Below are 121896 nucleotides of genomic sequence, written 5' to 3'. Positions count from 1 at the left end.
TCTCCTCCGTGCTGACGAAAGGCAAGTACTCAGCTTATGGATGGTTGAGAAAAATGATGTCTAAGCTTTCTGAGGTTGACCGCGGGTAACTGAAACCCTGGAAAGTAAAACCATGGTAAGGGTGGGCGGCGGCTGTACATGAATCTATACATGTGATAAAATGGCACAGAATTATACATACATATTTTATCAACACATATTTCCTGAGTTTGATATTGTACAGTAGTTATGGAAGATGTAGACATGGGGCAAACAGTGAAGGGTTCATGAGCCCTCTCTGTAGTATCTTTTAAATTTCCTGTGAATCCGTAATTATTTTGAAATAAACTATTTTTAAAAGTCAAAAAAAAAAAAAAAAAAAGGATGTCTAAGCTCATGCACAGGTCTCAAGGACCTTGTGTCAGTGTGACGTGGGCGACACCACCGCACCGGCAGCAGGCATCCCACGGGCTGGAACTGCCCTTCTGCAGCCATCGTCCAAGGAGACCCATGTTTAAGGACGTCCACAGAAATGCTATTTAGAATACTGAACAAACACGAAAGGAACATTCTAAATGTTGATCCACGGTGGCGCAGTGGTTAATAATCCACCTGCCAATGCAGGGGACACGGGTTCGATCCCCGGTCCGGGAAGATCCCACATGCCGCGTAGCAACTAAGCCCGTGCGCCACAACTACTGAGCCTGTGCCCTAGAGCCCACGAGCCACAACTACTGAAGCCCACGTGCTCTAGGGGCCGCGTGCCTCAACTACTGAAGCCCACATGCCTAGAGCCCGTGCTCCACAAGAGAAGCCACCGCAACAAGAAGCCCGCGCACTGCAACAAAGAGTAGCCCCCGCTCACCACAACTAGAGAAAAGCCCCTGCGCAGCAACGAAGACCCAGCGCAGCCAAAACAAATGTTGATCCACAAGGAACCTGTTAAATTCATATAACAGAATCATACAGCTATAAAAATGACGCAGATCTATCATTACTGACATGAAAAGATGTCTGAGAAAAAAACCTATTTCTGAAATTACAGAAGGGCAAATATAGTACAACCCTTCAATGTAAACTTCTCTCTCTATATATCCATATATACACTCAGCTGTCTAGAATGGTGTTTTGCACAAATGTTAGAAAGCTACCCTCTCAGGGTGATGGAGGTACAGATGAATTTTCCTTTATACTTCTTTAATAATACATTGATTTCTTTCTTACAATGTACAGTGATCATGTTAATATACATACATGGAATTTTTTTTTTTTTTTTTATAACAGAAAGATTAAGCTTTGTCTACCACCACAAGACAAAAATGGTGTGTTCTTTGCAAGGTTCAGGCAGTAGTTCCTAGGGGTGGGGATGGGGGGGTGTGGACTCTTTTCTCAGCAGGCCCCACCCATTTTCTTCTCCAGCAAAGCAGACGCCAGCACTTTCTGCAACGCGTATAGGAAGAGCTAAATAACCTTCTTCTGGGATGATGTGACCTGGGCACACATAATTAAGAGGAGGCTGGGGTTCTTTATAAAAGAATCTTTGCTACGATAAATAAAGACAACCAACTTTTTTTTAGATCTTTTATTTGGTGTTAACTCCACAAGAAAACAAAAAACCAGTTACTCTGGTGTACGTGAAATCAGAACAATACAACCACGGGGAAAAAAATAGCCCAGGAATGGAAAACTGATACTTCAGTGCTATGGATATGCAATGCGCTTCATACCACAGTGCGTTTCAGCGTTTTGCCAACTTTTTAAAAAATGCTTTTTCTTTGTGATCATCCATTTACAAAACTGAAAACCATACTTTCAGCTCTGTCGCTGAAAGCCTCTGGGCTTCAGCCAGTTAGCTATGAAAACAAATAAATACATAATCTGTTAATCCCCTTGCCCGCTTATAATCCATTCCCATTCCCCCGTGGAAGGTGCAATGTCTTCCCACTAGCGTGTAAGGAAGTCTACACCTTGACCACCTGGAGCCCTTTCGTGATAAAAAGCAGCTGTCCAAAATCAACTGAGCTAAAGGTTGTGTCTGAAATATATTTATTTGGTCTCGGCTACATAAGCAACGATCTCTAGGATGATCGTCACTGTAGTGATTTTAGGAATTTACAACTTCCAATTCTTTTTTGCCTTTGCTGTTAAATTATATTTCAGTGCAGATGCTAATCAATTTTTAGGAAGCTCTGGAAGAAAGAAAAATACATATAACCTTATAAAGTCTGTAAATAAATAACAGCAACATAAAACCTTACACGCGCACACACGCACACACACACAAACCCACTTTAAAGTGTCAAAGATGTGCTGTATAAAAACAAACCCTGACATGTGGTGAGACCACACCCAACGGCCCATCAGGTTTCCCACAGTGAGGACAGACAGCGCCGGGGATGACTCCACAGCCCTGGATGGAGTTGTCTGTGTCATCAATTAAGAAAAAGGCAACAAAACCCAATGCTCGAAGCAAATCATGTATTTCTCAGCCAGTTCAGCTCCCAGCTAGTAAATTATGTGTTTACTGCCTGCCAAAATAGTGGTGAAGGTGTCTCACCCATATTAGACTTCCTGATGTTAGACGTGCTAAATTGATGTCACACATTGTTTTTTTTTTAAAAAAAAAAAACAATGAGTTGGTTAAAAAAGAAAAACAATTTTAAACGTTTAGGTTTTGCAAATGTTGCTCCTTCTAACTTCAACCTGTTGCATGGCAGCGTGAAAGCTCAAGGAAGCGACCGTCACGAATGGACGGGACTGGATGAGAGGGACTGACCCCTGGGTTCCCAAGTGACACGGGAAAGCGGGTCCCATGAAGCAATCACACAGGTATGGGAGAAATCAGTACTCTACCCTCCGACCCGCCACACACAGAACTTGCCCAGAACATTCTCTCAAACACAAAATGAGATCTAAGCTATACTAAGTCACAGCCACAAGAGCAGCCAGCTGTAGCAGCCAAGGTCTCTTTGGGGTGCTGGGATGGCCTTTATTGCGTGCCAAACGTTTACAGTCTCAAGTTCTGGGGGCTTCGATTCAGTATCGGTCACCAGAAAAATCTCATCTGCAACTAAGGTCCTCATCGAGTACTGTAAGACTCACCGCAAATAACCCTGAGCGGTGCCTGGGGGAAATGTAACTGCAGCGTTAAGAGCAGGTCGGGGGTGCGCTCTCACCCCGCTTGGCCTCAAACGCTACCCCGTACCTCAAAGCCTTGGCTGCCTCAGGTGGCAAGAAAGTCACAAACCATGGTATTGTCCATGATACTCTAGGGGGAAAATCCTAAGAGAGAAAACACAGTATTTTGTAAGTCTCTAAAAGCACACCCTTGTGGTTCCTACTTTAAATGTACATGAGATTTTACTGAATGAAGACCGGGGATGAGTCACCCGTGCTGCCCTCTTGCCTTCAGAAAGGCACTGATCCACCGCAGGGTAAGTATTCATATCCCAGTTCTTAGAGGACAAAGCCTAAATGTTCCAAAGCTAAAGTCTCTGGATAGCGGAGGTGGTTGCTGACACTGCGACGCTAGTAAGGTGACAGTGATGTGACTGCAGCTGGGAGGAAGGCGCTGCAGTGAAGGTGCAACAGGCAGTGATGCTTCTAAGACGAGCACATGCACACCCATTCTTGGTAGGACAACACATCTAGTCTATTTCAAATAGCCAAGAATTTAACAGCTTGAAAAAAAAAAATCTTCAACAGGATAGCTGTCCTCAACTCTAAAATAAGCAAGAAGAGAAAGATAATTACTGATCTGAACCAGTTAATTGAAGAAGAAACCTTAGAAACCTAAGTTGTTGTTTTAGATGAACAGGCCTCACAAAAGGGTACTTTTCGCTCACATATCAATTTTTAAAAATAATTTGTACTACTCTGCAGGTTTAGAGATGAGTTCGAGAAAAGAGCTCCTCCTCCCTGGGCTCCACCCACGCGCCTCCACCTTCCGAGCCCGTGTCCTCCGAGGCGGAGCTGGCACTGGAGTACATCTTTCTGCGGAAGCCGTTTGATTTTGCTCCAGAATTTCTCTCTCCTGTGCACCTTGCTTCATAAACAGAAGACACCTAAGATGAAAGGAACAATTTTCAACAGGTCAAAAGCCAGATATTTTTTCAAAAGGGCTATGTGAGACACTCTATGTATGCAGAGATTAAGAAACAAATTGTTGATGTTTTCCAGTGGAGAGTTACAAAAATCTAAAGAGTTTTCCTGTTTGAAAGCAAAACAAACAAGCTTTCCTCCCTGATCTATACACTATCTCAAACCCTAATTCTCCATGTTCAGCCCCTTAGACAAAACGCTGCCGACGTCAGGGCTGGGTGGAAACGAGTCTTTGAGCGGGGGCTCCACCGGGAGGACGGCACGGCCTCGCCCTGCTGGGGCTCACGTTCCAGGGGAGAGGGCAGCAAGCAGCCCGACCCGACCAGCACAGCTTCCTGGCTTCCTGCTGCGCTGACCAGCTGGGGGTGCGGCCCACGGGGCTCTCCAGGTAGGAGCGGGGGCGGGGGTGGGGGGGCGGTTCTTCTGAGGAGGGGCATCCTCGCCCGAAGGCCGAGAAGCAAGCTGCGCCACAGAAACAGCCGGAGCCGGCTTGGGACTTCGGGGCTGTGCTTCTGAATTGGGGGTCCATAGGTATATGGTACCTTTTGGGGATACTTCTGGCTGTGTGGGACTCTCCCCCACCCACAAGACGGTTAGCATCTCTGGCCCTCAGGACACCAAGTGCGAGTGGCAGTCCCTCCCCAGTCATAATACCTGGTGGTGCTTCCCTGCACAGTAATTAGCAATGTCACCCTCCCCGCAGCAGTGACCAGGAATTCTTCCCCCTCCCCAAAGTGACGAGCAACGCCTCCCTAGTCACCCACAGTGAATAACAGTAAATAACAGTAAATCCCCCAAGTGAATCCCCACAGTGAATAACAGTAAATCCCCCAAGCAGCCGCCCCCACCCCCCCCCACCATTTCCAGATGGCAGTACTGTCCCTGCTTGAGAGCCCCCGAGGAAGGAGGACAGAAAGACCACCACACTCCTGGGGGGGGTGGGCAGAGGACGCGGGATCAGAGGCAGGCGAGGGCGAACACACACGGCCTGGCAGGGAGTGCGCGAGGGCGAGAGGTCATGGCGCTCGGCAGCGGGAGTCGGACTCAGGGCTGAGGGTCATGGCTCAGGTCTGCACTTAGGCTGTGGCTGTGCAGATACACGTTCTGAATCTTTACGGGCCTTTAGTTTTCTCTTCCGCAAAATAACAGCACCTACCTCCCGGGGCGGCTGTGAGACTAAACGAAGTAACCCTCGCGAGGCTGTCCTGCCTCACGGTGTGGGGAGAAGGCTGGGGAGGGAAAGGTGGAAGCAGGAAGGCCAAGGCGAAGCCCACGGCAAAGCCCACGGCAGCGGTCCGCAGGGGGCGGTGATGCGGAGGAAGCGTGAACGATGGAGCCGGCTGAGAGGTGGGTGGTCAGGACGGGCACACAGACTGCGTGTGTAGGTGAGAGAAAGAGGAACGAAGAACGAGTTCTGGGTCTGGGGACTGACGCTGGGGGGTGGAACATCCACGGAGATGGAGAGACGCTGGGGGACGCCCCCAAACGTCTGCCTTGATGTGTTCGGTCTGACAGGTCCACGGACACCAAGACCACAGGGCGCTTTGGGAGCAATTTCTCACGAGACTTCAACTGACAATGACAATCACACTGAGAAGCCACAGAAGCTCCCTTCGACTCATTCACCTGCCTGCCTCCCCGGGCGAGACACAGGCCCTGTCCCTGCCCCCGGGAGCTCACAGGCCGGTTGCGGGGCGGGCGAGCAGAAAGTGCAGTCGGCTGAGGGGCAGGAATGAGCACCGGAAGGGCTCCCTTGTGGTGAACACTTTGATGGGGAAAAGGGCGCCCACCCAAGGAGTTTAAGGGGAGTGACAGGGTCAGATCTGCATGGAGAAACTCCCTCTGGCGGCAGTGTGACGGACAGACTGTACGGAGAGAGGGAAGCCTTGGCAGTAAGTGGGAGGTGATGCAGACCAAAGGGCCACAGACGAGAAAGGCCACATCCACAGAGCTTGGTGACAGGGAAAGGCAGTCACAGGGCTCCCAGACTTTGGGGGTTGTGGTGGCCATTTGTAAGTTAATAATAAGGAGGAGGACAGTCCACTTACCCTATTAAAATCTAACAGACGCTCTTCATTACTGGGCATTTCTTTAACATCTGGATATTCTTCTATACCATTCTCTCCCTTGGCATTTGTATAACATTCTTAGTCATTTTGAATGGAGAAGGGAAAAGAGGGAAAGGGGGGGAAATTTCATTAAGACACAGTTAAACGAAACATACATTCTTGTTTCATTTTTCAATGAAAAGTCAGATCAATTAGGTCTACAGCCCTTTGGAGATTTTAAGAAGTCACTAAAAGCAGACATGTTCAGCATCAGCCAGATAGGTGTGTACGAGGAAAATGTTAGGCCAATTTAAAAATTCTTCTAACAAATTGTTCATAGAGTTAAAAAAAAAACCCAAAAAACAAAAACACAGGCCAGCATAATCATACGTTCTTGTTATCCCACCATGAGACATTCATTCAACAAATACGTACTCACACCTCTAAGTGACAGGCCCTGGGAGCACAGGATAAAAAGACCAGCCAGGTCCGAGCTCTCAAGCGCGTACGTGGTGTGGAGGGGGACAGATGATGCACCACGCGTATGTTCACAGAACAAGTGAGCAAAGGGATTTCAGACAAGAGGGGGCGCAACGGAGAAGACAAAGCAGGGCAACATCCTCTGTTCTTCCTCAGCTCAGCAGCAAACTAAGCCACCTGTGGAACAGGGCGGAGGAAGGGGGCTAGCGTTCCGACTGGGTAAGCGGCTCTCGGAAGGGGACAGGACTGTGAGCTGGAATTGGAAGGAAGCAGGTAAATCACTTAGTCTGACGCTCCTCAACCCTGCCTTCGCATTCAAACCACCTGGGGAGCTTTAAGAAAAGTCTGGAAGCCCAGGCCTGCACCTGAGATTCTGACTGACTTGGTCTGGATATGAGCACTTTCTGAGAAGCTCCCAGGTGAGTCTGAAGCACAGCCAGGGCTGATGCCCACCGGCCTTAACCTACACTGGCCCCCCAATCACCTTAACTCCATGGAAAGGGTGTCAGCATTCCAGCAGTTACTGCGAGGTGCTTGATGAGCTGGCATGCCACCCCACGCGTCACAGCAGCGGCAGGGTCAGCTCGATGACCATGGGCCCTCCTGCCATCGTCACGGGCGGGCAAGCCTGGGCCCTGCTTGGCCTCCCACAAAAGGCTGTACTCTCCGTGACCTTTAGTTCTGACAGCCTCAGGCCCTCAAACTTACTAGTGTAGGTTCATGAAAAAACCCAGGCTCTGGGATTAGACAGACGTCAGTTGATTCCTGATGATGCTACTTACTTGTGATGTAACTTGGAGCAAATTATTGAACCTCTTGGAGCCCCAGTTCTCTCATCTCTAAAACAGGATCACCATTTGCCCTCACAGATTTCTGTGCAAGTTCAGAGATCACCTGTGTGCAGCCTCAAGTTCGGGCTGGCACACTAACACCTTCCACAGCTGCTACTAACGAAAGCCCTGGGCTTGGGGCCGGCCCGCCGCAGGACAGCTGGGGAGGACGCCCTGCTCTCCCATGAGGCAGGGGACCCCTCACCCTCACCCTCACCCATTCTGGGCCGTCATCTTTTTCTCAGCTCGCCTACCAAGCTCTCATCATCCCCGCGCCCCACCGCGTTTGGTCACCACTCGTACGAGGTGGGGAAGATAACCATTTCCTTGGCTCGGATATGCCCACAGATGGAGCGGATCCCCCCCACTATTACCTATACTGTTTCCCTGCAGGGCTCTCGCTTTAAGACTCAAATAACACAAACACTTTTCTAAGTGAGCTTTCCAAATGTTTTGAATCCAGTGTATGACCTCTGGAGACGGACGCGTGGGACAGACGTGTGGGACAGACTGTGGCACACAGTCTGCAAGGCCCTTGTGGTCAGACTCTCTGCTGCCCGCCTGACCTGCCCCTCCCCCGCCAGCCCCACGTGCCAGGCACACAGGAGCCACAGCGCGTGCACTCCTGCTCCTGCCTGGACCTTGCCCCAGCCGTCAGGCGCTTGTGTCCTGATTCCCTCAGGTCCTGCTCAGAGGTGAGCTGATGAGGAGGGCAGGGACGACGGCTCTGTGTCCCCAGCCCCTAGAACAGTGCCTGGCATGAGGCAAGCATGCACGAAATATGTGCGGAGTGGGTGTGTGTGTGGGCACACAGCAGGGCGGGGGCTGGGCCTTCGTGCCGACGGGCCCCTCGCTGCCCCTGCTCCGGGGCCACACTGCCTCCTCCTCCTTTGGGGCCTCCATCTCCTGACTCACAGGAAAAAGGGACAATCCTCCTTGCCCTCCTTCCCAGGGAGGCTGGAGCTCCCAGGTCAGACTCAGAGCTGCACAGGCTTCTCAGTAATCATCAGCGACGTCAGAGGCTTCAGGAGCGGGGACGAGCGTCAGCAGTCACGGCTGCTGAGTGGGCGAGAAGGCCGCCTGCTTCCTGGCTAAGCTTCTCCTGAGACTATGCCCCCACCCCACAGGCTGAAAGCACCACACTTCATGACGGCAACCGTGCAAGGATTTAACTCACGGTAGTGAGTTCAAGGTCATTCAAAAGCCTGGTCACCACACTTATCCACTGAGAGTTTCCCTGCATGCCACTCCACAATTTATAAAAAGCTGAATGGACTGATGACCACATACAGCACCTACAAGGCACTGTACAGATAACCACGGACCTGGAGCTGAGAGCTGAAGCGCATTCCTCACTAACAACAGAAAACCGGACGGAGGCTGCGGAGACAGCCCGCGACACAGTGACGGAGCACCAACTCAGTGTGCTCGGAAGTCACCCCAAGCCGTCCCCCACCCCGGCCCTGCCTGCTCTGCCACCGCGTCCCTCCTTCCTTCTGGGTCCTTCCTGCGTGTGGGTGTCCTCTTGTTGCACTGCTCCAGGGTCCCCGGCCCTCCCCACCTGCACTCCCATTAACTGCAGTTGGGACTCACTCAGCCAGTGCACCGGACTGGACTGAGGTCAAGGTCCGGTCTGCACTCCTATCACCCCGGTGTCTCTGGGGCACCAAGTGCAGACAGCTGCTGTGGACAGCAAGCCTCTGCACTCAAGCCTGAGCTGCATGGCTAGTGCCTGATTCTGGGCATTCAACCGGAGACTTAGCTTCCTCATCTGAAAACCAGGCTTTCACGGGGGTTGTATAAAAGACTGAAAGCACCTCGTAAATCATGAAGAGCAATCCAAATACTAGCTAATGATGGAGGAACAGGCCTTTAATAAATGCTGTTATATAAAAAAGATGCTGAAAATAAAGACTCTGCTCTACGCTCCCCTTATGACCCTTTGGGAAGGAGGAAGGCAGGGCTGGGGAAGCCGTTTCTTGTGCCCACAGAACAGAGAGAAGCAAACAATCCCAGCCTTCCCTCCAGTCGGCTGAGGCCAGGCTGCGAGGGCAGGTCAGCGCAGGCGTCTGGAGCCCCCAGCGTGTGCAAGGCCCCGCGGGCAGTCAGGAACGTCACTGCTCCAGGTTAACTACACATGAGCTGGGGAGACGACACACACGCGAACATGCAAATACTAACAGGAGATTGACCTGCCCCCAGGGCTCTGACCGGAGAGACCGTTGATGAAGTGCTGCAGCTGACAGCCCAGGGGACCACGGCGGTCTGCACAAGCTCAGAGTCTTGAGCTGACCACTCGGTCTGCCTCCTTAGTTCTCACTTCTCCCAACATTTCAGATCAGGATCTTTTTATAGCTTCTGAGTATGTCCACCTGGGAGGCTCACAGACTAAAATCATCTTCACCAAATCTGCTACTGCTCCGATGTCCCTCTCTACCCGGTCTCCCCTAACTCCCTCCTGCTGTTCACTACTCACAGAAAGTCACTCAGCAAACTCCGGCATCCTCCACAAAACCTCTCGATGCTGTTCTCTATGCCCCCACGAGTGCCTCAGTCCAGGCCTTTATCCTGTCACGCCCAGATCACTGCAAGAGCCTAAGAACCCCAGCAGGGGCTCTTCAGTTTTTCAATTCCTTCCCCCTTCCATTCTGCTGCTAGAACTGTTTTAAAAAACACACCTGACCTGATACCCTCCAACGTGAACTCCTTTAAGTGGCCCTCTCCTCCTGCCTGTTCAACTCCGCCTAACTCAGCGGAGCTCCCGAACCTCCGCGCCAACTCACCCCGCCCCCCGCCTCTCTCCAGCCTCAGCTACGACCCAGCTGGGCCCAGCGGGTCCCTGTCCCCCGGCCCGACTTGCCGCAGACCCTCGGGCTTGGCTCAGGCCGCTCCTGTCACGGGGACTACCTCTCCCCAGCCCTCCCACCGGGGCCCTTCCTGCAGGCCCCCCCGAGCCGAGGACTCCCCGCTCCACCTCGCACGGGGAGCAGGCACAGCAGGCACGGAGCCGTCAGGGCCGGTGCTGCTCCTGTGCGTTTCCACGCCCCGCCCCGCCAGGCTGTGATGGGCGTTAGAGCAGGGTCCCGTCCTCGTGCATCTCTGCGCCCCCAGTGCCTGACAAACGCTGGCCACACAGAATGTTTTTGGACTGATTTTTACAGCAAAAGAATTTACTGCTCTTAATGAATTAGAAGTCTGAGTGGATGAATGAATGACCTAATGCAGGTCTTCTTACCTTCACATTCTGAGGCAGGAAAAAGAGGAGAGTACAAGGCTTTTTCCCACCAGGTCTGTTTTTCTTGACTTCTATTTATTCCTTGTACATCAGTGTTCAATACAGGAAACTGTTTAGATTAAACCAAATATAGACAAAGTTCACAAACTTCCAAAATAAAGGGGAAAAAATTCAAGCGTTATTAACTGTGGACTACAAACCCAGGATTTCTGAACTGGTGAGGGTTTTTTTGGGTTTTTTGTTTTTACCGTTCTAGACAAAGTGAATACAAAAAGCCAACGTGTTCATAGCATATAAAGGAAGTTTTTCTTAAAAAGCACTTATATTGGAAATGGAATAAAAAGTCTTTTTAAAAAACACAACAAAACTCTGACAAGGCAAAAACATAAGGAAACAGCCTCAAATAAGGCAAGTTTTTAGATTCTGGAAGTACAGAGATAACGGGGTGGCTCGTGTGAGGTGCTCGAGAGAAAGTAAGGAGGACCCTCTTCTCCTTCACACACTCAGGCAGGAGGGCGTCAAAGAAGAAACGGGACAGAGGAAGTTTTATAGGCAAAGTTACCAACCTAATGTCTTTATAACAATTATCTGCTTCGATGAGAACCAGAAGGAAGTTGAGACTAAAACCAAGTAATAAAACTGATAGTAATTCAAATTCAAAACAGGAAACAGACATCGAAATGAGAGGAGGGCAGGACTCCTGAGACCAGGAGTGACCCCGTACTCCGTGCACACCCACGGCCCTGGCAGAGGGGAAGGCGCCCACGCCCACCCTCCGCTGGTGGAGCGCTCACGTCCCAGCTGGACGCGCCCACCTGCCTGGGCAGCAAGGACTAGATGCAGTGTGGCTGTCATGCGTGATCAAGGAGCGTCCTCGTGAGCGGTCGTCAGGAGGCGTGGCCGGGGCAGCCACCCCGGGGGCATCCTGGTGTGCTGGGGGTCTCCCCTGCTGCTTCCTCACTGTGCCTGACAACAGGCCCTCCCAGGGTAAGTAAGGCCTGCTTTGGGCGTCTCTGTAGCTCCCATCACCCATCCCAGTCTCAACAAGTGCCTGCCCGATGCATACGACCTGTAAGCACTGCATACACCTTTGTTTTAGAAGACATTTCATTACATGTTCAAGTTTAAAACCTGAACTGTTTTAGCAACTGATGATCTTCAATTCTCTAATAGGATTTTGTTACTCTCCTAAACAAAGTAAATTATTTTACTTTATCAAAAACTTTTTGATTCAGTAATGTGTGATTTTTATTACTTACTAAATGGGAAATATATTTCAAATTCTGATTTTCATTTAACTTTTCAGAAATACCCCTCAATTAGAAACTGAAGAATTTCTGCTGTCTATCCAGAGCGGTCAGTTAACCTTCACCGTTTTCTCGTGCAGAGTATTCTAACGATAAAAATTGGTAAACCTATTAGATAAACAGATACCAAGGGCAACAGCGACAACAAGGCCAGGGTTAACGCAAATGAAGCCAGCAACATGTCAGGTCTGCAGTTAATGCAAGGTTGATTCCTGCATCTGGCACATAATTCACAGCACTATAAGACCCTTCTGGAAAGGCTCTGCCTTCTCTCCAAGGCATACCTATCTGCGAACAGATTACTTGGTGCTATCCAGGAGGAGCAAGGATGGCTCCCTGGACAGCAGTCTCCCGATCATCCCCAAGGCACTACCAAGGAGAGATGGATTTGAAGGTAACAAGTTCCTATTTGAGAAAGGAAGTGTCTGGGGCAGGCTGTGGAAGGATCAGTGTTTTATTCATGTGAGTGCAGTCAGACTGCTTATCTTTAATCCTTTCTTGAGATTGTGTGAGTGAGGTGAAGAGTAAGAAAGGGGAGAGAATTCACTGGGACAGACAGGATGCGGTGGGGGAAGGCAGGCTGGAGGGGCCAAGGTGTAGCCGGGGGGGGGCTGGGTCAGCATGAACAGGAGGAGGTGAGATACAGGCAGAACCAGACGGTGAGCGCAAGGGCAGCAAGCCCATCTTACTGATCTTCACACCTCCAGGAACAGGGCCTGGCACAAAGTAGATACTCCATGTCTGCTGGCCTCAAGAAAAGGTTCCCCCTGGCCAAAGTCCCTGATTATCTAGCACACCACTTTCTCTCTCCCTCCCCTGCTGAAATCACTGTTAGATCATGCCGTTTCTGGCACAGTTTTAGGATATTTTCTGCATTCTCCATTTGAATGTCAATTCCAACAGCAAGGACTATTTTTCCTGTTTCATGTTACACCGAATACATGGTCAATGAATATGCGTTATGACATCTTTCCACTTAGCTATTTCCAACTTCTAGGCTGCAAAAGATAACCAGGCTTTGCTTAAATAATGTCTGTTTAATGTATTAATTCAACTTCTGACTTGGTTGAGAACGAAAAGAATGAAGAAAGAATGGAAGAAATGGAAAACGGAACAGAACACAAGCTTGGATGATCCAGGCACACCTCTGCCTCAGCAGTGCTCTCCCGCTCCCTCTGGGTAGCTTCTTGGCTCACGTGCCACCTGGAAGCCTTTCTTCAGTTGTACCTTGGCAAGGAAGCCTGCCCTGACTCCGCATTTATCATGGCAAACTCCTCCAAGCACTCCCATCCCACCACATCCCTTATCCGGCTCTTCTTTTCCACAGCATTGGGATTCTAACATACTGTGTAACTTCATATTGTTGATTGAATATACCTCCACAAACGCAGGGGTCTTTGTCTATTCCTTTATACCTAGCACCTAGAATAGCGCCCAGACATAGTAGGCTCTTAATAAATATTTAATGTATGAATGAAACAGTAAAAAAAAAAAAAAAAGAGAGAGAGAAGAACATGAACTTGATCCAGAAAGGCTTATCAGAAACGTCTTTAGCCACAGATGTAATACTCAGTAATTTTTTAGAAGGTGAAAGTTAGGTTAAGGCTCACTGCTTTAAATTCTCACTAGACAGTCCTAGTTCTGGTGAAGAGAAAGGTGAGTTCTGCTCTGGGAATAGAGCACTGAATAGTGCCCTCTGACACAGTCAGCTCTCAGTTATTTGCATCACAGAAGGAAAAGAAAGCCTCCTGTAATAAGCCTTGTTCTTTGGAAGAGGAGAGAGGAAATGTAAATGAAGAGATACCCTGTGCAACAGAGACCAGCAAGGGACGCTGCTGTCCTAAGTTTTCCTTTACTGACGGGAAGCGCCCCGTTCTGGAAGGAACTTGGGCTCTGCCCTTACGCTGGGGTCTGGGGCAGGCATCCCACCCTCTGGGCCTACGTGTCCGCAGCCGCCACGGGGGGAATAAGCCCACGGCGGCAAGTCACTACGGGCATTCAGTAGGGTAATGGTGGCACAGCTGTGGGCACAGAGCCGGCACAGGGGGGCTGGGCCGGAGCACCCTCCGCTCATCCGAGTATTCCGACTCCCCTGGCACACTCCTGGCGGGAGGCCTCCTCTCCGGAATTCCCGGAGACAGGGCGGGGCCTTCTACTGCTTCTCTGTGCCTTAAAGTGCACGACATGGAGGCAGCAATCAAGCAAGTGACACAGACAACGCTCTTGCCACCAACTCATGCACAAATAATGGGCACCCTGGCACACTCTGCTCCTCACCTTTTCGCTCCTACTTCAGCAGCCACGACCTAAACGTTGGCAGCTCCCCTGCACACGTGAGAAACTTCAAGCCTCTCTACCTTTGTGCGCGCTGTTGCTTCTGCCTGGAGCGTCCTGCCTCCTCCTCTCTGCCCTGGATGCTCAGGTGCGTGCAAAAGCCCTCCTCAACTCTCACGGGCCGGGTCGGTTCTCCTCCGGGACCCCACGGCACCCTATGCTCACCCTCCCCAAGCCACCCAAACAGCCTAAAAGATAAGGACCTGGCTAGGAAATTTTGGTACATCCATACAATGCAATAATATGCAGAAAATAAAAAAGGAAGGGTGATTATAATAAAGTGTCATCTCAGTTAAAAAAAAAAAAGTAGGGCTTCCCTGGTGGCGCAGTGGTTGAGAATCTGCCTGCCAATGCAGGGGACACGGGTTCGAGCCCTGGTCTGGGAAGATCCCACATGCCGTGGAGCAACTAGGCCCGTGAGCCACAACTACTGAGCCTGCGCGTCTGGAGCCTGTGCTCCACAACAAGAGAGGCCGCGACAGTGAGAGGCCCGCGCACCGCGATGAAGAGTGGCCCCCGCTTGCCGCAACTAGAGAAAGCCCTCGCACAGAAACGAAGACCCAACACAGCCAAAATAAATAAATAAATAAAAAAGTAGGAGGAAACATACGTGAACAGGTATTTGCTTCTCCAAGCACACAGTATCCTCGGAGGATACGCAGCGGGCCTCACACTCACGGCTGCCGCTGGGGAGGGACCCATGCACTGTGTACATACCCTCCTGTAACTCCTGAATTGGAACCCCGGAGTGAATTACCTACGTCAAGGAAAAGAAGTGATCTGTTTGCCAACTGGTCTTCAGGACTAGACTGAACTCTCCCAGGGCAAGGACAGTGTCTTGTTCATCCAGGTCACTTACCTTAGCGATGGGCACAGAACATGTAAATGTTTAATAAATGTTTGCTGAATTGAACTCAACTAAATTTTTGAAAAGGATCATAATTCATGCTCCTGGGTACCAATTCTATTAGAAATCCTACCTTCTAGACCACTTGCTCTGAAACAGATTGGCAGCTAGTGACTTTTAAAACAGAGCTTTGCCCTCTGTAAAGACTGCCCTCCCTCAGGAAAGGAGGGGAAGAAGACCCTGGCAGGAGCTCCCCAAGACTGACAGGCAGTGTGAGAGAGTGAAAAGGCACAGATCTGGCCCCAGCCTGTCCTTTCAGGCCACGCTCAACCTTTCTGTACCTCAGATGAACCTGTGAAGTGAGCTCCCCCCCGGCTCTGAACTGTAAGCGATGCTGCTGAGAGAGCGGGGCTGTGAGGACTGATGACAGCTAGGACATCGGACAACCCCCGTGTCCTCTGAGGACTTTACTGGCAGCCAAGACCTTTCAGGACAATGCAAAATCCTGGTAACACATAAATACATCAACATGCTAGAAAGCTAAGGAATATGGTAATGGTATGATGCAGAATCTCGCTCCTTTCCTCTTTTTCTTTCTTCCCAATCTGGAACCAGGTGAAATACAAAGTACATAAAGGAACTTTTAAGGAAGAAAAGTGGGGCAATAAACAAACAGATAAAGCCTAACAACATTATTTTTTGTTGTTGTTCTGAGCAGTTCAGATTTCAGCGTTTCAGTGGGGTCCTACTCATGTCTAACATCCCCAGGCCAGCTCATGGGAGCACTGATTCTCGAGTTGCCTCTGGGGCTTCCGACCATCACATGCTCTCAGGTCCACACCTCAGCACCTGGCCGACAAGTGAGTAAGGCATGACCTGTATCCATAAGGAGCTTATAATCTAATGAAGAAAGTACATCAATGACTCATGAAAAAGGGCAAATGCAATTAAAAGAAGAGGCATAGAGCACATGAAAATTAAAAGAAGGGAGAAATGATTTCTGATGCAGGTGGGGATGCAGCAGGGGAGAGAAGAGGAATGAGGGATGCGTCAGTGGGGGACATGGGAGCTTGAGGGAGCCTCATGGTACCAGTGAGACTGAGCCATGTGAAGGGTGGTCAGAGTGTGCGGGGGGACAGATGGGAGGAAGGGCGACACAGCTGCTCTCCAGCCACAGGTGGCCTGACTTCTAAACACCTCCAACTGTCTTCTTAAAAGCTGCCCCTGGAAAAAGGCCAGAGCACTGTGCTTTTTTTGTGAAACAGGTTATTGCCTTAAGTGTTATCTCTTGTATACTCACTCAGTTTAGGAATAGTCAAATGGTACAATGACTCCCATTAACAAAGCTATTACTGTTAACCTCATTTGATAGGTTGCCCCATATCATTCATGTAACCTCAGGAATATGTACTTCGTATAAAGCAAAGTCCACCTGTATGGGTTCTGTAGAAGCTATTTTGTTGCATTTGGATTGTGGCTTAATTTTTACATGTACCACGATAAATTTTAGAGAATTCTATAGAGATGTAATTTATTTTACATGTAAAACATAAGTTTCAATAAGCTAATCAGTGTTTCAGAGACAATTAGACAGGCCTCCTATGTAAAGAAACCCTTTGCTGCCACTTCTGAAGAGCAAAGGACCTTTTGAAGAGTAAACAGCGACTTCTGGATTCATCAATTTTTGAAAGCTGGAGCACTTACATGCCAGGCTTTGCTTTAAGCACAGTACGTGCACATTAAGACAACACAGAAACATCTCATATCCTGATTTATTTAAAAATATCTTTGCAGAGAATGTCTACTGTCTAGTTCAAATTTATGAATATCAAGTCCACGTTAAGTCCTTCTGTAAAAATCATCAGAATGTTAAGTTTTAAGACATTTAAACTAAATTTCCAATAATTTAACCCTATCTTTCACTGTCTGAAATGACTGTTCTTTAGAATGAAAGTCTGATCAAATGCTTTTACCAAATACCAATACACACTGACACATACCTCTTCCAGCTGTCCTGAAGAAACTGGATTATCTTCGTAAGCAGGGAACTGACAACCTGCTTTGCAACTGCAAAAATTATTAATTTCTTCTTCACATTGTGCCATTATTTTACAATTTGCTTCTGAGCTTTCTAAATCGATTTCCAGAGACTCATTCAGGCTACATTCCAAACACTGATTCTGCTTTCCTACTGGCAGAATCCCAGCTGATTCCTCCTGGGAATCCAGTGATGTTTGAGCACTCTTTTCCATTCCAGATTTTTTTAACCTGGGAAGGAATTTTCCAGACTCAAGCTCTGATTTTCCATAGTAATGGCCTTCCTTCTCTGCATCTTCTTCCAGTGGTTTGAGATCTGCCTGTGGATCTTCAAATGCATCAACTTGAGAAGGAATGGGGATATTTGCTTCATCTTTTTCAGATTCAAATTCTGACTCACTTCCTCCTCCTGGGGACAGTTCAGATGCAGAAATAGGGCGAAAGTGAGTCCTAGGAGAGATCCGAATAGCCCTGTATTGTGTTCTGTCAACGCCACATATCCTGGGGTGGAGAACTTCACTGTCTGAATCAGAGCAGAGGATTGATTTCGGTTTAAAACTAGGACTGAAAGATGCAATCCCTTCGGGTTCAAATGAACATTCTACATGAAGAACTTGTGAAAATGGATTGCTTAAGTCAAAGGAAGAGAATGAATATTCAAGTCCAGGATCTTCAACTTGAAAGTTACCACAAGCTCCTAATAAGTCTTCATGGAAGATAAAAGAAAACCCCTTATTCAATCCATTTTCCCCACTCTTCGGCTGGTCATTCTGTTCAAATGACACGAAGGGTTTCCATAACTGCCTGTGACCAGGAGCAAAACTGTTTCCTGGGGTCATAAAGACATCTGTACCAGCTATTGTCACCACGTCAGAAGCTGCACACTGTAACAAACTTCCTTTTGTGTGACTGGGTGGTACTACTGCCCATTCCCCATCGCTATTAAAGGTTTTGAGCTCTCCATAAACTCCTCCAAGAATGAATGAGTTCTCTTTATCTTGGGCCACATCCCAAGGTTTAGAGGGGGTAGTGTAATCACCACCATCCACCTTTGATAGCTCACCAGAAACAAAAGCTCTTTTCTCTGGGTTCTCTTTCTGTCCCTCCCACAGACGATATTCGGATCTCTGCACAGCCTTATTAGGCTCCTGGAGGGGCTCCATTTTAGCTTCAGCGTCCAAACAGCAGCAGCAGTTATTTACATCTGTCGAAAACAACTCATCATCAATCCTTTCTACTTCCACCACAGCTACAGAATTTCTATCTGCCATCTTTGTCCAAATGTCTTTAATAACCCCTGAGCTGTAGCCATCTCCACGTGGGCTGCTTTCACTACATACTTGCGTAGTTTCAAAGGTTTTGTTTTCTGTTTTTTGTTCTAGCTGAATACCACAGACAGATTCTAGTTTAGATTTTTTTTGGAAAACTAATGTCGGAATTTCTCCTAAAGTTCTACTGTTTTGCTGGCAAGTTTCATCTTGCAAAAAATCTAGAAGTTCTTCATCTACATAATTTGACGAGACTCTAGGAACTACATAATTCATATCGTCTGCATTAAACTGTGTGGATTCCTCAAACTGAATGTTTAATGTCTCATTGTCTGAACGTGTTTCTTCTGAATGGGACCATGGACTACAAGTTCTTGTTGAAAGATTAGAACAGTGTTCATTTTCTTCAAAGGCACTATTTTTGGTCCATATTAGTAATCTAGACTGTGTTTTTCCAAGCACATTAGCACTAGAATCTGTATTTTCATTTCCCAAGTTGAGTGTTTCAAAAGAAAATGGTAAAACAGAATTACTGCATTGCACTTCAAACACTGAAAAACAAGAGTTTATACCAGATCCTTCATTAATATCTGAGAAGAGCTCTTGATTGCCAGCAAGCAAATGCGGATTGAGCACTGTGCTGTCTAAGATCGGGGAGAGTCTAATTGGAGAATCTCCTCCAAAACTCTCTCCGTCGGCATCGCCAGAGCTGGATGAACAGCACTCCCAGAACTGAGCCAGACTGCCAAGGTCTTGCAGGAATAAGCCCTCAGCGCCCACAGAGCTGGTAGAATCTGTCCATATTGCACGTTCCCCTTGCAACTCCATTCCATCTAACACTATGCAACATTCTGCCTCAAAATCTGTTTTCTCTTTGCTTTTTTGTCGAATCATATTCAAAATCCGACTTTCTCCTTGCATTGTTTCTGAGGCACCAGGATCCAACATGGATTGGTCAATATCCACTTCATAGAAGTGCGTTAATTCTGATAGATGAATATCATCCAAGTATTTGTTGTCCTCCGGCAGAGAACAGAATGAGGTCCCAGTGAGGTCAATGTCCTCATTTATAACTGCAGGCATTTCTACAAAATGACCATCAATGAAAGTACCTGCTGCGAGGTATGTTTTATGAATATTATTGTTGCTGATACAAAGACCATGCACTGATTCAGACAATTCTTCTACTGCTTCTGAGGTCAGATCGCTTGTATCTTGCCTGTTTCGGTATGTGGTCTCTAGTTTACTTTTTCTGCTCAAAGGAACAAAATACTCAGCAATCGGTTCGGTATACCACAACGGCTCCTCTTTGTACTCTCTGTCGGTTCTGCTCTCCAGGTGCAGGTCTCTTCCTTCAGTGCTCCCGGCGTCTTTCCTGCCCATCTCCTTCAGCGGCCTTTTACCCCGCTTGCACAGCTGTTTGATGGAACCACTGCTGCTGCTGCTGCTTCCGGCATGCATGCTTCTTTCCGCCTTTTCGCCATGCTTCAGTGAAAGCCTGCTCTGCCCATTCCGCCCTTTTCTGTTTCGGATTTCTCGTGCCTTGTGTCTCACTTTCACACACTTCATGGATGCTTTTAACTCTCCCTGATTACCACTTGAGCTCGAGCCTCCTTCGCTGGAGCCGGAAGACCAGGAGCGAGGGCGCATCTTTCCTTCAGGCTTATGTCGGATTTGCTTTTTGTACAAAGCCGGCCTTTCTTCACCTGTGCCATTCCTAAATTTGTTCTCCTTCTCGTTTTGACTCTTGCTCTGGGTTTTCTCGTGCACGGTGGTGGGCATGTCGCTGCTTCTCTCCTTGATGAGCTCACCTTCGCTGTTGCAGTCCTTCGGGGAGGACGTGTCTGTGCTAGCTGGTGGGGCTGTGGACGATGAAGAAGAGCTAGGGTAAGAACAGACTGCAGACTTGTTCCACACAGTCAGGATTTCTTGCAGGCAAACTGGTTTCTCAGAAAGTGGTGGAAATGCTTCATAGTACCTGAAAAGCAAGTAGAGAATTCAAAAGTGGGCGCTCAGACGTATCAGATATAGTAAAAACAACATCACCAATCGGAGAAATGGGATATTTCATTTCAATAGAGTCAGCGTTTACGTCACCCGTGAATGAGTAACTTTTTAAAAATTAATAATACTGTAAAATATACTTTATATTTAGTTCTATGGATCAAGCACCCTTACGTTCAGCAGTGAGAAAAGCACTATAGGAATATTTAGAAAATACGTTAAGTTGACTTTGTTCTTTAAAATTTGGATTTTCGTAAGTCACTAGTTACAAATTAATACAGGGGAAAGAATGTAATATTTTGATACGAAATATCTGAATTTGAATCTCAGCTCAGTCATTTACTACGCTTGTGACTTTAAGCTAATCATGTAATGTCTTGGTCCCTTTCCTCACCTGTAAGATGGTGATACTATGACTTACCTCACAAGGCTGCTATGAGCACTGGAAGCAGATGTAGGTGAAAAGCTGGAGAGCAAAGCAGTCGAGAGCATGAGCTCTGAGCCGCACTCCCTGAGTCTGAATCCTCACTCTGCTATTTCCTAGCTGTGTGACCTTAGGCACGATCCTTAACCTCTCTGTGGCCTAGAAAACGGAGTAATTATAGTATCTATCTCACAGAGTTGTGAGGAGTAAAGGAATTAACATGCGAAATGAGTCAGAACGACACCTTCAGTGACTGTTGTTATCGAATCTTTTCTCAGGAGGCAAGTGCAATGCCCAGCATTAAGCAGACCCTCAGAAATGGCAGGTTTCTTGGAATTCAAGTGTTCAGAAAAGGGGATGCTGGTGAGGCCTAGAACAATCAGACAAAGCGGACCACAGCTGAGCCTTGACGTGCCAGATGCGCAGCGGTCTGGTGAGTATAACTGTGAGGCGTGGGAACCTGTGTGAGGACACGAAGATGCGGTGCCTCATTAGACCAGCAACCATTGGGAACCCAGGGCCGGAAAACCAGGGAGGCTGGCTTCAGAGGGCTTGAAAACAGGAAAGAAGCGTTTTCAGTTTGCTAGGAAACTGGTAGCCACTGAAGATTTCAGAGCAAGACAGACTGACAAAGGAAGACTCGAGAGTCAGGATGGCTACCAAAGTGGGGACTGTCATTCTGGAGGCAAGTCAAGGTCACACATGAAGTGATAAAAGGCCGGGTGTTCAAAGGGCCTATACTTGACTCTCCTTTTCAATCTAGACCAGAGCTGTCCAACAGAAATATATTATGAGCCTCATAAGTACTTTTTAATGTTCTAGGAATCCCATTAAATGCGAAAGAAGAAAGTGAAATTAATTCCAATAATATATTTTACATAACCAAATATATCCACATTATCATTTCACATGTAATCAACAGTAAAAACTATCAATGTAGTGTTTTACATTCTTTTTAAATGAAGTCTTTGAACGTTGATGGGTATGACACACACGGCACCTCTCAACCTGAAACAGCCATGTCGCAAACGGCCAACAGCCGCACATGGCTACGGCTACGGCTACTGTGCTGGACAGCACAGCAGCACAACCAACTAAGTACTCTTTTTCCCTTCAGATTTAGAAGTTGAGAAGATTCAAATAAAATGTATAATAAGGAAGTCTCCTTACAATGCAGTCAATTTAAATACGAACCATCTACAAAGAAAGACAGAAAAGCATCTTTAGGAAACAAGTCCAACAAGGTCAATGACTTGCCCAGTTCCCTCTGTAATCAGCAATGGGAACTTGGCTTCCTTGTGTATAAAACAAGGACAAGCCTAATTGCTTACAGCTGTCTCAAAGGACTGGCGTGAATTTCAAAAGTCCTATATGAATGGACCATTAAATGGCCTTGTTTGTGTCATTCGTGAATTTCACAAATATTGATTCAATATGCATGAAAAAGATAAGACCTCTTATTCACCTTTGAATTCTCAGCTTCAAGCACACAGTAAGTGCTCAATAAATTCCTGAGTTATAAAATATCAAACTAAATAGAATATGACAAACAAAAAACTGTAAACCATGTAGCAGTTATTAGTCTGATTTTAACAAATGCACGCTTTATTACTGAATACAATCTTACATACATTTCCACTTGATCCTTTGCTGTAGGGGATAATTCTGCCTCTGGAGAGGGAGACCCCTCTAACTTTTTGTGAATCTTCTCTTCTGTTATGAAACAAAAATTCAGAAAGATTTGTCTTATATTTAGTTAATAAATGCTCCTGTTTTTTTCTTAAGTAAATTTAATCAGAAATTACATAGGCTTTTGTGGCTTTAAAAGAACGCTACACCAGTTTATCTTTTTAATAAAAATCTATTTCTTCAGTGTGCCAGAGGGAACTCTCTGGCTAAACCACATTAACGTTGGGCTGAGAATGGAGAGAGGTTCACCTCATCACTGACAGAGGCTCTAGAGGCACTTAATTAAGAGACTGAAATTCCCTGGGTACTTACTAATTACACCAGAAGGAGAGAACACCTGTTTAGATTCCAAAAATATTTTCTCACAAAACTCTGCACTCACCGACTTCATACTGCCTCATCTTGACTAACACTAATCTGTAAAGAAAGTTATTACAGTTAGCTCTCTGTTACTTAACATCTAGGTGAGGGCTGGGTTTCAACTAAAATAGAAGCAGAGGGCTCTACTCTTAGCTTAGCTCATGATACTGCCCTCAGATTAGAACAAATAAATTGTGCCCTTATTAAAAAGAAGGCTCAAGGCTTGGTGGGCAGCAAAATGAACATGAAGAGGACATGTAAAATAAAGATCCTTAACTTTAATAGGTCACTCTTATTCTATGGGCTTGCAGGGAAGTTGAGAAAAGAAGCTCTGAGGGTTCACGAATCAAAATGACTTAATGAGCTTGTCAAGCCTGCCTTTCCAAGAATTTCAAGAGTCAAGGCAAAAGTTCCTTCCAAACCTAAAATAATTAGTTGACACCTTTGCAGGCCTTGATGTCAACAGGCAAATATTAACTTGGGGGGTGGGGGGGAGGAGAAGGATGGGAAAGATAAGAGATTATTGCTCCAGATCCCTGAGCTTCAGTTTGAAGACAAACACAATGAAACGTCTCCTTTCCACGAGGGCACTTGTGGATTAAGTCATCCCTTTGAGGGCAGGGATCTATCGACCAGTGATGGCTATGGAATGACCCAGAAGCCACTCGCAGCTAAAGACAGAGCGTGACACTGGCCTGGTGACACACTGAATACAAAGACATTGCTCCTGCTGCCTTTCCCTTCCGATCAATTCTAGGATCTGGTGACCCCACCCCCCTGTGCGTGGATAGCCCTTGGAGGCGGCACTCTCACCTTGCTGGCTCTGCAGGTCCTTCAGCCTGGAGCAGAGCTCCTCCACTAAAGTCTCGATACCAGAGCTCTGCGTGGGAACAGAAATGCACATAGTTTACTGCCAGGTATGTAAGAGCCAGGTATTTGTATACTTTTGTCTTAATATAAAAGCTTTACAAATCTTCCATGTTTCAAAAGAAACACATTATCAATATTTAAATGAACATAAGAGTTTAAAAACTATAGGTTTCTAGATTCAATTTAGTATACATATTTTACTAATAAAGTATATTCACCGGCACTTACTGATAAAATGTGAAAATACTAATGTACCTCCCAGAGAGGCTTCTGTCTTCCCAGGGATACAGCATCTTGCTCACGGGGGAGCCTAAGGACCTAAATGCCCATCTTACAGTTAAAAGTCAGTCACTGTCAAAACCATTATTCAATATCTGTACGAGCAAGGGCTTGTACGAGACTCAATACAAATTAAAATCACAAAAATCTCCTCGTGATCCTCTGGGAGTACATGGTCTAAAGAAAACAGGTGACTTTTTTTTTCTCTTAAAGTGAACACTCATGACTGGAACAAACAGAGCAGGTGGAAAACATATGTCATTACTGCAAGCGAATGTGAAAGCTTTACTTTAAGGGTCATGAATAGGGTATTAGCCTCTGTACAGAACTGGGGTAAAATTTAAGGAGAGTGCATGGAAGAGTCTGAAATTGGGAGGAAAAGAATAAGAGCCAAACTCTAAAGAAAAATGAATGATGGAAACAGGCATAAGCAAATCTTTTACTACGTAGACTTTTAAACTTTTAAAATTCTCTATTTCTCACAGGAGGAAAGAAAAATCTTTTATAAGGTACAAAAAAAGTGACCGTGTTATTTCCTAGGAACTTTTTACTTATTCAGTGGCTGAAAGCCCTATTTAAATTGGAATCGAGTCTCTCTAGGTGGTCACAACCCGAACAGACGCACAGGACTCTGCCTCCTGTCGTCCTCACAGGGCCTTGAGGGGCTAAAAATAGACGCTACCCCATTCACTTCACCCAAAATGACTCAGCAAAGTATTACAGATATCCTCAACAAGAAACCGCAGTTACACAGTTTGAGCAGCAAGAAAGATTACAATGAAAACAGCTAATTGTAAACATTGATAGTTACAGTCTATCCACATCATATCACAGCTTTTAACAGGAGACAGGACAAAAGAAGAAAGGGAAATGGGCCAGAGGAGAGCTGTCCTTTCCTTAAAAACTCCTAAAAACCATGGCAGATATTAGTCATAAGCACAACTCTGACTACACAATTCCATCGGAAAGACTCTGCTTACCATAATGTTCAAGGTGTGATGAGTATGGCCGTTTTATTCCACTTCCTCCAGACCATGAACCTAACACCGGTGTCAGCTGACTCGCGGCTGCACGCTGGTCTGTACAGCAAGCCTGTGTCACTGTGTTTCTAAAGCCGGTGCCAGTCTCCAGGGCAGAACACCAAGCCCTAGGGATTGCTTATTCGACTCCGCTCGATCCTCTGCAACGGGGGGCCACCTACCATTCTCCATAGAGCGCTCATTACAATAGTCAGCAGATGTTACTTTTTACGCTTTGTCTTGGAAATCACTTCCAAGCAACTGTAAAATTTAGCTGTTCCGGATAGTAATGCAGCTTAGAAGTATATACATTTGCTCTCATATATAAATGGAAAATAGACAACACGCTTAGTCCTTAACCCTGCACACAAGAGCAAGCTCTACCGACCCCGCTTCTGTCTTCCTTGATTCCTGCAGCATCATAATTGTATTTTTTCAAAAAAATCATTAGACCACAATGGGTTATCATAATAGTAAACTGAGCAACATAAAGGGGTGTCAGAAGCAGCACTGGACCCTGTCATCTCCTGGCAGGCATTCTGAAGTGTCGATTTGGTGCTGTTAATGAGAAATTTTATCCATTTTCCCAACTATGATATTAAGTACTAGATAATTTTATTAATCATATTTTAACAGTATACCATATCCACAAGGGCATTCAAGAATACTGAGAGCCTGCAGTGCATTATACTCATATTTTAGTGACAACCTAAGGGGAAACAATGCCGTAAGTGAAAAAACACTGACATTCTACCGCTTAACTCATGAACTGCTTTTCTCAGCTGTAAGATGGGTAATACCCACTTACCTCCCAATACCAAACCAACATGAGAAGCTGCTCTGCAAACCACAGGAGCACTCTAAAATTCAAGTTATGGTATCCAAATCTGAACACCGGGGGGCGCACACACGGAGCCGGGCACTTTTCAGGAGACGTTCAATAAGCGGTCCTCCAGACACACGACCATTCACTCGTGTACTTTTCACTCACTCACTCACTCACTCACTCACTCACTCAGCAAATGGGTAGGGCCCCACGGCCAGGCAGGACACCCGCAGAGATGAGCTCCCTACCCTCAGGGAGTTTACTCTCGAGTAACCTCACTTCTCACAGTTGGGAGATGGCCGGGGGCAATGTATCTGGGCCCGCACTCCTGCCTTGCCCATACTCACTGGGCAGTGGGGTGCAGCGCCGCGTCCCTCAACACCTCCCTCTCAAGATTCCCGAGGGTAAACTAAGGTGATGTGCGTATGAGGCGCCTCTCAGAGTGCCTGTCACATGAGCCACCTGAATACTGGTGCCCCCTCTAGACTGTCGATACGTTTCTCACTTCCCAGAGTCTCATTTTTGGATTCACTGCTTTTAAAATGCCTTGAGTTTTTGCTCTGATTTGAGTTTGAGGGTGGAGGAGCAGGAAGGGTAACTAACCTGATCCAGATACCGCAAAGTCCTCTGGATTCTGCCGGGACTCCACGGTGCCGGCACCGCTGCCTTCCCTCTCCTAGGCTACAGCGTGGAGCCAGACGCTTTCGTGATGATGCGGCCCAGGTCAAACACTGCAGCTACTGCCCCACTGCTTCTGGGAAAGATTTTTTATTTGTTCCCTGATAAACTTCTATCATTTCCCATACCACAGCGTTTCCAATGCTTCTCCCCCCTCTCTGTGCTTCCCATCCTTCTCAACTACTGACCTTAATCATCAGCATCAAGGAAACAAAGGCAATCTGACTCATTCTGCCTCATTCTCTCTCCTCTCCGGAGTCAAAGGCTTCTGTAGCTATGTTAATCATCTCAAAGGTTAATCTTTTATGGAGAACCCTTCGGGACTGGATATTGCCTAAATGCGTGACAGGCAGCTCCACACCAACCCTGTGATCGTTAACCAATGTGGTACTCAGGGGCACTCAACCGCCTGGTCCGTGCCGCTGGGAGTCAAAGAGACGTGGGTTTGAACTTCACCTCAGGGTTAGCCACATGACCCCCCTTAAGCCAGTCACCTAGCAAAGCCTTACTTTTCACAGCTGGAAAATGGGAGCATACCAATGACACTTCCAAATAGCTGGGTTTTGAACTTCTTGTATTGGTCCCCTAATTTTTTTTTTCTTTCCTATTTACCATTTCTTCATTTTTTGGTTTTACTTCCTGGGAGATTTCCTCAGCTATACCTTCCAACCCTTCTGTTGAGTTCTTTCATTCCTATTATCATGTTTAGAATTTTCAAGAGATCATCTTGTCCCTTGGATTGTTTCTTCTTTGCAGCAACCTTTTCCTCAGAGAGAAATTCCCCAATCTTCAGAGTTCTGGCAGACAGGGAGAAGAAAGGGATGGGGATTCAACAATTTGCCAACTTTCATTTAGTCCCCAGTTTTCATTATGGTATCTCATGCTTTCCCTCAGAGGTGCCTGGTGTCCCAAGCCTGTCTGGTTTCCATCTGTCACGAAAGTACCTGTCAGGACGGGGAAAGCCTGGTACCCTCAGTGAGCCACGACTCCTGGCACTCAGCCCTAGTGTAGGCCCCTCCCCCAAATGTGCTAGGATTCCTCAGTGAGACACTAGCAATTGTGACGCATGCCCTCTCGGAATGCTAACTCTCGGGCTCCATCTGCCCTAGACAGAAGCCTAAGCTAGCCACGCGGAGAAGGTCACAGCTCCTAGCTATCCCTCCTGAGGTGCCAGACAAGCTGAGAGAGCAATCTTGGATGTTCCGGTCCCAGCTGCCAACGACTGCAACGGTACGAGACCTCAAACAAGACCAGCGGGGGCTTCCCTGGTGGCGCAGTGGTTAAGAATCCGCCTGCCAATGCAGGGGACACGGGTTCGATCCCTGGCCCGGGAAGACCCCACATGCCACGGAGCAAATAAGCCCGTGCACCACAACTACTGAGCCTGCACCACTACTGAAGCCCACGTGCCTAGAGCCTGTGCTCTGCAACAAGAGAAGTCATGACAATGAGAAGCCCGCGCACCGCAACGAAGAGTGGCCCCCCGCTAGCTGCAGCTAGAGAAAGCCGGCGCACAGCAACAAAGACCCAACACAGCCAAAAATAAAAACAAATAAATAAATTTATTTAAAAAACAAACAAACAAGACCAGGGGGACTTCCCTAGAGGTCCAGTCGCTAAGACTCCGTGCTCCCAATGCAGGGGGGCTGGGTTCGATCCCTGGTCAGGGAACTAGATCCCACACGCCACAACTAAGAGCCCGCATGCCGCAACTAAAAGATCCCGCGTGCAGCAATGAAGATCCCACACGCGCCAACTAAGACCCAGCACAGCCAAATAAATAAATATTAAAATATATATATATATATATCAATAGTTAAAAAAAAAAAAAAAAACCAGACCAGCAAAAGAACCTCCCAGCTGAGCCCTACCCAACCCACAGACTTGTTAAGTCAATAAACAAAAGAGCACCAGTAAGACAACTGAGAATATATACCAGGGTTCATAAAATCATGTCTTCAGTGGCCAGGGAAGTAATACAAACATGTGACACCCAGGTATAATGCAATAGGAAGCAGTGGGGCATGTGGCTACGTGGATGGAATAAACATCCATGGCCTACAGCCATTTAAGGATAATTTTTAAACAAAAAATCCAAACAAACAAAAGGCTGTCTCTGCCAAGGCACCTGCATGAGGGCTGTGATTCCCATCGTTAAACACAGGAGGATCTACAAAAATCTACCCAATGGCTTGCCTCCAGCTCTTATTTATATTCCCTCTCTAGAATGTGGTATAGAGGAGGAGGGAAGTATGTAATGGATAAATATTACTGCACACCTACTATAGGCCAAGGAGGCATATTAGAAAAGATAATCTTTCTGGTTAGGTCCATAGCTTTCATCAGATACGCAAGCCTGTGATGCTAAAATGGTGAAAAAAAAAACTGACTTTAATGTAGCAGTCTGATGCCTAAGTATATACTCTAGAAAAGGCACTGTACATATGCACAAGGGTGGGAGCACAAGAACGGTCCTTGCTGTGTTCTTTATAACAATAAAAACTGGGAAACAACTGAAAGGTCCATTACCAGAAGAATAAATAGCTTTACAGTGTTACAATGGACATTTAGCGGTGAAGAGAAATTATAAGATCATACTAGTAACATAGATAAATCTTTCAAAATGTTAACTAAAAGAAGCAAGTTACAAAATACGTAGAGTATGATACCATTCATATAAAGCTAACATGCAAAATAGTCACACATTTGTGTATCCCCTCGAACAACATTTAGTAAAAGTGTAAAGATGTGCACGGGAGAGAGGAAAACCAAGTTCAGAGCACTGGTAACCTCAGAGAGAGATGGAGAGAAGTGCCACGAGGAAAGGGCACTTGCGGGGCTCAAGCTGTTTGCATAATTATGTGTTTCTCAAGCCACGTGCACAGGTGCGCACTGTTCTGGTCTCTGTCCCTCCCCGCGTCTGCCTTCCCGCCCTCACGCACTCGGTCTGTCACACCCCACTCCATAACCCCCACGTATGCCTCTTTTTATGTCCTTTTGCTCACCTCATCCTCAGATTTTTAGAGCAGCCCCTCCCACTCGTTTCCTTTTCCACACCCTCACTTTCAGCATTTAATACTGTAGGAAATTTCCGATAAAAATCCCAACTTTCTACCTTTTCTAAAAAGAGAGAAGACCTGGCACCACCGGGACGGTGTTTCCCACAGGCCAACCCACTCCCCATCGCCTCATTCATTTAGCGTCCTACTCAGCCCCTGGAGACACACCAGACGGCAAGCTCTGGCCAAACAAGCAAGTGGTCTATTGTTCAATCTCCTCCCCCAAACCACCCAGCCCATCAACCCCAGACACGCATATCCAACTGCGTTTTCAAAACCTCCACTGGCTCTCTCTCACAGGCATCTCACGTTCAAATCCTAACTCATACCCATCCACCCACAAATTAGTGTTTCTTCCCCAATTTCCTTTTCCTCAGTAAATGAAGATTCCTTTCTTGCAGTTGCTCAGCCCAAAAACCTTGGCTATCTTCTCTGACTCTGCCCTCTTCCTCCACCCTACATCCAATCTTGTCAGCTCTACCTTCAAAATACATTTAGAAACTAACAAGGTCTCGCCCTCATCGGCCTTCTGGACTAATACTAAGGTAACAGCTGCACTAATAAGGTAATAGCTCCTTACCTGCTTTCTCTGCATCTGCCTCTGCCCCTCCATCTACCCTGCCTCGCCCCAACCCATCTACTCTTTTTTTTTTTTTTTTAATTAATTTATTTATTTGTTTTGTCTGTGTTTGGTCTTCATGGCTGCACACAGGCTTTCTCTATTTGCGGCGAGCAGGGGCTACTCTTCGTTGCGGTGCGCAGGCTTCTCATTTCTGTGGCTTCTCTAGTTGCGGAGCACGGGCTCTAGGCGCGCGGGCTTCAGTACTTGTGGCACGCGGGCTCAGTAGTTGTGGCTCGCGAGCTCTAGAGCGCAGGCTCAGCAGTTGTGGCGCACGGGCCTAGCTGCTCCGCGGCATGTGGGATCTTCCCAGACCAGGGCTCGAACCCGTGTCCCCTGCGTTGGCAGGCGGATTCTTAACCACTGCGCCACCAGGGAAGTCCCCCATCTACTCTTGAAGGCAGCAGCCAGCAGCACCTTATCAGCATTTAAGTCAAGTTACATCGGCCCTCTGCTCCAAACTCTCCAACTTTCAAGGCTTCTCAGAGGAAAAGCCAAAGCCCTCATAACGGCCTACAGGCTTCCTTGAATGCCCAGCTCTATCTATGCCCAAGGAGATAAGGCCTAGGCTTCCTCAGGCAGGGTTGGCTGTGACAACACAGCAATTGTGAGCATTCTTGGCTTTAATAACCACTGGCTTCTCAGGGGTCTGGCCTGTAGAGGGAGCACAGCATCACCTCTTACAACGTAGACAGCGCACCCAGATGGGTACTGCACACATTTAAGGGCTCAGTAAATATTAGTTATCACTGTCTTGATGCTCATTATCCAGAATGGATAAGTTCAAACGTCAGCATGCAAAGAAACAATGTATATGGTCAAAATTAACCTTGAAAGTAAATTGCCATAAATGACTTCACATGTTTTTTTATATACAACCCTGTACAGCATATAAACAATACATACGCAAAATATTGAGATGTACTATGTACTTTTACTGGCAAAAAGAATTTTACTGGTGAACTTAGCTGAATGTGAAAATATGAGCAGTTGCAATAAGACTTCACTGTACCGAGGACATAAATCCTCTACAAGACTCTTTAAATAACCACAGATCAAGTCAGTTACCCAGGGTAAGTTGCAGTGCTGTTACTTTCAAGACTAACTTAATTGAAATAAGTTATCATTGCCTCCTAACTTTATTCCCCAAACAGGGCCTTGTTGAGTTTCTAATATTCTAACCATTCCCAAAATGGGAGATGAAATACTAGCTCTGATTCAGTTTTAAGGAGCTCAATAAAAATAAAACAGAAATATAACTAATTATTAAAAACAAAAACAAAGCAATATGAAAAGCTCCAACTCTGGGGAAAGAGAAAACAGAACCAAGTAAACTTGAGGATTCAAAACACAACAGTTGGCACAGTTCCACTTTTTATGTTTTTAAAAGGGAGAAAGGGAGGTGTGGATATATGTAACCACATCAGGCATGTGCCATGTCCACTGGTAACAGAAACAGAACAACTTAGGATAACATCACGTAACTATAAAATGCCCACCTGGGGGAGGTCTGAGTGACCTATCGCTGAGTCACAGCACCGTTCTTATTTACAGACCCCATTACTAACTGCACTCAAAGCAAATGCAAAATGTTATAGCAAAAAATGAGTACCAGAGAATTCCATGTTATTTGCACGTTCAAACGAAGAGTATTAGCAAAGGCAGTTTCAGCTGGGACTTAACAAACAACAAAGCCCATTAAAGGTCATGGTCCCCAACAGGAATAAACAATGGCTCACAGATGTTCACGGGTGTTGCCAAACTATCATCAATGTATAAAATTAAATTCGGACATAACTGAGTTTCCTTATGGTTTTGGTGACGTTTCTCAGATAAATATTGGGCTGAGCGGGTTCAGAGACGTGCTGAAATGTGGGTACAACTTGATGCAAGGATTAAGTGGAGGCACAGCATCACACCACAGGGATGTAGAACTGCAGTCAGAGAAGTCAACCATTCTATTTAAACCATGGCGCAGCGAAGAGACTGATAACAGCTAATATTGTAGCTGTAACAGTCACACATGCACACACGAAAGTAACGAGAAAAGAATTCATCTCACATGTAACGCAAAACATCACCTCTACCTACCTACCTAATACGGTGATAGCATCACCTATGTTATTGTCTTGTGATTATGTCATTAACATTTTAAGCAATTAGACTGTAAACCTGTTACTGGCTTTTGACTCTGATCAGTTAGTAGTGACTACACAGAGCTGCACGAAGAAGGGGTCTAAGTTGGCATTAGAACTGGGTGGGAAAGCAAAGCACAGAATCGCGAACGTTACCATCCTCAGTATTTAGGGAATGAACAACACGCCCATGTGCAAACATTCACTGTGGCAAAAATATAAGATAAAACAGAACTCTGCATTATAATTTCCTACATAGGGCCTTCTTTGCTCTCTTCTTTTCACTGAAGCCACCAGGCAGATTCTAGAAAAAAAACAACAGCCTACAGTTTCATAAGTGACCACAGTGAATCCTTTCCATTGTTACAGGCCATAGTTAGAGAGGGTTCTTTTCAACTTCTTTCCACTGGCTCCCAAGAGCCAGGTGAGCTGTCTTAAGGGGGCTGTGCACTGATGCACACACAGCAGGCGGCTTGGGGTCTTGAGGACTTCCTACTTCCTTTTCACTCTGTCCCCAGGCACTCGGCTGAGCTCCTGGTGTATGACTGGCACATTCACTTCCTCAGCCGACTTTAATTTGGTAAGATTAAAAAAACAATCCTTATTAGGAAAAAGAACGCAATAATTTTTAATGAAATGAGAAAGAAAGAGTTAGGACAAATATGCTTCATTGGGTTTGAAAACAAAAATCCTGCCTTTGACAGGCAAAGGAAAGCATTTTCTAAAGCAACAACTTAAAGAATCAAAGATCTGTGCAAGCCACTCTCCTCCCCTGCACTGTTTCTACCTGACACCAAGTTCTTTGTTGGCACACATCATGCTCAGCTAGGATGAATTACACACACTCCAAAAGCTGTCGGAGGAGCAGGGTCTTGCACTGCACACAACAAGGTGCCTGTGCTCCCCCTTCGCCCACAGTTGATTTCAGCTGTCCTTGTTTTTCAGTCCACTTCACCATGAGTCGAAGGCTAGTCATTTCTCAGCAACTTTGGTCCAAAGCAGAAATAAGATCCCTTCCCAGATTGAAACTCCCTACTCATATTTTCCTCCCAACCATGACTCAGCAGTAGCTTTTTTGGATTTTGCTCAAAGAATTTACCTGAACTAACCTCTCACTTTTAAAAACCATCTCCATTTTCAATTCCTTTAAAAGCTCTGAATTCCTTTACCAATCTATTAGCCCCTTCAGTGTCACACAGAAAACACCTTTTGGGTACCTGTCCAACCACCCCCTTTTCTCTGAGGACTGCCCATCACTCAGCCCCTGCCGAAGGAGTGGACCTGCAGGCGACTCTGTCCCCTCGCCACAGCTTATCAAAGCACAGGTGGACAACTGGCCCAAGCCTAGCAAATCAGATTCTCCCTCAACTGAATGGGGTTGGGTACCAGACTTCAGCAGTCATGCTGGGCTGGGGCTAGAATGGTCATTTTTTCACCATGCGTGTGCCGAAGCAGAGAAAGCCAGACTTCAGGTAGAGAGGGAATGACCCAGAAACACAGAGAGGAGCAAATGAGAGACTGTGGGTCAACAGAGAAAATGACTTTGGCTGCCAATCATTTGGTTCCCAGTTCAGGGCACTCCCCAGGCTGCTGCATTTCCAGCACTGGGTTTCAGTGAGATATCCCTGTAACCTTTATGTATATTTCCATTTTTTCTTAAACTAGGTTAATTATGTTCCTTCTCTTTGTAACAAAAAGGTACCTAAGATAACCACATGAGTGGTAACTTCCAAATTCCTATCCCACAGTCTATGAGGCAGCAGCTTCAAGAAATCAGAAGTTAAAAAAAAATCCAAGGGGTGAGGGAGAGGAAAACAGTGGGAAGGGGAAAAAGAAGGACTGGATGAAAGTGGAAGACTCTTTGGAAACTGAGGTTCAACTCAATTCAAGAGAAATGCAGGACCTTCTACACGACAGGCACTCACTCCGCTAGGCACCAGGAGATGCAAAGATGGGGAACTCACAGTCCTGGCGTCCAAGGAGCACAGTCGTGAAGGGAAGACAGAAATGCACAACTGCATTTAGGATGTGAGGGTATGCACCAGGTACCATGGGCACAGGCCAGGGACTCGGGCTCCCACAGACAACTCTGAGCAGGATGAGAACACACAGCTGGGAAGCACTGAACAAGCTGTCAAGGGCATGTGTGGTACGTGGGAGACAAAACAGAACTTCTGCAGATTATCAAATGGAGCAAAGCTGGTTACCCCCAACATCAGACCGCCTGATAACTTAATTTAGGAAGGAACTTTCTGCAGGTCGGAAGCTTCTCTACACACCTGGTATGAATCTTCTCAATTTAACTTTGAATTGTAAAGGTGCTTAAAGCACACTATCTCAAATAGCATGGTAAAAGCAAAATAATTTTCTAAGTAGTTATGATCTCAGAGATTATATCGTATAGTGAGTAACAAAGAATCAGAGTATTAATTTAAATAGGCGATTATGTTCTAAAACTATGTTGTTATTTCAGGATGCTGAAGGACATAAGAAATATTTTACATGAAATGTTAAAAGGTCACTAAAACAATCTTATAATATTTTCCTTAAAAACAAACAAAAAATTATGAATCAAGCAAACATAGTGTTCTTAAATGTTAGAACTGCTTTCCCACTTCCAGCAATGTATCCAAAATATATAGATATACCATGGGAAAAGCCACGCATGAATATATTCTAGACAGCATAACAAAAAATCAAGAGCAATCTAAATATCCAGTAATAAAGAATATATTAGGTGGCTATTAGAATATTATTTGATGAAATATAACTTAGCCACTAAAAAGAATAAAGATAATGTATCAATAATAACAAAATGAAATATATGTTAAATGGGGAAAAAATATATAAAATTTTATGTATTCTCCAATTATAATAGTACATAAAAAAGAATATATTATATAAAACTCAATATATATAGAAAAATGCTATAAAGGAAAAAATGACAATGTTTAATTTACGTAACACTGGTGAGATAATGAGTACTTTACTTTTCTAAGTTTTTTTTGGTCAAGATGTATTATCGGTAAACTTTTAAGAAACACCGCCTCCTTTTTTTCTCCCCTAAGTATTAGAAATCAAATGTAAACTTACTTCATCAGAAGCAGATCGAAGACACTGGACAGCAGCCTGTTTTTTCATTTCTTCTAGAGTTAGATCTGAGCACTTTTTCTTACTCTTTCCCCATTTCTTATAAGCTCCTTTTTCCCAGCCCAGGAAGATGTCATTCTCCTAAAATAAGATTGGACGAGTTTCAATGATCAACGCTGAATCACAAGTTTCAAACACTTATTATTTCCCACATACTTACACATATATTCCCCTACCAAATTATTTTCATTCACAAATTGGTACACACTAATAAATTAAGAGACCACAGGACACTGTCAATCAGAACACTTCAGAATAATCCATTGTTTTGATATCTGTTCCTGAAGTAATTATTATTTAGGATTTATGATCTCAATAAATCTGACCCATTTATATTTATAGAAAATGCTAATAAACTCATTCACATGTAAATTCAAGTGTTATCATTTAAATTTCAGTATAAATTCTAAACTATACACACAATTAAATGTCCTCTTTTCTGTACTTCCCACTCGTCAATAATGACTGTTCATGTTACCAGCAGATTTTTTTTTTCCCCGGCCGCGCCACACGGCATACAGGATCCTAGCTCCCAGACCAGGAATTGAACCCGTGCCCCCTGCGGTTGAAGGGCAAAGTCCTAACCACTGGACCGCCAGGGAAGTCCCTTACTAGCAGATCTTAACATTTAACAGGTGAATGGTTCATTCCTATATCTTGCAGTCTAAAAAACAACAGATATAAAATATTTTATGTATTTTAAGCTTATTTTCCCCTTGATTATATATGCCCGTTATAAAAACTAAGGAAAATTGGAAAAGCAGGAAGAAAGCAAATCATCCACGATCCTACCACCCAGAGAAAATTATAACAATTTGGTCTGCTTCATTTGGTCTTTTTCACATGCTTTAAAAAAAACACGATTGAATTCACACTATTTGTACAATTTTGTACTTAACTTATATTGTAAACATTACCCCCATGTTACTACAAATTCTTTGGTTATACAATATTCCAAGATGTAGGTTTACTTTACCTCCCTAAACTGGGACTTGAGTATTTTTAATTGCTTTGCCACTTCATTTTGCCCTTCATTTGGTAAATTATTATTAAAACCAGTGGACAGACAGGCGGCGGGCGGGGGGGGGGGGGGGGAGATTAGAAAGAAAGACAAAGGCAAAATTAAGAAAACTCCTTAGAAGAATATTTGGCCTACAGTGGGGCCTCAGGAAATAGATATGAATTAATGAATGAGATGGAAGAAAGGAAAAGCACAATAATAATAAATTCAAAAGATCTCTTGGATCAAATCATATACCATAAACTGTGTAGGCAATCTTTACTTTGATCAAATACATAAAATTACTTTCATGCCACCAGGTAAGAGTGGGAGGACCCCTCCCCTCTATACTCATCATAATTAACATACATTTTATTTAATTTCTTGGGCATGTTTGCAGATCTCGTGAACCCGAAAAACATATTTGCTGGCTGAGTGGTGTCAATTCCATTTGCCCAGGGAAAATGTGCTTGATGGCCAAGTAAGAACTCTCAGTATATTTCCATTTATCTAATGTGTTTGGCTGGACGACACCTGAAACCTGACATTCCTTATCAGCGATATCTTCTGGAGACAGAGCTTGTCCTTTCACAGGAGCAGAAACAGAACCATAACAACGTAGATTTGAAGCTTCTGAAGACAGAGGAAAATGTTATAATTTTCCTCTATTGTTCACAGCGTATAAAACAAAGAAGGTAGAAAAGTTCTGTGTAATTACTGAAAACAGGACTCCTTTCTGTTTGAGTTGCTGAGACTGGCTTTCTCTTTACTCAGCATTATAAACATGTTTCTCTACTGAAACTACATACATATCTATATATTTTTTTAAATATTTATTTATTTATTTATTTTTATTTTGGCTGCTCCAGGTCTTAGTTACGGCATGCGAGATCTTTTAGTTGCAGCATGCAGGATCTAGTTCCCCAACCAGGGATTGAACCCCGGCCCCCCACGTTGGGAGCATGGAGTCCTACCCACTGGACCACCAGGGAAGTCCACTGGTGGTCCAGTGGTGGAAGTCCACTACTGGAGCTATATTAAAGCTCAGCAGGGTTAATAACACATTCAAAGGTCCAAATAAAGTTTTATTATACAGACAGAAGGGACTTTCAAAATTCACATGGACACACACTCCTTCTGGAGGGCAGTTTGACAATACATATCAAATATCTTAAACATGCATATGTACTTTTGATCAATAATTCTACTTCCAGGAATTTAGCCTAAGGAAAAAAAATCACCAAAGTGTGCATAGATTTAGCTACAGTGATGTTGATCATATAGCTGTCAATAACAGCAAACGTGCAGAAACAACCTCAATGTCAAATAAGGAGGACTTGGTTAATAAGTTATAATTCATCCAGGCAATTAGATATTACAGCCATTAAAGAGATTATGAAGTGTATTTACTGACATGGGAAGCTACTCACAATATATATAAGAGAAGTGGTTTATACAACAGTATGATCTCATTTTTGGTTAAAATACACATGCACACCTATTAATGTGCATTAAAATGTCTGAGAGAAATGTACTAAGAGGCCACCAAGAAGCTTGTCTCTTGGTGAGCAGGAATAGGAATCTATAACTTTTCTTGTAACTAGGTCATACTCCTTTAACAGTGGAAAGTTGTTTTTAGTTTTTCGTTTTTTAAATGGAATACTCGTAAGTCAAGAATAGAGAAATGAGAAGAGTTCCTGTAGCTCTTCACCTAGAACACGTGTCTGGCACTCGCTTTATTTGTCACATACCATAGGATTTGCTTTTTAAATATACAATTCAGTGGTTTTTAGTATAATTCACGGGGTTGTGCAACAATCACCATTACCTTATTTTTTTTTAATTAATTTATTTTTGGCTGCATTGGGTCTTTGTTGCCGCACGCAGGCTTTCTCTAGCTGCGGCAAGCTGGGGCTACTCTTTGTTGCTGTGCGCGGGCTTCTCATTGCGGTGGCTTCTCTTGTTTCAGAGTTCGGGCGCTAGGCGCACGGGCCTCAGTAGTTGTGGCTTGCGGGCTCTAGAGCACAGGCTCAATAGTTGTGGCGCACAGGCTTAGTTGCTCTGCAGCATGTGGGATCTTCCTGGACTAGGGATCGAACCCATGTCCCCTGCATTGGCAGGCGGATTCTTAACCACTGCGCCACCAGGGAAGTCCCGCCATTACCTTATTTTGAAACATTTTCCATCACCCGAAAAATAAGCCCTGTACCCACTAGCAGTTACTTCCCATTCCTCTCTCTCCCAAGTCACTGGTAACTACTAATCTGTTGTCTCTATAGATTTTCCTATGCTAGACATTTCATATAAATGGAATTATACAATCCACATCCTTTCCTGCCTGGCTTCTTTTGTTTAGTGTAACATTTTAAAGGCTCATTCATGTTGTGGCATGTATCAGTACTTCATTCCCTTTTATGACTAAATAATATTTCACTGCATGCATGTACCACATTTTGTTTATCCATTCATCCACTGATGGACATCTGGATTGATCTCACCTTTCGGCTACTGTGAATAATACTGCTATGAACATTCATATACAAGTTTTTGTACGCACACGTATTTTCAATCTTGTTGGGGATATACCTAGGAGTGGAACTGCTGAGTCACATGGTAACTCTATATTCAACCTTTTGAAGAGCTGCCAGACTGTTCTTCAAAGCAGCTATACCATTTTACAATCACACCAGAAGTATATGAGGATTCTAATTTCTCTACATCCTCACCAACATGTGTTAGCGTCTGTGTTTTTTATTTTAGCCATCCTAGTGAGGATGAAGTGGTATCTCATCATTTTCCCTAATGACCAATGAAGTTAAGCACCTTTTAACGTGCTTATTGGCCATTTGTGTATCTTCTTTGGACAGATGTCTATTCAAATCTTTTGCCCATTTTTAAATTATCTATTCGAATACACATCCCTTATCAGATATAAATGATTTGCAAATATTTTATCTAATTCATTTTTTAAATATTTATTTTCTTTATTATTATTATTTTTTTGGCTGCGTCGGGTCTTAGTTGTGGTACACGGGATCTTCGCTGAGGCATGCAGGATCTTTTGTTGCGGCGCGGGCTTCTTTCTAGTTGTGGCGTGCGGGTTTTCTCTCTCTAGTTGTGGCACGCAGGCTCTCTAGTTGAGGCGCGAAGGCTTAGTTGCCCCGCAGCACGTGGGATCTTAGTTCTATGACCAGGGATCAAACCCGAGTCCCCTGCAATGGAAGGCGGATTTCTTACCACTGGACCACCAGGGAAGTCCCTATTTTATCTAATTCTATGGGTTGTCTTTTCACTTTCTTGATGATGTCCTTTGAAGTATAAAAGTTTTTCACTGTGATGAAGTTAATACATTGATATCATCTTTGGCTGCTTGTGCTTTGGTATCTAAGAAACCATTGCCTAATACCAAGTCATGAAGATTTACTCTTATGTTTTCTCCTAAGTTTTATACTTTTAGCTCTTACATTTAGGTCTATAATCCATCTTGAGTTAATATTTGTATGTGGTGTGAGATAGGAGTCCAACTTCATTCTTTTACACGTGGTCATCCCGTTGTCCCAGCACCTTTTGTTGAAGACTATTCTTTCCCCCATTGAATGGTCTTGTTGGAAACTACAAAGGTTTATTTCTGAATTCTCGGTTCCATTACATACGGCCAGCCATATATATGCCAGGATCAAACCATCTTGCTTACAGGAGCCTTGCAGTAAGTTTTAAAACTGGCAAGTGTTAGTCCTCCAACTTTGTTCTGGTTTTTCAAATTGTTTTGGCTATTCTGGGTCCCTTGCATTTCCGTATGAATTTTAGGATCAGCTTGCCAATTTCTGCAACAAAGGCAGCTGGGATTCTGATAGGGATTGCCTTGAATCTGTAGATCAGTTTGGGGAGCATTGCTATGTTAACAATATTAAGTCTTCTGATCATGAACATGGAATGTTTTTCCATTTATTAGGTCTCTTTGATTTCTGTCAACGATGTTTTATAATTTTTAGTGTGCAAGTCTTACACTTCTTTTGTTAAATTTATTCCTACATATTTTATTCTTTTTCATACTATTGTAAATGGAATTTTCTTAATTTCATTCCTTAGGATTTTCTATACACAACACCATGTCATATGTCAATAGAGATAGTTTCCGTTCTTCCTTTCCAATCTAGATGTCTTTTTTGGTTCTTACCTAACTACCCTGTTAATGCTGATTTTTAAGATTTTATGAATTTCATCTTTGAAAATGTCTTTATTGATATTAATCCACAGGCATGGGTTCAATGGAACAGATGAATTGCTTAGAAGGAATTTATAAAATTCTGTTAGCTTCTTCCCTTGATACGTGCCTTTTAGCATGTCATCATATTGCAATCAATCACTCCCAAGTGAAAGTTAGGTGGGAGCTTCTCACTGAAGTTAAATAGATTCTGAGATACAGACATTTCCTTTGCACTGTGTCAAGGTGTGAAAAATGCTGCTAGAACTGCAGTTTGACCTTGGACAACATATCCAGTGCAAATCTGTGTGGGAATGGAGATTTTGTTTCTTGTTTTAACTTTTGACATAATGAAAATGCATAAAGCAACTTGACATTATTTGTGATTCAAACAACGTTAGCTGTTAGAATGACTTTACCACATTACAAATTTTGCTTATACGTGCTGCTTTGCCTTGCAATTTTAGGCTGAATTCATTAAGAAACACCATCAAGTCTATAGCAAAAGCTATACCAACACTAGTATACTAGATACATTTTTATGCATCCTGCTCTTGCCACTTACTGTATTTGAGAGCTCCCTTATTCTATTTTTTTCTGCCTTCATGTACTGTGTGAATGTATTATGACTTATTCATTTCCCATTAGCACTGAACTAATAATTAGACCTTAAAAGAACACAGTATAAAAAAGCTCAAGATATTTCTATTTTACTTGCTATATTTTCTGTACTATACTAATTAAAAGTCCACTTAGACATAAACATAGAATATTACGCATGTGTCAAATATTTACTAGGTAAACTCAGCAAATCAACTATGATTCTTCAAAGTCATAATCTTAAAGACAGAACACAATTATCAAGCACCAAAAGAAGATGTGGCTAAAGGACTTCTCAGGCCGAGAATCTATTGTCAGGCGCTTTTCCAGACACTACTGTGAGGTAACATAAGGCTAGAGTTTTGATTGACTTTGTCTTGCCGTCTTCTATCAAAAAGGAAACTGAGAACTGGAGGAAGGAAAAGACCACGGCATTGTGAAATGCAGCTGGGATCAACGACGTCTGCTGTTCGCTGCGCGGCACCCGCCTCCCACAGCTTCCTGTTAACAAGAGTCCTGAGAAACCAAACCACCAAGTGTCTGAATGGGACTAATGCCACTCCCATCTGGGGGCCTTCGTCCCTCTGGCCACAAAGACTGGCTCAGAGAGAGGCATGTGACCAATCAGAAATGAGCACTAGAAAATGGGCCCTCCACACAAGACTCCTGCTGGGAGCGCAGGGAACACGCCCTCCGCACAGTGTGAGAGCAGGATGGCAGGACGCTGGAAACGTGCTCACTGTCATTTGCCCTCCAGTCCCCGGCAGTGGCTGCAAAACCAAGCTGGTGCTGGGAGGCGGGCGGACGCCCTAATGACACTGTGAGCTCTGAGCTGAGCCAGGCAGGGCCAGTCCTCATTCTGGACTTGCAGCTGTACGAGACTTTCTTTTTTCCAATTAAGGCGATTTACGCCAAATTTTTGGTTGCTTGTGAATGAAAGATATAGCTAGAATCTGAGGAAAGGCCTCAGTAATAAATTCACTTCTCACTGCTCTAAGGAACTGTAAACTGCCTCTAAAAAATGAGTAGCACCAATTATATGAGGATAACTTCAGGTTAAGTACATCCTTTTTTTTCCCTGCTAGGTCTTCAGCCAACAAGTTCCTCATTGGTCTCCCTGTTTTCAGTTGCCCAACCCGATCACCCATTACCATGCTTGCCATTTGGTACTGCTGACTAAATATAGCAATGGTTCTTTTTGTCTCCAGGACTAAAATATAAACCCTCCAGCAGAGCACATCAGGTTCTTTGCAATCAGCTTCCTGCTAGCCTCTCTCGGTCTAATCTCCTCCCACTCCCTCCCTATCCTCCTCTGGCCTCCCAGTATCAGGCCCCTTCCTGCTCCTGTGACCTCGTATGCACCCGCCTTTTCTTCTTCCTTCAAGGCTGTTCAACCGTGATCTTTCCTGTGGTTCCCGCCGCCGCTGCCACCCAGGCACACGTCCCGGACTGTGCACAACCAGAGCACATCACAGACCCTAACCTGATGGCCGTCTCCCAGAGCCCCCCCCCCCAATCATCTCTGCAGTCCTGGTGCCCGCCGGTGTCTAGCACGTCATGGCCATTCGTGTGGTGAGTAAAAACCCAGGCATTAAATGCAGTGCTGATATTCAAAACATCTTCTCTATTCCATGAAAAGATTTTACCAAAAAAACCCCCCACCCCTTTCACTATGTATCTGAGGGAGTCTGTGGACATGAATTTGTGCACCCACCATTAGTACTAACTCCTACTCTAAATTTTTTTTCATACTCCTTATGTGTAAAGTTAATTTAAATTAATGTCTATTGAGTGAATGATTGCTGAAATATAGTATATGCAGCAAGACACCTGAGGAACCCAGGATGGGTACACTGTTATTGTTAAAGATTATAGTAATCTGTAAAGGAAAACACTGCAAATGCCAGCTTTTCCAAGCAGTGAAATGCTACACTAATGGGGATATACTGTAAAGTAGGTTACAAGTGGGCTGAAAGAACAAACAAGTTTTGTTGAATACAGAAATGATCCAACTCAACTAGTAATCAGTACGAGGATTATTCTTATTTAACCTGTGGGTAAACCAGAAAGTGCAATAACCCAGCTACATTTCTAGAATGATGGACTCTGAGGTAGAAGATACAATTAATTAGGGATTTAAAAGAAACTGCAACAAAGCTACAAAAGTCAAGACAGTGAGGTACTGGCATAAAGATAGGCATATAGACAAACGACTAGAACAGACAGCCCAGTAATAGACCCTCGCATACATGCTCAAATTATTTTCAACAAGTGTGTCAAGAGCATTCAATGAGGAAAGGACAGTCTCTTCAACAAATGGTGCTGGGAAAACTAGACACCCACATGCAGAAGAATGGAATTTGAGTCTTACCACATACCAAATATAAAAGTTAACTCAAAATGGATCAAAGACCTATATGTAAAAGCTAAAACTATAAAACTCTTGGAAGAAAGATAGGGCAAGGCTTCTCAGCATTGGATTTGGCAAAGATTTCTTGGATGTGACACCAAAGACACAGGTAACAAAAGAAAAAATAGACAAACTGGGCTCCATGAAAATTTTTAAATTTCGTGCACTGAAAGAACTATGAACAGAGTGAAAAGGCAAACCCCACAGAAGGGGAGGAAATATTTGCAAATCATGTATCTGATAAGGGGTTAATATCCAGAACCTACAGAGAACTTCTAAACTCAACAACAACAAAACAACCAGATCAAAAATGGGAAAAGGACTTGAAAGTCTCCAAAGAATATATGCAAACAGACAATAAACACAAGAAAAGATGCTCAATGTCATTAATCATCAGGGAAAATGTAAATCAAAACTACAGTGAGGTACCCCTCATACCAATTAGAATGGCTACTATGTTAAAAAAAAAAAAAAAAAAAAAACAGGAAATAACAAATGTTGGTGAGGATATGTAGAAATGGAACCCTGTGCACTATTGGTGGGAATGTAAAACGGTGGAGCTAGTGTCACTTCCTCAAAAGATTAAAAACAGAATTATCGCATGATCCAGCGATTCCACTTCTGGATATATACCCCCCAAAGCTGAAATCAGGGTCTCAATGAGATATTTGTACACTCATGTTCATAGCAGCACTGTTCACAGTAGCTAAAACGTGGAAGAAACCCAAGTGTCCACTGATAGATGGATGGATAAGCAAAATGTGGCATATCCATATGATGGAATATTATTCAGCCTTAAAAAGGAAGGAAATTCTGACACCTGCTACAACATGGATAAACCCTGAAGACATTATGCTCAGTGAAATAAGCCAGTCACAAAAGGACAAACACTATGATTCCACTGATACGAGGTACTTAAGAGCAGTCAAAATCATACAGACAAAAAGTATAGGGCTTCCCTGGTGGCACAATGGTTAAGAATCCGCCTGCCAATGCAGCAGACACGGGTTTGAGCCCTGGTCCAGGAAGACCCCACATGTGGCGGAGCAACTAAGCCCGTGCGCCACAACTACTGAGCCTGTGCTCTAGAGCCCGTGTGCCACAACTACTGAAGCCCGCATGCCTAGAGCCCGTGCTCCACAACAAGAGAAGACACCGCTATGAGAAGCCCGTGCACTGCAATGAAGAGTAGCCCCCGCTGGCCACAACTAGAGAAAGCCACACACAACAACAAAGAACCAAAGCAGCCAAAAGTAAATAAATTAAATAAATAAATTTATTTTAAAAAACAAAGTAGGGCTTCCCTGGTGGTGCAGTGGTTAAGAATCCGCTTGCCAATGCAGGGGACACGGGTTCAAGCCCTGCTCAGGGAAGATCCCACATGCCGCGAAGCAACTAAGCCCGTGCACCCCAACTACTGAGCCTGCACTCTAGAGCCCGTGAGCCACAACTACTGAAGCCCGTGCGCCTAGAGACCGTGCTCCACAACAAGAGAAGCCACCCAATGAGAAGCCCGCACACCGCAACGAAGAGTAGCCCCCGCTCGCCGCAACTAGAGAAAAGCCCGCGCACAGCAACAAAGACCTAACACAGCCAAAAATAAAAATAAATAAATAAATTTATTAAAAAAAAAAAAAAAAAGTATAATGGTGGTTGCCAGGGGCTGTGGGGAGACGGGAATTATTAAGTTTTCATTTTACAAATGAAAAGAGTTCTGGAGATGGATGGTGGTGATGGCTGCACATTATGAATGCATTTAATACCACTGAACTGTACACTTAAAAATGGGAAAGGTGGTGGTGGTGATGAGGGAAGAAGCTACAGTAACTTATCTGAAAGGCAGGCAGGCCCCAGTGTGTACCTATGACACCTGCACTCACATCCATCATGTTTCCCCCTCCACAAACAAGTCATACACCTGAGAAAGAAGCACACATCTATTCATTTCTTTAATAAATCTCTGAGCATCTTCTACATCCCATGAATTGCTTTAAGGGCTGGGAATACAGCAGAAAACATGGCAGACAAGGTCCCTAACTTCATGAATTGTATATTCCAGCAGAGGAGACATAATAAACATAAAATATCACAAATAATCATACAATTCCAGGTAGCAACAAGTGTTATGAAGAAAAATTAAGTAGAAAAGAGGACTGAGAATGGAAGGTTTCTTTTTAAATATGGTGGTCAAAGAAAGACTGAGGACAAGATAAGCAAAATAAACACCAAACTAAACAAGAAAACAAATGAATACCCTCTTTTAAAAAGTAACTGGTGGACAATCCATGAAAGAGAAAATGGGTAAGTTGGACTTCATTAAAATATAAACTGCTCTGTGAAAAACAATGTCAAGAGAATTAGAAGACAAGCCACAGACAGGAAGAAATGTTTGCAAAAGACACACCTGATAAAGGACTGCTACACAAATTCACAAAAAACTCTTAAAACCCAATAATAAGAAAACAAACAACCTGATTAAAAGATAGGCCAAAGACCTCAACTGACACCTCATCAAAGGAGATATACAGATAGCAAGTAAGCAGATGAAAACATGCTCCACATAATGTCATCAGGCAAATGCAAATTAAACAACAGTGAGATACCACTACACACCTTTAGAATGGCCAAAAACTAGAACACTGACAACACCAAATGCCGGCGAGAACGTGGAGCAACAGTAACTCTCACTGCTGCTGGTGGGCAGGCAAAACGGTGCAGCCACGTTGGAAGGCAGTTTGGCAGTCTCTTACAAAACTAAACTTACTCTTACCATTCCATCCAGCAATCAGGCTTCCTTGGTATTCACCCAAAGGAGCTGAAAACTTACGTCCACACAAAAACCTGCACACGTATGCTTATAGCAGCTTTATTCAGAATTGCCAAAACTTGGAAGCAACCAGTATGTCCTTCAGTAGGTGAAGGGATAAATAAACTGTGGTCCATCCAGACAGTGACTGTCACTCGGCACTAAAATGAGATGAGCCAGCCAGGCGCTGAAAGCCATGGAGGAACCTTAAACGCATATCACTAAGTGAAAGAAGCCAATCTGAAAAAGCTGCGTTCTGTATGATCCTGATGATATGACATTCTGGAAAAGATAAAACTATGGAGACAGTAAAAAGATCAGCAGTCACCGGGGGTTAGTGGAGAGGGAGGGATGACGAGGCGGAGCAAAGGGATTTTTAGGGCTGTGCAGCTACTCCGTCTGATCCTGTAATGGTGGATACACGTCATGACACATTGGTCCAAACCCACGGAACGTACAACAGCAAGAGTGAGCCCTCACGTAAACTATGGACTTTGGGTGACAGCGATGTCGATGCAGGTCTGTTGACTGTAACAAAGGTACCACTCTGGCGAGGGATGCTGATGGTGCGGGAAGCTGTGCATATGTGGAGGCACGGGCGATATGGGATCTCTACACTTTCCTCTCAACTGTACTATGAATCTAAAAGTGCTCTAAAAAAACTGCCTTAAAAAAAACAAACAAAAAAACCAAAAAACTGGCAGCAGATCAACTCTCCTGCCCAGACTAACCAGAAAAGCCAGATAACATACCAAACCAAACCAAACATCCAACACCCGTGCTAAGTCATTAGTGACCTAATGAGGCACCCAGACCTTGAGAAAAGCAGGAAGGACAACCGTTCCAGGGAGGGACAGCTAAGGCTGCTTTCTCCCTTGGGAAATGTACCCATTCCAGGCCCAGGACAAAAGGCTGAGAAAAAGGTAGCCTTTAAGAGGCAATAAACCAGTGGAGCTGGGGGTGGTCTCTCAGAGCTGGAGAGAAAAAACTAGAGATGTAGGCATCAGAATCCCAGAAAAAGGAAGGAGTGGAAAACAGAAGCCACAGTTTGCTGGATTCCCCTCCGGACACGTGAGGAATTCTAAAACTGTGTGGGGAGGGGGTGGCGGCGGCTTCTGTGTCAATGGAATGTTCTATTTATTTTTCTGGGAGTAATTACATAGATACAAGCTTTGTGAAAATTCACTAATTTGTACCCTTTCTGTATGCATTTTATACCTCAATTAAAAGTTTAATTCTTGTACAGAATCCAGAGTTGCTCCATATCTGCAACAGTTAATGAAGTTCTTGGGAGTCTTGGGACCTAAAAAAAAAAATCTAGCATCGTAAGAACATCTAAAGCAGTCACACAGGTTGAGGGTCTATCACGAAAGGACAATTTCAGAGGAGGTCTGCAAAGATAAAACTCCTAGAAGCAGCAGAGAGAACAAAATCATGAAGAGAGTGGATAACATTAGCAAGTGGTTTGCGGCCCAAATCTTAGAATGTAGTACAATCAGGGAATATTTCCCTGAAATATTTAAATTTATAATAAGAAAACGTGACTTTGCACACAGGCATTTAGAGAGCGCTTCTTTTTCGTGGGTCAGCACCCTCATCATTCCAGATTTCCTTGGGAGCCCACCCTCTCCAATTCTTAGTCCTCATGGTTCCAAGTGCTTGCAGCCCTGGCACCAAAGTCCCCTCATCCTAGCAGCTGGGTCAGGTCACGCACGGATGAAGGTGGGAATCTGGGCTTACAGTGAGGAGGGGAGCAGGGAAGCTCGAGAATAACAGCAACAGAGAAGGCAAACTTCAAGATGAGGCACTGATTCTTTGAAGGCCTCTCAAGCTGCCGCTGAGGCCAGCCCTACCCCATGGACATTTCAAGTTTTAAAACCAATAAATGCTCCAATGTTTACTAGCTGTGTGATGCTGGGCAAGTTACTTAGCCACTGTGTCTAAGTACCACCACCTATGAAATGGGGACAGCAGGGTGGCTGTCAGGGTTAAATGAGTTGCCGTGTGTTGGAAGTGAGCGCTCCAGCTTGAGGCTCACATGCAGTACATGATGCACATGGGCTTGTTTTTTACCATTACTTCTGTTTAAGACAGATCAAGCTGGGTTTTCTGTCATAATCACGGACTCCAGACAAACAAAGCTTTCATGACGCTGAGAACACTAAAATATAAAGACATAAGAAATGTTTTAATAAACTCTTGGATGGTGGTTTTAATGTAATTGGCTATATAGGAAAACTAAGACTGCCTGGGGTTGTATAAGAATGATGTAGTGAAAGGCAGTTCCATCTTCCTAAAATAATTCTTCCTACTCATGACAGGTTATGGGGAACTTGCTGTTGACCATGATCCTCAAGACAAAAAAAGCTACCTCCCACCTTTAAATTACAGTTTTACTATAGCTTTCCTTTCAGCCATTTTTAATAAGACTATGAAATATTTTGGAACAAGGTAACACAGTCTGTTTTAAGAGTTGCAGGAGCCAGGCTAATGCTCTGAGCCTCCTAGCAATGCACACGGCTGTCTGCCGCTCACTTCTGCTCCATGGGCACTCAACTCATAGTTCAACTGTGAGCTGAGAAGACAAACCAATCTTTCCCCACCTCTAAAGCCCACAGTGCATAAAAAAAACAGTAAACCAATTCCACATAGTTTCTAAAACTTGCCTTTACCGTAGAGTGTTTTAATGTTATTCATTCAACAATTATTTGTTACATACGAAAGCCAACAAAAACAAAACTCTGACATAACAAATGGGCACGGGATTTGGCTGCCAGACATGAGTTTAAATCCTGACTCATTACTAACCACCTGGCCTTAGGCATGTCACCTAACCCCTCCGAACATATATTTCCAGGTGAGTAAAAGCAGGGAAAATGTCACTTAGCTTCAAGATGTGGCAGGAAATGGCGGCACTGCACTTGGCCTACGGTAGTGTTCTCTACACAACAAGGAGACTAATTTTAAAAAGATAAAGGCACTGCAGCACAACGCCAATGACTAAATGTACAAGGGATAACCGAGTTAGAAAAAAGATCATCATTTAGCGACCATCACAGTAATAATTAATTCAGGTGGGAGTCATCTATGGACGACAAACTCAAAGTCTCCTCTGGACAGGTGACCCGAAAACTACACAGAGAAGTGTTCAGCTTTACGGTGCAGAAACCTGGCGGCCACCATCTGAAGCACAGGAGCACCTCAATACATAAGGCAACTGCTAACAGCTATAAATGAGGAAATTGACAGTAACACAGTAATAGCGGGGGACTTTAACCCCTCACTTACACCAATGGACAGAGCATCCAGACAGAAAATTAATAAGGAAACACAAGCTTTAAATGACACAATAGACCAGACAGATTTAATTGATATTTATAGGACATTCCACCCAAAACCAGCAGATTACCCTTTCTTCTCAAGTGCACACGTAACATTCTCCAGGACAGATCACATCTATCTTGGGTCACAAATCAAGCCTCAGTAAATTTGAGAAAACTGAAATCATATCAAGCATCTTTTCTGACCACAACGCTATGAGATTAGAAATCAATTACAGGGGAAAAAAAGTAAAAAACACAAACACATGGAGGCTAAATAGTACATTACTAAATAACCAAGAGATCACTGAAGAAATCAAAGAGGAAATCAAAAAATACCTAGAGACAAATGACAATGAAAACACGATGATCCAAAACCTATGGGATGCAGCAAAAGCAGTTCTAAGAGGGAAGTTTATAGCTATACAAGCCTACCTCAAGAAACAAGAAAAATCTCAAATAAACAATCTAACCTTATACCTAAGGGAACTAGAGAAAGAAGAACAAACAAAACCCAAAGCTAGTAGAAGGAAAGAAATCATAAAGATCAGAGCAGAAATAAATGAAATAGAAACAAAGAAAACAATAGCAAAGATCAATAAAACTAAAAGCTGGTTCTCTGAGAAGATAAACAAAATTGATAAACCATTAGCCAGACTCATCAAGAAAAAGAGGGAGAGGACTCAGATCAATAAAATTAGAAATGAAAAAGGAGAAGTTACAACAGACATGGCAGAAATACAAAGCATCCTAAGAGACTACTACAAGCAACTCTAGGCCAATAAATTGGACAACCTGGAAGAAATGGACAAACTCAGTGAAAGACTGAACCAGGAAGAAATAGAAAATATGGACAGACCAATCACAAGTAATGAAATTGAAACTGTAATTAAAAATCTTCCAACAAACAAAAGTCCAGGACCAGATGGCTTCACAGGTGAATTCCATCCAACATTTAGAGAAGAGCTAACACGCATCCTTCTCAAACTCTTCCCAAAAATTGCAGAGGAAGGAACACTCCCAAACTCATTCTATGAGGTCAACATCACCCTGATACCAAAACCAGACAAAGATACTACAAAAAAAGAAAATTACAGACCAATATCACTGATTAATATAGATGCAAAAATCCTCAACAAAATATGAGCAAACAGAATCCAACAACACATTAGAAGGATCATACACCATGATCAAGTGGGATTTATCCCAGGGATGCAAGGATTCTTCAATATACGCAAATCAATCAATGTGATACACCATATTAACAAATTGAAGAATAAAAACCATATGATCATCTCAATAGATGCAGAGAAAGCTTTTGACAAAATTCAACAGCCACTTATGATTAAAAACTCTCCAGAAAGTGGGCACAGAGGGAACCTACCTCAACATAATAAAGGCCATATATGACAAACCCACAGCAAACATCATTCTCAATGGTGAAAAACTGAAAGCATTTCCTCTAAGATCAGGAACAAGACAAGGATGTCCACTCTCACCTCTATTATTCAACATAGTTTTGGAAGTCCTAGCCACGGCAATCAGAGAAGAAAAAGAAATAAAAGGAATACAAATGGGAAAAGAAGAAGTAAAACTGTCACTGTTTGCAGATGACATGATGCTATACATAGAGAATCCTAAAGATTCCACCAGAAAACTACTAGAGCTAATCAATGAATTTGGTAAAGCTGCAGGATACAAAATGAATGCACAGGAATCTCTTGCATTCCTATATACTAATGATGAAAAATCTGAAAGAGAAATTAAGGAAACACTCCCATTTACCACTGCAACAAAAAGAGTAAAATACCTAGGAATAAACCTACCTAGGGAGACAAAAGACCTGTATGCAGAAAACTATAAGACACGGATGAAAGAAATTAAAGACGATACAAACAGATGGAGAGATATACCATGTTCTTGGGTTGGAAGAATCAATATTGTGAAAATGACTATACGACCCAAGGCAATCTACAGATTCAATGCAATCCCTATCAAATTACCAATGGCATTTTTTACAGAACTAGAACAAAAAATCTTAAAACTTGTATGGAGACACAAAAGACCCCAAATAGCCAAAGCAGTCTTGAGGGAAAAAAAACGGAGCTGGAGGAATTAGACTCCCTGACTTCCGACTATACTACAAAGCTACAGTAACCAAGACAGTATGGTACTGGCACAAAAACAGAAATATAGATCAATGGAACAGGTTAGAAAGCCCAGAGATAAACCCACGCACCTATGGTCAACTAATCTATGACAAAGGAAGCAAGGATATACAATGGAGAAAAGACAGTCTCTTCAATAACTGGTGCTGGGAAAACTAGACAGCTACATGTAAAAGAATGAAATTAGAACACTCCCTAACACCATACACAAAAATAAACTCAAAATGGATTAGAGACCTAAAGGTAAGACCGGACACTATAAAACTCTCAGAGGAAAACATAGGAAGAACATTCTGACATAAATCACAGCAAGATCTTTTTTGATCCACCTCCTAGAGTAATGGAAATAAAAACAAAAATAAACAAATGGGACCTAATGAAACTTAAAAGCTTTTGCAAAGCAAAGGAAACTACAAACAAAACGAAAAGACAACCCTCAGAATGGGAGAAAATATTTGCAAACGAATCAACGGACAAAGGATTAATCTCCAAAATATATAAACAGCTCATGCAGCTCAATATTAAAAAAACAAACAACCCAATGGAAAAATGGGCAGAAGGCCTAAATAGACATTTCTCCAAAGAAGACATACAGATGGCTAAGAAGCACATGAAAAGCTGCTCAACATGACTAATTATTAGAGAAATGCAAATCAAAACTACAATGAGGTATCACCTCACACCAGTTAGAATGGGCATCATCAGAAAATCTACAAACAACAAATGCTGGAGAGGGCGTGGAGAAAAGGGAACCCTCTTGCACTGCTGGTGGGAATGTAAATTGATACAGCCACTATGGAGAACAGTATGGAGGTTCCTTAAAAAACTGAAAATAGAATTACCATACGACCCAGCAATCCCACTACTGGGCATATACCCAGAGAAAACCATAATTCAAAAAGACACACACGTCCCAATGTTCACTGCAGCACTATTTACAATAGCCAGGTCATGGAAGCAACCTAAATGCCCATCTACAGACGAATGGATAAAGAAGTTGTGGTACTTATATACAATGGAATATTACTCAGCCATAAAAAGGAACGAAATTGGGTTATCTGTAGAGACATGGATGGATCTAGAGACTGTCACAGAGAGTTAAGTAAGTCAGAAAAACAAATATCGTATATTAACGCATATATGTGGAACCTAGAAAAATGGTACTGATGAACCGGTTTGCAGGGCAGAAATTGAGACACAGATGTAGAGAACAAACATATGGACACCAAGGGGGGAAAGTGGTGGGTGGGGGGTGGTGGTGGGATGAATTGGGAGATTGGGATTGACATATACACACTAATATGTATAAAATGGATAACTAATAAGAACCTGCTGTATAAAAAGATAAATAAAATAAAATTCAAAAACTCAAAAATACATAAATAAATAAATAAATAAATAAAATAATATGCTGATTTATGTAGGCTAAACGGGCATAAAAAGGAAGAGAGAAATAAAGCAAAAGTGGGAAAATGTTAGCAACTGGGGCTGACTGAAGTTCTTTGTCGTACACTTCCATTCCTTCTGATGTTTGAAATTATTTCAAAAAGTAAGTTTAAAAAAATTTTTAAGATGAATATATGATTTCTGCCATTTAGCATCTTATAAACTACCAGGAAAGATAATACATTCTAATAACTATAATTAAGAGTTCTATAGTAGAAATATGGTCAAGTTTGGAAGAAGAAGACATTGTTTTCATCAGGAATTATCAGAAGTGGATTCACAGAGAAAGGTGACCTGGACCTTGAACGATGGGTTAGAAAAGTAGTTTATATTTACATCTAAAAATGATGTATAGTGAATTCCTGATTTATCTAAGCATACATTTATCAGAATATGGTAATCTTGACAAAAAGAAAAAAAAAAAAGAATTTGTGTAAATAAAATTACTATGACCCACCTATAATATCTACGTATTAGAAGGCAGTTGTTCTCCAGAGCTATGCAGTACACAGCTGATGCCACAACTGTATTTACAAACCTGCCCAAATCAGAGGTTTACATGTAACTCTGTTTGTTAGTCAGCCTCAACCAAGACCAGGGCCTGATCAGCTGTACTTCCTACCCAATCACCAGGGGCTGCTGAGACAAGAACAAAATCTGTTTCTCAGAACTCAAGAGCTCTTTGTGTGTTTCTTTTAGCCAAAACTGTGAAAAGCCATGAATTCAACATGACAAATAAGGCCAGTAGTTGAAGCAATGGCCTTAAAACTAGCCATTTTCAAGTCAAGGTTAGACTAATTCAAGGACTGAGCGGTGAGAAAAGATGCAAGGAAACAAACACCCCAAAGTGGAGTCACTTGGCCTCCAAATGAGGGGTGAGCCCACCCTCAGTGTGACCCAGGGATCAGGAGAGTGGCATGCTTGCTCGCCCACAGCAGGCTGGTGAGCATGCCCATTAGCTGGAGTCTGAATCACAGAAGGTCAGCTCAGGCCCTTCCCTCGGCTCTATGCCCTGACTCTCTCTGGGGGGATACTCAGTGAGCATATCCTCCTCCTTGAGTCATGGAAAAGTTACGGGTCATCTCCTATGAAAGGTCATTTTCAATTTGACCTTCCCCATCAGCATGGGACTTGGCACTGTGCTAGCCAGGGCTGAGCAGAAAAGGATTTTAGGGCCCTTTTAGTTCCCTGTGGATTCTCCTTGTAATTCCAGACATGCTCTGTTTTCACTAACCTTTATCTGTCCTGTGTCCTAAAAATGAACCAGAACAGGGAGGATCAACACAGTAGGACGCTGACAGCTGCCAAGCACCACCCCCCCCCACGCCCTACAGCGAACACAGAGACCAGAGGGATTCACAAACAGGTCTCATCACGGAAGTGTTCATTATAATCTTAACAGCAGACCTATGTTTTACCCCTTTTTCCATGTACTATAGCACCTAACACATAAATACTTTGTGCTAATAAATTTATTGGTGTTGATACTGTTAATACACAATTTTAAGAAGTGAGAAGTCTTATTAAACTCCTACTAAAAAACGATTTGTTTCCTATGAGTACATATTTACCACTGAAGTACATGATTTTTGAGTTAAGAGAAATATCTGCCTCATTTCTGGAAATAAAAACTCTTCTATGTTGGTAGATTTAACATTTTACTTGCCCTTAAAGTACATTTCCTGGAAAGATGATGGAAAATAATAGAGCTTTGGTAAGAAAATTATACAAAATACTGACCACCAAAATAACACATTTTCTGATTATTAGGTTTTAAGTCAACCCCCTCAAAGCCTTACTTGACCTAATAATCACCAGCCAGGGCAGTAAGCAACCTGGAAGCAGGGGAAATGTAGTTGTGTCCAGCTAGAAAGGATGGGGAACACCAGCAGTGGAAAATACTCTGCACAACTGACATGTGACAGAATGTTAGGCATGCTGTGAAACCCCCTGTATGTACAGGACTCTGAAACTGCTCTGTGGTTTGGAAGGTCAAAGCCAGATTCTTCCATCAATGAAAGTTTGTCCCTGCTTTCAGTGTTAGTAACAACGGTTTAAAACAACAACAACAAATACTGCCCACAAAACACTCCCCTTTTTAAAAAGTTTTTATCTTTTAGCCGTGACACAAGGCATGTGGGACCTTAGTTCCCCAACCAGGGATCGAATCTGTGCAATGGAAGTGCGGAGTGCTAACCACTAGACCGCCAGGGAATTCCCAAAACACTCCCTTTTACATGAAATTTGTACCCAGAAGTCACCCCGAGCTCATTCGTTCAGTGCTGATGACTCTGCTTCCCTTTCAGCAAGCCTCACATTCCGGAGCTTCTCTTGGAGAGTGAGACTGAAGTTGAGATTTTTTTCAAGAACATAGATTTGGTTGCTTTCTTCACTTTAAGCACCTAAGTCAAGTAAAATGTATATTGGCCGCTTTAAGGTTATATGCTTTACCAAAATTTTAAGTCTACTGATTCAAAACACACACTTTGATTAATAAGCAGTTTATCATCGTTCTTGGAGATAAAATGAGATATTAAACTTTGGAATGTTAAGAAGTATAACAGACCCAACGATTAAAACGTCTAATCACAATGTGTGATTTTCCTAAATAGTAGAAACCAACACTCTGGAGCAGTGCTAACTCAAAGGCAGCGGGTCATCAAACTATTACCATCTGTGACAAGATCCAGAGTCTGTGCCACAATGCAATCAACATCAAGAAAATCTCAGAGAAAATGACTGAACCAAACAGTGTGTTTGGTAACGCGGCTCATCTATATTCACTGACAGCTTAAAAGTTTGTGGACCCCAGCCGTCTAACTTGTGCTAGAATACGGAAGTGCTCTTTGAAGGAAAATGTAGACACAATCATAAATTTTCACAAGACATTTACAACATGTAAATACCTGTTCCTGCAGGTCGTAGTCATAGCTGTCATGCAGCAGAAGACTGAGGACGTATCGAGTATAAATCATGGCATCAATGCCACATTTCTCTAGCTCTTGTCCCAGCCAGGTCTGCACTGGACCCAAAGCATGAAGCAGAGACATTTCAGAGACAGATACAGGGCCTGGATAAGAGCTTGAGGAGCTTTCAGATGGTAAACCATCCACAACAACTGTACAGATAGGGCGCATGAATTTAGGCTGCTGACACCCTTAAAATGCGGAGCATTTTCTGCAGCGATGTTCCGTTGGTATCTGGAGGGGATTTTCACTCCAGTAGAAAGGAGAGGAGCTTGACATCTAGGGTGAGCATTTACTTTTGCTGGCAGTCAGCCGTCTAGAACGGAATTTCCCTCCTCAGGCACACGACCAATGAACCAACATCCTGACAGCAACACGCATGTAGATGTGATTTTCTACTTTGATTTCACATTGAGGCCAAATGTAAGTCTCCAGCAGAACCTACAAAAATAAGAGAGAAAAAAGGTATGTGTTATGTATAGATATAAATTACAGTACTGATCTTTTGAAAAAAATCCAAATGAACCATTCCTCTTTATTAAAATACCTTTGGTATCTTAGAACATTATTTTTTTTTTTTACTGTAATCGTTGACATTTTAAACTAAGTGACATTTTAAACTTTTAAAAGCTTCATATCATTTAAAAGTAAGGAAAACTCAGAAATTTGTATTTTTGTACTCATGCTCAATTATACTCATGTTTATTTTGCTATGTCTCAAGAGACTGGACTTGTAAAATTTTGCTATGCTGAAAGAACTTATCTCGTAACAAATCACTAGCTCATTTTAAAGTAAAACAGAAACAAGCAGTTGAACGGTAATTTCATTGAAACACTGGTAAAAAAAATTAGTCCCATCAATTTAAGTTTCACATAGGTAATCAATTTTTGTATGGCTAAAGACTTTGGACTGCTCATCACTTATTTCATAAAAATTAAGATGAAACACACATTTGTCTTATAGCCCTGCCAGGCTATACTGTTATATCTATCTATCTATCTATCTATTTATTTATTTATTTATTTATCCATTTATTTATGGCTGTGTTGGGTCTTCGTCTCTGTGCGAGGGCCTTCTCCAGTTGCGGCAAGTGGGGGCCACTCTTCATCGCGGCGCGCGGGCCTCTCACCATCGCGGCCTCTCTTGCTGTGGAGCACAGGCTCCAGACGCGCAGGCTCAGTAGTTGTGGCTCACGGGCCTAGTTGCTCCGCGGCATGTGGGATCTTCCCAGACCCGGGCGCGAACCCGTGTCCCCTGCATTAGCAGGCAGATTCTCAACCACTGCGCCACCAGGGAAGCCCCCAGTTATATCTATTTTAACTTTTCTTCTTATATACCTAGGTTGACTTTCTGATTACTTGTGATAGACGCCACTCTTTTCCACTAAATTAACATACTTTCAATACGTCATACTAATCTAACAATGGCTTTATTAAGTCATAATATTCTTTATGCTAGAGTTCTGATTAATTTATGCCACTAGAAAATGAAAACTAACATAGTGATAGGTAAATCTCATTGGATCAGCTTTTGCATGAATTTTAGCAGATAATAAGAGGGTTACAAAAATGACTTTTTAAAAAGTATTAATAATTATTTTTAGTAAGAGCATCAAGTCAGAAAGACAGACACTCTTCACCAAAGATTTAATGCTCAGTTTCTTGCACTTCATCTAGAACTACACACTAAATGTTACAAACATTAAATATAAAGAAAAGATGTTTAAATCCACCACAGGATGAAGTTACTAGATTAATGTATCACTAATATGTATTCTGCTACTTTCTAAGGTCTTCTCTATAATTCTTTTCTGAATTATAAAAACTAGATAAATTAAAGCAAAGATTTTCTATAATGTTTACTTGCTGAAATTTTCCAGCTGACTCTCAAAATTAAAACATTTTCCATAAATTGTTTAATACGTGTGGATCTCAGGATGCCAGACAGATCATCGATTAAACAATACATTCACTTCTGGGGACATCACCTGAAGCAAGTGGATAGCCAGTACTCATTCAATGAAGGTTGCACCAAGACAATGAGGAGACATGAAGCGGTGGCTGAAGGAAGTAGGTCAGAGAAACTAAGGCAGCTGGAGATCACAGGAAAAGTACTGAGAGGAGAGAGCTGTGCAGAGGAAAACACCAGATATCTGCAAAGGGTCGCTCCTAAGCCTTCAACAGAGTGTTAATCGGGGCATGCATGTGAGGACCCAGCCACGGCACAGGAAAGGGTCATCATAAAGGAAAGGAGGAAACAGTCCCTAAGGCTCAGCGTGGCTGGGGATGGTGCCTGTTTCCTACCAGCCAGACTGGAAAACCTCATAATTCAGGGCACACTAGGTAGAGTGCTCAGAAGGGTCTCGACTTAGTAATGGGGAATAATTAGCCCTACACTAAACACTGCTCTGGACCTGCCTAACTAATCTTAAAATCAAGACCCAAAAGACCAAACTGTTTCCAACTATTTTCACTGTGGCCCCAGAACAAAGCTCAAGGGATACAAAATATCCACCACCCAAGAAGATAAAATTTACAATGTTTGGCATCCAATCAAAAATTAGCATGCATGTGAGAATTCCCCAGTGGTCCAATGGTTAGGACTCCGATCTCAATGTTGAGGGCCTGGGTTCAATCCCTGGTAGGGGAACTAAGATGCCACAAGACCCACGGTGCAGCCTAAATAAATAAATAAATAAATAAACAATTAGCAGCCATGCAAAGAAATGGGACACAAAGGGAATGCAAATGAGGAGAAAAATTAACTGAAACCAATCCAGAATCAACACAAAAGTTAGAATTAGCAGAAAAAGCCTTTAAAACAGTTATTATGACTATATTCCATATGTTTGAAAAGACATAAAATTCAAATATCTAAAGATGAAAACTACAATGTCTGAGATTAAAAATATAGGACGGGACTAATGGCAGATCAGACATTTGAGAAGAAAAGATGACTGAATCTTAAACCACACACATACACAAAACTATACAAAATGAAATATGGAGAGAAAAAGAAGTTCAAAAAATTAACAGCGCTTCAGTGAGCTGGGTGATAACTTTAAGAAATCTAACATACATGTAATTGGGAGAGAGAGAGAAGGACAGAAAAAAATATTTGAATAGTGGCCAAAATTTTTCCAAAACTAATGAAAACCAAAACACACATATCCAAGAAGTTCAATGAACTCTAAGCATAAGAAACATGTAGAAATCAACACATAATAAAACTATTCAAACCAGTAATAAAGTCACCAGAGAAAAAAAGAAACATTAGGTAGAACAAAGATATGGATGACATCAGATTTCTTGATGGAAACTATGCAAATGAGAAGATAATGGGGCAAAAACACTTTAAAGTATTGAAAGAAAAAAAAACTGTCAACTGAGAATCCTGTACTCATCAAAAGTATATTTCAAAAAAAAAAAGTGTATTTCAAAACAAAGGTGAAACAAACACTTTTTCAGACGTGGAAAAGCTGAAAGAATTCATCACCAGCAATCCTGCCCTAAATGAAATGTCAAAGGAAGTCCTTTAGGCAGAAGGAAAATGATAGGACAAAATGTCCTACCCACACAAAGGAACAAAGAGCACCAGAAACATTAACTAAAATTTTCTTGTTATTTAAGTATCTTTAAAAGATAACTGAGGGACTTCCCTGGCAGTCCAGTGGTTAGGACTCCGCACTTCCAATGCAGGGGACGTGGGTTCTATCCCTGGTCAGGGAACTAAAATCCTACATGCCTTGCTGCATGGCCAATGGTTTAAAAAAAAAAAAAAAAAAGAAAGAAAGAACATAGATAACTGACTGTTGAAACAAAAACAACAACGTATTGTGAGGTTTATAACATATGTATAAATAAAATGTATGACAACAACAGCATAAAGACCAGGAGTGGGAAACTGGAACACTATTATAAGGTTCTTATACATCACATGAAATGGTATGATAACTCTTGAAGACTGTGATAAGATAGCTGTTAATAATCATAATAAATTTAAATGGCTTAAACAACCAATTAAAAGGCAGAGATGGGTCTTAAAACAACAAGTCCCAATTACAATATAGTAAAAATTCTACAATAAATGTAAACTCACAAATAGGTTAAAAGTAAAAGGATGGGACTTCCCTTGTGGTCCAGCGGTTAGGAATCCGCCTGCCAGTGCAGGGGACACGGGTTTGAGCCCTGGTCCGGGAAGATCCCACACGCTGCGGAGCAGCTAAGCCCGTGACCCACAACTGCTGAGCCCGCATGCCACAGCTACTGAAGCCCGAGTGCCTACAGCCCGTGCTCTGCAACAAGAGAAGCCACCCCGATGAGAAGCCCACGCATCACAGCGAAGAGTAGCCCCCGCTCTCCACAACTAGAGAAAGCCCGCACGCAGTAAGAAAGACCCAAGGCAGCCAAAATTTTTTTTAAAAAGTTAAAAAGAACATATTTCTACATAACCAATAGGGCAAAGAAGAAATCAAAGGAGAAATTAGAAAGTATTTTGAATTGAATGAAAATAAAAACACAACGTATCAATATTTTTAGGTTGTCACTAAAGCAGTATTTAGGGGAAAATTTACAGCACAAAGAGAGCCTATATTAGAAAAGGTCTCAAATCAGTGACCTCAGTTTTCATCTTAAGAAACTAGAAAAAGAAGAGCAAATGAAACCTAAGCTAAGCAGAAGAGGGAAATAAAAGATGAGAGCAGAAATCAATGAAATAGAAAATGGAAAAACAATGAAACCAAAAGCTGGTTCTTTTAGACAACAAGATGGACCTCTAGTCAGACTGTTTAGGAAAGAGAGAAGACAAATTACCAATATCAAGAATGAAAGAGGTGAGACTACAGATTCTACAGATATAAAAAAGACAATAAGGGGATATTAGAAAAATTTGCACCAATAAAATAAACTTAGATGAAATGGACAAATTCCTTGAAAACACAAACTACCAAAGTTCACTCAAGAATAAATAGAATTAATAGCCCTGTTCCTATAAAAGGAACTGGGTTTACAGTTTAAAACGTTCCCACAGGGGCTTCCCTGGTGGTGCCATGGTTGGGAATCTGCCTGCCAATGCAGGGGGCATGGGTTAGAGCCCTGGTCTGGGAAGATTCCACATGCCGCAGAGCGACTAGGCCCACGTGCCGCAACTACTGAGCCTGCACTCTAGAGCCCGCGAGCCACAACTACTGAAGCCTGCGTGCTGCAACTACTGAAGCCCGTGCGCCTGGAGCCTGTTCTCTGCAACAAGTGAAGCCACCACAGTGACAGGCCCGTGCACTGCAGCGAGGGGTGGCCCCCACTCGCCGCAGCTAGAGAAAACCTGCACGCAGCAAACGAAGACCCAACGCAGCCAAAATAAACAAACAAACAAACAAACAAACAAAAACTTTCCCACAAAGAAATTTCCAGGCCCAGTTGGCTTAAAGGTGAATTCTACCGGATATTTAAGGAAAGTATAATGCCAATTCTATACAAACTCTTCTCAAAAATTGAAGAGGAGGGAATATTTCCCAAATCATGTTAAGAGGCCAGCATTATCCTAACATAAAAACCAGACTAAGATATTATAAGAAAACTACAGACCAATATGGCTCACGAACACAGATGCAAAAAATCTAAACAAAATTTTAGGGAATTGAATCCAACAATATACATCAGATCCAGAGAGTACAGAGGTATCAGAAGAATGTCATTAATGAAATGTATATAATTGTCTTTGCCAGAGAACTTCTAAAAATTAGTTTCGCTGTGAACAACTTAGTATAAGGTTTTTTTCCATTATTTAAATGCATAAAGGCCTTAAAAATTCACATATGACAGACCTGGTTCACTGTTAAGACTGATAAAGAAAAACTGTTTCAGTTTACTATGTTTACTTTAAAACATGGTATCAACCCAACCATGGGATTCTCTCTGTTGTCATTAAGAGATTTAGACAAGTGAAAGGATTCAAGAAGTAGGTGAGATGCAAAAAAAAAAGCAAAACACATTGAATGCCCATGATCTCATCAAAGCCAGTTAAGACCTTCCCTTGCATCATAGCCCTAACAGAACTCCTGCTGTGACTAGTTCAATAGCTGATGCCATATAATTTTTAAATTGTCCATATGCCTAGAGTCATTAGTGACTATAGTTTGTTTTTACTCTCTACATAGAACAGACTCAAGAGGACTGAGGAAAAGAGAGGAAAGGCTGTTAAGTCTGGGAGCGTCAGCCTATGTAGTCACCTGGGCAGCACCTGTAAACTGGACACCAATAACAAGGGTCTGAGACAGAAGCACCCCAAGCTGGCTTCCTCCTGTACCGTGATGACAGGTCTAAATGTTCCTGGAGCTCAAGAGTGTCCATTCTCCTTACTGTGAACCTAAACTGTTAAGAGATGGCCCAGGTATAAATATTGGGTCATAACTAAGCTTCCCCTCCCCTAAGCTGCAAGCCTTTGGTAGCAGAGGGAACATCTGACCAAATGAGAGACTCTATTTCTAGTTCTGAACTGAAAATTATCTGTTTAACTTACTTCAGGTGTGATCCACCGCGTGGCCAAAACAATGGACGGATCTCACAAGCACATGCAAAACCCACTTAACATCCACCTGGCAAGTTCAAGAACATGGCTGGCAAACACCCAAATGTCAAACTCTGTCTATTCACCTTCATACTCATTCCAAATGTGAAGTTTAGTCAGTATGAAGTTAAACTGCATTTTAGTTTAACTTCTCTAAAAGTTTTAAAGAAAAAGCACCACCATATACACTCAAAGGTTCTTCGTTTTGTTTCGTTTTTTCAACTTTTCCTTCTACGAAGGTTTACGCTGAGAAAAAAGGACCTTCAAATTGTCTTGAGCATCTTTCTCCCACGTAAAATTAACGCAAATCATCCTGAAGACTGGGCTGTATAAATGATAATTTTAAAGGTCCAACAATAATACACTTATTTTAGAATTTCTCTTGTCTTTTTTACTTTAAATTTTAAACGGTTTCTATTAAGGATACCAAAAAATATATATAGCTGATTAATGCCCATGGAAGCATGCGTCTTCTGTAATTCAGGAGCGCAGGACGGAAGAGTGTAAAGTGCACCAGCCCAGTGGTCCATAACATGTAGGTTTTTGTAGTCAGTATCACTTCCACTACTGAATAGCTGCGTTTTCTGCCCATAACTCATCTGTAAAGGAGAATAATAAATACTTGCTCTCCCTGCCTCTCAACTTCTCACAAGGTTGTTTCAATGAGCAAGTGAGAAATGCATCCAAGTATTGATATCTGTGGCCTTTGTATCTCAAGAAATGTCACACCAATGGAAGGTGGTGTTATTACAAACTACCCCCCTCAAATTGTTTATACTTGCTTACTCTAACAGGGTTCTTCACTAATATGATTATCTGAAGAACAGTAATTATGTAAAATACATTAGGCTTCTAGTACAAAAAATAATTTCCTCGCTATCTTTAAAAAAAAACAACAACTATGAAATCACCTTCATTTACAATAAAAATCTAGTTTTAGTCATAGCAAAGCCTTTCCTCTTTTTAAGTAACAGTTTGGTCTCTACTACAAATTCCAGTGCGACGCTGCTAAGAACTCCAGGTGGTGAAGTGCAGAGGATGAACACAGAAATACCATGCCTGCTGTTTCCTGTCTTTTGGAATGTGCACATCTGCAGGGCAACCTCTGCATTTAAGCCACACTATCCCCAAACAGTACAGACTCAGAAGCTTAGCCCACACCGCTTTCCTTCTGTGGCCTAGTGTGCAATTTCTAGACATTTTAAGGACTCTAGAATTAAACATAGCCTTGCTGGTGAATGAAAATCACCCCCCAGAGACATGGGGATGGATGAAAGCCTCCAAGCCTAGTATTAATGTGAGCCTGGAAGTGAAAGTGGAGGAGTGAGGGGGGAACATCCGTCAAGCCCCGTCCACGCCCATGACACCCCTCCACACACACACACCCCTCCACCCCCGCAAGAAACCCCGTGTCACCCTCAGTCTCCAGGAGTGAGGGCCCTGGGGCCTGTGGTGCTTATGATCAGACCTGGAACTAGAATAACAAACTGAATTCTAAAACCGAAAGCATTTAATTCTTTACCTAGTCCGCATGTTTTCAGAGTGATAATTAGTCACAAATGATTTGTCTATTAAGGAGAAAAAACAGATCTAGGCACTGAGGTTATTACCTAAGTACTTTTTCAACAATAGCCAGACAAACATAGTAATGCCACAATCTTCAAATGAGTAATTTAATAATGAAGTGGGATTTTTTTGGGGGGGTGGGGGCAGGGTGCTGAGGGGTGGTTTGTTTTTTTTTTTTTTAATAAATTTATTTATTTTGGGCTGCATTGGGCCTTCATTGCTGTGCATGGGCTTTCTCTAGTTGCGGAGAGCAGGGGCTACTCTTTGTTGTGGTGCGCGGGCTTCCCAACACGGTGGCTTCCCTTGTTGTGCAGGAGGGGCTCCAGGCGTGCAGGCTTCAGTAGTTGTACCACGTGGGCTCAGTAGTTGTGGCTCGCAGGCTCTAGAGCGCAGTCTCAGTAGTTGTGGCACACGGGCTTAGCTGCTCCGTGGCATGTGGGATCCTTCCGGAACAGGGCTTGAACCCGTGTCCCCTGCATTGGCAGGCGGATTCTTAACCACTGCACCACCAGGGAAGCCCCTGAGGGGTGGTTTTGAAGCAGCTCATTGATCTTCCAAAATCTCATCCCCTATGTAACAATGTGCTAAGAAATGTAGTGCCATCTTTTTATACTCTTTGTAACACCACATACGTTACTGAAAATAATTCAAGTTACAGCTCCCATGAGTGCCTTTAAACAGCTGTAAGAGACATACACTCAATCTATAGCTCAGTTTCCTTAGTGCTCAAGTAGAGCAGACATGTGGCAGACATATTAAGGTACTTTCCTTCATTTTTGGTAATATAATGTACATAATTTTAGGTTTGCTCAAAACTCATAAAAATTATTTCAAACAGCATACTGTCTTTCTGACACGGTACATACAACATTATTTGTGGACTGCTCTCTCAAGTTACTTGTGTTCCAGCACAACCGATCATAAAGAGCACCAGACAGTAAACAGCTGTAAATCTGGCTTCTTCAGGAAAAATGTACTGAACAAAATGTAGGTCTTGTGAAGAATTACCTGTGCAGCTCTGTTCAAGCGATATATTCACTTGCTGAAGCATTCTTTTAGTCTCAGAGCACTTTTTCTTTCTGCTCATATATACTTTTATTATAAAAGTTTTTTTTTTTTTTTAAGTATTTTTAAACTATGAAAACAGAAGGGCACCCATACACATTTCTCTACCCTAATACAATTCACTGTTAGTATTCTGGTGTGATTATCAGTGTTTTTTCCTTTGCAAAGAACTTAAAATTTTTCATTATTTCAACATGTTAAAAACGAATATATACTTTTGTATCCTGCATTTTTCACCTAGCATTATGTCATCCCAGTGATGTTCTAGGGTCTTACTACATTGTCAGACACAGTAGTCACTAGTCACATGTGGCTACTTAAATTTAAATTAAAAATCAGTTCCTCAGCCACACCAGCCACATTTCAAGTGCTCAACAGCCACACATGGCTGGCGGCTTCTGTGCAAATATAAAGTACAGGACATTTCCATCATCACAGTTCTACTGGACAATGCTGGCAATGATTATGTTGGGCTAAACCAAGAACCGTTAGCTCTTTTCAAGAGTTCACATGTCCCTCCTCATGTGCCTGTAGACTGTACGAGACACTCTTCCTTACACCCGGAAGGTAGGGTACCAACCCCAGCTATTTTGAGATAACACCGTGCCCAAGAGGAACCGTGTGAGGGAACTGGAAAAGATTTACCTTTATGTTTGAGAGGCCTCAAATGTCAACAAGTCAAATTTCGTTACGGTAGAACGCAATCATGGAAGCTTTAACGATGAAGCCAGACTATACAGAACGGCAAGAAGAGAGAAGCTTATCAACACAGCAAAACGAAAACTGAGAATAAACAGAATAGAGGGCCAACGGACAAAACTGGGAGGAAAGGTTACTTAGTCCAAAGAGGGTAGATGTGCTGCAGAAACAACTCCCGAATCGCCGCAGCTGAACACAAAGGTCTGCTATCCCGCTCATGCTACGCGGCCACCCCGGGCTGGCAGGGATACTCGGCACAGTCACTCGGCAGAATCACCCTGGGACACAGGATGACTACGGCTGCCAGTCTTGAACCCTGCTAGTCCAGGAATGAGAGAAAAAGAAGATCTGCACCCAAGTGTGTACCAGCGCTCTGAAAGCTTCCTCCTGGACGTGAGTCACTCACACCTCATCAGTCAAACCGAGTCTCATGGCCTCACTTCACTTACACAAGGTGGGGAGACGCACTCCTCTCACAGGCTGGGCAGGAGAGGGAAGAGCAGGAACAGGTGTGTCAGTGGCCCTAATGACTGCTTCAAGGGGCAAAAAATATGGGACTCTTCATAGGAAACAACCCTAAAGTCTAACATTGTTGAAACCAGCCGTCTGGTAAACTTAGATGGAATATTCAAAGGCACAGATCAACTAAAACACTGCACAAGAAAAATAATCCATACAAAAGAGACTAGACTAACACGCTCAGAAAGGTTTCGGAAGGCATGAACACCGCTGAGACATTAACACCTAAGTGGCAGTGGAGTTGGGTCCTGCCCCATCTCCTCTAAGAAGCCTTCTCTACGTAAGGCCAGGCCGCACCGCTCTCTCCCTGCGACACTGAGGGCTCTTGCTGTCCTCATCACCCTCGCCTTCCAATGACCTCCATTCACACGATTCTCCAACTGCCTCCCTGTGTGTGGGTCCCCTCAAATGAGGCTGAAAGGTCTTTCAGGGCCAAATTGTGACATACTCCAGGTACTATTTAGCAGAATGCTTAGGCCCTGGCAGGTGATCAAAACTGTGTCTAGCCAAATACTTTCCAAATCTAATGGGGGGAATGAACTCTGAAGGAGAAAGTTTGGGAAATAAAACAATATTCATAACACCAGCACAGGGCGGGGAGGGTTGGGGAGGGACTCAACTCTAGTCAAGTTCTAAACCCCCCGGAAGGGAGTAACCCTCTAACCCAGGGCTCTCACTCATTCTCTCACCACCCACACACCTACTGGAGGCTTACTGTGTACCAGGCAGTGTGCACGGTGTTAGTGACACACAGACAGCGACCCTCGGGGTTTTTCCTTCGGTGTCACCACCCTGAATTAGTGGGCTTTGGTCTTCATCCTTAGGTAACCAATTTGGACTTCCCACTGAAACCCACTGCCCTCCCTTTGACCTGGTATGGTACTTCTGCAAATTATGCCTTCACTCTATTTTTAACTGGCCCTTTTTCACTACAAATTTCATCAAAAAATGGTTAAAATGCTCAGTATTCATCAAAGGCCTACATTACCTGCAACTATCTTTTCATAATTCTTCAATTTGGGTGTCCACAGGATTTTCACATAAAGAAAAGCCTTTGAAGGGGAAAGGTAAAGGGTATAAGATAGAAATAGAAAAAAGATCATAGAAAAGAAAATAGATGTCTGAAATAGTAAGACTCTGGCTTTTATATTCTACTACTCTCACAAATTTCCTAAATAATATTTGCCAAGCAAACCAGAGTGTGCACTCATACAATGAGATAGTTATACACACAATCTTTGCCTGTTAGTTTCAGATCTCAGTGCAATTTGGAACACAAGGTATTGCTTTTCTCTTTAAGTAGGTGGCCTGGCTCCAGAGCCAATTTATGGCCAGAAGAGAAAATCCACAGAGAATCTATAACCTAACCTACAGCCCCATCACTGAAGACAGGACCAAGGGCTAAAAGCTGGTCATGTACACCTGTTCAGCCACATAACTGGAAAACTATATGGAAATGGACAATCAGACCTACAGTCTCTTCCCCATCTAGAAGTGTGTCAAGTCCTAGGAAATGAATAAGGCTCCATTTTAAAATAACGTAATCAATAAATCTAGTGTGGGACATGAGTTCCTTCTGTGCAAATAGGAAGAATTGAATAACAGATTAAGAAATTCCATTTTTACTACAGGTTATCAGAAATGAACTGGTAAGTGTATATTCCCCAGTGACAAATAAAATGAATTTTTTTCATAAATGTGGGATTGTTCTTATAGATAAGACTACTACTTGATAGTAACAGGAACTAGCAGGTGTCTTAATAAATTGCAGGCATGTAACAGACCTGGGTCAATATCTATGTTTAAAAGATAAGGAAGAAAAAAGGAAGAACCAACTATATTAAGATAAAGTATAGGTGAAAGCACTCAGTTCTACATAAGAATCAGAAGTACTAAACAGACTTCCATTAAAGCAAAACAAATGAGATGTAGATCAAGCGTGTAATGAGAATGAATAAAAGGGAAGAGCTTTCCATCCAGCTTGGATGAATTCCCCTCTACTGACCGTGCTGTTGTCAAATGCTTACAGAAATGAAAGTTTGGATCAGCCTCTATGTTCTTATAGTTTTAACTGGGCTGAATATTAAGGAGATGAACTGCTTATGTAAAGTAACGTTGCTTTATTTCTAACTTTTACTTGACTGGCAGTTATTTGCTGATTCATACTCATCTGTTAATATTTCTGGTTTGAAAAGCTGAACTGCTTTTCAAAGGTTATAATTTCTTTGCAGGTTATCACAGTACAGTAACCAATGGGGTGTTTAGTTCAAGATCTATTAGATGTCAGAATTCTTTAGCAGGGCTACAAAACGATAGTTTTTATGCCTTCAAAAAAGTTCTATGGAGATTTTTTAAAATGCCCTTTTTTCCCTAAAAGGGGAAGACTTCACGTCACACAGTTTACAGGATAAAAAAACACGCATGAAGCCATTTGGGTCAAAAGGGAGGGGGAAACGTATACACTTACATCTGAAATAAAGAAATAGTGTAAAAGATTACAAACCAGCTACCAAACAAAATCCCAAAATCAAAACATAGTTCACTATTATGAAATTCTAGAAAGCTTTTAGAAAAATTGTTGGAAAAGTGATGGAACAACTAAATTTTAGAAACCTAAAAACTTCAATTAGGAGAAACTTAAATTGACCTTCACTCTAAGAAATGCAAATTTTCACAAGCCCAAAGCAAGTTTATTTGGAAACAAAAAATTAAAACAAGTAGATTTTTAGAATTGTTGAAAATGCAAAAAGCTCTAACATGATGAAACCCATTTCATCAAGGATGAAACATTTTATCAAGTAAAATACTAGATCATTGTGTACTAAAATAATTTTTCAAAGTGATACTGTTGCTTGTCAAAATGTCTGTGCACAAAAATTTTACAGCTTTCAACTTCTCATCTCAAAACTACAAAGTGATCTATCTTCTGAGTTTCAATGAGTGGGGGAAAAAAATGGCCTGAAATTCTACAACTCACTGGTAAGACAATGGGTCAATTCTTTTTTGTAGTTACTATTAAAAGCCATAATCTAAGTAATACATATTACAATTCTCTAAAACGAACTTAGGTAATAAGCAACTGGTGATGTTTTAGTATCTGTTAATAAGAGATATCTAATTCAGTATAAAAATTTTATATGGATTATCTGACTCATATCCAACTAGTTATAAATTTTAAAGAATCAGAATAAAATTCTCTTTGATTTTGCAAAAAGATATATATTTGAGAACTCAAAATATGTTCAAAGTACATATTTTCATTTTACATCCATTATTCATTCAATACATGCTTCAAAGATTAAATCAAGTTTTTAGATGTGACTTGTTTTTAGCTTTAAAAATGATCTTTTTTTTTTTAGCTTTAAAAATGATCTTTTTTTTTAAACTTTTTATTTTATATTGGAGTATAGCCGATTAACAATGTTGTGATAGTTTCAGGTGCACAGCAAAGGGACTCAGCCACACATATACACGTATCCATTCTCCCCCAGACTCCCCTCCCCTCCAGGCTGCAGAGTTGAGCAGAGTTCCCCGTGCTCTACAGTAAGTCCTCGCTGGTTATCCATTTTAAATACAGCAGCTCGTACCTGTTGATCCCAAACTCCCTGACTATCCCTCCCCTATCCTCCCCCACCCCCAACCTTAAGTTCCTTCTCTAAGTCTGTGAGTCTGTTTTGTAAATAGCTCTACTTGTAACATTTCTTTTTAGATTCCCCATTATCGTACCGTATTTCTCCTTCTCTGTCTGACTTACTTCACTCAGTATGACAATCTCTAGGTCCATCCATGTTGCTGCAAATGGCATTATTTCACTCTTTTTAATGGCTGAGTAATATCTCATTGTGTTTATACACCACTAGATGTGACTCTTAACATAACAATATCATAGCCCCTAGGAAGCTATTTAAATGAACAGTGTCATCATTTAAAAGATAACCTGCTACAGTTTCCCCAAGGTATACTCCAGGTGATATAAAAATGTATTACTTTTGTTATAGAACTTCTTCTTTTTGCATAAATTCGGGAAATACCAGAGCTGAAACAAAAGGTTTGTTTATTTTAGGACATCTTGAAACTTTTAATATGGTAATGTGCCTGTGGAACCTCCCTGAAGGAAGCAAAGTAGACAGCATTTTCCATACTTGTTAAGGATCCTTTCTGTGTTCCTCAGAATACGCTTTGGTAAACATAATCTTCTAACCAGAAAGAATTAACATTTTCTCTAAGGCCCACATTATAAGCAAGACATAGATCACCTAGGGTCCTTACAGTCTCAATTTCCCAGGGTTGAAAAGTTAAACTGAAAATATAATTTTAGGAATTATAGCTCATTAAGTACATCCTTCTCCTTTTCTTTAAATAATCTGCATAAATTGTACTGTTCTATACAGTAAAATCAATCAGTACTCCATTTTTTAATAGTATCAGAAACTTCCAGAATCTCCCTTTTCCCCTGGGCATGCCTCATCCTCATTTATTATCTTTGATTACATACACCTGGAGGCTCTTGACTCCTCAATGCGTTCTCTGCCGCACTGCAAGGGCAGGGTCCACTGTGACCTACCTACCTACATGACATGCGCAGCAGGCAAGGGAGGCACCCGAATATTATGCGGGTGCCTACAGCCACTGAAATGGTCTTGGGTTGTTCCTATTTCACAGAACAACCAAGCTATTTTGTAGTGGATCAAGACAGACATCTGACAACAGGATGTTCATAGCAGAGCCACCACCAAGAGTGAATCCAACTGACCAGTGGATCTACAATGGAGGAAAGAGGCTGGCGCTCAGAGGGCACACTCCTGGGGCTGGTGGAGACACAAGCTAAACGTGAAATACCTGTATTTAACAAACTTTTGCTGGATGTCAGGCACAGTTGCTAAAAAATTTAGAAATGCAACCAAATTTAAGTGTACTTTGAGGCATTCCTGAATCGGAAACATGCTGAGAAGCCCTACTACACTTGGAGCCCAAGTGACTACTTATGTATGGAATTCTCCCTAGATCAATGAAACAGACATATTCTTCGAACCTAAAATGTAAGTACTTTAAAGACAGGTTAGGGCTTCCCTGGTGGCGCAGTGGTTAAGAATCCGCCTACCAATGCAGGGGACATGGGTTTGAGCCCTGGTTGGGGAAGATCCCACATGCTGCGGAGCAACTAAGCCCGTGCGCCACAACTACTGAGCCTGCGCACTATAGCCTGTGAGCTGCAACTACTGAAGCCCGTGTGCCTAGAGCCCATGCTCTGCAACAAGAGAAGCTGCGCACCGCAACAAAGAGTAGCCCCCCTCGCCGCAACCAGAGAAAGCCGCGCACAACAACAAAGAACCAAAGCAGCCAACAGTAAATTTAAAAAAAAAAAAAAAAAAAGACAGGTTAACAATGTAACATTCCTGAAAAATATATTTAAAATACTGTACTCAGCAAAGTATGACACTCAACAAAGGTGATACATTTGAGATTGGAATTTTACACTAATTAAAACTCTTCCCCTCAAAAAACAGACTAAAATGACTATCTGTAGAGCCCAATACAGGTCAAAACTCTTTAAAACTTCACAGATATGTTCAAATCATAAGTATTACGTTACAAAGGTGAATGTAAAGGAAGGAAAAAATTAGCAGAAATATTACGCAGCATGTTTCAGAAAGGCATATAAACAAAGATGCAAGAAAAATAGTTAACTATCCAAACACTAAACAAAAACATCAACTTTCAAACAACTCATGTCAAATATGAAATTGATTATTCCTTTCTTATAGATTCTGGTCAAGTTTTCTGTCATGTGAACTAGCTGATTTGGGGGTTAGTAATGAGTATTCTACTCAGATGAATATAAAATTAAACAACTCTAATAAAAAGAGATTATCACCCCTTGAAATATTTAATAAATTAGAGTAATCTTATTCAAATGCATCTTTCAGGTGTTACCTAACTACCAGTAATTATAACTACTGGAGTGACTTTTACCTAGAGTTGTGTTATAGACCCTACGAACATTTATGTTTCAACTATTCGATGACAATGTTAAAGATCTGTGTAACTTATGCAAATATCACCACCTACAAATCAATTCTCCTACTTTGACCTCTCAGTCTAATATTTCCAACTACCCAGAGGATATTTCCATTTGAACGTAAGTTAGCTAGACCTCAATTTGTACAAGAATTGCACATACATGCAACTCATATTTTTTTTTAAGTTTTTTTTTTTATGTGGACCATTTTTTTTAAGTCTTTATTGAATGTGTTAAAATATCGCTTCTGTTTTATGTTTTGCTTTTTGGCCAGGAGGCATGTGGGATCTTAGCTCCCCGACCAGGGATCGAACCCGCATCCCCTGCACTGGAAGGCCAAGTCTTAACCACTGGACCGCCATGCACTCATGTTTAACTGTTATCCTTCCTTCAATGTTCTGTCATTCTTTCCCTGAGATAATCTCACATCTATTAATTTCATTCTTCTGCGCCTCCTACATCACCAACCTACTTCGCCTTGCTCTATACCTGAATCACCACTGTGTATCCTATTATGTTCCAGAAAAATCCCCTTTGTGTCCTTATGTCCTTGGGGGAGGGATGAAGAGGAAGCACAGCAGAGCCAACACCACCCAGGCCTCCTACAGAGCTAGCTAACTAGTGCTCTGGCATGATGGTTGCTCAGAATCATGAAACTCCGAGAAAGGGTTAACTGAAATAGAAGGATGCCTCCCCAGGGATCTGTGATCTTTACTAGAAGAGCAACTGAGGTTAGGAAGGGAGACAGTCACTATGACGGTGAATTTTAGGTGTCAACTTGACTGGGCCATGGGTGCCCAGATATTTGGTAAACGTGTTTCTGGGCTGTGTCTGTGAGGGTGTTTTCTAGGTGAGATTAGCATTTGAATCAGTAGAATAAGTAAAACAGCCCTCCCCAACGTGGGTGAGCCTCACCCAGTCCACTGAAGGCCGGAGTAGAACGGGAAGTCTGAGTAAGAAAGAATTCTCTTTCTCTCTGCCCGTCTTTGAACTGGAATACCGGTCTTCTCCCGCCTTCAGACTGAACTGGAGGTACCCCATCAGCTCTCCGGGGTCTGGACTTCTCCAGCTCCACAATCACATGAAACAGTTTCTTCTCTCCCCACCCTCCACCCCACCCCTATCCTGTTGGTTCTGCTTCTCTGGAGGACCCTGACTAACACAATCACTTAAGACAGAGTAGGCCTGTCTCTTTCATCTGTCTTCTAGAACGGAGCCTACTAGTGGTATTAACGTTCGCTTTTATTACAGGTAAAACATCTATGCACATAACGCTTTCCAGTTATAAAACACAAAAAGGTAGTAAGTACCACCCAGCCTAGAACACATTACCATTTATTTGTCCACCTCCCCACCCCGTCCCACCCCATCCCACTGCCTCCCCATCCAACAGTGGCTACTAACCTGTGTCATTTCTTTGATTGTTTTAAAAGAGAAAACTTGTCACAAATGCAGATTTGTTTAAACAATATATATTTCAGTTGTATTTATTCTTGAGCTCTGTAAAAATGGTATTATGATGTATATAATCTCCTGGGACTTCCTTTTTTTACTCAGCATATGTTTCCAAAATTCACTCATGTTGTATGCAGAAGTTTATTCACTTTTACTATTTTATAATACTCCATTGTATAAATACCATATTTCATTCAATCTCCTGTCAGTGAACATTTGAGTTGTTTCCAATTGCTATTATAAACACAACAGCTATGAACAGTCTGGTATACGGCTTTTGGTACACATTTTCCTGAGGATATATACCCAAAAGTGGGACTGTCAAGTTACAGGATATACAAATGCTGAACTTTGCAACATAAAGTAAAATTATTTCCCAAAGAGGTCATACCAGTACTGCACTCCAATCAGCAATGTATGTAAGTTATCCCTTAATCTACATCCTCTCTAATACATGGTACTCAGAGACATGAATTTTTGTCACTGTAGTGAATGTAAAAAAAGAAAAATACCTCATGGAGATTTAATTTGCATTTCCCTTATCATTAGTGACAAGCAGCTTTTCATATACTTATTGGCTATGATTCCTCTTATCTGAACTACTTGTGCACAGTTTTTTTTTTTTTGTTTTTGTTTTTTTAATTTTATTTATTTATTTATGGCTGTGTTGGGTCTTCGTTTCTGTGCGAGGGCTTTCTCTAGTTGCAGCAAGGGGGGGCCACTCTTCATCGCGGTGCGCAGGCCTCTCACTGTCGCGGCCTCTCTTGTTGCGGAGCACAGGCTCCAGACGCGCAGGCTCAGTAATTGTGGTGCACGGGCCTAGCTGCTCTGCAGCATGTGGGATCTTCCCAGACCAGGGCTCGAACTCGTGTCCCCTGCATCAGCAGGCAGACTCTCAACCACTGCGCCACCAGGGAAGCCCTGTGCACAGTTTTTACTCATTTTTCTGTTGAACTGTTCCTTTTTTGTGGCCTTCTAGAAGTTCTTCATATAATGGACGCTAATCCCTCACCAGTTATATATGCCAGAAGTATTTTTCCCAGTGTGTGGCTCATCATTTCCTTTACGCTATCCTTTGATAAAAAATTCTAACTTTAATACGCTGAGTTTATCAACCTTCCCTTTTTTATGGCTGGCACTGTTCGTGCCTTAAAGACTTTGCTACTCAAAGAGTGGTGCATGCACCAGCTGCATCAGCATTCCCTGGGAGCTTGTTAGAGATGCAGACTCTGGGACTTCCCTGATGGCGCAGTGGACTGCGCTCCCAATGCAGGGGGCCCGGGTTCGATCCCTGGTCAGGGAACTAGATCCCACGTGCATGCCGCAACTAAGAGTTCACATGCCACGACTAAGGAGCCCACCTGCCTCAACTAAGACCCGGTGCAACCAAATAAATAAAGAAAAAGATTAAAAAAAAGAAATGCAGACTCCAAGACGTCACTCCAGATCCACTGCATCAGAATCTGCATTTTACCACGTCCCCCAGATAACACATATACTTTAAAGTTTAAATACACTGTCTTCAGATATCCTTCCTTACCTCAAGATCGGAAAGATACTTGTCTGCATTTTCTTCTGAAGTATTCAAGTTTCTCTTCTCACATTTGTGGCAGACTGCAATACTATTGTTCCCAACTATCCTTTTCCTTCCCTTATCCATCCCTTTACCCAGCAGGTCTCTACTGTCACCACGGGACAGACCGGCAGTACCTCCCTGAAGCCTCAGTACATGCCCCTGCACCGCTCCCTGTGACTGGTCAGACATAACATACACCAGGTCCAAAAAGATGCTTTAAAAGTGATCATGGGATTCAGCCTGGCCTCTTCTGGTATCACAGAACAGCATGGGCCCCAGAATGAGAAGACACCTAATACAGAGCCACAGCAGCCAGTATGTGATGTGAAACAGGAAGAAATGTTTGATGTTTAAGTCACTGAGATTTGGGGTTTTGGTCATCAAAGTACAACCTTGTAAAATCTAATAGAATATTCAAGTCCTTAACCCATCCACAAGTTACCTATATCTAGAATTAGTGAAGTGAAATTGTGAAGAAGGCATCTAATTTCATTTTTTCTACAAGGAAAAGCAACTACCCAGCATCACTTACGGATCAGCCCTCCACCCCAATCTGCAGCACCGCTTCTCTCCCGGATCAAAGTTCCACATAATCACAGGTCTTGTGCTCAGTATACTCATCCCACGCCAACACCATGCTGTCTTCATCACTAGACCTTCCCATGAAGTTGCGAGATTTTTCTCCAGAGGTGTCTTCCCAATCTTGGCCCCTCGCTCTTTCTTATAATTTTAGAATCAGCCATCACATTCTATGAGAAACCCTACTGGGATTTTAATTGGAAATGCATTACATATACAGGTCAATCTGAGGAGAACTGACTGCTTTACAGTACTGAGCAAGGCCCATTTCTCCATTGAACTGGATCTCCTTTTATGTCCTTCAAACAAGTTTTAATTTTCAACACGCAGACCGTGGCTATTAGATTTATTCCCAGATACTAGGTTACAGATTCTCTTAGGTGTTCTACACAATCACTGTCTGCGTATGACGACAGCTTTGTGTTCCCAGCATTCCAATCCCATTAACGCTGTTCTCTCTGTGTGTGGGCTGGTGCTCAGGAGCACGATGAAGAGAAGAAGTATCAGTGGGGCATCCTTTGTCTTCTATGAGATTATACAGGAAATGTTTCCACACTTCCTCACTAAGACGGATGTCTCTCTAAGTTTTCTGTAGACATTCTTTATTAGTTAAGAACATTTCCTTCTACTTGACATTTGCTAAGATCACAAATACAGCTCAGTCACCTATATCTAGAATTAGTGGACAAAGACACTTTCTTCCTTATAAGCGTGGTTTTCTTCCAGCAACAGCAGAAGCAGCTTACGTTTACTGAATCCTTACTATCTACGTGTTCCCTTTTTACAGATGATGAAACTGAAACTTAGGAAATTAATTTCCCCAAACAGCAAGAAAAGAGGAAGAGTTCGGATTTGAAAGCAGACTGAGCTAACGCCAGGGTCAAGCTCTTCACCACCACAGACCATCTGATAACAACTCGCAACAACCCAGAAGGATCCTTCTGGCCCCAAAGGGGATGACTTTAGCAGCAATGTTCTCATCTAACTCTGGCTTTCCAGGAATTACACTTTGCTCTAATGGAGTCCAATACGACCACGGATTCTGTAAAGGGTCCTTCAAATCATCAAAGCAGGACAAATCAACAGGGGAAAGAGAGCAGTAGCATAAAATGAGATAAGAATTTAAATTCACATTAAATACGTTTCACATTTTTGAGAATGAGCTATTGCTCTGAGGACCTCAATGTCACTGATAAATACTTGAAAACAGGCAGACAGATGGCTAAAGAAAACCAAGGAAGTCTCAACCACACCAAGAAAATAGCAGGTTAGCATCGATACCATGTGAAATAATGTAAGTTTAAGGAAACCAGTGTGTCTAACCTGGGACAGGAAAGCTTACTGTGCACTGTGACCCCGTTCACCGCGCGAGCCCACCCCTGCCACACATACATACATATTACACACACAGTGGGGGGGTGAGGGGAGTCACAGACACAGGGCACAGACTTATCCCGTATTTCTCCAGAAGCCTAACCAATGAATCAAATCAAATCAATCAAAAATTTTCTAAGAAAAATACTGTCCAACTGTGGCAGACACTGTGACGTACCAGCCAGACCCGCAACTGAAGGACACGTTGCCAGCTGCTGGGAGTGCTGTGCCAGCTCCTCAGGGACTGCCTCAGCGGCAGGGAGCTGTCCCTTCCAGCGTCCTGACCCTTCCCAGGACTGCCCCACATCTGATGACTGTCAAGAGTACACAGGTCCAACCTGGAGCAACTCTGAAGGGCTGTTCTACCTCCACAGCTCCCCATGGGGGGCGCCAAGGCTGTGACTGGGCCTGCAAAGCAGCCCAGCTTCTCCCTTCCTTCTGCAGGTTCTGCAGCTGTGGCCCCCAGGCGTACTTCTCTTTTTTTTCTTTTTTTAATATCTACTTATTTATTTGGCTGCGCCGGGTCTTAGTTGCAGCACACGGGATCTTCGACCTTCATTGCGGCATTTGGGTTCTTTAGTTGCGGCGTGCGGGATCATTTAGTTGCGGCATGTGGGATCTAGTTCCCTGACCAGGGATCAAACCCAGGCCCCCTGCGTTGGCAGCACAGAACCTTAGCCACTGGACCACCAGGGAAGTCCCTCCCAGGGGTACTTCCTAATCAACATTCTGCATGCTAAACTGTCTGCAGCTGCTTTCCAGAGAACCCACCTACCAAAGAACTCATAAAGGAACCAACTGCCCCATCAGATTCACGACCCCTTTAATCATAGTTAAATATCAGAAACAACCACCATTTGGTGTATGTTTACTTTGTGCAAGACACAGTGGGGGACACAAGGCAGCTTAACCTGGAAGGTAATGGTGGCGTGTTGTCTAGTAATTTTAAAGCTAAGAGAATGTGATTTCAGCACATGCACGAAATGATCATACTCACACATCGTTTGCTCTGCAGAAAAACCAGAATCCAGCATTCCACTCTATGAAAACTCTATGTTTTGTGTTTAAGAACATGAATATGCTTATCAAAGCTCTAGGCAACGTAATCACTTTCAATTAGTAACTCTTCTTCATTCTCTTACAAGCACTATTCATTTTCAATCTACCTCTGTTCAGGCCCTAATCCAATGACTGATGTCGTTATGAAAAGAAAATGTGGACAAAGACACACAGAGAATGTCACACGAAAACAAAGGCAAAGACTGGACTGCTGTGCCTACAAACCAAGAAATGCCAAAGACCGCCAGTAACCACCAGAAGTTAGGAGACAGACACAGAGCAGGTCCCCCCTCAGAACCTCCAGAAGGAACCAACCTTGCTGACAACATCTGGACTGCAGACTTCTGGCCTCCAGAACTGAGAAAGAATGTCTGTTGTTCTAAGCCACCTAGTTTGTGGCACTTTATTACAGCTGCGCTAGGAAACAATACAGCACCTCTGCAGCACTTCCTACCCTACCTATGATTGAAACTGCATTTATTCTCCCACAACTTTTTTTTTTTAAATTTATTTATTTATTTTATTTATGGCTGTGTTGGGTCCCCGTTTCTGTGCGAGGGTCCTCTCTAGTTGTGGTGAGCGGGGGGCCACCCCTCATCGCGGTGCGCGGGCCTCCCACCATCCCGGCCCCTCCCGTTGCGGAGCACAGGCTCCAGACACGCAGGCTCAGCAATTGTGGCTCACGGGCCCAGCCGCTCCGCAGCATGCGGGATCCTCCCAGACCAGGGCCCGAACCCGCGTCCCCCGCATTGGCAGGCAGACTCTCAACCACTGCGCCACCAGGGAAGCCCTATTCTCCCACAACTTTTATCTTGGTAAAAAGTATATAGGGATGTGACAGTGGGGCGCATCGGAAGCATGCCATCTTCACGTTCAGAGACAGGTTTGCTAATCTAGTGTTGTGCAAACATTTCTCAAAGTAGCAGAACCCAGTACCATATCTGAGACAGGCTGAAGGGGCACAGGTGAGGGGAGGGGGGGCCTGGCCAAACACGCCTCCCCGTCGCCCCACCCTCTGCCTCATGCCCTAAGTACCTGGGCTCTCTAGAATTCTTTTATTCATCCGTTCATTCAATAAATCTTTGAGCACCTACTTTGTGCAGACACTGCTTTCACAGCATGAACAAACACTGAGCTAAACCAAACGTCCTCATCTTACGGATTAAGAAACTTAAACGTGTATTCGGGGTCCCAGGTGAGTCAAGCCCAGGGCCACTGTGGGCCTAGGTCCGAAACTGGTGCCCTTTCCATCACACCATCCGCCCCTCATCTAACCTGCAGCCTTGCCATCATATGATTGTACAGAATCAAAGCCACGCCTTTTTGCTTTGCACTTAGCAGATCCTTTTAATCAGCTCCTGGCTTGGCCACTACTGCTCGCTGTCCCCACAGGCCCGGAGGCCTCTTGAGAAGCTGACAGACCTGACTCCCGAGCCAGAGAGAGAGGGAGGCCAGCCCTGCCGCACCGCAGCCAGTGCAGACTGCAGGGCACTACCTGAGCCTTTCCAAGGTGGTCGCCAGCCTGCCCTGGCAAGGCCCAAGTAAGTTCCACTCAGAGGAGCTGCGGGTTCCATGACAGCTTCTATCGCGTGGCTAGTGAAAAAACTTGGAAACACTGTTCTTAGATGTGCAAGTGTGTTTTTGGAAACAGGAGAATGAAATGCAGGGGGAAAAAGTATAAGATCTAAGGGCAAAAACATGTGCCTGACACACATACCAACACAGTAAAAAGAAGCCCCTGAGCGGCACCGGAAGGTCCTCAGACGGCCTGTTGCCAGTGAAGGGCCAAGCCTGTTCCTCAGCTCTGGAGCCCTGTGCGCTGGCTCAGGCCAGAAGTGGACTGGGGCCGGGGGCGGGCAGGGAGGGGACGCGTGCCAAATCATGTGACTACCACAACAGAACAAGCTGCGTGTCAACCAGAAAACCCAATTACAGGTCTAGATAATGGATGGCCACTCCAGTGGCTAGGTCCACTCCCCGGCTTAGAACTGGGAAAAGGAAGGTAAGAAATTCTCACAGTCGTTTCATCTAGGGAAGGTTGCAAGATGAAAGAAAGCCCTGAGAGCGAGGCTTTGAAGGTCACAGCCACTTGCCTGCATTAACTGCGTCCAATCTTCTAAATGTGTGCTTCTTCCTACTGTGTGGCTGCATCCACAGAGAGGCTACATTATAACTCTGGTTGAAAAGGCTGCATTCTTGTCCTGATGAGACTCACTTAAAAAACAAAAACAAAACAGTATAGGGAAAGATCCCACTCTACAGACCACCTCCAAGACTTGTTGACTCCTAAAGCCACGGCCGTCGGTCACACGGTGGCAGGCCTAGCTGCTCTCTGGTACTTTTCTTTCGCTCAAGCTCTAGAGACCACAACTGTTACCACCCTCACTGCGCCGCCCTCTCGGCCCTTCCTCTACGGGGCCCTCCTCTTCCCCAGCTCTCCGCCCAGGCCTCACACTTCTCTGTTTACATTCACTTCCTCCTTTGAAGCCATCCAATAGCAAAACCTGAGTCACGCCAATGTAATTTAAAAGTTTCTAGCAGCCATGTTAAAAAAGAAAAACAGATGAAATTAATTTTCATAATATACTTTAACTCAATAGACCCAAAATATTATCACTCCAAATATAATCAAGGTAAAAGATCATTAATGAGCTATTTTACATTCTTTTTTCCCATACTAAGTCTTTGAAATCTGGTGTGTATGTGACACTTACAGAACATCTCGAGTCAAACTAGCCTCATCTCACATGCTCAGAAGCCGCACGTGGCTCATGGCTACCTTACCGAACAGCACAGGCCTAGCTGATCTCCACTCCCATGATTGTAATCTCTACATCTGCGTAGAGATTACTCCAAACTTTCTCTCACCTCCGTTTCTCTCTCATGAACCCAAAACTTACAGAGCCATCAAGCTACTAGACGGTGTCTGAGTGGCATCTCAACTTACAGCATCTCTTAAAAAACACAAACGAAAACCCACAAATTCTTACCACCACCATCCTTGCCATGACCTTCCCAGTGTCAGTCAAGGGCAACTCTGTGCTTCCACTGCTCAAGTCAAAAGCTCTGGCACCATCCTTGACTCCTCCTGTTTCTCTCACATTCCGTATCCAACCCTTCAGCGAATCCTCTCCGTTCCACCTTCATAACGATGCACGATCGGGGTCTTCCACTTGCTCTGCCCTCGCCCTGAATAATGCTCTGCTCCTCAGACAGCCCCACACCTTTCTCCCTATTCCCCTCAGGTCTCAGCTCAAGTATCCTCTTACCAGAGAGCCCTTTCCTGCCCACCCTAAACACACAACATCCCTCTGGCCTACTTCATTTTCCCTCTTAGCACGCATTTGCACTTGATCCGTGTACCCATCTGCTTGCTTCCCCCCAACCCGCCCCAGCACTGAATGGTGTGGTGGCCACAGGCAGCCCCTCGAGACAGCCTGCCGTGGGGAGCCCAGCTGACTGAGAGCCTCCAGTTGCTACACGGTCACCACGGCAAAGACATCAGGCCACGTGTCCTTCAGGCTGCTCCCAGCGATGCTGACCAGCAGGGGGTATAGACCTGACCTGCCGAGCAGCCAGCAGCCTGGCCAAGACTGTCTCCAAACTGCCCTGGCCTGAGGCTGCTCTGGCCTGCCCTCCCCCATCTCTCCTCCCAGAGGATCACACCTGCACGGAAGGGAAGCCGATGGCTCTTCCCAGCACTCCTGCTCCCTCCCTCCCCGTGTAAGTCTCCGGCATGCCTAACCATCTTGGCATCTAGGCATAGGACACTGTGAGCAGACAAGCACCGTGTGAACCAATGAATCTCTAGGAAGAGCCGGGCAGTGGAAGTTGCAAAGATAGAAGCTGGGGCTCCTGCTCTGCCATGTACTACGTGTAACCTTAGGGAAGTTTCTTGAGACCTCTGAGCTGCAGCTTCATCATCTGTAAAATGGAGATAATACCTCCTCTCTCAAGAGCTGTCAGAAGGATTAAAGGAAACAGTTTACCTAAGGTCCCTAACAAAAGGCCTCACATGTAGGAAGTGCTTTAACAAGTGTGAGCTCATTCTCCTCCTTACCCGTGTTCTAATAGCTACTTCTAAGAACCCCTTACCTTTCCCCTTCACCACAAACTGACCACTTTTAAACTAAATAACGCCCCAAATAACCCTAAATACCCGCAGGACTACTTCAGAAAAGAAAATACCCAGCCTAATGTCTAAAATTATAAAAACTAATAAAGCTGCCAAGAAAATTTTCCATATGATCAATGATAATTTAGAGAAGTTAGAAATCTGTTCATCAGTTTTTGTTTTGTTTTGTTTTAGGCTGCCTAGGTTAAGGAGGTTTCTCACAAAAGTTCACCAAAACATTATGTATAAAAATGCTGGGCTTCCCTGGTGGCGCAGTGGTTGAGAGTCTGCCTGCCAATGCAGGGGACACGGGTTCGAGCCCTGGTCTGGGAGGATCCCACGTGCCGCGGAGCGACTGGGCCCGTGAGCCACAATTACTGAGCCTGCGCGTCTGGAGCCTGTGCTCCGCGACAAGAGAGGCCGCGATAGTGAGAGGCCCGCGCACCGCGATGAAGAGTGGCCCCCGCTTGCCACAACTGGAGAAAGCCCTCGCACAGAAACGAAGATCCAACACAGCCATAAATAAATAAATAAATAAAATTTTTAAAAAAAATGTTTACTTTGTTACAATAACAACATGGACACCCACTCCATCAACTAATCAAATAAATTCTAGTGCATTCATACCACAGAATACTGGGCACATTAAAAAAAAAACACAGTGAAGTAGATCTGTACACGAGGTAGGTCTATACATGCTGATATGGAAAGCGCTCCAAGATACAAAGTTTAGTGTTTATTTAAACGAAGAACACTCTCTACCGTGACTCCATTTTTTAGAAGTACAGGCATAATTTTTTTTCTATGACATCCGAGAAGCTTATCAGTGATTTTTCAAAATGAGTACAGGATGGGAAGGGGAGTGAAAGAGAAGACTTAATATTCATCTTAAAACTTACTGCTTTTTTAGATTTAACATGGACTTTTTAAAAAATAAATAGACTTTATAAAAGTTACTTATATTCAAAACAATGTTTTGGTAAATCATACAAAATATATTTTGATAGTTTTAAATTAAGCTTTACATCTTATAAAAACAAGAAACTGCTTCGATGGCACCAGCAAAAAACTATTAACAATACAATCAGTAATAATTATCTATGGTGGTAATCAAAGGAAGCAGTGGCAAAAACAACAACAACCAAAAAAAGGACCAAAAATGTGTCTATTCAATTTCAGCTTTTTCGTGGTGATCATTTTGTAATGCATAAAAATAACTGAATCACTATGTTGTGTAGCAAAACTCATATAATATTGTAAGTCAATTATACTTCGATAAAAAAATTTTTTTCAACTTTCTCACCATTAAAATCTTCAGGGAAGCTGCTAACAAGGAGCTAGATGTTAATCAGACACCCAAGAAAAAGCTAGTTACTGAAGAAAAGAAGTAAAGAGCTCGAATAAATCCCCAAACTGGGTAAACAATTTTGAAATAGTTATGTACTGGCTATTAAGATTCCACAGGTACTCTGGAAAACGTAATTGAGCTAGAAACAAACTCCTGGCTGAAAGGGAAAATAAATCCCTCCCCACTTTCTAACTCCTCCTGTTATTGAGGTAACAACCACATTACCAAAAAAGAAATTTGAAAACGTGCTGAGGCCCATTTCTTTACACTTATTTATCTCCATGTGTGACTGACTCATTTGACATCAGTGTGTGCTGAGTGACCACTCCCTGCGCCAGGCACCATAAAGACTACAGACACACGGTGCCTAGGCTCGCTTCCCGTCACCAGAGAACCACATACATGTACAGACGTGTACACACACACACAACCTGCATTCACAGAGCTCACATTCCTTCATCACTCTAGCTAGGAACACACACACAAAGCAACACATTCTCAAGCATTTTTGCAATCATTAATCTTCTAACTGTCCTACTGCTCTGATTTCTAATTGATACTAATTCATCCACTGGGATAGGCCTATCATCCCCAATTCTTTGGGGCAGGGTTTAAGAGAGATTTATTAGGAATATAATAATTCCTAATAATAGGAATATAATATTTCCAATGATTTTTTAAAAGCTCATAATCATCAATATAGTCAACATAAGTTAAACAGCAATTAATACATATTCTTATGTTGCTGCAAGTAGCGAATTCCATATTATGTTACAACCAGAGATACCACTTTTTAAGGTTTCTGGATACAACCTGTCCATCAGTAACACATATAAACTTAAAAACAGTACCTAAATATTTAATTAAAAGTTTCAAAATGATAGCTGTTTTCCTCCCCTAGTTTCTCCCTGTCTAGCCACAGGGCAAGACTGCTGAGCAGACAAAGGAAAAGATAGAGAACTACGGAGAAAGCCTAGTGGCAAGAAAAAGCTTTGGAGATGACTTCAAAAACAAAATTTCAACAGTCATTCCAAACACTAAATAAGAAGATTCTACTGCTTAATATATAATTACAAGATGTAAGATTAAAACGAAAGCATGTGCTTTACAGAAAAATAATGTATAGTATAACAACTGACAATCCATTTTCCACTTTCTTAAGCCACTGCAAAAAACCTGGCTCACTTACAGAAAGGTTTCCCTTCTTCAGAATAATTTAGGACCACCATCATGAATCTGCTTATGCAAAAGCTCCCTCCAACCAAATACTCCCTTTTCTGCTAATTCCCAAAACTAACGAAAGAGTGAAGATGGAGAGACCAGATGATTTTTTTTCCTTTACACAGAAGCCAGAAATAAATCTGTGAACACTGTTACAGTAACCAGCATATACAATCAATCAACATACCCTGCTAACACATATATATGGAATCTAAAAAAAAAAAAAAAAAAGGGGCTGAAGAACCTAGGGGCAGGACAGGAATAAAGACGCAGACGTAGAGAATGAACTTGAGGACATGGGGAGGGGGAAGGGTAAGCTGGGACGAAGTGAGAGTGACATGGACATATATACACTACCAAATGTAAAACAGATAGCTAGTGGGAAGTAGCCACATAGGATAGGGAGATCAGCTCAGTGCTTTGTGACCACCTAGAGGGGTGGGATAGGGAGGGTGGGAGGGAAACGCAAGAGGTAGAAAATATGAGAATATATGTATAGCTGATTCACTTTGTTATAAAGCAGAAACGAACACACCCATTGTAAAGCAATTATACTCCATAAAGATGTTTAAAAAAAAAAAAATCAACATACCCAACCACTACACCTGCTCCAACTAACAGCTAAAAGCTGCCACTTACTGGGCACTTATTACGTACTGGGCCCTGTTCTGAGTATGTCGTGTGGATTCATGAAGCTCTCACATAAAGCCATTCCAACCCCACTCCCCCTCTGCTAAATTCAGAGAATGCAGAGTGATTGAGTTAACTCAATCAAGGATTTAAATCAACAAGTACTATGTGAAAGACTACATTACACACTAGAGGGAATCAGCAATGGATAAGATTTTCCTCTCTTCCCTTAACGAGTCTGTAATCCATGTAAAGAATAAACTAAAAAGTCAAAAAGAAAAAATAGCTGAGTGGAAGTATCATCAAGCCCTGTGTAGGAGAATAATGAAGAGTTAATTCTGAAAATCAGGGGAAGCTTCTTTCATAGAAGTAGAAGCATTTAAGCCAAGCCTTCATTCAGTATTAAGGATTTTGATAAGAAGAAAAAAGCAGAAAGGACATTCAAGAGTAAAGAAGTCAGACCAACAACCATGAACGTGGCCAGAGGTCTAGTGCTGAAATACCACGTAACAAGAGAGATGCAGTAAAATATGAAGCTAAAAGTCAGAATGAGGCCAGATGGCACAGGTCTTAGAATGCTTTCCTAACCCCTTAACACTAATTCTCAACCGGCCAGGGGGTGATGCCGCCGAGGTGAGAATCTTTGTAGGAGTAAGCCTACGGACAGCACTAGGTCATAACCCCAGGCGTGACGGATTAGGGGGAAATGTCAAGAACCGCTGGTACATACCTGGGGGGCAGGGCATGATACGATTTGATTTACATATTGAATAATTCTGGGAACAGAACACAGGAGGACTAGAGAGACTAGATACAGGGAGGCCAGTCAGCAGGCCTACAGGAACAACCCCCATAAGAACCGACAAGAGCCAGGGAGGGCAGGGGCAGGGGAACTGTGGAGAAAAACAAAAAGGTTGACTGAAAAGACACATGGAGGCAGACCTGGTAAAAATCTGGTCAAGAAAAGGAAGCCTCAAAAAGTTTCCAGCCTGAGTGACAAGGAAGACGAATGTGCTGTGAAGTAGTATCATCTTATTACCTTTATCTGAACAAGGGCATGCAGTACACAAAGAATAGCCACTCTAAGTGACACCGCAAAGCAAAAATAGTACAGACAAGACTGTTCTCATTTCACAAAATAAAGAATCTGAAGTTCCAGAGAGATTTCACCGACTTGCCCATGGTGACCCAGGGGTGAGGAGATGAGCCAACACACAAACCTGAGTCTCTCGAATCCAGGTCTAATGCACTTAAAATAAGCGCCCTCAAAAGCAGTTTACTTTTTGAGTATAATAAATCTCCAAAAAAGTTTCAAACAAAAAGCGTGTAATCTGCTGAGAGTGCAATTACATTTTAAAGGTAAGGAATATTTTAAAACGTATGCTCTGATCCCCTCTCCCAAGAGACAGGGTGCAGTGACTTCAGTCAGCATTGCTGGTTCATGGACCCTGAAAGTTTCCACACACATGGGAGAGGTGGTTGTTTGTATTTTGTGTAAAAATACCACTTGGTATTTTGTGAGAGATTAAAAATAATTGAAAAGAAATATGCTAAGTATTACCCATCTTCAATATAATAAAACCTCATTCCCAGTGCTGTGGTTGGTACTGTTATTAAAACCGTTTATAATAATAATAATGTCCTCCATAAGGTGGATTACAGACTTTGACTTTATTTAGCAAACATCTGAACATTTTCATGGTTAAACCCTTGAGCAAGGTGTTGGGGATAAAATAATCACATGGTCACCACAGCCAGAGTATTACATACACAACACGTGATATAGGCAATAACGAAAGTAAAAATAGAAGATTATGACTGCAGAAATGAATAATTCACTTTGACAGGATTTCCAAAGGGCTCCAGAGAGGACATAAAATCAGATGTGGACTTTTAAAAAGTGGAGTGGGTGGAAGTGAGATGGGGTATTCCAGCCAGAGAAGAAGATATAAGAAGGGATGAAGCAGCCTGGCCTGTTCAGAGAACCAAGAGTAGTCTCATTTGGCAGGACAGTGTGGAAAGGGAACCAAGAAGACAGGTACAGTTCAGAGATGACCAGGGCCAGACTGTGAGGGGCCTTGAATGTGATGCTGCTGAGTCTGGATCCTGGCCTCCAAACAACAGGCGGTCGGTCAGTCCTTAGAAGCCTTCTGAGCCAGAGACTGACAGGATCCAATCTGGATTTAGGAAAGATGACCTGACAGCCAGGCAAAGTGCAGATAGGAAGGGATGGGGAGGAGCCTAAAAAAGCTTTAAGCCAAGAGAGGAATCTGAAGCTTTGACACACTAGCACTACCTAATATTTTCAAAGGGACTGAATGTTGGCGTAACAATTTCACATCTCCCCTCACTTGATCATTCCAACCATCCCACGAGACAGTTACCATCACTCTTCCCATTTTAGAGACGAGAAAACTGGCCCAGAGGCCATGAACTGCTCCAAGTCAAACGCTGCTGAAACAGGGAGAACCACCCAGGCTCACTACTTTCCACACAATGCAAAATAAAAACAACCCTACTGCTTTTGAAAAGTGCTACTATAAAATAAAGCACAGAGTGATCTATGGTATCATTAAAGAAGTGCTAAAAATCCATTTAATTTTCTTAAATGTTTGCAACATGTAACAAATAAGCTAATGACCCTTAAAACAGTTACAGATTTGCCTTATATTGATGCCATGGTAAAGACTGGTACTTTTCTTTAAAAACAAAACATTTGTACCTCTAATTCTACTTTCTACAAAATTAAATATTTAAGAGTCATATTCTCTCCTTCCTTCAATGTTTCAGTGGCCAAACTGGCATTTCATTGATGACACAGGCTTATGTAAAAACCGTAATATGTGTGCCCAAACTGAAGCAGTAAATATTTTTTGAATTATTAAAAATTCATTATTTATCAAGTACAGCAACTGAATATAGAACATTGCAAGACGCTTACCTACAGGTATGCAAAGGCACGATTTCAGAAATAATTTTTGTCACAAAGAAATGTCATAAAGATCCTGGGAACCATTTATGAGTGGATCAATCCGAAATAACCGATGAGAGAATATTTGACCTTCAGGCTGCAAAGTGACAGATTCCCCCCCCCCCCACTCCCCCGACCACCGCCACGTCGGATTCGAAGTCTATGAAATGGTCAAGGTGCTCTGGCCCCGGTCTTACTGCACAGGAGAAACCAACCTTAGGGATTAGGGATTTGATTGTATAGTTAGTTTTATCCACGGCATCACCTATTATCAAAACTGCTTGCCCCGATCTCTTCACCAATCTCCTACCACTGTTTTTTTTAAACAAGCAAAGACCCAGACATGTAAAGCTCAATCTTAGGAACCTGGCCGAAGTAGCCGACCTAGATATCCAAGAATCCAACCCAGATATTTATTAGCAGAAACCACATTTAGTTAAACCATTCCAAAGAACCACATGTCCCCCCACCCGCTTAATCTCCTGCACTTTGTACTAGGTGAGGTCTCCATTGCTTGTCTATGGAGGGCAAAAAGTGAAAGGTGGCGAAAGTGAAATCAAAACCGCTTCTGCCAGGATTTGGGGGGGTCCGCCACCAGCAGTTGGGCAGGCCCGTTCAACTGCGCACCGCCCGCTAAATCCTGGGGCTGCAGGCATTTCCCTCGCGACCAGCAGTTCCTCGGACGCGGAGGGGCGGAGAGCTCCGAGGGGCTGCCGGGGACGCGTGTGCTTGGAGCCGGCCCGAGCCGGCTGAGGCCCTCCCGCGCTGCGGCCGCGGGTGACTTTGCGGGCCCGTCCCTCCCGCGGGCGGCCGTAACCTTCGCCGAACCTTGCGCCTCAGGGCCCGCCCCGCCGGCAGGGCCCGCCCCGCGCGCGCAGCGCCACAGGCCCGCGCGCCCGTCCGTCCGCGCCGCCCCGCCCCGCCCCTCCCCCGCCCCTCCCCCGCCGGCGGCTTCCCTTCCCGGGCCCCTAAAGGACAATGCAGGAGGGGAGGGGGCGGAGGAACGCAGCTGGGCGAGGGCAGCGCCGCGAGCGCCCACCCGCCGGCCGGCCGGCCGCTCTGGGTGTCCCGCGGCCGCCGCACTCTGGGCGCCGCACCCCGGCCGCACGTTCGCTCCCCGCCTCGCCGCGCCTCCCCCCAGAGAACCGCTCCCAGCGCGGCGACACCCGCCCATTGTGCGGACTCATCGTCCGCCCCGTGCGCCGGCGCCCGGCTCCTGGCTCCCCAGGCCCGGGGTCCCCGGGCCGGCAGCCCACGCACGCCCGGAGCCCGGCCGGGGGCCTCGCGGAGGCCCGCGGCCCGGCGGGGCGGCCCGGCCTCCCTCAGCCCGGTCCTGGAGACCCTCGGCCGCGGTGGCGGCCCGCCCCAGCCGCCCGAGGGGCCGCGGCCCGCTCAGCCCGCCCAGCCCCCCCAGCCCACCCGCGGTACCTGCCGAGCGGCCGGGCGTCGCGGCGGCTGGCGGGGGCGCCTCCTCGCTCCGAGGGCTCCGAGCGGCTGCCGAGTGCCGGGCAGCCCTAGCCTGCGCCTTACGTAAAGCGGCGGCGGCTCCGGCGCCACTCGGCGGAGGGCAGGAGGCGGCGCACCGCGGGCCGCTCCGCTCCGTTTACCCGGCAACTGGCCCTCAGCGCCCAGCCAACGGGGCGCGCTCCATATCCTTCCGCCCCAGGAGCCGGGATTACATCAGCGCCACCGCCCCGCCCCGGCCCCGCCCCTCCGGCCGGCGCTGGGCTTCTCGGCGCGGGCGGGCGGGCGAGCGGAGGGGCCTGGAGCCTGGAGGTGGCCTGCCGCTGTCGGTGGGTTCTGGGAGTCGCCGGGAGGTTGGAGGACTAGAGGCGGGAGCCCACCCTGTGTGCGGGGCGTAGGAGCGGAGACGCCCCCTGCGGAGGGGCGAGTGGGGCTCCTGAACTCCGCCGCTGCCCCTACCCGCCTCCGGGCCGCCTCGGTCCCCGCCTTCCCGGCCACACGCTCCACCTGTCTGCGGCCCCCTCCTCGCCGCGTCCTGGGATGGCTGGAGTGGGCGGTTTAAAATACAGGCTTAAAAAAAAATTTTTTTTTTAACCCAGAAGACAAGCTAAAGAAATGTGACATGGCTCTTTTTATTAAGTAGGCAAAAATAAATTCTGGAAGATTCGGAAGTGGGAACCAAAAATGTGCACTAACCTTTTAATCAAAGTCTCTTCACACCCACCCACTTTTCCTAAATGTGATTCGTAGGTCTGTCCTTAAAAAGGCAAATAAGTATCACAGGCACCAGAGAGAAAGGAGCCTTGGAGATTGCCTATTTACTTAAGAGGGAGCGTGACCTGCCTGGGGGTCATTCTTCATTGATTTATTTGTTGAGTACCTACTACGTGCCAGGCACTGAGCTTTCCTTTCAGAACTTGCGAAGCAAGGTTCCCGCACCAGCTCCCCGGCGCAGGAGAAGCTGACGTACAGGCTGAGAAGGGGCAAACTGGATACTACGGCCTGGGTGGGTGCTGGAGGGATGGACCACGAACTGTTTGCACACTATCTACAAAGTGCTTTTCTGTACACCTGTGTTTTGTTCTTAAGAAGAATCCAGGGTCAAGGCATTATCACCCCCATCTCACAGGAGAGAAACCCGAGGCTCAGAGAAAGTAAATAATTTCACCTAAGCTTTCCTGCTCCGGAAGAGGTGAGGTCTTCTGACTTCCCCAGACCACACTGCCCCTTGCAGGATTTGAACCCAGGCTCCTGGCTATGAGGTCTGGGGTTTTCTCCTTTACACAGCTCTCTGCCTTCATCAGTTTGCTCCCAATTTTACTCTGTGAGGTTCATCTCAGCTGAATGTGTCTCATCATGAATCACAGTGCATTCAATCAATGTCTTCTGAGCACCTGTTCTGGGCCTTGCTGGACGCCAGGCAGGGGTGGCCCTGCCCTCTTGGAGATCAAACTCTGAAAAGAGGGAGAGGATGAAAGGGTGTGGGAAATCCAGAGTGACCTGGGTGCAAAGAAGGGGCAAGTAATGGAGCTTCGGAGTGTAGTTCCCAGGTGCCCTCAGACCTGGGATTCACAGACCAACCAGCGAAATTCCACACCCCCCCCCCATATAGGGGATTTGCAAAGAGTGGTCAACTTTTAATTTTTGCCGCGTTAACTTTGTCGTCATCTACACTCATCATTTAGTGAAAAGGACTTATTAACAGTAAAAAATAAAAATACAGTCAGCCCTCTGTACCCATGGGTCTGCATCCGTGGACTCAAACAACCATGGATCAAAAATACTTGAGAAAAAAATTCCGGGAAGTTCCAAAAAGCAAATTTTGACTTCGCCACAACTATTTACATAACATTTACATTGTATTTATAACTATTTACATTGCATTAGGTGTTATAAATAATCTAGAGATGATTTAAAGTATGAAGGAGGGGAATGTGCATAGGTTATATGCAAATACTGTGCCATTTTATGTAAGGGACTTGAGTATCCTCCAATTTTGGTAGCGAAAGGGTCCTGAAACCAATCCCGGCTGAACGGAGGGATGATTGTAGTAACAATATATCTCAGATATTCTCAGAGAAAGGTAACACGGTTGGCAACTTTTTAGCCACACACACACACACACACACACACACACACACACGGGTTTTCTGACATTTTTCTCATTTTGCCACAGACCAGTTTTTATAAACCACGAACTAGTGGGACCAGAAGGCTTCTTGGAGGAAGAGGTATTTAAACTGAGTAGGAATTAACTAGTATTAGTATGATTTTGAGGTGGTGGGGGAAGATTACAGGTTAGAAAATGAAAATATCTTGTTTACTTTGTTTCCTTAACAAAACAGCCCCCTTGGGAATTCCCTGGCGCTCCAATGGTTAGGACTCTGTGCTCTCACTGCTGAGGGCCCAAGTTCAATCCCTGTGGTGCGGCCAAAACAAAACAAAAGCAAACAAACAAAAAATCCAGCCCCCTTGCCTTCAGATTATTTGGTGTTTTGGTTTTTTCCCATTTATTTATTTATTTATTTATTTATGGCTGCGTTGGGTCTTTGTTGCTGCGTGTGGACTTTCTCTAATTGCGGTGAGCAGAGGCTACTCTTCTCTGGCTGCGGCGCGCGGGTTTCTTATTGCGATGGCTTCTCTTGTTGCAGAGCACGGGCTCTAGGCACGCGGGCTTCAGTAGTTGTGGCGCACGGGCTCAGTAGTCGTGGCTCACGGGCTCTAGAGCGCAGGCTCAGCAGTTGTGGCGCACAGGCTTAGTTGCTCCGCGGCATGTGGGATCTTCCTGGACCAGGCTCGAACCCGTGTCCCCTGCATTGGCAGGTGGATTCTTAACCACTGCGGACACCAGGAAAGTCCCAGATTATTGTTTTGATGAAAGTCCTAGAAGGCTTGGCTGACTCCAGCCTCAGGGCTTTTGCACTTGCTGATTTCTCTTCACAGAACCTCTCTCCCCAGATGTTTCATAGCTGGCTCCTCCTTGTTCAAGGCTCAGCTACAACGTCACCTGCTAAGAGACACCTTCCGTGATCCCCACTTTAAAGTAGCCAGCCTTCCCAGTCATGATGCCCCATCCCGTTTTAGTTTTGGTTTTTATCCATAGCTCTACCAGTATCTGAAATTATCTTGGTTGTATGTTTGTTTACTCTTTAAGCGCAGCCTCCCTTGCACCGGGGACCTGAATCCCAGGAGAGCAGTCATCTTGTCCATGGTGTTCACCGACCCACCACAGGGCCTGCGAGTTTGTAGATGAGTGACTGAAAGGTCATCTGTAATGTAGTCCAAGTAGATACACGTGAGAAAACAACCCTGTGTTCATGGGAGCCGTCGGGAACTGGGTTCTCAAGCATGAACCCACACTCTTTTTCTTTAATTAATTAATTTATTTATACTTTATTTTTGGCTGCATTGGGTCTTCATTGCTGCACGCGGGCTTTCTCTAGTTGCGGCGAGCAGGGGCTACTCTTCGTTGTGGTGCGTGGGCTTCTCACTGAGGTGGCTTCTCTTGTTGCGGAGCACGGGCTCTAGGTGCACGGGCTTCAGTAGTTGTGGCATGCGGGCTCAGTAGTTGCGGCTCATGGGCTCCAGAGAGAGCCACGAGCTTCCAAAACTTTAACGAATGTCAAAGGCAGGGTGGTACACTAAAGAGTGTGGGTTCAGACTTCCCTGGTGGCGCAGTGGTTGAGAATCCGCCTGCCAATGCAGGGGACATGGGTTGGAGCCCTGGTCCGGGAAGATCCCACATGCCGCGGAGCAACTAAGCCCGTGCACCACAACTACTGAGCCTGCGCTCTGGAGGCCCACTTCAGGATTTTGTAAAGAGAAACCATCTTGGCCTCTGTGTATGTCTGTGATCGTTCATTTCTCCAGTCTGAGAACCACCTGTCTCGGCTCTTTAACCCCTGCACGAGGACAAGGCAATGAGAGGGGGAATGTGACAACTTCCAGTGCCCTCTGACTTTGATGTTCTGGATTCCAGCAAGGATTTCGGTGGATGCCAGCTGGGGCAGTAGTTTTGTAACCCCATGTACGCGTGGTGAACAGCAGGACGAGGCTGAGTCCAGGATGCTTGGTGTTGCTGTGCAACCCACACTGACTGATAGAAAGCAGGGGTCAGGCCTCCTTGGCTCTGTGACCTTGGGTATGTAATCTCCCTCTCTGGGCCTCAGTTTCCCCTTCTACACAGCAAGGGACTTAGGCAGGAAGGTTTCAAAAGTCTCCTTTTTGTTTTTTTTCTTTTTCCTGTGAACGTTGGAAACAAAATTTCAATGAAGCTACACTTTAATACAAGTGGGAGGCTAGGGAGGGAGGGGTAGGAGGCATATGGGAAATTTCTGTCCTTTCTGCTCCATTTTGCTATGAAGCTTAAGTTGCTCTAGAAAATAAAGCCTGATCTTAAAAATCAAAGAATGTGTACAAACCTCAGTTGTGTCCAACACTGACAATAGCAGCCCATTTACTGAGCCCCCAGCTGTGTGCCCGCTGCTTTACTCACGCCATACTGATCCCGCACATCAGCCAGCAGTGGGGAGGTTACCCCTATGGGCAGTTAGAGACGCCGAGGGCTCTGGAGGGGTTAGGTGGGCTGCCCAGGCCGTGCTGCTACTGTGTGGCAAGCACCGGGATTTGACTGTAGCCCTGTGCCCCGCGGTGCCCTGAGAGTCCATCCCGAGCCAGCTTTTCAGTGAATGATCCCCCGACCAGAGAAGCTCCCCATTGACTCCCCTTGGGACCCATCCCCTCCTTTAGGATTCTAACGTTCACCTCAGCTTGAACGTTGTCACTCAAGGCGGCCAGCTGGACCTACAGCCCCTCCTGACCGACCGCCCCTCCTCTCAGCGGCGCTGCATTCCTCTTGGGGATGCCAGATACCCTTCCAGCATCTGGAGAGTTGAGGTCAAGCCTCTGACACGGCCTCACAGTATGACCTTGAGGAGCCCACTGACCTTCACAGGGCTTCCATTTCCATGAGAAGACGGAGGGGTAATAGGCCTGCCCTGCTTGGCTGTTAGCTGTGTTCAAGGCCAAACAAAATCAGAGGCGCGGTCTTGCCATTATTCTTCCAAATTTGTTCCGGTGGCTGCTGGCTTTTTGCTCATTCCTACCCCTTCACCCCAATCCACGGAGAACTCAACAGTGGCGCCAGCGACGGGCCAATCTAGAGGTCGGGTAAGTACGGTGGTTAAGCCCACTGGGTTGAAGCAGAGCTCCACCACTTATTAGCTTGCTGACGTGGGTAAGCTATTTAGCCTCTCAGTTTCCTCATCTGCAAAATGCTGTAATAATAATAGTATCCACCTGGGACTTCCCTGGTGGTCCAGTGGATAAGACTCCAAGCTCCCAATGCAGGTGGCCTGGGTTAGATCCCTGGTCAGGGAACTAGATCCCGCACGCACGCTGCAACTAAGACCCGGTGCAGCCAAAATAAATAAATAAAAATTAATTAATTAATTAATTAATTTAAAAAATAATAATAATAGTATCCACCTGAGAGGGTTGTTGTGAGGGGGATACGTGAATCCATGTAGAGGGTCAGAATAGTGCCCGGTGCACAGGAAACACTCTGTAAACGCCGGCCCCAGCTCCGGTCCCTTCTTCCTCTGTCCCCCTTCACTCCACCGCTTCACCCCATCACTCAGCAGCCTCCTGGGGAAGTTTCATCTGCTCCACAGCTTGAACTAACATGGAGATGAGGGACACGTATATCTCTCTCCTCACCCTGACCTTTCTCTGAGGCCCCAGACTTGCCTCCTGCACTTGTCACCTTGCTGGTGGGGACCCGCACTGCAGCATGTCCACAGCTAACTCATTGCCTTCCCCAAATAATCAGTGCCCTCTCCCCAGCCGCTGAGCTAAAGCCCTCATGCTCTGCCCTATGAAATTTGCTCCAGAAATGACCTTGCATTCGGGCTCTGAGGTCCGGCCGACCAGGGTGGGAGTCCAATGCTGCCGCTCGGCAGCTGTGCAACCTTGAGCAAGTTACTTCCTCTCTCTGAGCTGGCTTCCAAACCTCGAAAATAGAAACAACCAGAGCACCCTCCAGGAGCAAACACCAGTCTCTTGATTGCCCAGGATATGAAGCCCCTTTCTGCGACTGGGGAAACCGCCTCCCCCTTGTGAGTCTGGGTGGGAAGCAAGGCTGACGTCCCTCTGCTGGAGCCTGAAGGCTAGACATTGACCACACCTCCCGACCTTCTGGCCTCAGCACTGATGGTTTGTTATTATTAGTAACAGAGGCTTCCTCTGCACTGGTTTGCCCTTCTACGCCCAAGAGGACCCTGCATCTGGGCGACTGACATGCAAAGGGCTTGGAGGTGATTTTTAATCAAGGTATTAAACTGTGAGCATAGCCTACCGGCAGCTTGTCAGACACCAGGCCTTCTATAGGAGAGGATGCTCCATCCAGGTGATATCTAAAAGCCCAGAGCAGGTGAGCTGGAAGGTAGTCATCCCCTCTCCTCCAACAGAAGGGGCTCCCCTGCTGCCATAGGAGGAGGGGCCGGGAAGGCATAAGAGGGAATGCCTTTCAGGAAAGCAGGTCCCACCACTGGGAAGCCTGGGCAGACCGAGATCCTCTCCATTTACCTCCACGTCTTGGGCCAGACCAGTTCTCGCACCATTCTTGTCAGTGCACAGTGTGGGGCAGTTCCCAGCCAGGCAAGGACGACAGGAAATCGGCCCTTGTCTTCCAAGCGCTAAGGGCACAGGGCCCTTACGAGGGCACTGATGTGCTTGACTCCCACCTCCTGCACTCTCAGACCAGGTCTGTGCTATGTGGATCAGACGTGGACACTTTGAGGACTGCACCGTCTCTCCAGGGACTACATGTACATAACAGAACGTGATAGAGCAAAAATGAAGGAAGGCACACTGACCTGACATTTGTTCAGTGCCTACTGTATCCATTTCCTAGCGCTGCTGTAAAAAGTGCAACAGAAATTTGTTGTCTCATAGCAATAGAAGCTGGAAGTCTGAAATCAAGGCGTCAGCAGGGCTATGTCCCTCTGAAGGCTCTAGGGAAGAGTTCTTTCTTGTCTCTTCTAGATTCTGTTTTTTGTTTTGTTTTGTTTTGGCTGCGTTGGGTCTTCACTGCTGCATGCAGGCTTTCTCTAGTTGCAGTGAGTGGGGTCTACTCTTCGTTGCAGTGCACCGGCTTCTCATTGCGGTGGCTTATCTTAGGCGTGCGGGCTTCAGTAGTTGTGGCATGCAGGCTCAGTAGTTGTGGCTCGTGGGCTCTAGAGCACAGGATCAGTAGTTGTGGCACACAGGCTTAGTTGCTCCGCAGCATGTGGGATCTTCCCAGACCAGGGCTCAAACCCGTGTGCCCTGCATTGGCAGGTGGATTCTTAACCACTGCGCCACCAGGGAAGTCCCTAGCTTCTGTTGTTTTCCAGCCATCCTTGGCATTCCATGGCTTGTAGATGCATTACTCCAATCTCTGCTTTGGTTGTCACATGGCCATCTTTCCTCTGTCTCTCGCTTCTTATGAGGATGCCAATCATATTGGAGCAGGGGCCCACCCTACTCAATATGACCTCATCTTTACTAATTACATCTGCAAAGACTATTTCCAAATAAGGTCACTGAGGTACTGGGGATTAGGATTTCAACATATCTTTTGGGGGGAACACAGTTCAACCCATAACACCTTCTATGTTCTTGGTCTTGTGTATTACACACACTATCTCATTTAATTCTCACAAGAAGGGAGGGACTATTATTATCTTTGTTTTACAGAGGGGGAAACTGAGGCTCAGGGAATTGAAGTAATTTTCACAAGTTTACAGTTCAGCTGGTTCACAGATTCAGGACTGGGAAACAGCCAGGTCCCTGTCAATCCCAAATCTGTTTTCTTCCCTCCCATCTTTCTGTCCATTGATTCAACAAATTTGGCAGACACTGTGCTAGACTCCTGGTACACATTGGTAAGTAAAGCGAACATGGCTCCGTGGAACTTACAATCTAAGTATGGAAACCAACTATAAAAAAAATAGAAATATGTCATTACTAACCTGTTAAATGCTCTAAGAAGAAACAAACAGGGGGAATCTACTTAATTATCTACTTAGACTTTTATCAGCAAGAGGCTTGTCTGAGGAAGTGATATTCAGCTTGAGGTTTGGAAAATGAAAAGGACCCAGGTCTTTGTGATCAGTACCGGAAGGTAGGTTGAAGGGTTGAAGGGAGTATTCCAGGCAGAGGAATAGCACATACAAAGGTCCTGAGGCAGGGGAGGTCATAGTGCACTGAGAAAATGAAAGCAGTTTGGCATGGCTGGAGGATTCCAGGTGACATTGGAGAGGTGGGATGTGTGTGTGTGTGTGTGTGTGTGTGAACAGAGTGCAGATCAAGCCTGGCCTTGTAGGCTATGGCAAGGAGTTTGGAATTTATTCATAGTGTAGGTGGGAGCCGTGAATCTATGGTGAGTGCTATGGAATAATTCATTTACCTATTCAACACATTTGGATTGAGCACTTATGATACGCTTCATGTTCTGGAGGTGTTTGCATGGGGCGGGGAGTCTCAGGTCTCCCGGGTGCCAGATCAAATCTCAGTTCAAAAATGTCCCCAAGGCAAGGCCACCATTCAGGAGCCGTGTGCCGGAAGAAGGAGCCAGGCTTCGGCTCTCACTTGCTGGTGATCCTGGGCAAGTTACGTCCTTTCTTAGGGCTCCTGCTTCCTCCCTTGCAAAGTTGTCAGTGCCATGTGTGCGCCTGCGAAGGAGTGAGAAAAAGGAAGTTCCTCTTGGTGACCCTCTGCCCTTGACTTCTAACCATATCTCAGACTCATGGGAAGTGGCAAGTTTGTATAGTGCCAAGAGCCAGACTGTGGCCAAAGCTGTCTGACTTTGGGTGACCACTGAGCCTCAGTTTCCTTATCTGTGAGAGAGGGTTAATAATACATACCTGGGGGACTTCCCTGGTGGCCCAGTGGTTAAGAATCCACCTTCCAATGCAGGGGACGTGGGTTCGATCCCTGGTCAGGGAACTAAGATCCCACATGCCACAGTGTAACTAAGCCCACACGCTCTGGAGCCCGAACGCCACAACTAGAGAGAAGCCCACGCGCTGCAACGAAGATCCCACGTGCCACAGCTAAGAGCTGACGCAGCCAAATAAATAAATAAATAATTTTTAAAAAAACATACCTGGTGCAGGGAATGAGCATTCAGAACTCTTCCTGTACCTGGAATTGCCTGCAGGAAGGTTGTACATATTTGGACTGTGAGCAATGGATGCTTTTACTGAGCACCTACTATGTACATACTCTGTGCAAAGAACTCTCACCTATACTATTTCCTTTCAACCTCATCCACCGCCCCACGAGTCCCCATTTAACAGGTGAGGACGCTGAGGCTCAGAGGGCTGAAGTGACTTGTCCAGGTGACTGGACCCGGCATTGGAAACCGACTCTCCCTTCTGGTGCTCTGTCCACTTTAAACAGCCATGGGTGTCCCAAGATGGGACTGACCTTCTCAGTAGTGGTGAGAAACTTGTAAATGGAGTATGTGTGTGTGGCCTGATCACTTAGCTGAGATCTTGCAAGAGATATTGAAGCACTTACTACGGTCTAGACAGGCTGAGCTCCAAGGACCTCTCCAACCCTGCAAGTTTGGGACAATAGCATTGAAGGCTGGCTAAAGAGAGCACCTATTTTAATTTTTTTTTTCACAAATGCGTTTTTTTATATATATATAAATTTATTTATTTTTTTTTGCTACATTGGGTCTTCGTTGGTATGCACAGGCTTTCTCTAGTTGTGGCGAACGGGGGCTGCTCTTTGTTGTGGTGCGCAGGCTTCTCATTGCGGTGGCTTCTCTTGTTGCAGAGCATGGACTCCAGGCTCATGGGCTTCAGTAGTTGTGGCACGTGGGTTCAGTAGTTGTGGCACATGGGCTCAGTAGTTGTGGCGCACGGGCTCAGTAGTTGTGACACATGGGCTCAGTAGTCGTGGCTCACGTGCTTAGCTGCTCCGCGGCATGTGGGATCTTCCTGGACCAGGGCTCGAATCTGTGTCCCCTGCATTGGCAGGCAGATTCTTAACCACTGCACCACCAGGGAAGTCCCAAGAGAGCATCTATTAAGCCACAACCTGAGGAGGAAGCAGGGAGGGTGGTGGTTACAGCTGGAGTCTGGAGGCCTGAGTCCCGATCAGCTGGGATATACCCAGAGGCCTGGAAACTCCTGGTACCAGATAGGCCACTGTTGAGTCTCCTGGCTGCGCTTGGTCACTTCCAAGGCCACTGTGAAAACCCAGTGAAAAGGGTGGCTGGTGGATACCTTTGCCAGTTCACACCCATGCAAATACATATGGACACTTCCCCAACCTCAGTCCAATTGAAGTTACATTGACTTTAACGCCCAAGTTCAAGGGACTGACTCCTCCACTTGTCAGTTGCATAGCCTTGGGCCCAGTCCCTGCCCCTCCTGGGCCTTAGCTTTCTTATCTGTAAAATGGGTATGAGGATAATCGTGTCCATCTCCTAGGTTGTTGTGAGTTTAGAGGGAGACAGATAATCTATGTAACATGCTTGCTCACTGTCTGGCACCAAATCTGAACCATAAGCAGATAACGTTGACAATGATAATCAGAAAGTCTGGAATCATTTCCCGGGGTTTTCAGGAGGCTTTGTTTGGCTATAAGAGACTTTGCCTGGAGAGAGAGAGAACCAGTAGCTTCTATGGGAAATGTGTTCAGAAGGGAACTGAGATGTTTAAAGGGAACAGAGGGTAGCATTTGCTGGGTGCTGTGCCATGCAACTGACCCTTCTATTTTCCCATCGAACCTTCACTAAAACATGAAACCTTAATGATGCTTTTGGAATTGGATTTGACTCGGGGGTCATGTCAAGTGGGCTTCCACCCCCACCCCTCAGTCTACTCTCATCTCAGCTGCCAGAGTGGTCTGATTATAAATCACATCAGGTCATGTTACCCTCCTATCCCAACACCCCCAGTGGTTTCCCACATCATTCAGAGTAAATGTCAAAGTTCTTTTCCCACAATGTCCTCACCTACCAGGCTGCTTCTGACCTGCTCTCACATCCCCCCACCCACCCGGCTGTAGCCATATTGGCTTTTTGCTATTCCCTAATTCTGCACAGTCAGCCTCAGGGCCTTTGCACTTGCTATTCCCTTGACCTGTAATGTTTTGCTCCCACACACCTGTGTGATTACTTCCTCACCGTGTTCAAGCTTCAGGCAGAAATTATGTGTATGCGTTTCCTGTGTCTGCTGTAACAGATGGCCGCCAACTGGGTGGCTTAAAACAACAGAAATCGATTTTCTCACAGTTCCAGAAGCCAGAAGTCCAAAATCAAGGTGTCATCAAGGGCCATGCTCCCTCTCAGGGCTCTCAGGGAGAATCCCTTGTCTCTTCCAGCTTCTGATGTTTCCAGGCATTCCATGACTTGTGGCCACATCATTCCAGTCTCTGCCTCTGTGGTCACATTGGGCCTTCACGTGACCTTCTCTGTGTATCTCTGTCTTCTCTCCTTCTTATAGGGACACTTGTCATTAGCTTTAGGGCCCGCCTGGATAATCCAGGATGAACCCATCTCGAGACCTGTAATTTAATTACACTGGCAAAAACCCTTTTTCCAAATACGGTCACATTTACAGGTTCTGGGTGGACATATTTTTGGGGGAGTGCACCATTCAACCCACTACATTATGGCCCTAAAAATCTTCTATGGTCACAAAATAGCACAACCACTTGTCCTTCCAGCTGTGTTATCTGGTTTTGTTCTTCACAGCACTAATCATCACGTGCTTTCTTGCATATGTATTTGTCTCTGGCACTTCTCTCTGCTCTAAGTGTAAGCTTCAGGAGGGCAGGCAGGGCTCTGTCTACCTTTTTTTTTTTTTTTTTTTTTAAATTTTGTGGCCGCACCGCACGGCCTGTGGGGATCTTAGCTCCCTGACCAGGGATCAAACTCGTGCCGCCTGCAGTGGAAGCGCGGAGCCCTAACCACTGGACCTCCAGGGAAGTCCCTAGGGCTCTGTCTACTTTGAGCACTGCTGCATTCCCAGCCCCTAGCGCAGGACCTCACACACAGCAGGTGCTCAAAATAAATACTGGTTGAATGAATAAATAAAGATCAGAGAATGCCAAAGATTTACAGTCCGATTTGGATCATTCCTAAGAGACAGGATTGTTACTAACAGCTCATGATACTGTGGTGCTTACAGGGGGGAATAGATATAATGGATGCCTATTAAAATGGATTTTATATGTGTGTTTATGTGCCATAATTACGTCACAGTCTGATGACAATGCTTAAGTATCCTTAACAGGAAGCTGACATCTTCCAGGAAGAGGTGACCTTAGGCGAGAAGACACGTCAGGTAAAGCTCATGGCACAGAGCGTGCCACAGAGCAAGCCGCCAGGGGCAGGTGGTTTACTTCTCAGAGCCTCTGTTTCCCACATGGAAAAGTGGGACTGGTGGCGGATCCCTAAAGCCCCTTCAGCTCAGACTGGGAGACCTCGGTGGCAGGAACGTCCGCCTGCCCAGCCTGTCCTGACCCAAAGCCTGGGTGCAGGGCTTCCCTGGTGGCGCAGTGGTTGGGAGTCTGCCTGCCAGTGCAGGGGACACGGGTTCGGGCCCTGGTCTGGGGGGATCCCACATGCCGCGGAGCAACTGGGCCCACGAGCCACAACTGCTGGGCCTGCGCGTCTGGAGCCTGTGCTCCGCAGCGACAGAGGCCGCGATAGTGAGAGGCCCGTGCACCGCGATGAGGAGTGGCCCCCGCTCCCCGCAACTGGGGAGGGCCCTTGCGCAGGGGCGAAGACCCAACACAGCAAAAATAAATACATAAATAAATTTATAAAAAAAAAAAAAAAAAAAAAAAAAAAAAAAAAAAGCCTGGGTGCACTTCTCAGCTCTGATTAACATATTCAGCCTCCAAAGTCCTGCTCGTGTGCCCTTCTGTCCAGGAAAATCTCCTGTGAGGTGGTCTGCCGCCCCGCTCTCTCCTGCCCCGTAGTTATATGCGATGTGTTTGTTGCCGTGTCTGTCTTCCCCACAAGACTGGACCCCCAAGTTCTTTACCTCTCGTACCTCTGGTTGGCTGGGACAAAGGTCGGGGACCCAAATGCCACCTTCTCCAGGGTGCCTTCCTGGGCCCCAACCAGAGGGCTGCCTCCCCGCCCTCCCCGGGAACATTGGCCCCGCCAATGAAGGAACCCTACCATATTATTCATGTTTCTTTCTTCATAGGCTCTATTTCTGTTTATTTTCTTGTCTATTGCCTGTCCTCCCCAATAGGACATCAGGCCCAGGGCGGGGACCTGGCCCAGAGTAGAGCTTGGTACACAGTAGGTACCCAAGTGAGAAGGTAGTTCCCAGCACCCAGCAAGGATCTTCCGGTGGCAGAGGGCACTCAGGCCTGTTGGAGCTGTCAGCATGTATCTGGGCATCTCATCTCGGCCCTCCCTAGACCTTAGAGCTGGAAGGATCTGGATGTCCTCCTGACCTAACCCTCATATAGCAGGCCAGAGAGGGTGAGTGGTGTGCCCAAGCTCACACAGCAGAAGTTGCCTGACACCCCATCCTCCTGACTTCCTGCCCCCTGATTGCTCCTCTCTCCTGGGTCACCTTTCGTGTTTTCCCTCAGTAAAGTATTCAGCTCTCTTTCTGAGCGCCACGCTCTTCCCCTGAATTGTACCCATTGAACAGACATATGGCAGGGAGGTTTGTGTTGGGGAACCACTGGCTGGGAGGGGTGTCACTTTGTCCTGAGTCTGAATCCTGCCTCTCACGCTTCCCAGCAGAAGGACCTGGGCAAGTTGGGTCATTTCTTTTTCCTTTTGAAAAATCTTTGATTGCCATAAAATACATGTAACATAAAATATACTATCTTAACCATTTCTGAGTATACAGTTCAGCGGTACAGTTCAGTGGTATTAAATACATTCACAGTGTTGTGCAACCTTCACCACCATCCATCTCCATAATCTTCATCTTGCAAAACTGAAACTGTGCACATGAAACAATAACTTCCATTCCCCACGCCTGCTGCCTACCCCCAGCCCTTGGCAACCATTCCGCTTTCTGTTTCTATGAGTTTTTGACTACTCTAGGGACCCTGTTAAGTGAAATCATACAGGGTTTGTCTTTGGGGGACTGGATTATTTCACTTAGCATAATGTCCTCGAGGTCCATCCACGTAGAAAGTGCCAGAATTTCCCTCCTTTTTAAGGCTCAATAGCATTCCATCGTATGGACCCACTTTGTTTATCGATGGACACTTGGGTTGCTTCCACCTTTTGGCTACCGTGAACAGTGCTGCCATGGTGCATTTCTTTTTAAGCCTCATTCCTCATTTGCAAAAGGGTGTCCCCGTCCTGATATTTTAGGTGAATTAATTTCCCTGCCATTTGCTTAACTAGCCACGGAGGCCTCGTAAGCAGGCCTGGTATTTGCTGAGTACTCTCTGAGTGCTGGGTGCCCTTCTGGACTTTACATGTGTTGACGCGTCAAATCCGCACAATCCTGCGAGGCAGGTGCCGTTGCTATCCCATTTTACGGAAGCAGAGAGAAGTAGCAACCTTGCCCACGGTCGAACAGCCGGGAAGTGGCTGAGCTGGGACGGGACTCAGTGGCTCCAAAGCCTGGTCTCCCTCAGTCACGTATTTTCCCACGTGACGGGGCTTCTCCCATCCATGGTGCTGGGGGCAGTGTGTTCACAAATTCCCTGGTGACCGTTCCTATGACCCCCCCCCCAACCCTGCTGCTGAGTTCCTGGCTTGTCCCAAGCATTCCTGGTGGCAGGAAGTAAACCACCGAGGGGGTCGGTCCTGGTTGCCCTGGGGAAGAAGATGGAGAAAAACACTAGAAGTCTCTGCAGACAAACTAGTTGGCAGAAAGTTACCCAGCTGTTCCTGCAAAGTAGATGTTCCTTCAACCCAGCTTTTGAAAAACAAAACAACAACGAAACCCACTCAGGAATCATGTGGAGATTCCCATTTCATCCATCTCTTTTGAACAAAAGGCTAAAAGAAAACCACATTCCATCCAATTGGCATGATCAAGGGGAATATCTAACAATATTCACACGGAACAGCACATTAATTTAATGCCAAAAAACATCAAAATCCATCACCTAACTTATTTCCACCATCAAATGGAAAGACGAGTACGTATGGTTCCATGGAAGACTTACCTGAAGGGGAAAGTTGCTATAAAATCAGATACCCTTCCCATGTGTGGCTTGATTTATAGCATTTCAAGGAGGTTTAGAATTTCTACCTCAAGACCATCGGGCCTAATTACCCTGGTGGCTGGCCCAGGGCCCACTTTTGAAGTAAAGGTGCTTGTGGGTCCTCTGAAGAGCCCCCTCCTTCTCCTATGCTACCCCAACATTTCAGCTACCTTCTGGAAGGCATCAGTGTTGTCTGGGATAATTGTCAGTTGCACCAGGCTTGGAGAAATCAGCTGGTTCTTTGCATCCAGGAAACAAACAAACTTCTTCGGCCCCTAATCAGATTGGCAGTTCAGGGTGGTAGCAAAGCACTTATTTATTTATCATTAATAATTTCTATAAAAAAGATGGTACCCACCTAGGGCTAGAGCCACCTGGTCCCTGACAACAGCTCTTGTTTCCCGAGAGCCTACTGTGCGCCAGGCACTTCCCACCATCAACTCTCTAACCTGCTTAGCCACCCCTTGCGGCCCCTCACACCTTTGTCAGGTGAGGACACCAAGGCTCTGAAAGGACCAGTGAGTCTCCGGAGGCCACAGAGCAAGGAAGCTGCGGAGGCAGGATTTGAACCCAGCTCTGGCAGTGACCGAAGCTGTGCCCTTTTCTCCATCCCAAGTGTTGCTCCAATTCTCTGCCTGGTTTTTTACCTCAATTGTCCTGGTTTAAGAGAGACTCCAAGAGCTGTGGGCAAGGCCTTGGTCAGGGGTTGTGGACTTGGAGGAGGTAATTCAGGGTGCAAGTTCAGCAAGACCCAATGTCTGTTGGAGGCTGAACTGCCAAGACTCCCAGAGAAGGGGGAGCAATGTCGACCAGAGCTGGGGCACGTGGAGGGGAGCGAGGGGCCCAGGATTAAGGTTTGAGGTTCTTAGTTTGAGGCCCCTATCAGACCTTGGGGCAAGGATTCAGTGCAAATGGGTTATCTTAGAGGTGAGGTCTGCAGAATAACGACTCCCAAAGCGGTCCGCTTGCTAATCCCAGGAACCTGTGAATCTGTTACATTACACGGCAAAAGGAACTTTGCAGAGGTGAATAAGGTTACAGACCACAGATGGGGAGATTATCCTGGATTATCTGGCCAGTAATCTAATCACATGAGTCCTTAAAAGTGGAAGAGGCGAGGGACAGAGGAATGGATCAGAGAGATGCGATGTGAGAAGAACTTGACCTGCTGGCTTTGAGGATGGAGGAAGGGGCCACGAGACAAGGAATGCAGGAAGCCTCTAGAAGCTGGAAAAGGCAGGGAAAAGATTCTCCCCTAGAGGCTCCAGAAAGGAACGCAATCGTGCAGACACCTTGATTTAGGGACATCTGTGCCAGACTTCTGATCCCCAGAACTATAAAATAATAAGTGTGTGTTGGACTTCCCTGGTGGCGCAGTGGTAAAGAATCTGCCTGCCAATGCAGGGGACATGGGTTTGAGCCCTGGTCCGGGAAGGTCCCACATGCTGCAGAGCAACTAAGCCCGTGCGCCACAACTGCTGAGCCTGCGCTCTAGAGCCTGCGACCCACAACTACTGAGCCCACGTGCCACAACTACTGAGCCCATGCGCCGCAACTACTGAAGCCCATCCGCCTAGAGCCCGTGCTTGGCGACAAGAGAAGCCACCTCAATGAGAGGCCCGCGGACCGCAACGAAGAGTAGCCCCCGCTCACCGCAACTAGAGAAAGCCTGCACGCAGCAACGAAGACCCAACGCAGCCAAAAATAAATAAATAAATAGATAAATAAATTTTCTAAAAAAATAAAATAAGTGTGTGTTGTTTCAGCTGCTATGTTCGGGGTCGTTTGTTATAGCAATGACAGGCAACTAGCACAGTATGTGACCCTAGGAAAGGCTGGCAGGAGAAAAGGGAAGCAAGACGGGCGAGAAGGCAGCCAGTTCAGGTGCATCACCGAACCGGTGGCCAGGGAGCACCTGGCCCTCAGTCACCCCACCTGAGGCGCCAGGGCTCCTGGTGGGAGTGAAAGGAGGTGGGGAGGGGGCATGCATCCCGGCAGCCAGAGGGAGCCCTCAGGAAAAGAGCTGCAGGCGCCGGATACTGGAGGAGGCCTCCACAGCGCCTGTGGCAGGAACACGCGGGGAACGGTCGGTGGAGTCTCAGCCTCGGGGTGACCGGCTCATTGAGTTCAGGAACCCGCAGTCTTTCTAAGATGCTGATCCGACATCTCACCCCTGCTCCACATCCTCCCTTGGCTCCCCATTGGTCCACAGTCCCATCTTGCCCTTACCATGGGGCCTGCCTTCTTCCCCAGCCAGACCCTCCTCCTCCTCTCACAGGCACCCCACCCCCCAGATGCCCGGCTACTTGCCCTTCCTGATGGGTTACACTTGTCATACCTCTGCCTTTGCCCATGCTGTTCCCACTGCCTGGCACGTGCCCCCATACACACACCTCTTCTTAATCCCTGCGTTCACCCATGTGACCTATTTCCGGAAGCCTTCCCTGCCCCACCCCTGTGACTGGGTGAGAGGTCTCTCTTGCACGTCTACTGCACCTGGCCAGTGCTAGCCCCTCCCAGGCCCCGCACCCCACGGTGCTGCCCGGGACGTGCCCCGCCCCAGGCAGCTGTGCCTGACTCAGCGCTGCCTCCCGGGTGCCCGACCCAGGGCCCGGCACACAGGAGGGCTCAGGGAAGTCCTCTGCTCTGCAGGACCCAAGTCATGGGAAAGGCGTGCCTTGCTGCCCACAGTGCAGCCGCTGGCCACTCGGCCCGGCTATTTTTACTTCTTCCCCCTGCAGAGCTGAGGCCTGTGGGGCAGGTTCTCACACCGAGCCAGTGAGGCCTGCCAGATGGAGCGAAGACACTTGCGGTGCTGCCCCAGCCAGAGGCCGGCAGGAGTGGCCGTGTGGGCTTGTCCTCTGGGCAGAGCACAGCCCCTTGACCGCAGCCGGGGAGCTGTAGGCTCAGACCCACCAACCTGATGCCCCGGGAGAGTCCCGTAAGACGGAGCTGGGTTCAGGGCCCATCTTTCCCACCTTGCTGAGTCACCTTGAGCAAGTCATGTCACCTCGTCTGCCAGGTGGGCAGGCGTCTAGCTCTCTCTTGCAGGTCATCCTGAGGATAGAATGACCAATATGATAAATAGATATGTCTAATTTGAATGAGATCTTAAATAGGCAAAACAATCACATGATTCGAAACTCAAAATGTAGGGATTTCCCTGGTGGCACAGTGGTTAAGACTCCGCGTTCCCAATGCAGGGGGGCCCAGGTTCGATCCCTGGTCAGGGAACTAGATCCCACATGCATGCCACACTAAGAGTTCCCATGCCACAACTAAGGAGCCCACCTGCCGCAACTAAGACCCAGGGCAACCAAATAAATAAATAATTAATTAAAAAAAAAAAAAGAAACTTAAAATATAGAAAGGGGTATTTACTCAGTGCCAGTCCAGACCTTATCCCCAGACAGACAGCTACCCTCCCTGAAGTCACAAATGTGGCTGTTCTCTCTCTCTCCCCTTCTTCCTTCCCTACCTCCCTCCCTCTCGCCTTTTCTCTCTCTCTGTCTCTCTATGGATATACAGATATAGTTACATAGATAGATAAATAAAGATAGGTAGATAGATAGATAGGGACAGAGAGAGCGAGCCAGAGGTTATAAGAATGTACATGTTTGCATTTATATTTATACACATGCACGTACACCCCATTATGGAGTAGCTATCCTGAGCTATATGCTTTGGCACATAGTTGTGTTCATAAATGTTAGCTTTGATGTCTCACCCTCTGTCATCACCACCTTCATAATTGTCAGTGTCAACTACTGTTCATTGACTGCTCAGCTACCAGGCTCTGTGCTAGGTTCCCTGAAAATATTATTCCCATTTTATAGATGAGGAAACTGAGGCTCAGAGAGGCTGGGTGACTTGGCCAAGTTCACACAGCTGGCTAGTGGCAGAGCCAGGAATCAGACCCTGGTTTTGGACCCCAAAGCCTGTGCTCAGAGTCACTTGGCTTCTGATGACCTGGCCCCAGGCAAGTGTCCCAGGTTCCAGGAGTGACAGGCACACCCAGGCTGTCCCCGTGAGGGCTCCACATCTCTGGACAAGCATTAGGGAGGAATGTGTCTGCCCCGCCTCCAACACATCCGATGGAGCCCCACCTTCTTCCTGGTGTCAGCAGTGTCAGGCTGGAGGACCCTGTGCCAGGCAGCCCACACCCTCGTGGTGGCCTAATGTCCACAGACGGCAGGGCCTTGCCCCAGGTGACACAGCAAGGGAGTGACAGGCCCAGAACCAGAATGCAGGGCCAGTCCCGTCCTGCCCTGTCATATGGGAAGTGTTTAACAAATGCCAGTGTGGAAAGAGTGCTCACCCGTAACTTGTTGGGGCACCTCAAAGCACCACTGGGATTCCGGTTCCCATCTGAGCTGCCCTCACTAAACCCTGAGCTTCTGGATGGCAGGGCCACCTACAGCTCATTCATCTCCAGGGGCCCATCTCCACCATGGCCCCCACCCAGGGCTCTTGGGATGGAGCCTGGAACAAGGTTGAACTAATGCACAAAAGAATTCTTCTACTCCCCTGACGTTAGATATTACTGATTTGAATCTTAAACTCTTAAAATAAGAACTCTCAGTGTGTTTAAGTCCCGTAACATATTGTGTTCCTTCAGGCATAGGAGGCCCTGGACTTAGAATCAGGGGGTTTCTTTGAATTCAAGTTGTTCCATTTACCAGCTGTGTGACATTGGGCAAGTTGCTTAACCTCTCTGAGCCTCAGTTTCCTCATGTGTAAGACGGAAGTAATAAAGCCTACCGTACAGGTCATGGGGAGGGCAAAATCAGGTGGTACAGGTAAAAACACCTGGCAGATAAGGATAAAATCTTATTAACCGCAACAACCCTAACACACGTTGGGCCCCCTTTCGGTGGAGGACAGGGACATTCATAGAACCTTTGCGGTTTGCGAGCTTTCAGACCTCTTACGTCACTCAATCACCTGACCTAGAATATTCTTGCTAGCTTGTTCACTCTCTGTTGTCCCCACCCCTGGAATGCCAGGGCTGGGAGGGCAGGGGCTTATCTGTGCTGTTCACCATTCCACCCCTGGCTCCTGGAGCCTGCCTGGCCAGCACATGGTACCTGCTTGTTAAGGATTTGTTGAATGAATGCTCACTTCAGGAGCTGGGTAAGGGAGACATACTCTTTCCCATTTTACAGATGAGGAAACTGAGGTACAGATAGGTAGCCGTGGCTTCCTCTCTACACCGCGTCCACGGTCCTCCCACCACAGTTTGCCTCTGGAGTTACAGGGAGTGGAGGGGCTCAGAGTGTGGGCCCCGGAGGAAGACTGCTTGGGTTCAAAGCCTGGCTTGGCCGCCTACTAGCTGTGTAACCTTCAGGCAAGTCACTCGAGCTCTCTGGTCCTCAGTTTCCTGTCTGTAAAACGGAGGTGATAATAGTAGCTGCCTTATGGGTTGTTATGAGAGTTAAATGAGGCTATCTCTGGACTTCTCTGGTGGTGCATTGGTTAAGAATCTGCCTGCCAACGCAGGGGACACAGGTTCAAGCCCTGGTCCGGGAAGATCCCACGTGCTGCGGAGCAACTGGGCCCATGTACCACAACTACTGAACCTGCACTCTAGAGCCCGTGAGCCACAACTACTGAGCCCGTGCGCCACAACTACTGAAGCCCATGCGCCTAGAGCCCGTGCTCCGCAGCAAGGGAAGCCACCGCAATGAGAAGCCCGTGCACCACAATGAAGAGTAACCCCTGCTCGCCACAACTAGAGAAAGCCTGTACGCAGCAACGAAGACCCAATGCAGCCAATAAATAAATACATAAATAAATTTATAAAAAATAAATGAGGTTATCTCTGTAAAGTGATTAGCACAGTGCACGGCAGAGAGGAATGTCAGCTGTCAGCAACACCACCCATAACGCTAGGAAGAAACAGGTCCAGGGAGACGACTCACCCACAGTCACCCTGCTAAACTCCAGGCTCTGTCCACCACCCACACACGCCCCACCAGCTGCACGTGGAGACCAACCACGGCTGGGGAGTTAGCCAGGCCAAGCAATGGGCTCCCAAGACAGTTGGGGTGTAGGGGTGCTCCATCCTGGGCAAGGCCTGGCCCGGGGACTCAGCTATCAGCACCACATTCAGCTCCTGGAAATGGGCACACCCAGGTTGGCCTGTATTGGTCTGTATAGGCTGCAGCTGCTCTGACCCAGGCTGGGTAGGGAGCAGAGGTGACTCCAGACCTGGTCGGGAGCCCAGGATGGGAGACAGGAGTGGGGAGCAAGCCGAAAGGGAGGGACACTGCTGGAAGCCTGCCTCTACCTCAGCTGCACCCAGGCATGGACCCCATCCTGTTAGAGGCTGCAGTTCTAGATTGTCCCCTTACTCTGCCCTGGAAGGCTGACTCATAGGGTCCAGAATCAAATTCTGGTTATGAGCTTGGGTGTGGATTTCCAAGCCTCCTCTGGAATTAAGATCACCTCTGGGGGGGCTTGGGACTAGCTTCTGCAAAGAGTTTGTGTGATATTGTTCAAACAATAAGGGTTTTGTTGCCGTATGGACCTTCCTCTGCTGCTTACCTTTGTGTGACCTTGGACAAATAAAAACCTCCCTCAGCCTCAGTCTCCTCATCTGTAAAATGGGCATAACGACAGTTGTTCCTCATGGCTGTGTTAAGTAAGAAAGAGCCTGTAAAGCCCTTCCTTCCAGAAAATCCTCTTCCCAGCAAGGACAGCAGATCAGCAATTCTTCAGGCATCCCCAGGTGGGAACACCACTTCCTTGCCAGGTGCCCAATGGTCCCGCCTGCTACCATCACTCAACTTGATTAGAGCGATTTACTGGGAAGCCAGGTCGTCCTCAGAACTTTGCATGACCAGTAGGGCTCACGTATTCATCTGACTTTGATTCAGTGCCTAGTGGCACGGAGCTCTGTACGGCCCTCCCTGCTGCCCCAGGGCCCAGGGTTTATGCCCAGCTCATGTCTAAGGTGGGACAGCCTGATGCACCTCTTTCCACTGTGGAGCAGACCTGCGGGGGGGGTCAGTAAGTGGCCTGAAACATCAGGGCTAAATCCAGTCCCGACTCCACTGTGTGGCTTAGGGCAAGCTACTTAATCTCCCCGAGCCCGATTCCTCTTGGAAAATGGCATAACTCATCACCTTGGAAGCGGTTAGTCAGTGTCAGTGTCGGGCTTAACACAGGAAGAATATTTTCCGCCCATCTCCAAGGAGGTGGGCCCTTTCTCACCTGGTTCTGGGTACCAGGGCCACAGCATCACCCTGGACAGAAGCCCAAGACCTTAGGAGGCGACCCGGATGGCAGACCGAGCATTCGCAAAGATGGGAGCTGCCTGGTGAGGAGGCCTCAAATGTGGAAACTGAGAAGAGTGGACTTGGACGAGCATAACCTGTGCCAATGAGCTCCACCTGCCCCAGGGGAGGGTCTTACAGGAGGAAGGGCAGGGATCCGGAGGACAGGGAGACCTCACAGGCTCAGGGCTACGAAAGGAAAAGCCGCCAATCTCTGATGGGTCCAGGATCCTCTCAGAGGGGGGCCGACGGTGGGGACAATGACCCTGAAAGCCCTGAACCTTGGTCTCTGCCCATATCTGCTCCTTGTCGGCTCCAACTGGGGCTCTGCACACAGATACCAAAGCCCCGGTGCCATGCCAGCCAGATGGGCCACTCCTGCCAGACCTGGGAGAGAGGAGAGGATGGCCGTGCTCTCAGGATGCAGGCCCACCGTGCATCAGGAAGCCTCCTGGACGTGGGTGACCGGCCACCCCAGGTACTTACTCTGAATGCACTGGGCATGCTCTGGGGAGAAATTAGTACAGCAGGGACCTCCAAGAGAGAGGGAAAAAATCCTCACCTGAGTCGAGTGTGCCAGTCACTTTATGTGTCAGCTCGGCCAGATTCCTCTCCCCAGTTATTAGGTCAGACTCGAGGGTGGGTATTGCTATGAATGCATCTGTCGACGTGGTTCCTCCTACAATCAGTTGACTCAAGTGAAAGAGGTCGTCTCCATCACGTGGGTGGGTGTCATCCAATCAGCTGAAGACGTGAAGAGCAAACGTGAGGTTTCCTTGAAAAAGAAGAAATTCCACCTGTGGACGCCGTTCCTGCCTGTCTCCAGCTCACAGGCCTGCCCCGCAGATTTCAGACACGCCCAGCCAGACCCCACAGCTACGTAAGCCCCTTCCTTAAAATGAATTTCCATTTCTCTGCTGAACCCCGGCTGACACGGAGGAAACAGATGTCCAATTCCAGGTTCACCTCCCCTTCCTTCTTTCCATTCCTTCCTCGGAGCCCACGATGCAATAGACACCGTACTAGACCCCAGGTACGTGATGGTGAGCACAGCCGACACCTTCCAGACCAGCAGGGAAAAGACACACGCACGGTGTAAGTGGCGATTCCTGCCTCTGTGGTGCGCCGTGGCTCGTGGAGTTGACACATCCCTTCCTGACTCCGCGTTCAATGATGTCACATTGGTGACTTGAAATTGGCTGTGGTGTGAGTATTTACACCCTGGACATTGTCAGATGCTGCGAATTAGGGCTCTTCCCACCCAGCCCTGTCCCCCCGGCTCACCAGTGCACCAGTTGAATATGACAAGGGAACTACTTAGATTAGGAGCTGGGGGTAATCAAGGGAGGCTTCTTGGAGTGAGTGACATCTGAGTGAGGCCCAAAGACTAATCGGGAGTAAACTAGGTGGGGAGGGAAGGGAAGAGCAGCCAGGCTGAGGGACCAGCATGTGCGGAGGCCCTGAGGAGAGAAAGAGCTCTGCTGTCTCATCACCATCTCACTTGTCTGGGTTTCCCTCCAGACTGGGGGCTCCTGGCGGGGGGATCTGCGGCACCCAGTAGAGCCACGCTGAGCTGCGTGACCTCGGGCTCGTCACCATGCCAGGTTTCCTCATCTGAAAACTGGCGGGGACGGGGGGTCGGGGTGGGGGGGTGAGTGGCAGGAGCTGAGGGTGGAAAGGTCGACCTTGAGGTCAAAGTAAGGAGTGCAGATTCTTTTCCAAGGTCAGTAGGAAGCCACAGGGCAGAGACATGATCTAATTAATATTGTTAAAGCACCAGTGAGGCTGCCGGGAGGGGAGTGGAAGCAGGGGAGAGCGGCTAAGAGACTCAGAGCTGCATCCCAGCGGGGAGGGGGCAGCAACCCGGTCGGACGGACAATGACGGAAAAGAAGAGAAGTGGTTGGATTAGGGATTTATTTAGAGGACTGCTCGTGGGGCTTATAGATGAGAAAGAGGGGGTAGAGGATGCCACCCATGTTTCTGGCCTAAGAAACTGGGGGACAGGGGTAGATTGACAGAGATGGGAGTGTGTAGGGGCATAGGTGTTAGGGGGTGGGTGTCACAGGCTCTGGATGGGCTGTGAAAAGCTGAATGCACTTCTGCTCGGGGCAGATGAAGGGTTAAGTCAGCAGTCTCCCAGACAGCCTTGGACTACCGGCCACTGGCTTGGGATCAGGAACAACTAACATATCTCTTGGCTCTGCCCTCCTGAGTCCTGGCCTCTAACCTAGAGGTCACCTCAGGGTCCAAAATAACTTGAGACTCCAAGCTTCATGTCTTCATCCCAGGCGTAAAGCAGGAGGAAGAGGAGATGGGCAGCTCTCGGTCCCCTTTTTAATGAGCTCTCCTTACCAACTTCTCCTACGGCTCACTGGTCAGAACTAGGTCACATGCCACACCTGGCTGCAAGGGAGGCTGGGAAATGTAGTCTTTGGTGGGACACATTCAAAACAGGGTTTCGTTGGAAGGGAAGAAGTGAGGCAGCAATCTCAGCAATACTGTCTTTCTCCCATGGCTCTCCCACTCCCTGGCTGAACAATTCCCCACACCCCTCGTGTGGACACGTAAAATTCAGACTTCTTGCTCTGACCTGCAAACCCTTCACCATCTAGCTTCTACTGCCCTGTTCTGCCTCTCCCCAGACCTCTCCTTCTCTTGTCCCCAGACCTGATTCTCATCCCAAGGTGAAAGTCACATTGTGGTCACTCCATGTGTCCTCAGTGCCCTGACCAGGGCCTGGCACCAGACCAAGGCCAAGGTGTACTGAAGGAATAGGTGTTGAGGTGCTTTCTAGGGCTGTGCACGATCCCAGGGTTATTAGCGACATATAAGAAGCAGTTCTGATTGGTGTCACCACCGTCACTGCGAGGTCCTCCCCCTGCAGATGGAAGCAGCCAGAGGGCTCTGAGAGATCGGGGTGGACGGCCGAGCCACGACCCCTCCACAGAGGGGCTGCCGGCTACACGGTCCCAGGAGGTGAACACAGCTCAGCTGCGGATACCTCTGAACCATACTGCACACTTAGGAAGCAAACAAAGGTATGTTTTAAAGGTTGACATTGCCGAGGCAGGCGGCAGGATGGAGAGGCCAGTTTTGGGCAGAGATGCTTGCAGAGCTTACGGGGGCCTCTCTAAGCAGCCATGAGCCCCTTATTCCTGTTCATGGTGAGGACGCTGTGGTCCAGAGAAGGGGAGAGGGAGGGGACCAGAACGGCCCAGTATGTGCCCCTGGGCACCACGCACTGTGCGCAGATTTCCAGGTGGTGGTTCATTTCTGGAGATGGAGAAACTGAGGTTCACAAAGGTTAAACAACCTGGTTGAGGTCACTAGGCTGACTCCTTCGCTTTATTTTATTTTTCTGATTCTTCGTCTCGTATTATCTTACCGCTGACTTTTTCTTCCCTCCCTCCCTCCCTCTCTCTTTTTTTAGGAATAATTTCATGTAGTCAAATGCACAGAACTTAAGTATTTGATGAGTTCCTCCAAACGTATACACTCTGTAACCACTGCTCCCATCAAGATAAAGAGCATTTCCACCTCCCAAATCCATTGCCCTCACATCCCTTTCTAGTCGACTCCCCACCCCCTCCGAAAGCAACCCCTGTTCTAATTCCTGTCTCTGTGGGTTTGGTTTTGCCTGTTTCTGAACTTCACATGCATGGATTCAGGCTGGCTCTTCTCTTGTTTCCTTACAAATGGCGTGGGGAATCCGGGGCCATCTGGGGAAGGGCTGTGGTCAGGGGTTGTCAGCTAAAGGAACAAAAGGCACAACGCCGTCTGTACACTGCGTCCTTCAGCGCAGCTCCCGCAGCAGGGCTGCATGCTCACATCACTCCTCTCCTTCCGGGCCAGCCGTGCTCCCAGCCTCCTCACAGCACTGACCCACTCTCTCCCTGGGAAGCGTTCCCTGACCCACCGGCTGCTGTGTGCTCCCCTTGCCCGGAACTTTCCTTCAACACCCTCAACGGAATCGTGTTGAAATCACTGGTGGTGTTACTTTTATTCAACACCTGTGTCCCCCACGCGAGGTCAGTTGTGTCATGGTCACATCACGTGCCCAGGTGTAGCTTGCTGCAGTGCTTACACATCTTCAGTAAAGACTGGTTGAACGATTGATTGTAGGAGTGTGTGTGTGTGTGTGTGTGTGTGTAAGGGTTGTGCTACAGGAGAGAGGGAAAGGGAGTATGGGCGAGTGTGGGCCGAGGAACACAGAGGGGCACAGGGGCAGCCCTGCCTGGGGAGGCTTTAGGGCAGCACCCCAAGGGGTGCTTATTCAGCCTGGCACTGACCCATGCTTGCTCCCTTTAAATCCTTACCAGCATCCTTAAGGAAGTTACCTCCATCACTTTGTTTTATAGACGAGGAAATGTCCGGCCTGGAGCCCATCTATCTCCTGCCTCAAGACTGCTCTGAAGAGGCAAGGGAGGAGCCAGGATATAGAGGAGTTTTTGCAACAAAGACCAGAGAGTCGAACATCAAAAGATTATTTTTGGGGCTTCCCTGGTGGCGCAGGGGTTAAGAATCCGCCTGCCAGTGCAGGGGACACGGGTTGGAGCCCTGTTCCAGGAAGACCCACATGCCTCGGAGCAACTAAGCCCGTGCGCCACAGCTACTGAGCCTGCGCTCTAGAGCCCACGAGCCACAACTACTGAGTCCACATGCCACAACTACTGAAGCCCACGCACCTAGAGCCCGAGCTCCGCAACAAGAGAAGCCACCGCAATGAGAAGCCTGCGCACCGCAGTGAAGAGTAGCCCCCGCTCGCCGCAACTAGAGAAAAACCTGCACGCAGCAACGAAGACCCAACCCAGCCAAAAATAAAAAAGAAACAAATAAATAAATAAAATTTCCCAATTCATTCTGTATATGTGAGGTTAAACAAGATGTCTTTAAATGAAAGAATAACAGGTATGATATTCCTGGATAACTTTTGCTCAACTCTTTTTGGCGCACTTTCCCAGGAACTGAGAAAGTGAAGGGCTCCAACAACGAGGTCACGAATCCCTGTGCAAACCAGGCGGTTTCCGTCAAATTGAGACGAGTCTAACCAAGTCCCCCACTGACTGATCAGTAAAAATAATTCAGATAATGAATCATCATTACGTGATTTTTTTGGGGGGGGCCACATATCTTTGAAGGAGTTCAAAGAATTAAGTGACATTTCTATAACAAAAGTGCTTCCCTTCCCATAGATGTATTTATATGAATGAATGACTTCCATGCTTATATCTATAAATACAAAAAAGAGGAATAAAATCTACCTTGAACCATGTCTCGTTTTAGCTATAAGTAATATTCATCCGTGGATATCATGAGCTAATTCAGCCAGCAAGGCCTGGATGGGGCCTCAAAAAATTTCACGTAAATTTTTACTTTTATGTTCAATAAGTATCAGAATGTGTAACATAAGAGATTTTTACTAAGTATTTGAGTAATGGTAACTCAATCCAAAAGTAAATTTTTTAAGCCCATAGAGCCTTGGAGTGAAAGGAGATTAATTTCAATTTATATAAGGATTTTTGTTAGAGAAAAACTAATGATTGGATAACAGTAAAATACTTTGGGCATACAAATATATGCTATTAAATTAGGATAAAATTCTGGAGGGAGTAGAATGAAAATATAAAGCCACAGAGGAAAAGAAACAAAACAGTATGTTCGATTGTCAAAGAGCTTGTTCACAAGTTTTTAAGTGGAGGGTAAGTGGGGGTCAAATTTCTACAGAATTTAGATTCCATTGAGTATATTTATTTATTTTTACAAATTTATTTACTTATTTTTGGCTGTGTTGTGTCTTCGTTGATGCGCGAGGGCTTTCTCTAGTTGTGGCAAGCAGGGGCTACTCTTCGTTGTGGTGCACCGGCTTCTCATTGCGGTGGCTTCTCTTGTTTCACAGCACGGGTTCTAGGTGCTCGGGCTTCAGTACCTGTGGCACACAGGCTCAGTAGTTGTGGCGCAAGGGCTTAGTTGCTCCGCGACATGTGGGATCTTTCCAGATCAGGGCTCGAACCTGTGTGCCCTGCATTGGCAGGTGGATTCTTAACCACTGCACCAGCAGGGAAGTCCCCATTGATTATATTTAAAAGAGTGAAGTAACAATTTTATTTTAAAATGTCAATATTTTCAATACTTTGGAAGTTACATTATTTGCAACTGTGTACATTTAGGGTAAAAAACTGAGAGAACCAACTTATACAAAGTTGAGAGAGTCAAAATATACAAGGGAGTACATCAGGGGTCCGTCTCCCACATTTTTTAACGCTTAGATGAGCAAAAAAGTTTTGAGATCACGACTTGAAGGATAGCTCTTCAACAGCGGACCACACTCCCATCTCCTCTCAAATGTTGGTGTGTTTTTTTCTCCTGAGCCATTTATTACTCAACCTGAGCTTTTTGACAGGAGCCTGCACATGACATGCTGCGGAGGAGGGTCTGATCTTTTCAGGTAGAAAGTTGCAGAGTTGATCTTAACATGTTTCAGAGGGTTTGTCTCTTTCCCAACCCTATTCCCTTGAAGAACAGAAAACCTCTGGGATAATCTTATTTGAATCCCCAGGACCAACGTCAAGTCACTTGGGACAGGGAGATCAAAGAGAGGCTGGCATCTCTGTGCAGGGAGCCTGCAGTGAGCTTCAGGGGATGCTGTGCTCCCAGGATTGGTGTGTTGGAGACGACAAGTGTCTTATCTTGGCCTCCTGAGCCCTCTTGGAGTCTTCTCTAGGTCTTCGTGCAGACCAGTGGGCGGTAGAATAGTTGGGCTGGACCTGAGGCCAGCTCTTCAGTGTTCCTGGCAGGGTTGCTACGATGGCCACTCAAGAGAGACCCTAGGGAGCCACTGTTACTGACTAGGAAACAGTTCCTTCTTTTTTTTTTTTTTTTTTAAATAAATGTATTTATTTTATTTGTTTATTTTTGGCTGTGTTGGGTCTTCGTTGCTGCGCATGGGCTTTCTCTAGATGCATTGAGCTGGGGCTACTCTTTGTTGTGGTGCACGGGCTTCTCATTGCGGTGGCTTCTCTTGTTGCGGAGCACGGGATCTAGGCGGGTGGGCTTCAGTAGTTGTGGTGCGTGGGCTTAGTTGCTCTGCGGCATGTGGGATCTTCCCGGACCAGGGCTCGAACCCATGTCCCCTGCATTGGCAGGCGGATTCTTAACCACTGCGCCACCAGGGAAGTCCAATACTGTTTTTTTTTAAGACCATTCTCTTAGTACTTTTTAAAAACTTAAGTCAGCATTGTCTTCCAGTGTTAAAGGCACCCCTCACCTCTGCATTGAACTTAAGGTGTCAATCAATACAAAGGAGTGGAACATATATCCTGAGACAATTCCATTGTGTGTAAATTCCTACTATTTTAATTTTTTATGCAATCTGATGAGGAGATGAGCTCAGATTTAAAATTCTTCAAAGCACATTTACTGTAAGAAGAACTGTTTCGTGTTAATACCGCAGTTTTCAATAAAGACTGACTACTTATGTTGCAAAAAAAAAGAGCAGATCACAGAAGGATGAGCTCGTTTTCCTGAAGTCCCTTCAGTCAGGACTGTGATTTGTGCTTCGTGCTTCTTTGCTTTAAAGCGCGCAGGTGATGCTTGCCAATGGGAGTGTCAGCTGAGAACACGTCTGCGAAGCGCAGGGGGAGGTTGAAGTCAGCCTGCTCTGGACCGGCCTGGCTCTCCTGCAGCGCTGCTGGGCCACAGGCTGGTTGTTGGCCTTTGCACAGGCAGGCTGGCCGGCCGGCAGGGAGGAAGGGCCACAGCCAGGCCCGGTGCTGCTCCTGAGATAGGCAGCGCTCCGGGAAGCCTCCTGATCTTCTAGGCAGGATTGGAGTCTAGTCCCTACTCTTGTTGCGATGGAGGGTGAGAGGTTGATTTTCCCAAAGGACAGCCGAGCAGATGTTGGGAAGATCACCAGTAAAGGACATGCAGACCCCAAACTTCTGTCTCTGCAAGAGCCACTGGCTTCCTCTGTGCCAGGGACTGACCTAAGTGCTCGTACCTAATCCTCAAGCAGCCTGGGAGGGCGGAGTGATTGGAAACCCAGGCAGCCTGATTCCGGGCCACGTCGTGTATGAGGTGCCACCGTGACCACAGACACGTTCTAGCCTCCGAAGGGGCGATTTAACCCTTACCTCTTCTACTTAAAACTCTGTGATCTGGAGTGAGGCATTAACCCTCTCCGACCCTCAGTTTTCTCATCAGCAAAATGGTCCAGGCAGTGGCAGCTGCTCTGCCTGGGAAGGACTCTGCCATATCAGAAAAGTTTGTGCCTAAAATTAGAAGGCTGAAATCTCAATTTTGACGTGTCGGATAAGATAACATAGGAGGACAAACCACACTTATTTTTGTGGCTTTCCTAGTTGGCTCTGCTTGGAACACTGTCTGGCATTTTCCATGCCTGGGGCATCCCCAGCTGCCTCTTGGGGCCTGAGAACCTTTCCTCCCAAACCCCAAATACCATAGCAGCTGCACCAGGGCTGGCAGCCATTTGGATGATTCCCAGGTGGCCTCTTTTGGAAATTTATGGTGACTGGGCAGGAACTGCGTTCCTGCAATGGGGAGAATGAGGCCCGTCCTAGAGAGGCGGCGGTGTGGTGAGGGCAGTGGAATCCAAGTCCAGAGACCTGGGTCTCGCCCTACAAAACCACTTACTGTGTCATCTCAGGTGGGTAGCTTAACCTTTCCGAGCCTCATT

At 45.4% G+C, this 121896-nt stretch overlaps 1 protein-coding gene across 10 annotated transcripts; it reads right to left on the bottom strand.

Moving 5' to 3' along the window:
- Nucleotides 1–1548: 1548 nt before the first annotated feature.
- Nucleotides 1549–90851, bottom strand: KIAA0232 (KIAA0232 ortholog). 10 transcript variants are annotated; one of them, XM_036853089.1, is made up of 11 exons: nt 90687–90847; nt 58487–58626; nt 56439–56939; nt 35522–35659; nt 23757–23823; nt 22526–22607; nt 17162–20444; nt 10674–10782; nt 6129–6226; nt 3923–4043; nt 1549–3701 (listed from the first exon to the last, which is right to left on the bottom strand). In XM_036853089.1, exons 3-11 carry the CDS (start codon nt 56667–56669, stop codon nt 3637–3639), a joined length of 4194 nt encoding a protein of 1397 aa, XP_036708984.1. In that variant the 5' UTR covers nt 56670–56939; nt 58487–58626; nt 90687–90847; the 3' UTR covers nt 1549–3636. The 10 variants fall into 10 exon arrangements, 9 of the variants coding, with proteins under 9 accessions (XP_036708984.1, XP_036708986.1, XP_036708983.1 ...); XM_036853091.1 differs by lacking the exon at nt 58487–58626 and having other exon boundaries at nt 3855–4043; XM_036853088.1 differs by lacking the exon at nt 58487–58626.
- Between the last annotated feature and the right edge of the window lie 31045 nt (nt 90852–121896).

This window comes from Balaenoptera musculus, chromosome 5 (assembly GCF_009873245.2).
Source record: "Balaenoptera musculus isolate JJ_BM4_2016_0621 chromosome 5, mBalMus1.pri.v3, whole genome shotgun sequence".
Classification (NCBI taxonomy): domain Eukaryota; kingdom Metazoa; phylum Chordata; class Mammalia; order Artiodactyla; family Balaenopteridae; genus Balaenoptera; species Balaenoptera musculus.
This window is presented reverse-complemented; position numbering and strand designations above follow the sequence as displayed.

What these genes read in the sequence shown, in the direction of transcription:
- KIAA0232 (XM_036853089.1), bottom strand. Translation starts at nt 56,669, where the DNA reads ATGCGCCCTATCTGTACAGTTGTTGTGGATGGTTTACCATCTGAAAGC. An exon ending in GCAAAGGATCAAGTGGAAAT is followed by an intron (nt 20,445 to 22,525) that starts GTATGTAAGATT and finishes CTTGCTTTTCAG; the next exon opens with GTACTATGAAGCATTTCCAC. An exon ending in GGAGGACACGGGCTCGGAAG is followed by an intron (nt 3,702 to 3,922) that starts GTGGAGGCGCGT and finishes TGCTTATTTTAG; the next exon opens with AGTTGAGGACAGCTATCCTG.